Raw genomic sequence first — 144,179 nt, forward strand, 5'->3', positions numbered from 1 at the left:
AACATGCAAATACTCACCAACAGACCAGCCCAGCTCTCTGGTGTTTACTGGTGTGGATTTATCATGTTCCCTTCCTTTGACAGGAGCTGCTTATTCAGTTAACTCAGCGTGGGTAGGATAGTGTGTGTGTGTGTGTGTGTGTGTGTGTGTGTGTGTGTGTGTGTGTGTGTGTGTGTGTGTGTGTGTGTGTGTGTGTGTGTGTGTGTGTGTTAAAGATTGTTATTTAAGCCCTCACTGGTCCCAAAAGATCTTTCTCTCTCTTATAGATTTGTTCACTGAACGGCTCCCTTTCACTCTCTCAAACACACATTAACATTTATGACACGCTTTTTGTTCAACTGACTAACAAGCAGATAGATGGAAATTTTCCTCTTGAGGCTTGGTTTATTTTTAAAAATCAATTTGTGTATTGAGTCAGACCTTAAAATCTTTAGTTTGAAAAAAAAAAAAAAAGCTAGTGAACCAGAATAGTCATTAACAATCTAGTGCACTAAACTAATAAACAAAATAAGAAACCTAATTATTTAAAAATATATAATAAATACAACTCAACTAATCATTTATTGTAGGCCTAAACGTTCATGTTTTGTTTTATTAAAGGCGATTTCATCCGGTACAATGCAATTACTTGCATTGTAATTCCAGTATAATTGTAATAACGTTTTCAAAGTATTTAGAAATTGAACTCACATTTACCTATGTACTTTATGTAACTTTTTTTTTTTTTTTTTTTTTTTAGGTAAATTACTTTCTCTCTCTCTCTCTCTCTTTTTACAGTAGTACACAAACACTGACTACTAGAAACCTGAGCAATAACACAGAAATGTACAAACACAGAAAGCAAGAGTATGCGGGTTACATTTAATTGCTTTATGCAATATGAAAGAAAACAATCTATTCGTGCAGATTTATTCAAATTTGAATTATGTTTCAGGTGTTTGCTCTGACAGATTCTCTCGTCTCGTGTTTTAGAAACAACAGACATCAAAAACCGACTAGAGTTGATGATGCACCTTGCAGGATATTAGAATGTTTATTTCATAATTATTATGTGCTGTGAGGATGTCGTGAGTAAACAGCTCATCATCTCTGATCAAACAGCAAACTTTTGAGTCTGTTTGGGTAATTAGGTAACACTCACATCTGAAAACCTGCACTAGAGAAACACAGTGAGTCAGAAGAGACTTTACAGAGAGCAGCTGTGATGAGCATTCAGACAGCAGACACTGCATGTTCAACACAATCAGCTCTAACTGAAGTCACTGGGGAAAAGCCTTTCAAATCCAACACGGGTTTTTCTGAATAATATTTCCTGTGCAAGCAAGATTTTAAGCGATGAGAATGATTGATAAAACATAATAAAAACATAATTTGTGGATCAAAGCATCCTCTGTCTGAGTGACATGCTCTAAAACATTAATGGAAAATGATAGGAGCCATTATCATTCTGACGGCACCCATTCACTGCAGAGGATCCACTGCAGGTGATGCAATGCCACACTTCTCCAAATCAATTCTCATAAAGAAACAAACTCATCTACATCATGGATGGCCTGAACCAAATTACCTATGACTGACTTATAGTGACTGTAAACATAAACAGACACAGCACAAACTGTCTGAACTTCCTAAAAAAATCACACACTTCACCTTTAAATACGTGTGAAGCTTTTGAATGCTCCAGACGAGTTTCCTCACTGCGTCTGCAATTTGGATCCTGAACTTGTCCAGAATCTGGAGCTGGATCTGAACCCATTTACTCCTGTAATACACGTCGTTCCTCTAAGAACACAAAGGCCTCTGTCAGGGCTTACCGCGGTAAAGTCAGCCAAAGGAATAAAGAAGAGCTATGGGGCCAAAGATCCCGAACAAGACTCACTTTCTGTGTTGGAGAGAGATGTAGAGAGTATTACAGAAAGATTCACAGCGCCGTTGACTTTCAGAGCATCAGGACAACAAGAAAATGAACAACTTTACACTGCTTTACATTGATTTTACCATGGAAAAGGGTATTCTTGGGCCTGACACAAGTGGAGTTTTCCCTAACTGTGGTAAAAGCACATCTTGAATGGCTTATTGGTTTTTTAAAGTAATAGTAACATAAGTATAAGAAAACTGCTAATGTTCAACACTGTAAAAAAGCAATTACTTCTAAATCTAACATCCAGGGTTTTTTAAATCACACATAACAACAAATGTAAATGATTATGAATCTGCATAAAAAACACATTAGGCTGGCTGTAATCCCTCAAATATCATCTCAAGTAGCCTAACACAGTCTAAATAAACAATTAAATTTTTGTTTTAATGCTGCTTGTTGGATACAACTTTGTAAACTCCCATCATGCACTGCAGCATGAATAAATTATGTGGTTACTTTTATAAGATTAATGCCTTTATAATGTTACACTTTTACTCTAATATTTTTGTTTTGTATGGAGTTCACATTACATGTTAAACAATATGTAAGAATGAAATGATGACAAATTGTGTTTGGTGTTTGCATTCACATACATTCATTTAGCAGATGCTTTCATCCAAAAGACAAACATCACAACAAGCTATTTATCTTTAAGATTTTTGGGGTGCTAATGATATTTTGCTTTGACAATTTATTGGCTGAAGGAAATATTTGCATTTAGTGAATTAACAAATTAGCTAAAAAATATAGAGGCTAAAGAGAACCTACAGAACTAACACTGCATTTTATTTTCATTTAATTCATTTTTATGAATACTGGGATATTATTGCAAAAGGCTGGAGTAGAATGAAGTTTTATTGTGAATGCATGAAATATGCACTTATATTCAAAACTTTTATTTTAGGGAAACATATAAACAGTGCACAGAGGTTCACCCAAAGCACTTTCTCTGTTTCTTCAGCATAATTAATGTGAACGGCTTCAGTCTCGACTCACTGTTGACAGCCCAGCAGGGTTTCATTGCATGTCGATCCTGCATGGCTTTTTAAAGGAGAATTCAATAACAGTAACAAAAATATTTTATGTGCAGCCCAAATGTCACAATATTCTCATAAAATGTGATGTTAAAAGCCCCATCTCTCTGAGTCCAATCCAAAAGACTGTGTTTCTGCCATCACTTTCTTTACTTTTAAGAGCTCTTGAGTTTTCCTCCTATACGGCTTGACCTATAATTTCTCATTCTTGAAATTTCATCGAATTGTCTCTGAAACATTTTTCTTTTGTGAGCCTTTTAGATAATAATTCATCTGTGAAGAAATATACAATACTGGAGAACACCAGGCTGAAATAACCTGACGAAAATGTACCACGGTAACAACAGTTCTGTAAAAATACAGCATTTTTTTTTTTTCCCCAAAGTAAAATCATTATAAATTACTATGGAAAACACTATTACACTGATCTTCATACACTATTTTCTGTCATTTGTTTCTATATGACATTATTGTTTTATTTTTGTACCAAATCAGCAGTTTTCTACAACAAATGCAGTATAACATTTTCACCATCGTAATTATTGTCATTTTTTGATTATTATATTATTTTCTTTATATATATATATATATATATATATATATATATATATAGGTATTTATCAAATCATCTGTATTACAAGAGTAACAATAAATGTGGTGTTTTACCATAGTAATTCGTCTGTAATTATTTCATTACATTTGTTTGTTTTCTTTTTTTCTTTTTTTTTCGTAATAAATGTGGTAACAAATAACATTTTTACCTTATGACTTTTCTGACATTTTTTAAATTGCATTATTCTCTTTTTGTGACATTTACCAAATGAACGGTTCTTTAGTAACAACTGATGTGATATTTTGTACCGAATAATATTTTTACTATGGTAAATTTTTGGTGATTGATTCTCACAGTTAGGAAATCACAGCTCTGTCATATTCCTCATTAGAATGCTCAGTTTGACTGGCTCAAGCACTTTAATTACATGCACAGGTTAAGCAAAGATCAGCATTTCAATACTCTGTCCTGGAGTCTGACCTGAGGTCAGTGCGTAAAGATCTCCAGCGGTGAATGGTAAAGGTGAATCCCTCGGACTCTCACAGGATTTTCAATTGCATTTTCTCCTTCTGAGGTGAAGAATCGATTCCTCCGTAAGCCCCTCAGAAGTTCCCAGCTTCACATTTCGTTTCTCATCTCTATTTCTACACCCACAGAACCCGTGATGCCCTGGGAACTGCAGAGATGTGGTCACCCCAGACCACCTCGTCCACAGACAATCATTTGGGTTACAAAGCACATTCATCTTGCTTAATAGGGGAAAATTGCAAACACAGCTGTATTAATGATCTAGAAAGTTCTCAACAGAAAAATTTAATCCCAGAGGTTTGTGACCCATAGAAAATTAACTGAAAATGCAGATTCTCTCATTCACTTACCTGCATGTCACTTCAAACCCATAAGCCATTTTTTTCTTGCATGCAGCACTATATAGACACATGCTCTTCTCCATTATAAAAACAGTGTACAGTCATGGCTAAAAGTTTTGGCAGTGACGTAATTTTTTTTTTTTTGCAAAGTTTGCTGCTTAAGCTGTTGTGCTGTTCATTCACATCATTTCTAGATTATTGTTTTGAGTGATCAGATGCATTTTATGTAATTGCTAAAATCTTAATTTGCCAAAAAATTTACTTTTCACAAAAAAAAAAACATAACCGAATTTCACAGTTTTCCAGCAAGCGCCAGGACCGTATGCTCCCGAGGAGTCAGCTACAGAACAGGACAGTCTCCACCTGAGGAGTCAGCTACAGAACAGGACCGTCTCCTCCTGAGGATACAGCTACAGAACAGAACCGTCTCCTCCTGAGGAGTCAGCTACAGAACAGGACCGTCTCCTGCTGAGGAGTCAGCTACGGAACAGGACCGTCTCCTGCTGAGGAGTCAGCTATGGAACAGGACCGTCTCCTTCTGAGGAGTCAGCTACGGAACAGGACCGTCTCCTCCTGATGAGTCAGTTACGGAACAGGACCGTCTCCTCCTGAGGAGTCAACTACATGGGAACAAGACCGTCTCCTCCTGAGGATTCAGCTACAGAACAGAACCGTCTCCTCCTGAGGAGTCAGCTACAGAGCAGGGCCGTCTCCTCCTGAGGAGTCAGCTACAGAACAGGACCGTCTCCTCCTGAGGAGTCAGCTAGAGAACAGGACCGTCTCCTCCTGAGGAGTCAGCTACAGAACAGGGCCGTCTCCTCCTAAGGAGTCAGCTACACGGAACAAGACCGTCTCCTCCTGAGGAGTCAGCTACAGAGCAGGGCCGTCTCCTCCTGAGGAGTCAGCTACAGAACAGGACCGTCTCCTCCTGAGGAGTCAGCTACAGAACAGGGCCATCTCCTCCTGAGGAGTCAGCTACAGAACAGGGCCGTCTCCTCCTGAGGAGTCAGCTACAGAACAGCACCGTCTCCTCCTGAGGAGTCAGCTACAGAACAGGACCGTCTCCTCCTAAGGAGTGGGCTATATGGTACTGGGGAGTCTGCTACTGAGGAGTACGATAGTGTCCAGTAAACTCCAGGACCATCTCCTCCTGAACAGAACAGGGCCATCTCCTCCTGAGGAGTCAGCTACAGAACAGCACCGTCTCCTCCTGAGGAGTCAGCTACAGAACAGGGCCGTCTCCTCCTGAAGAGTCAGCTACAGAACAGCACCGTCTCTTCCTAAGGAGTCAGCTACACGGAACAAGACCGTCTCCTCCTGAGGAGTCAGCTACAGAGCTGGACCGTCTCTTCCTGAGGAGTCAGCTACAGAACAGCGCCCTCTCCTCCTGAGGAGTCAGCTACAGAACAGCACCGTCGCCTCCTGAGAAGTCAGCTACAGAACAGCACCGTCTCCTCCTGAGGAGTCGGCTACAGAACAGGACCGTCTCCTCCTGAGGAGTCAGCTACAGAACTGTGTCACCAGCAATGCAGAGCTTGCTCAGGAATGAAAACAGGTTGGTTTGAGAGCATCTGCCAACACAGTGAGGCCAAGACTTTGGACAACAGCCTAGTGTCAAGAAGGGCAGCAAAGAAGCCATTTCTCTTCAAGAAAAACGTCAAGGACAGACTAAAATTCTGCAGGAAGTACAAGGATTGTACAGCAGAAGACTGGTGCAAAGCTATTTTCTCTGAAGCTCACTTCCGACTGTTTGGGACATCTGGAAAATTGTTCAGAGAAGAAAAGGTGAACACTACCATGAGTCCTGTGTTGTGCCGACAGTGTAGCATCCTGAGATCATCCATGCGTGGGGTTGCATTTCAACCAAGGGAGTGGGCTCTCTCATAATTCTGCCCAAAAACACTGTCATGAATAAAGAAGGGTATCAAAACGTCCTGCAAGAGGGACTTCTTCCAACGATCCATGAGCAATTTGGTGATTATCCGTGCATTTTCCAGCATGATGGAGCGCCATGTCACAAAGCAAGAGTGTAAAAGTGTCTCAAAGATCATTACATTGAAATTTTGGACCCATGGCCAGGCAACTCCCTGGATCTCAATCTCATAGAGAACTGTGGTCAGTCCTCAAAATAAAATTCCTTTAATAAAATTCTAAATACAACAGCCAACTTGTTTGTTGGCATTGGTCTGTGCGGTGTGAATTGGCCTTCATGACTTTACACACTGGCGAATGGCTCTTTTAATTATAAGGTGGGACTTAATTCACCATTTTGCGCTTTCTCCCATCCGTAAGTAATATAAGTGCACCATCTTTGAAGTCTTTGTTTCAGCTCAATAGTTTGAAATCTTGCTTTGTTCAAGTTAGTTAAACTGTTGACATGTTTACAGCTGCTGCCTGAATAACAGCACACCAGGTCTGATGGCACCGGCAATTGCAATGTCTCTAGGGATTTGTTAGTATTCATAAATTAAAGGTATTATGATAAAAGCAAGCAAAGAAGTCATTACATGCAAATTCCAGACAGCTGCACTGATTCATTTTCACATTTAGATTCATTGTTGTAGGTTTGTCTGTAACAGGCACTTATAAAGGATTTGTGCAGCGCAAGCAGTCTTAGTCATGTTAAAATAATTACCCTCAGTCCTGTCAGTGTCACACTGCTGGAAGCAGCTACATTTCACGCATCACGTTTTATTATAAAGTAGCATTTACACCAAGCAATACACTGCATTATTCATTAGGCTCTCTCTCTCCTTCACTTCCGGTACGAGTGTGAGTGTGGGTAGGCGGAGTGCTGTGAGTGAAACGTTTCCCTTTTTTCCCTCTCTTTGCTGTGGCTATCCTAAACTGTGTGTTTTTAGTTGTCTTTTTTTGTTTTTTTCAGGCCGCGTGCTATCTGCTTTATCGAGGAAGCATGTTGGCCCCACGCATGCAGGGGTTAAGCACACTTACGCATAAAGGTGGCGTCCACGGTGAGTGTGGAAGATTGTTGTTTTGAGTTTGGAGGGTTGTTTGGGAATTGGAGTGTTCTTTTCGCATGGGGGTTGAACAGTGCCATGGTAGTTTTTTGACAGTATAGATAAGGCTAATGAAATAGTTGAGCATGGAATAGTTATCAGTGGTGAACTTGTCCCTGTTCTGCCCCTTTCTCTACCGGCTAAGCGAGTCACTTCGTCAAATGTCCCAATGTTTGTGAACGATGACATTTTAACTTGAGGCTTATCTTGATATGGTAAATTGGTTTCTCCGATAAAAAAGATACCAATCAGCAGTGTGTCACCTCTGTTGAAACATATTGTATCTTTTAGGCATTTCGCTTACATGATTACTACGGATGACGGTGATTTGGACATGTCACTCAATTTTTCGGACTGACGATTCTGATTATGTTGTTTTTGTCACCACTGCAAAGATGAAATGTTTTGGTTGTAAGAATTTGGGGCACTTAATTCGCAACTGTTCTGACAAAGTTGCAGCAAATGAAAGGAATATAGTAAGTGAGAATTCTGAAAGTGTTAATGCGGCTGGTGCTGCCGGTGCAGCTATGGTGGAATCCAGGGGAACGCTCGGTGGTGGGGCTACAGGTCTCTCCAGTGAGTCTGAGACTGGATCGACCTCGTCGCATCGGCATTCGGTTTTGGCTCAGACTGAAACGCTTTCAGATGCTGGTTAAAGATCTAGCATGTGTGGCAAAATGTTCTGGAGATAATGGTGATGAGCAAAATGATAGAGCTACAGGAAATACTTTAGCACAACTGCAAGAAATGTGTGAGCAGAGTAACTGTTTTAGAATGGAAAAAGAGCAATCTTTTTTTTAAATACCCCCAAAAAAGGAAGAAAAGTGACATAGTACTTGAAGCTAAAATAAGCAATTAAAAGTGAAATGCATAAGTATGAAGTGCAGGATACTGAGAGTGATGGTGAGTCTTCTGACTCTAGTTGCTGGCCGGAGTTATGAGCTTGACGACATTAAGTTATTTCTCAGGTCGACTAAAAATAAAAGAGGTGTGCATGTGCAGGAATCTAAAACAGTTTGTTGTAAAAGAGAAGGGCCTAATGGCAGAGGGTTCTTTCATGAACAAGGAAGTCTACCGTTTAAAGAAAACTGTGAGAAATCTTAACAATGCCCTGAATAATGACATTTGCTAACTTTGAGCAGAAAAGCAATTTTTTTTTTTTTTGCTTTGTTTTTTTTCTTTTCTATTAGTTATGAGTGAAGTGCATTTAGCGACTTTGAATGTCAATGGTGCAAGAGATTCTAGAAAAAGAACAACAATATATGAAGTAATTAAACAGAAAAATGTTGACGTTGCTGCACCCACAGTGATGTGAAAATGCTGTTGACTGTGTGAGAGGGTTTGATGGCACTGCTGTGCTAAGTCATAACACTTCTGTCAGTGGGGGAGTGGCCATTTTATTTGCAAATAATTGTAGTCCTGTTTCTTATATAGTTGATGAAATTGTTAAAGGTAGGCTCTTGAAAGTTCGAGCAGTTTTTGAAAATTATGTGTTTATTTTTATTTGTGTGTATGTTACAACTGTACCAGTTGAACTATAGTTTTTTTTTTTTTTTTTTTTAGGCACACGGTGTTCAACTTTGCAAAACTGTTGGCCTGAATTTTTTTTTGTTTGTTTCTAGGTGGTGATTTCAACTGTACTGAGCTCAATTTAGAATTTTTTTTATTGATAATCATTTAGCTCTTTTTTTGAGTCTTATTTATATTTTTTATTATTATTTTTTTTGTTTATGTGTTGTTTTTTGATCTTTAAATGGCAGTACACTTGGGTTCACACACGTTATAATGGTATATCTTTGGCCAGACTGGATAAACTTTACAGCTTTAATTTTCATCGTAACATTTTTAGTAGGTGTTATATTTTGCCAGTAAGTTTTTCAGATCACAGTATGGTGCATTGTAATTTTATTCTAACCTCAATTAAAAGTGCATATTGACATTTTAACACTAAGCTGCTAAATGATAATTTTTTTTAAGTTTACAAAACAATGAAGTGGTCTATTTCATTTATTGGAACAGTGGTGGGACTTTGGTAAGATCCAGATAAAGCAGTTTATGCCACAGTACACTCACAGCGTCACTAAGGAGTTGGCTCGGTCCTTAGAAATTTTGGAAAAAGAGATACTTGAATCTCAGAAATTGGCTCATTCTACTGCTCTAAGAAGAAAGCACAGTTAGCAGATCTACTGGGGTATAAAACGTCTTAGAAGAGAGCACAGTTCTGCTTTGGATGTATTTGATGGGGTTTCAAGTCATTTAAAGCTTTTTTAGGATTGGAAAAAAAGAATGGGCAGAGGCGTTTTATTTATCCACTTCACTCTGAAAATGTTTTTTTGTCGTCTGATCCTGTTGATATTCGGAGGTAGAGTCAAAAATCTGTTTTGTTGATTCAGGGCGTTGTGTGGAAAGTGTCTTCTTCGACAGCTTACCTAAAGTCTCTGAGGAGGTTAATGTGGAGCTTTCAGGAGTGTTAACCCTGGGAGAGCTTTTCAAGGGCCCTCAAAGCATGGAGTCTGGGAGGGCACCAGGAGTGGATGGCTTCCCAGTTGACTTCTATAAGGCTTTTTGGTTGGAGCTGGGAGAGGATCTGCTTGAGGTACTCAGTGCCAGCTTGTTAGAGGGCAGGTTGCTGCTGAGCTGCCGGAGGACAGTTATCACCCTTATTCCAAAAAAGGGGACCTTACTGATATTAAGAACTGGCACAATGTCTCACTTCTTTGCAGTGACTACAAACTGCTTTCCAAGGTTTTGGCTAATAGACTGGCTAGGGTGTTGGATCAGGTCATCCATCCAAACCAGACATATTGTATCCCCGGTAGATCTAGTTTTGATAATGTTTCCTTAATTTGAGATATTTTTCATGTTTCTAAATTGCTAAATCTAGATTGTGGCTTGTCATCTCTGGATCGAGAGAAGGCTTTCGATCGAGTTGAGCATTCTTATTTGTGGAACACATTTGGTTTCTGTAAAAAATTTTGTAGGTTTGATCAAAGTTCTTTAATGTGACGTTGAGAGTGCACTGAAAATTAATGGTGGCTTATGTGCTCCTTTGCGGGTTCTTAGGGGTGTCAGGCAAGGTTGTTCCTTGTCTGGAATGTTGGACTCTTTGGCTATTGAGCCACTACTTCAGCAAATAAGAATAAATTTATGTGGCTTGTGTTTACCAAATTGTAATAATAATGTTCGTTTGTCAGCTTATGCTCATGATGTTGTTGTGTTGATTAGTAAACAAAGTGATGTGCAGTCTTTGCTTAACTTAATAACTCAAAGATTTTAGAATATTGTCACAGACTTGACACAGACTTGATGATTGCTTAACTTAATAACTCAAAGATTTTAGAAATGGTGTATGGGTAACTTTTCTATTTGATGGGTTGTGTTCTTTAAAAGGGGAGTCAAAAATATTTAGAATCTATCCAGACCATGATAGTGTTTTACAGAAAAGCACCTAGAGAGGGGGTGTTGGAAAAAAGCTCTGAAGGGACGCTTGGATACCAGGAAGTGGTTGCTACAAGCCCCAGTCCTACAGATACCCTGTAAAGACCTTATTTTCAGATGACCATTTAGGACCATTGGAATAGATGAGTCCTCTGACAATCTTGACTTTGCTGCAGCTTGAAGTTGAAGCCTTCTTGTGAATTTCTTTTGGGCCTAAACTACATGATCCTGGTGCCACAGAGGAATTTTATACCTCCACAAAGAAGAAGGTGGACAAGGTTAAATTCACTTTACAAATGTAGGCCTGCTGGCTTTTAGTTTACAGCTTTTACAGCAATATTTTTGGATGGTTGCAAAATTGTACTATTGTAAACTGGCTGTTCTGTTAGCTGACACATCCCTGAACCTTGGAGGTTTTGGACTGGACTGAACAGTTTGTGTTTACTATTGTCATTTTGACAAAGTTGGATTTATCTAATGTTGTTCATTTTTCATCAGAATCTCTTCAAAGTGTGGAGTTTTTTTGTGTCCGTCAGACTGAGAACTTTTTTCTCTCCAATGGTTATTACTGGAGCCATTGATTCTTGGGGCCCGCTTGGACATTACTGCATGCTGTAACCTACAAGGATGCAGTACCTCTCTTCGGGAATCCAGAATTTTCACTTTGGGACATTTATTGACTTTAACTGGGCCTCACTTTGAGCATGTGAAGGCAACTTCCAAGTGTTTGGGTATTAGATCTATTTACTTGCTCTCACAGTTTTTAACTAAGTTAAGACTATGGTTTACAGTTGAAAAAGACCATATGTTGAAGGACTTTTTTGCAGGGGTTAGTGTTCCTGATATTGAGGATCCCCTTTCCTGTTTATTTGTGCAATCCATTCTTGATGAGAATATAGGCCTAAGTTTTCTTGTAAAATCATGTGAATCTTTGGTTTTAGATTTCTTGTCATGTGAGGGGTAAAAAAACTGTATAGAGCCTGTGTTTTGGTCTTTAACAAGAAGTCTTTTATTAGCAGAATCGATACACCATGGCGTTCTGTTTTCAGTTTGAACAATGATGTAAAACCCGAATGGAGATCTTTGTATAAGCCACCATTGTTGAAGAGGGTAGGCGATATACAAAGGAGGGTTTTGCACGGTGCCATTGCTGTTAACTCTTTTATCTCAGTTGATCCTGAATGCCCTTTCTGTCTCCAAAGAAAAACTATTTTTCATGCTTTCATGCACTGTTTTAGATTAAAGCCTTTATTTGTGAAGCTAAAAGAATTGTTTGGTAGGTTTAAATAAATTTATTAAATTGAGGCTTTTATTTGGGGTTTTAAATATTTTCAGAAAAAAAAAACGTTTTGTCTGTCAATTGTTGAATTTTATTTTAGGATAAACAAAGTTGGCTGTGTAGGTTTTGTTTGGTTTTTTGGATTTTTTATGCTCAGTGAGTAGGGAGCAATGAACACTGCTAAACTGCTTTTAGATCTTTGTTTCAGTTGTTCTGTGATGTACTGAAATATAATTACAAGCACTTCATACGTTTCAAAGGCTTTTATCGACAATTACATGACATTTATGCAAAGAGTCAGTATTTGCAGTGTTGGCCTTCTTTTTCAGGACCTCTGCAATTCGACTGGGCATGCTCTCAATCAACTTCTGGGCCAAATCCTGACTGATAGCAACCCATTCTTTCATAATAACTTCTTGGATTTTGTCAGAATTAGGTGGGTTTTTGTTTGTCCACTCGCCTCTTGAGGATTGACCACAAGTTCTCAATGGGATTAAGATCTGGGGAGTTTCCAGGCCATGGACCCAAAATGTCAACATTCTGGTCCCCGAGCCACTTAGTTATCCACTTTTGCCTTATGGCACGGTGCTCCATCGTGCTGGAAAATGCATTGTTTTTCACCAAACTGTTGTTGGGTTGTTGGAAGAAGTTGCTGTTGGAGGTGTTGTTGTTTTGGTACCATTCTTTATTCATGGCTGTGTTTTTGGGCAGAATTGTGAGTGAGCCCACTCCCTTGGATGAGAAGCAACCCCACACATGAATGGTGTCAGGATGCTTTACTGTTGGCATGACACAGGACTGATGGTAACGCTCACCTTTTCTTCTCCGGACAAGCCTTTTTCCAGATGCCCCAAACAATCGGAAAGGGGCTTCATCGGAGAATATGACTTTGCCCCAGTCCTCAGCAGTCCATCCACTATACTTTCTGCAGAAGATCAATCTGTCCCTGATGTTTTTTTTTTTGGAGAGAAGTGGCTTCTTTGCTGCCCTTCTTGACACCAGGCCTCTTCCAAAAGTCTTCGCCTCACTGTGCGTGCAGATGCGCTCACACCTGCCTGCTGCCATTCCTGAGCAAGCTCTGCACTGGTGGCACTCGATCCCGCAGCTGAAACCTCTTTAGGAGACGATCCTGGCGCTTGCTGGACTTTCTTGGACGCCCTGAAAGCCTTCTTTACAAGAATTGAACCTCTTTCCTTGAAGTTCTTGATGAACCTATAAATTGTTGATTTAGGTGCAATCTTAGTAGCCACAATATCCTTGCCTGTGAAGCCATTTTTTATGCACCGCAATGATGGCTGCACGTGTTTCTTTGAGGTCACCATGGTTAACAATGGAAGAACAATGATTTCAGGCATCACCCTCCTTTTAACAAGTCTGCCATTCTAACCCAATCAGCCTGACATAATGATCTCCAGCCTTGTGCTCGTCAACATTCTCACCTGAGTTAACATGATGATTACTGAAATGATCTCAGCAGGTCCTTAATGACAGCAATGAAATGCAGTGGAAAGTGTTTTTTGGGATTAAGTTAATTTCATGGCAAAGAAGGACTATGCAATTCATCTGATCACTCTTCATAACATTCGTGGAGTATATGCAAATTGCTATTATAAAAACTTAAGCAGCAACTTTTCCAATTTCCAATATTTATGTAATTCTCAAAAAACGTTTGGCCACGACAATTTTATTTTAGGATGATGGAAGTTGGCTGTGTATATTAGCTGGAAAAATAAGATTGAACAAAGGTCTTGGTTCAAATCGAGAGTCTCTTATTTTAAATTGTTATATTTCACAATATTCCTGTTTTTACTGTATCATTTACAGTATGGCTGTGAAGAATTACAGCTCACAGGCATTGTTCTAGTCTGGAAAGATGTATCACCCCACCATCACTGAATGTTTAAAGGGATGGAGGCGTTTGTGTTGTGATGGAATGGGACCAGCCTTCCTGCTGCTTTCACATTCATCTAAGACTTGGGTTCTTAAAGGGGTCGCTTCATAAAAAAAAATAAAAAATTCTTTTGAAATAAAAGTTCAGTGAACGTACTGTAAGTTTTAGTCTTACTATAAAAGCATATAGCCTACTGAAACCAACAGCGATTGCTTTAAGACTGCACAAATGTTTATGCATTTGCCCATTTAATCATGCAAAAATTATATATATCACCACTATTGTTGAATTTCAATATTCTAGCAAATAAAGGCATAGTAATATAGTGCCTTATTGAAGAATTGTATACAATACATTTTTTTTATGCCATTTATGGCAGTTTTTGTATAGTATCAATAAATGTGGTGTCTAATAACATTTACAATGGTAATTTTTGTCTGTTTTTCTTCATTTTTATTCTTCATTTTATTTTTATTCTTCATTTTTTTTTTTTTTGTGGTAGCAGAAAATGTTTTACCAAATATTATTTTAACCATGACAATTTCTGTCCTTTTTATTATACCATTTATACACATTAAACCTCTGTTGGCGCAATCCAATATTTTAGCACAATAATATGGAACCTCATTAAAAATTACAACTATCCATTTTATAAACATAATTAAAAAATAAAATACTTGCAGCAAACATCTGGCCCTCATCAGCCGACAGATGCGTTCCTAAGTAAAGTTGATGATGTTTCTGTTATCATGAATAATTTGAACTACAAGACCGGCCTTCCCTCTGAACACAGACCTGAGAAAACATAAACAAACCGCCTTAAAAGAAAGATCAAACTATCGCATCAAAGGGAAATCAGTGTTTACCATCTGTTACTGAACAAAGACTTTTGTCATCACCTTTACAAAGCATCTTCAGTGAAGCGGCGGAACTCCAGAGGTGTTTCAAAGTCTGTTTCGATGTCCGTATCTTAGCAATTCTAATGTTTAAGCAAATAGCTTCAGGAATGGCCTATCTCCTACAGCAGGCTTCTCAAAACACGGACTGTAATAATTTTATGGAGTTCATTTGATTGTAGCACTTCAGGCTGTTGAGAATACAAGCACTGATCTCGTATTCATGAGAGGAGCAGAGATTACAAAGCATCCAATCAAAGACACACAAAACATCTGTAATACATGATATAACAACCACTCTCCATCAGAAACGAGAATCATTAGCACAGATGAATAATCTGCTAATGTGTGAACGTGTTTACTGAAAACCATTTTAAAGATTGATCGTATCCTGCAAGAACCGAGATTTAATTTAGGACGTCTTTGTAAGTTTTTTTTTTTTGCCTTCCCAACATTAAAGGTGATAATAGTGGCCATCATGCTGATCATTTAACAGCTCAGACTGAGTCCTTTATCCTTATGTGTCAGCAGAGCTGCATCTAATAGCTTTGTTCAAAAACACAAGGAAATTATAACATTATAGTCGATGCAACTTACTCAAATCTGTTTCTGTTTGCAGTCTGAAGAGCAAAAACTCAAAACCAATCCAAACAGCACCCATATGTGGTATAAATGCAATTAAAATTGAATTTTGTGAATGTGTTTCAGATCCGATTTGCATTTTGGGGGGACATGGCCGTCTGCATTCACTCACAAGTGATAAAACATGAATGTGTAAACAAATTAATACTTGTCAAGAACCAAATGCTATTAAAATGGCTTTGTTAAATTAAAACAGAGCACACCATTACCTGGTTTAAGACAAACTGCAAGGATGACAGTTCATTCCGCGCATAAACACATTTATTGTACATGAGCAATATCACACGAGTGCCCATGTAATATTGCTTTATATCAGAATGGCTGCGTTCATACAACAGTTCGAAACCACAATTGTAAATAAGTATAAATAAGAAATAACCACGGAGTGTCTTAAAAAAACATTTTGTATGTGGATTGCGGAACTACTTCCTTCAGCTACGGATTCAAATCTCAGTTTGACAGTTTAACAGCTGAGCTCAAGATCCGTTACTAATTCGACAACGTCACTTTAGAACTTTAGTAACGAAGGAATGTATATTCACAATAAAACATTAGTTTGAATGTCCGCTGAGGAAAGCGATATCTTTGTCGTACTATCTTTCATCTGTTAAGGGTGATTTCCGATGACAGCGCTGCTCAGTGTATTTGTTGGCTGAGTGTGGTGTTAAAAGTGAAAATAACTTTTAAAACACATACTTTTTCTTGAGACTAAATACTATCCTGTAACCCTACTATTCATATAAAATACAATTCATAAAAAAATATTTAATAAACAACAACAATGGCCATCATAAAAGTTGCAAGGCAATTCAGTCAAAAGTACGAAGGCAGCGCTCTGATATACAGCATTAAGTTACATATAAAGTTATGAGACTTTGCCCTCAGCCACAACTCTTTGCTCTGGAACAACTAATAGATTAATGAGACCAAAGACTGCCCATTAGGTTAACCCAAAACTAATTATATCTCATGCTTAATCACTATTGGATCATCAGAGCTGGCGGCAAATTCCAGAAGATCTGGCCAAAATAATGCTGCTCTCGGCAGGTTCATGAGCACTGAATGGCCGCTGATGCCCTGGTGCTTACATCTCCAAAAACATTGAAGCAAATTTTCAAATAGATGGTATCTTAATTAACAAACTGCATATTTGAAGTCTAAACAAGTACATTCTCAACAAAAAAACTATTAAAGCTACATTGTGTGACACAAGAACGGTATTATTTATAAATTTGTGGTGGATTTGGGCATCCGCCATGACACTCGCTGTGAGAAATGCTGCAAGCAGACTGATATAAATGGTGAAACGGCTCCTGTGTGATATTGGGCAAATATCTCATAGGTGGAAAGACCTCTCAGGACCAGATACATATAGCTACACGCTATGAAAATTTCCACCTTCAGCTTAAAAACTTTTATTATATATAATCTTATTAAACAAGGATGCATTAAACTGTTGAAAGTGACAGTAAAGACATTACTGATATTGATAATAATCAGAAATGTTTCATTAAAAGGATTTCTGAAGGATCATGTGATACATGATCATGTGAATAATGATGCTGAAAATTCAGCTTTGATCACAGCAATAAATTACATTTTACAATATATATTTACATAGAAAACAGTTATTTTAATTGAATATACGCAGCTTTGCTGAGCAGAAGACATTCTTTCAAAAACATTCATTATTCTAGGTGGAGTTTTACAGAGACTGTCTCTTTTCTCTTCACTAATTTGCAAAAAAAAAAAAAAAAGAGCAAATAATTCAAATGTCATAGGGACAAAAATACTTTAGAATAAAAACAATACAAATAAGAGTTAAGGTTGGTAGGGAATAATAAAGGTTGTACTCAGTACTCAGTAGTTGTGCTTATAGGTCAGACCGTGGTGGTCTCATGATGGACATGACCAGAGGCAAGATTTCCAGTTCTCCATCCTCTCTTTCCACACTGACAGCTACTCTATCATGGGTCTGACAGGTGAGTCAATATTACAGAAACTAGTGTTGATATCCAGATATTGACCACACTGAATAAGGTCCGATTTCATCACTTAATGGCTGTGTGGACAGTCAAGACTAAAGATTGCAAAAAATCCAGTGACTGTTGGTAGACAAATCTGCTCACAAATAGCTGGATGACGCAATCTTACTGATTCTAATAGTAAAGGAGCAACAGCCGCAGTCCTTCAAGTTAACGGCCAATCAAAGGAGGATCTTTCCAGCTGCTGGAAATCATTGAAATACGTCTACGAATCCTGCTGTTGAAGATTAAAAAGTAAAGAAGCTGTCAGAGTATCTCTTCCCAGCAGCACAGTTACGCAGAAACACAGCCAGGTCATAAATAAATCACAAACACAGAAAAACATCAGCTACAAGGACTGAAAACACAAATACATGCAGTGATATCATTGACAGCTTTTGTAAAACCACATGGAAACTGAGAAGCGGTTGCCTGGAATAAAAGGAAAACAGAAGAAAGCGATTAATAATCTAATTCTGACTGGCTATAAAAATTAATAGTGTAATAATAATTTTATTTATTATGCAAGTATGTTTATTATTTATTTATTTATTTATTTTTTTTATTTTTATTTTTTTTTTGTGGTAATCAATATTATTCTACAAATTCTGTCAACAGACATTTTAAGCTTTATAACAACCAAACAAATAAACTAAATTATTTTCTGTAGTTCTAAGCTTCTTGAATGAATAAATAAATAAATAAGCATGCATACCATTCTTTTTGTAATCAATATTATTCTACTAATGCTGTTACATTTCTAATGTCTAATTTTTTATGCTTTATAACAACTAAACAAATAAATTAAGAAATAATTTTCTGTAGTGTCAAGATTTTTAAATAAATAAATAAATAAATAAATAAATAAATAGTTGAAATTATTTTCTGTGGTTTAAAATAAATAAGCAAATCAATATTATGCTACAAATGATGTTGATAAGATCTAAACTTGAAAAAATCTGTGCAATTGCTTTTAAACAAACTAACAAACAAATTGTTTATTTTATTTTTTTATTTAAATTTTTTGTAATCAATATGCTACAATTGCCACTGATAAAGTTTAACTTGCACTGAACCCCAAAATTTCCTTTAATACCCGTGTAAATGCAGTCTATTCTATCATCACCAATTTTCTGGTCATATGTTTTTTTTTTTTTTTTTGTTTGTTTTTTTTTTTCTCTGGTCATTTAAATTTTTAACGCCACTTTTAATCCAACATTTCCTAAACTGAAAGACAGTTGTCAAAGTTCAAGTTAGGGGATCTGTGGGTGACCTTCAGCAAATCATACATTTCATTAAAACTTTATTTCTTAAGAACCAACACAATGAAAACAGCACAAATTCCCTTTAGTGTTGTGCCACACTATTGCAGACCATCATCGCCGTGGCAAAGCATCATGGGAAATCCTCAATGGACTGATAGTGAGTATTATAGAGATAATCAATCATGAAAGCAAATGGAAAGATGATTCCTATTTAAAACTAGCAGACAATACGTACGAATGGCTGAATCAACCAAATTTATTCACCATTAGTCTACAAGTACAGATTAAAAAACACACACACACAAACGTTACTGTACACATTTGGGTCATATATACTTCGGGTGGGTTGATTATGCTAGAAAATGTCCGAATAGAACCAATGAAAATGTAAAAAGCAACCCATAACCCACAAAGCCAACTCACTGTTTAACTGCAGCTAACTGAGCATATTTACAATCACCTACACCGAATGAAACACTGCCACAGGTGCACTAAAAACTCAATGACTGGCGTATCGTAGAGGAAACCCAGAAACCAAACAGAGATAACCCAGCTAACAAAGATACGCTCTAAGAATTTTGCTAACATTGCCTTCAAGTTATAAAAAATTTATTTCTGAACAATCTCTTTTATGTCCAGTTTTTAATGTTTAAAATGTTGTTTCCTGGTAATATGAATGGTAAGGGAACATTCCATTTTGTCATTTTGAATATTACTTTAGAATATTCTCTGAACATTCTTAAACAAATAGCATCATTTAAAAAATGTTAGATACACATCCAACTAAAACGTTTCATTTGATCATTTTGCAAACATTAATTCTGAATGCTCTCCAACATTCCAAAGAAACATTTGAAAAACGTCCAACTAAAATGTTTCAGAAAACATTCCAAAAAGTTTCAGGAACAATCGTTCCATGATCAATGAATAAATAATGTGTTTTTGTGCTAATGCTTTGAGAACATTATTAATTAAAATGTTTTATTAACATTAAGGCTAATTATTAATGTCCACATGAAGCCAGAGCTTACCCTATCTGATCTTTTCCCCCTCATCTCAAGAAATATCTGCGTCCACACGAAACCACGAAACCGACACAAAACGATGTTATATACATGCCAGACCAGTATGTGGCGCTTTAGTTCTGCCACAGAGATACACTAAAAATGGAGAAGACGACTTGGACCATGCACATAAACCTTTTGCGTGGTATACAAAAGAACATGGAACAATACATTAATTAATCTGCATTAATGTTAGTTAATAAAAAGAAAATTGTTCAGTGTTTGTTCATGTTTTTGTTTCTGTTACGTGACGTAGCGGTGTCTGACTAGGGGCGAGACGTGGGTTGATGACATCATCGTTTCAGAAAATATACGGATTCGCTGTCAACACGAAAATGCAAGGCCGTTTTCAAAATTAATCCACTCTGGAACCCGGATTCAAAAAATATCAGTTTCACTCTCCCAAAATGTCGGATCCATGTGGACGAAACACCTAAACAATACAAAATTTATGCGTATACAGCTAAACACATCTCCATGTGGACAGGGCCTAAGTACAACTATAAAATTTAGTTGATAGTGCTTAATTTGAAAAACGTTAAGGGGACATTGTTCCCTTTTAAAATGTTACTTTTGATATTCAAAAGTAACATTTCAAAAATGGTATAGGAACATCCAACTAAAATGTTTTAGGAACAAACATTTCATGATAATGTGTAAATAATTTTTATATATATATATATATATATATATTTCACCAGATAACTTTGAACGAATGTTCTATTAATGTTACAAGTAGAACATTTGCTCATAAATTTTTCAGAATGTTAGCTAAAGTTCTAAAATTGATCACTGTTAGCTGGGAATGAGACAAAGGAAAGAAAAACGACGTCAGTCATTTATTGTGCTTTTAAACCCTTTCCCCACTTCGGTATCGAAACGGGACTTGTTTTGAGAAGAGGCACTAGCTAAAGTGCTTACATCAGTTTATATTCAACCGCTATCGCTATTGTTTAGGACTCAAGTTAGAAATCATAAATCTATATAGGTTCTGATTCACTGTACGTATAAAGTCAGTGCAGGTTTCGCAGCAGTTCTGGAAAAATAGTTTCAGGTTTCTAGTCCAGCATCCACGTATGAAGCCCTTGCGTTTGCTCTACGTGTGAGAAGAAAGTCTGGATCCTTCCCAAGCCGACCCGGAACTGAAGGAGTGGAAAGCTTGCGCAGGAAGCAGGACTGGGTCAAGGAGGGATGCTTGAAAATAAAACCTGTCGAAGTGGGACACCGCTGCAAATTCCTCCAGCTGGATTGTTTGTTGACATCATTCACTCTCCCGTCTCGCTCTCTCAGACAGTTACTTCAGTCTTGCTGGCGGTTCTGTACTGATGATGTTGATGTCCAGGTATATACTGCAGATGGTCCACCGTATGCATGCGGCGGTTGGCGAATGCCTGCCTTTTGTTGCCCACCTGTGCGCTGTTCACAGTCAGTGTGTTGTAGGACTCGTTGTTGCTGCTGCTGGGGTGGGAATGCATCTTCATCATTTTGTAGTGCCGGTCCATGACCGGTGTGGTTGGCACGAACATGTCCGTATGTGACAGCGCCCGCGACATGGCCTTCTCCCGGAAACTGGAGCGCCGCAAGGACAGCATCTTATCCGGCGACAGCAGTGGGTCCTGGGAGTGCAGTCGGTCAGCCGACAGCAGCTGCTCCTCTGAGAGGATGCGTCCATGGTACGGGGACAGACCACCGGCGCCGCCGCTGTATGACGACAGGCCGTAGTCCCGGTGCGGTTTGGAGTGAACAGGCGAGAGTACGTGGTCCTGGGACATTGCACGCTGCACGCGTTTGGGCTTCTGGCGCTGCATGGGTGGATCCACGTTCAGCTTGATCATGTGTGTCTGCAGGTTGCCGCCGCGAGGCATCGGATCGGGTAAATGGTGCTTTCGGATGTAGTACTCGTCGTCCTTGCCACCTGAGAAAGAGAGAGCAGACCCATGTGGTTACCGGAAAACTAAAACTACTGTTATGATTTATTAAAGACAATAAATATTAATACTAAAATAAGATTTAAAAAATGTTATCTTATTTTTTCAGTTAGTTGCCAAGGAAACACTTGTCATTTTTCTTTACTTTAAAACTTAAAATAAGTCTATATATATTAAAACTTATTTTACGTTTTAAAGTAAAGAAAAATGAAGCCAGTGTTATTTGGTAAATAAATACTATTATACTATATTAAGTATACCAAAATAACACTGGCTTAGAGTCACATAAGCAGAAAACAAACACAGAACAAAGTCTGACTGATAAGAGCTAAAGTCTGTCCTGAGTGGAATTGAGTTTGAAAAAAAAAAGAAAGAAAAAAACTAAAAAGTGCAACGGATGCCAAAGCTATAAGTCCAGCAGAAACTATTTTGCTGATGTTAAAATGTGGCACTAAATTGTGTTTTTATGTCTTTGTTTCCTCACTTTCTCAGTTTTTATCGCTCTGGTAATCTTTTTCTTGTTTTTCTCAACAATGGCACAGGAAACACAAAGTTGGAGTTGCTGCTGCTATGATGAGTCTCTCCGGATCAGGGATATGTGTGTGTGTGTGTGTGTGTGTGTGTGTGTGTGTGTGTGTGTGTGTGTGTGTGTGTGTGTGTGTGTGTGTGTGTGTGTGTGTGTGTTTATGTGGGATGTGTAGAGTTTGTTGAGGAGCAGATGAACTCAAGAACAGGGCATTTCTTCTGAGATGCTGCTCTAGTCTTTTTAGACTCAAGAAAGGTTCATTCATCACACTAAAGATTAAGTACATTAACTAAAACTTGTCTAAAAACTAAATAAATAAATCAGTAAATAAGAACTTTCTTTACTAGCTTGTAGTGTAACTAACTACTTTTCTAAAAGCTGTAACTGATGACAAGCTCCAGTTTTTAAGTAGCTTCCCCAAAATCGACGACATCATTTCCTTTCTGAGCAGCAGTGGACAGAGACTGCAGCTGCAGATGAATGTGTTTGTGAGCGTTCAGTATGAGACCAGCTATCGATTCTCCACTGAACTGTTTATCTCAGAGCTAATGAAGACAGGATCCGATAGCTGGCCGGCTGGTGTAGTTCAGATTTACCATCACCGACAGCACAGGCTTCTGGCAGACACCGCGGCCCAACACGATGTGAGGGCATAACATTAGACGTGAAAAGGTCAGGCAAACTGCCTACGGGCCAACGGTCACTCCGGACCCCAGAGCTCAATTATCTGCTCAGATACGACAGCTTCAGGTCAGCGTGCAGTAATGCAATCTAATGCCACAGATGCCCAATATGAGCTACCGGCCATCATACCGGGACGAAGTGCACTGGACGTCCCATCACAAGAGGAGGATGAATGCTAATCTCTCATGTCAGCTACAATATGAGCAACCTTTTTACTGTCTTTCTCTTATTTATCATGCTAAATAACCGTCTTTATTGCTCTCTCAATCTTTGAGAAATCATTAACAGATGACCTATAAAAGCCAGTCACCCCCCCCCCCCCCCAAATAATAAATGCTGTGTGAAGTTTTTTATAGTTGAAGCTAATTTTGCATATTAATAATATATTAAAAATAAATAAATATCAGTCAATAATATATCTTAGCAAGATGATAGTTTTTATATATGATATAATGCAATGTGATACAATGATGACTGAGAGATGAACAAATAAACATTCCTCTGAAGTCTGATGATCATATTTGATCATATTTCATATTTTAACATGATTTTTATAAAATCTGATGTTTGAATAATCAAGTCCAGTACGTTTACTTTAAAAAAATCAGTAAAGATACACATCAAAATGACACGTGAAGCGTGAACTGAAGATGGATGTTTGTACAATTATATTAAAGCACTTTTTACTTGCTAAAACTATAAATCAGATGACAGAAGGCATGCAGCAGATTGTGTGCGACAGGTTTTTCAGCAGTTTCATCATGTTTATTATTTAGAGACCTTAGAAATGTGTTTATCAAATATGATACAGTAGGAATTATAGAGTTAAACCTCTAAGAATTTCATATTCTCTTTCTCTCCCTGCTTTGTGACCCGTCTCCCTGTTAAAAACCTGACTAGTTGTTCTCCATTACTGGTCATTACTCACAGCAGATGGAGCCCTTAATTACTCAAACAGCACTACAAACTGGCCTTTGATTTAAGACACCAGAAGCACCATTATTTTACATCAACAGCAAAGAAAATCAACATTAACTAAAACACGTCTATGTCTATTTATGTCTGTCTACAGAAATGTCTGATTTTTATAGTCTGTAAGTCATGGCAAGTTTATTTCTTGCCCTTAATTCATGGTAAGATCGGTTTCCATTTGAGAACTTCATTATTAATTCCTCTTGGTTTTCAATCTTATAATTTTCTTCATTCTGTGTTGAATGTCACTGATTTAAGAGCTGCAGTGTCATCCATCTGATCTTAATAGCTCTGGAATATGTTAACGCGGCATGTCAATACTTTCATGTTTCATTTATCCTGCCCTTTGCATTTAATGAAAGCCAGTCGGCTGGTTATTTTTCATTTAGCAGGTGCTTTTATCCACAGTGCATGTGTTATAGTCGCAGTCCCTGTGGGGATGAGCGTCCTGCGCAAGGGCACTGAAGTGACAGCAGATCACACAAACTTTCTAATTTAAGAAATTTAAACCTACAACCTTTGGATTGCACACTGAGATCTTGTGATGTTTGCTGCTGTCAGAATATGTTTTTCAAGTCTCTTCTGCTCAACAAGCCTGCATATTTTTTATTAAAAATACAGTAAAACTGTAATATTACGAAATAGTATTTGTTGCAATTTAAACTGTTTTCTATTTCAATATTTGTTAAAATGTGATTTATTCCTATGATCTTTCAGCATCGTTACTCCAGTCTTCAGTGTCACATGATCCTTCAGAAATCACTCTAATATGCTGATTTGCTGCTAAAGAAACATTTCTGATTATGATCAATGCTGAAAACAGTTTTCATTGGATTTTTCAGGATTCTTTGATGAATAGAAAGTTCAAAAGAACAGCATTTATTTGAAATAGATTTTTTTTTTATGTGACTAGAACTGTCACTTTTGATTAAGTTAATGCATCTGTCCCAAGATCATATTATTTTTTTTCTAGCTCTATTCTCTTGCTGTATGATAATTATTGTATCTCTTTTTATTTCTCCCTCTCCAGAGGAAAGAAACAGCAACTTCTGAGCAGCAAAATATTGCAGATTGCAGCCCATATAAAACAGAAATACTACAACAAATGTTCTACCTGAACATATATGCATGAATGATCATGCAATATTTACACTAGATTCTTTGAAAAAGTATCCAATTAGACAATTTGTATAAATATACATTTTGTATACTCACTGTCTAACTTTTAATGTAACAAAACATTTATGCATGTATAATGTTACATAAGATTTCAAATAAATGCTGTTCATTGAACTTTCTATTCATCATCCTGAAAATTGTGTATCATGGTTTCCAAACAGAAGCAAAAATGTATTTTCAGGACTGAAAATAATGAGAACCATTATTAATAGTTGAGAACCAAATATAATTGATAATATCCTAGCAGCAAATCAGCATATTCAAATGATTTCTGAAGGATCATGTGACACTGAAGACTGGAGTAATGATGCTGAAAATTCAGCTTTGACCACAGGAATAAATTACACTTTAACATATATTAAAATATTTTTTTTTAATAAGATTTCACAGTTTTACTGTTTTTCAAACAAATACATATCGTCTTGTGAATTGGTTTCATATGATTCTTGTATAATTTTTCATGTAAATTCTGCACATAAATGTATGAAAAGTATGAATCTCTCTCTCTCGTCTCTCATATAGGATGGACAATAATGAAGGGAGGAGTATGTACTTAAGTCCGCTTTCATGGCCATCTCGTAGGACGGTGGGAGGTGCGTGAGGTTCTGGAAGGACCGGGAGAAGGACAGGTCATACGGCTCTGTCTGGGATGTCAGGATATTGTTCAGTCTTGGCTTCTCTGCAGGGCGGAAAGGGAAAAAATGAGAGGTAGAGAGAGAGAGAGACAAAGATGAAACACATCCCATACAAGAGAAAGCGGTTCCAGCACTTGACTTAAGAGTGTTTAGATATTTGCACTGGACAACAAGACAAAAATACTAAGAAAATCATTTTTTGCAGTGTAGAGACCAACAAAGAGATTGTAGACATGTAGAGATAAGCACAGAGAGACTGCACAAAAACACACAGAGAGAGAGAGAACCTACATTCACAGACATCAAAGAAATGAGAAATTATACACATGTACAACATGTGTACTGCTTACCGTAGTATTCTATTCGGTGTCCTAACAAACCCAAGTGAGAAAAACAAAATCAGTAACTTTATTTTGCATGCTTTTGATTCACGGTGTCACATATTGCAGAGTCATTCCGTGTCAAATCAACTACATTTTAGAAACTTCCCTGGCTAAAATTTTTGATTTTGTTAATATTTTAAGAAGAAAGACAAGCAGCCATTTGGTTTTCGACCATTGAAAATGGGTTAAATTTAACATTTTGCACATGGAGATACATTGAGATCACCATATCTATGGGATCAAACCATATAGGCCCTTAAAAATGATGATTCCATAAGTAAAGTTTGTTAAGAACTAAAATCTAAAAGTTTATTAAGATATCTTTGATACTGCTTTGGAAAAATATATATATATATTTTTTGGCTCTTAGACAGTTACATTCTACGTATGTAGCTGTTTTGACAGAAGGAAATGTAATTTATATTTGTTCAGACATTCCTCTTTAAAAGAAAAAAAACAAAACACACAAAAAAACTATCAGCCCTATGCAAATGGCCACGTTAGGTTTTTGACATATTAAAACATGTAGAATTTACTCCTGTAGCCACATTGAGATCCCCATATCTCTGGAAAAGAACCATACTGGACCTTAAAAATGAAGATTACAAAATAAATATTTGTTAAGAATTGAAATCTAAAAGGATATTAAGATATCTTTATTACTTCTTGAGTTACAGGCATGCAAACTTTGGGAAAAACAACATGAAAAGTGCCGTTTCCCCATTTTTGAACCGTCACCATTGACATATAATGCAAAAAAAGATTACTAAAGTCGACAGATTTAACTAATAGATGTACTAATCTTTGTGTAAAAGCAACACAATGATGCTGCCATCTTTCTGAAATAATTTTTTCTCAATGTAATTTGGCTCCAAATCTCAGGTAAAACCTGTCATTTTTACCTGTCAACTCTATAAAATAGTGGATAAGTCAGTAAATGTTCATCCATGACATTTAATATTTTGGTTTCCTTTTAATTCATGTATTTCTTTCACAAGAAGAAAAGAAAAAAAAAAGATCAAAATCAAAATTTTAGACAGGGACCTCTGGTGGAGTTGACACAGAATATTATTAATGCAGTGAGCTGATATTAACTGGTTTCAGTGATATCTAGCACACAATGAGCTTGATTTCATTAAATGTGAATAAACTAATGGTAATGCCGTTCCACCACGAGAGATGTGACCAATTGTGTGCTGTGCTTGCAGTCTGAAAAGCTTTTTTCACACAAAATCAAATTTGGGAAGACTAGATATAGTCAGAACAATTACAACTGTGGCTTTTCAATAACATTGGCAAACTGTGCAGATCCGATTAGCATACTGTTTTGTTACACAATCCTCCCTGCTAGCGGGGCCATTTACAAGCTAAACTTTTAATTTCCTGTCAAGAGGCTGTTTTTTGTCAAAACCCTGCTTTTTTTTTAATCCCAATCAAATTTTGGGTGAAAGGCGTCTCTGATCTCGAGGGCCGACGGGGAGTTAAGCATCTTCAGTAATGGAGATTATCAGCACTCATCTGATGAGGCTAATTATGAAAATCTTTTCTAGAGATAAAATCTAGCTCCACTAATGACTCCAGTCTGATATTATACACCACGTTCTTCACACTTCAAACCATCTGGATGTGGAAGACGCTGATAGTATCGAGATGTCGTCATAAATCAATTGAACTCTGAGATGCTTTAGAGCATCATTTCATGAGCAGCATTTTCATACTGCAGACAAAATGAACGATTGGGATTTACTGGAAACAAAGATATCGAACAACTCACCGATTTTGGGTGTGTGTGACCCAGTGAGATCCAGATGGCTGGTATAGTCGTGTGGATGGTTACCTGTCAAAAGAAAATCAAGGAAAAACTAGTGTGGTTTAATGTATTCCATACTAATTAATCAACGTGACAGAGTCCGTGCCATTTTTACGCAAAATCCTTTTAAAGACTCGCCTTTCTCAACATTTTTTCAGACTGGCAGATGTTTCTGGAAGGCAATGTGTCTTTGTTTACAATTGAAAACATCTGTACAATCCCTGAAGGATGAGCAGAAATCCCCCCGAGACATATCAAGAACACGCACAGAAAAGTTTTAGAGAGCAAAACTAGATCAAATCAACAAGTACACTGTAATAAACGCAGCTTTAAGCCTTCAAACAAATAAAGAAAAACTAATAAAAGCAATATTGCTCTATTCCTGCTAGACATCAGCGTTTACTCTTGAAACTGAATTTAAAGGGGTCATATGATACAATTTCAAGTTTTCCTTTCTCTTTGGAGTGTTACAAGCTGTTCGTGAATAGATAAGATCCCTAAAGTTGCAAGGACTAAAGTTTCAAATCCAAAGAGATATTCTTTTGAAAGGAGTAAAATTATTTCCTTATGAAATTAATTCCTTGTGAAGCCAATAAACTCAGGAACTCACACAAAACAGATGCCATGCCACAAAACCATAAAACAATAAAACTGATCTGGAGAAGAAATGCTTCAAAGAGAACAAAAGACACCTCTCCCCTTGTTCATTTACAACCCCCTTCTCCCCCTGCCCTCTCTGCCTCTCCCTCTTTTCCCCCAAAAGGTTTCACTTAAAGTTCATCAAGAATATGCATATCCCACATGTATCTTGTGAACCTGTTGTTTTTCCCCTTCATGTTTGGTGTCGTTTTAAAAGTCTCTGTGCGATTGATAAAACTTTTCTCAATTTCACAGTAGTCACTTGTATTATTGGATATATTGAAAGCTTTTTTAGAATTGTGTTCTGCTGAGGAAGGGGTGTGTGCCCTTTAGGGAATGTTTCCCCTATCTCCAGCCAGGTGCAACCCTAGGGTCACGAGAACCTAACAAACCAAAAGGTATTTTGTGTTTTTACAACTGATTTGAAGATTTTTTTGTTCTTCTTATTTGGGTATATAAGGGAAGTGACAAAACAATACGGGGCGATTCTGTAGCCAGAAAGCCCACAGTATGGACGGTGTCTACACACTATATACTATGTATTCTCCTGAAGTCAGGTATGCATCCTTTACTCTTAGATTTATCTTTGAGAATTTGATGTCTTGTATTGATTTACATATACATTTACATTTAATCATTTAGCAGACGCTTTTATCCAAAGGGACTTACAAATGAGAACAATAAAAGCAATCAGATCAACAAGAGAAAAACAACGGTATACAAGTGATATGACAAGTCTCAGTTAGTCTAGTACAGAACACGTAGCCAGGATTTTTTTTTTCTTTTTTTTTTTTTAAGAATATGATAGACAAGAAAAGGTAAGTACTAGTATTAGTTGGTTAAGTGCAAGCGAAAAAGATGAGTCTTTAGATGTTTTTTGAAAATGAGTAAAGACTCAGCTGTTCGAATTGAGATCGGGAGGTCATTCCACCAGCTGGGCGCAGTCCAGGAAAAAGTCAGTGAGAGTGATTTTGAACCTCTTTGGGATGGCACCACAAGGCCTCATTCACTTGCAGAGCGCAAACTTCTGGAGGGCGCATAAGATAGAACTAATGAGCTTAGGTATGTTGGCGCCGTGCAAGTGGTCGTCTTGAAGGCAAGCATCAGTACCTTGAATTTGATGCGAGCGGCTACTGGTAGCCAGTGTAACCTGATGAGGAGAGGAGTAACGTGAGCTGTTTTTGGCTCATTGAAGCCAACCCTCGCTGCTGCATTCAGGATCAGTTGTAGAGACTAGATGGTACATGCAGGAAGGCCCGCCAAGAGAGCATTGCAATAGTCCAGTCTGGAGAGAACAAAAGCTTGGACAAGAAGTTGGGTGGCTTGCTCTGACAGGAAGGGTCTAATCTTCCTAATGTTGTATAGGGCAAATCTGCAGGACTGGGTCATTTTAGCAATATGGTCTGTGAAGCTTAACTGATGATCCATCACAACTCCTAGGTTTCTGGTTGTCCTGGAAGGAGTTATGGTTGACGAACCCAGCTGTATAGAGAAGTTGTGATGAAGCGATGGGTTAGCTGGAACCACCAGCAGTTCAGTCTTAGTAAGGTTGAGCTGAAGGTGATGGTCATTCATCCAGATAGAAATGTCACTCAGACAGGCTGAAATGTGAGCAACTACCGTTGGGTCATCTGGTTGGAATGAGAAGTAGAGTTGAGTGTCATCAGCGTAGCAGTGATAGGAAAAGCCATGCTTCTGAATTACAGATCTTAATGACGTCATGTAGATGGAGAAGAGAAGCGGTCCAAGTACTGAGCCTTGAGGAACCCCAGTAGCAAGTTGTTGTGACTTAGAAACTTCACCCCTCCAAAACACCATGAAGGATCTATCAGAAAGGTAGGAGTTAAACCACTGGAGTGCGGTTCCAGAGATGCCCATCTTTCTGAGGGTGGACAGTAGAATCTGGTGATTAACTGTGTCAAAAGCAGCAGACAGGTCCAGCAAAATGAGTACTGAGGATTTTGAAGCTGGCTCTTGCCAGTCGCAGGGCTTCAGTAACCGAGAGCTGGGCAATCTCAGTTGAGTGGCCGCTTTTGAAGCCAGATTGGTTGCTGTCCGGGAGGTTGTTCTGTACAAGAAACATAGAGAGCTGGTTGAACACAGCTCGTTCAAGTGTCTTTGCAATGAATGGAAGAAGGGATACTGGTCTGTAGTTTTCTAGAAGTGGATTTAGATTTGGTTTCTTCAGCAGTGGGCTTACCCGAGCCTGCTTAAATGCTGAGGGAAATGTTCCAGAGTGAAGAGAGGAGTTGATAATGTGAGTAAGTGAAGGTACTGTATGACTGAAGAAGAAATCGCTTGAAGGAGGTGAGTGGGGATCGGATAAAGTGGGCAAGTAGTAGGATGACTGGACAGGATAAGTTTGGAAACATCCGTCTCTGAGAGTGGAGAGAAGGAGGAGAGAGAGTGTGCATTAGTCGTTGTGAAGTTATCCTCAGTCACTGATGGTTCTTGTCTTATTTGTGAAGAAAACTGTCGTCAGCTGTAAGAGTTGATGGAGGAGGAGGTGGAGGCGGATTAAGAAGAGAAGAGAAGAGAAAAGAAGGTTTTGAAGAGTGTCCGAGCATCACAACAGTTGTTAATTTTTTGTAAATCTTTGAATTGACTATGTAATTGGCATAATATATGTTTACCTGACTGATAATAAATTGTTACATTTGACTTATTCTGATCTCTTCTGAAGAACATTAATTAAGTAGATTAATGTGTAGTGGTATTTCCGCAAATTTGCGTTTAGGACAGATCATACTGAAGCACCAATGGATGAACCATGGGGAACACCATTAGGGGCTTCAGATTTCTGACTGTTGCTGATTTTGCTGAGTTTAGCTCTGTGTTTATATGTGGTTAATGAGATTTTTGTTATTTTTGTTATGGGTGTTGCAAGGTGTAGCTCACTTAAAGGTATTATAACCACTCTGCATCCTCTGAGTAAGTTCGGAACTGACGACTTTGTGTCTGTGGGTTCACTAAAATCGTCTGAGTGTAATTCCTGTGCGATATCTGGTCCCTAATGAACGAATAATTGAAAGTATGGGATTTCCAGAATACTCAACTATCTAAATTAATAAACAATCGATATCTGTGATCAGTTTTTGGTTAGAAATATTGCCTAAATTTAATGCTCACGTAAAATTGGAGTCAGATTGAACACGGAGCTAGATTAAAATTCAAACTAAATCCTGATAAATTCAGAAGCGCAAGTAAAAGACCGAATACGCATTAAACCTTCGACTAGGCCACTGGATTATGCTTTTTGGGCTGGCGGGTGGATTTATACACTTTATAAAAGTTAAGACTCATCCAAGGCCTCCTAAAACACCTTGTTTAAACGCCCCCCACGTCAACGTCACTGTGTGGGAAGATTTGCATAACACCGCCCAAATGTTCACGCAAAGAAGATTTTCGCTGTAGTATTGTTGCTGCTGCCACAAGTCATGGAGCAATGCGTAATGGATGCGTGGATGCAATGCAATGCATAAAAACACAGTATAAATCATTATAATCAGTAATATGTCCCCACTGGACGTAAAAAATGCCTCGTTTATAATAAGGTTTATTGTTTTTGTCTTGACACGGCGGGAGACGGAATCACAGTATGTTAAGGGGCGTATCATTACCGTCACACACTTGAGGCATTCAGCCAATCACCCCTTTAAACTATATGATCTCAGGGATACAGGGTTCATGCAAGGACTGCCTGAAAACAACTAGATTTTTACATTTTCTGAGGAATAATTGAATGTTGCTTACATTACTTGTAAAACGTTTTCGAAAGGAGTATCTTCTGCTCACCAAGGCTTAATTTATTAAATTAAAAATAGTAAAAAAAAAAAAAGAAAACAGTAAATTTGTGAATTATTATTACAACTTAAAAATCTATTTAAATATATTTTAAAATGTATTTTATTTCTGTGATCAAAGCTGAATTTTCAGCATCATTACTCCAGTCTTCAGTGTCATGTGATCCTTCAGAAATCAGTCTGATATGCGTATTTGCTGCTCAAGAAACATTTCTGATTATTATCAATGTTGAAAACAGTTGTGCTGCTTCATAAACTGTGATACAGGTAAGATTAAAATTAATAATAATATTTTTATTCAGCAAGGATGCATTAAATTGATCAAAAGTGACAGTAAATACGCTTATAATGTTACAAAAGATTTTTATTTCCAATAAATGCAGTTCTTTTGAAATTTCTATTCATCAAAATATCCAGAACAAAAACTTCACAATTTCTGCAAAAAATATTAAGCAGCAAAATAACAAATCATTAATAATAACTGATAATAATTGAGCAGCAAATACGCATATTAGAATGATTTCTGAAGGATCATGTGACTGGAGTAATGATGCTGAACATTCAGGTTTGGTCACAGGAATAAATTACATCTTACAATATATTCATATAGTAAACATTCAAATATTCAAAAAGTAATTGTAATAATAATAAATAATAAAATACAAGTAAATAAAATGTAATAATACTGTATTTCACAATATTACTGTATTTTTGAACAAATTATTGCGGCCTTGGTGAACAAAAGAGACTTCTTTCATAAGCATTAAAAAAAATTATAATTATTCCAAAGTGTTTGTGCTGCAGAATGGGTTACAAATTTCAATACTTTGGTTTGTTTTGCTCATTTCATTTACTCTAAGTACAAGTCAAAGCAACAGTCATTGACCTAGCAGCTGTGTTGTAATTGTAAATCAATTGATATTCATATTTACTAAGTGTCTTAATGTTCAGAGGGTTGGAATCACGCTTATGAATTTCCAAAGGCATGTCTTGGGGTTTTATATAACGCTCTTGCATTCAGTAGACAAATAAAAGCTGCGTTAAATGCGACCCCGGGACACTTCAGTGTCATTTACACAATTATATCCCATTAGCAAATGACACCAGCATGAAAACCCGGTGTTTATATGTGATTAACATCAGCGCGTTCGACCGGCTTCAGTTTCCCTACAATGCAGACGCAAATCAACACTGACACGTTATCTGTTTACAACGATCTTAGTGCGAAATAAGCTTGTAAACAACAACGTGCGCATGATTTCGCTCTAAAACAAAGGTTTACTTCTCTCTCTGGACGTCCCGACACACAGAGAAGAGAAACATGCTGTGCTTGGTGCTTTGTTGGCTCTCTTCTGGTGTGTAGATTTGAGGGCCAAAGCAAAACAGACAAGCACAGATGATTAGTTGCACATCCACAGCAAAAAACAGTCCAATTACACAAAGCAGCGCTGTAAGCTAAACCGTAGGACCACTAGCTGTTGTCCCGCTTAACCGGCCCGCTTTGATCAAGGGACCAATTATCCCATCTTCACTTCGCCGTGTAAATTTACTTGTTTGGTGCTTTCAGTCAGGAAACAGCTTTCCTCAGCTTCACACGGACACAACCGAAACCCGCTTTTCATTAGGAATGACAGTGAAGAGGGAGTTTGAAGAAGAAATATCACTGCTGCGGTTACAAAAAAGCTTTGCATGATGCCTGAAAACAGTTTCCTGAATGCAGAGTTTGTTAAAACCCTTGGAGTGTGTTTTGTGTTTCATCGCAGGTACATGCAGAGATGGGATCAATTAGCTTCAAATGGCGATCCGAAGCAACTTCAGCTCAACGTTGACAGAACACCACCACACGCTGTCAACCAACAGCAATCCCTCTTTTTTTTTTTAGGCCTTTCAGGGTTTCTGGATAACACAGATCAATGAAGAACAACAGGGACTGTCCACTTGATTTTGGAAGTATTTTTTCCCACTGTTTTTATATATATTCATTTAAAAAATATTTTCAATAAAGAGTTTTAAACACTGAAACACACCAACCAGCTCTGTGATAAATCTCAACTTCTTAAAGCAAACAGACTAGGAAAACTATAAAACTGTGAACAACAATCCAATGAAGAATTGCAAATAATCAAATAATAATAATAATAAAAAAGCTTCAACTGGAAGCGATTGACTTTTAGCCATTACAAAGTTATGAAACTGCATATTTTCATTGCAAAATACTGCCGTACATAAACGCTACTGGTCAAAAGTTTGAAATACTTAACATTTTTAATACTTTTATTCAGCAAATATGCATTTAATTAATCAAAAACTACAGTAAATACATTTATTATTTCACAAAATATTTCTATTTCAAATAAATGTTGTTCTTTTGAACTTTCTATTCATCAAAGTATACTAAAAAAAAAAAAAAAAAAAAAATGTGTCTCAGTTTCCACAAAAATATGAAGCAGCACAGCACTGATAATAATCAGAAATGTTTCTTGAGCAGCAAATCAGTATATCAGAATGATTTTTGAAGATCATGTGACACTGAAGACTGCAGTAATGATGCTGAAAATTCAGCTTTGATCACAGAAATAAATTACATTTTACAATATATGTGCACATAGAATACAGTTATTTTAAATTGTAATAATATCTCACATATTACTGTTTTTACTGTATTTTTGACCAAATAAATGCAGCCTTAGTGAGCAGAAGAGACTTCGTATCATAAAAAAATCGTATTTATTTCAAACGTTCGACTGGTGTATCAGTTCCTGAATTGAAATTTAATTAAAAACTCCTCTTTTAATTCAATGTATTGTTCTATGTGCTTTGGCATATTTAATTCTGATTCACATTAACGAATCTGAGAATATGCCAATTAAACCAACCAACCAACCAACCAAACAAATAAATAAATAGAAGAATATATCCTCACTTAACTGCCTTACAACTTATGGTATGTCTGTTTATAAAAAAAAAATATTGTTAATATCACAAAAAATCTCGTCTCAATTTTTGATTTCTGAATAAATTAATCATGGCTCATGATTTTTGAGCATTCAGTGCATGATGACACATCCTAGAACGATGTCATAGGGCCCAGCAAAACACAGACAAAAAAAGACTGGTGCACTTTTAGATGAAGAGTTCCCCTCCACCAGACATCAATTACAAAATGCTGCTCTTATACGTGACTTGCACTATGCCTTTAAGTGATGCATTCTCTGAATTTACATTTTTTGATGAAGTTTCCCAGACCTGGTGTCAAAACGAAATGTCAAAGAGCCCCTCAAGTGCTGGAAGTTATTTCTACATCCTGTTGTCTCCTAAACAGTGGGAGTTTGCTGACAGAGGTCACGACCCTCACCCTCCGAGTCAGTTATGTGAGACGTACACCACCATAGGTCAAATTCACAGGGTGTGAATTCATTATTAATTCATGCTGAGAAACGTGAATTAGCATTTTAATTTCAAGACTTTTTACAGCAGAATCACGACTGCAGAAGAGGACTGACAGACATTTTAGCTGCAAATGCATTTTTTTAAATACTGCTTAAAGGAATAGTTCACCCAAAAATGAAAATTTGCTGAAAATGCACTCAACCCTCAGGCCATCCAAAATGTAGATGAGTTTGTTTCTTCATCAGATTTGGAGACATGTAGCATTGCATCACTTGCTCACCAATGGATCCTCTGCAGTGAATGGGTGCCGTCAGAATTAGAGTCCAAACAGCTGATAAAAACATCACAATAATCCACAAGTAATCCACACCACTCCAGTCCATCAATTAATGTCTTCAGAAATGAAAAGCTGCATGTCTGTACGAAACAAATCCGACAGAGAGCTGACTCTCATTCTGACGGCACCCATTTACTGCAGAGGATCCATTGCTGAGCAAGGTATGTAATGCTACATTTCTCCAAAGCTGTTCTGATAAGGAAACTAGCACATCTAAATCTTGGATGGAGTCATTTTTTCAGCAAACTTTCATTTTTTTGGAAAACTATTCCTCTAAGCAAGTTTGCAAACCTGTATTTTCACAAAAGGAGATGCTGTTCTTTTCCAAATGCAGTCAAACTCCAGAAAGGATGATATGAGAGAGACTTTCAGTGAACAGCAAATTAAATTTGGGTCTGTTTCTCAGACAAAACTATTTTATTGTTTCAGAAATGAATTAAGTAGTGTGTTGTTGTTTTTTTTCTTTTTTTTTTTTCATTTTAGCCCTCACATACTTTTTAACAATGTCTGACAGCTTCTGCATTTCATCAAAACCTGAATGTCATACACCAATTAAATTATCCATAAAGCTCAATACATGACAGACATGAGGATGAAACTATTCCTTTAATAAAACACACATAAATTATGTGAATCACTCACTGAATTCACTCAAGCACATAAATGAATCTGTACCTAGAAAAAAAGTAGAGTTAATGAACTGACAGTGACAATACTCCCAAAGGCTGAAACAAACCACTTTCTGAAGTGTCCTGTGTGCGGCAGACACTTAAAAACCTGCTGGTGGATGTTAATCAAACGCTGAGAGATCTCAGAGAGGCCACTGCAGAAACACGCTCCCACTGACCTGATTAACATGAGCAGCGCTTCTGGGGAATTCATTCATCTCAATAAAACACTGAAAGTATGAAAGCACAGATGACAAAACGCCTTTCTGCTTTTCAAACAATTTCTGTAATAAATCATTTCTGCTTCATACTGTTACTCATACTGTAGTAGAACAATTGTAACTTGATATAAGCTACCTATCATAAAAAAGACACTTATTTTGTTATAATGACTGGACTATTATACTGAACAAATTTTACCCTAATAACTAAACAAAAGAAAGAAGAAATTATATTTTGCATACGGAAAAAGTATTTCACCATTTAAAATACTGCAAATTACATAAATAAATAAATAAATAAATTATTCTTTTATAATTAAACAAAATTAATGTGCAAATTATGTCAATCAATCAATCAATCAATCAATCAATCAATCAATCAATCAGCAGTTTTAATGCATCCTTGTATCAATCAATCAATCAGTCAGTCAGTCAAAAATAAATCAATCGGTCAATGCAAATTATGTCAATCAATCAATCAATCAATCAATCAATCAATCATTAAATTTATAGAATTGTTGTTGAGTATATGCTTATGAAAATTAGATTAAATTATGAAATAATTATGTAGAATTGCTGTAATGAAAGTTTAATAAAAAATGTTATGCATTTTTATTTATATAATGATTATATTTAAATATATATAAATATAACTGAAATAAGATCACACATATACACATATATATATATATATATATATATATATATATATATATATATATATATTACTTGTCATATAAATATATATATATAAACGCTATATATATATATATAAGACTCTTAATGAAAAACTTTTTTCTTTTTTTCTTTTATCGGTCTAATTTTGGAGTGAAACATGGACATGTTTTTCATCAGGTTCACCCATATGTTTGAGCATATGCATCTGTCTTTATGCTAAGATGTTCTGGGTGTTTGCCAGGCAGTTCTGAGTGGTTTTTAATGTGTTGCTATGTGGTTTCTAGGTGATCTTGAGTGAAAAGCTCCCTCCACTCTTGAGACTCAGTGATATTCTGGTCTCTAGATTTTGTTTGGGTCCCTCCTTCAATGCAAATCACCAGTTTGCTCTTCTACCAGGGACAAAAAATAGTCCAGTTGTTCACGAAATTAACAGCACACTTCTCTTAACAAGTTATATTTCATATTCATCCCACAAATGGATGAGGGACAAGCGTTTAACCTCACACTGACACAGGAGAAGCAGCTGTCTGCAGCTTTAAGAGCAAGAGTTGAGGTGCAGAGCTCACATCCAGGCCGCTTTCTAAATGTAAGTGCCCTACATTGAGTGGTCTGCAGGGGAACAGGCCATTTCACAGCTCTCAGCTGGCAACGGGGATCAAACTGCTCTGTGCGGCTCTGCAGGTCTTTCAGATGAGCTCTAATTTCTGTTCCTAACAGATGGAGGAATCAACACACTTTCAAGTCAACAGCAAATCAAAATCGACCCCGTTTACTTTCTTAATGCGCATTCCTGGTCACATCGTGCACAATTCGTCAGCGTGGCATATTAGAGAAGAAAACATTCGCCGTGGTGATCTTATATCAAAACGTGAAACCTCTTCTATTTACAAGGTCATATTTTTCAAATCAACCAGTCCAACTCAATTCCTGTATGTAACGTCCACTTCTGACAATCCAATCAGTTCCTGTCGGATAAAATCAAGTCCTGTCATATTCCTTCTAGCTGAGTTTCCTGTTTCACTCAGAAAAATGTCAGATTACTGAAGAAATATGGCTTGCAAACACTTTTTCTTGTTTCTAAAAAAAGAGAGATACTTATACTTATAAAGAAAGAAAGAAAGTAAATCACATAATCAAACTTTATTTATGAATATTTGAGAACAGCAATACAATATATAATATATACACTACCATTCAAAAAATTAGGGTTGGTAAAATGTTTAATGTTTTTGAAAGAAGTCTCTTTTGCTCACCAAAGGTGCATTTATTTGATATATACTGTGTATATATATACATACACACAGTGATCCTTCAGAAATCATTCTAATATGCTGATTTGCTGCCCAAGAAACATTTCTGATTACTATCAATGTTGAAAACAGCTTTGCTGCTTAATATTTTTGTGGAAATTGTAAAAATGTACTTTTCAGTATTAACAGCATTAATTTGAAATCAAAATCTTTCATAACATTATAAATGTCTATACTGTCACTGTTGATCAATTTAATGCCTCCTTGCTGAATAAAATAATTAATTTCTTAAACAAAAACCCTTACTGACCCCAAACTTTTGAATGCTAGTAGAAGGACAGAAATGCGGTACTAAACATGCATTTTATGAGCATCTATAGTACAGCATCGTTCATATTCCACAGCGAGACTGAGCTCTGTTTCAGCCGTGTTATCCATCATTGGCAGGTCGTGGTGTGATGGAGCTGGGATCCGGCTCTCATTGCCTTGCTTGTAGAGATAAGCACAGATTTAATTGATGTCTTCCTCAATTTGAAAGAAGTAACATCATTCAAAACTGTGTTTATCTCTATGCAGTGATTCCCCCGACCACCGGGGCGCAGCGTGAGCTGACGTGACGTCCTGAAGGAGCTTGAGGAGACTGAGTCACGATGCAGGAGAAACAACACATGATGTACAAAACAAGGCAAAACAGTAAGGTTTAAGATACTTGATTTGCAGCCTTTTGTGAATATCACAGTGATTTTAAAGGAAAAATCGTCTGCAGTGAATGGGTGCCGTCAGAATGAGTGTCCAAACAGTTCAGTGCCTTGCTTAAGGGCACCTCAGTCATGGTATTGCCGGCCCAAGACTTGAACCCACAACCTTAGGGTTAAGAATCAAACTCTCTAACCACTGGGCCATAACTTCCCCACAACAGCTTAACTTTAAAACATTGCTTCCAGCTAAACTACATGTCCACAATGCTCTCAAAGTGAAAAAGTCGTCATATGTCAATCAGGAGAGAAATATGCAAAGATCAAGCACCGTTTACAAGACAAAACGTTCAAAAACAAATCTTAACAAAAATGTGGGTGTATTTTGATGTGAGAGACAACAGGAAATGGGCTTTTTCATTGGAGGAAGTGTTATTATGGATTATGGACTTACATTTTGGCCTGAAGTGAGAGTGTAAAGTTAAAAACGTCTTGATGGATTTGTTTCTTACAAACACGCAGCTTTTCACTTCACAAGACACCTGCTGGACTGGAGTGGTGTGGGTTACTTGTGGATTATTGTGATGTTTTTATCAGCTGTTAGGACTCTCATTCTGATGGCACCCATTCACTGCAGAGCATTCACTGGTGAGCAAGTGATGTAATGATACATTTCTCTGATGAAGAAACAAACTCATCTACATCTCGGATGGCTTGAGGGTGAGTACATTTTCAGCAAACCATCATTTTTGGGTGAACTATTCCTTCAATGCACATGTTATTTGGCCACATAGAGTACGTTCATATCTCAGCAAGTTTTTCACATTTCAAAAGTAATCTCAAGTAATTTCCATGAAAATACAATTTCAGTCTTCCTACTTCAAAATTTCAAAGTTAACACAATGTTTTACTTGCCATTTCTTTGTAATTATTTGCAAAATTCACTAGTAATTTCTGAGTGAATGTTTTTTCAGTGTGCATCAGAACTCACTCTCTCATTCAAACACTCAGCACACAGAGCTGCAAGCTCAATCTTGTTCCCTCAACCCTGCCGCATCTGAAAAAAAAAAAAAAAAAACGCCAAAAGATTGCAAGAGTGAATGAAAATCTCCGGCAGCAGGGAATGATAAACTACTTTAATTCTGTGTGGCTTAATCAAAACTTTCCACACCGACACAACAAGTTTCCCGTTTGGTTAGCGGCACATAATGGCACGAGGATACAAAAAAAATGCAAAGTGGATTATTTTCCTGAATTCTCATTGGCCCTAATTTTGTTTGATTAATTGCTTTGTATGTTTCCTCCCAATTAGGCTGGTGTTTGCGGCACAACACTGCAGAGAAGAGGCATGAAATATAAACCGCTCTAATGAGGGAGAAATGATAGGCTTTGTGAAGATGCCACAAACTGAAAAATTGCACCACAGCTCTGTAAATGACTTGGCAATTATGGATTGCCTATGAATGTGTACTGACATTTCAGTAACTAGACTTGAATGCATAATTCAATGCATGCTTACATGCGGCTGTTGTTTATTCTGTGATAATCACACAACACCTGTCAAGAGCGTCGGGCTCTCAGAAATACTTAACTCTGATTGTGTGCAATAATATTTGTGTATAACGACAATAAAATACAGTACTGCTCAAAAGTTGATTTTTTTCTCTTCTGCTCATCAAGGCTGCATTAAAAGAAGTAAAATTATGAAATATTATTACAATTTAAAGTTACTATACTCTATTTTAAAATGTAATTTATTTCTGTGATGCAAAACTGAATTTTCAGCATCATTACTCCAGTTTTCAGAGGCTAGCAACATGCTAAAAGATACTAGCAATGTAACGTGCTAAATCATGCTAACAACATGTTAAATCATGCTACTAAAATGCTAAAACATGTTAAAATGTTAGCAATGTGTTAACTCATGTAACACGTTAGATGCTAACAAAGTGCTAAACCATGCTAGAAATATGCTAGCAATGTGTTACATCATGTTAACAACATGCTAAATTGTCAACAACTTGATAAATCATGGCAGCAAAATGCTAAATCATGCTATGAACATACTAACAACATAAATCATATTACCAAAATGCTAAATCATGTTAGCAATGTGTTAACTCATGCTAGCAACATGCTAAAAGATGCTAGCAATGTGCTTAATCATGCTAGTAACATCCTAGCAACATGCTACTCCATGTTAACAATGTGGTAAATCGTGCTAACATGTTAAATCATCCTAGCAAAATACTGAAACATGGTATCAATATGCTCAATCATGCTATAAACATACTAAATATTTTAGCAACATTTCATTGAGTTTCCCTGACTTCTCTGAGTAAAACCTTCAAACTTCAAGCTTTCCAAAGTTATTTTAAACTTTCAGACAGGACTTTGTCAGGCCAACATCAAACTTTGTCGTCAGACTTAATCTGTCTAATCTAATTTCTAAATCTTAAGTATACAAAAACCATAAAAGTTATAGACAGTACACTGACACAAAACTTTTGAACAAAAGTGTACACATAACTGACCAATTTTCTTCTTGCTGTACTTAATAATAATGCAAATGATATTATTCTCAAAAGTAATTATGGAGAATTTGTAAATAAAATGTTTTTAATTGTAACGCAGAAAAACTTGTGCAAAACATTAAAAAAAAACATCCATTCAATTTTAAGGTGAAAAGTAGACATTGGATGTTAATTCGATAATACAACTTTACAAATAACAATCAAAACATAAAATGCATTTTTAGCATTAAAATCTGTGCCTCTTTAACAGCCAGTTTCTAAAGATTTTTTTTTTTTTTTTTTTGACAATTTTTGTTAGGGGGGAAATGATTTTTTAAAGTAAAATGTTATGTTGGATTGACTGTAAGTTGTTTTGGATAAAAGCGTCTGCTAAATGCATAAACGTAAATGTAAAATCTTCCAGCCACAGAAGAGCTAAAAATCTCTCAGCGAGACCGGATTCAAAAAAGCTCATGTCATGTTGGTCACTCAATAGATCCATACAAATCTAGATCAGTCACAGTATGTTTGATGGCATCACACAAGCGTATCTCCTGTCGCTATCAAATATTGATCAAACAACCAATGAAACATCCAGAAAAAAACACTGTCAAGCAAACCAGCAGCCTTCACGTCAATAAACCACAATCAACACCAGCTGGTCCAAAGTTCAGAGTCACGCCGCTACCAAAAAAGGACGAGTGGAGAAAGTCTGAGCCTGGGGTGTGTTTCTCGTACAACGACGTAACTCACTGATCAACCACCACAGAACGATGCATTGTTGTGGAAACTAACTAGCCAGTCACGACTGTTTCCCGAACACGGTCGCATCTCCTTCGTTTGAACCACATTAGTTCAACAATTTAGGGCCGTTGACGTCACACACATGTGGTGAAGTATTAACTTCTGCTAATTAACTGATTCGAGATCTCTGAGATGCTGCTGTGTTCAACATGGCACTTGATGACTAATTTACTATGTTTTGTATATTTGATGTTTGATTCATCGCGGGTTTCCACTTATGCCATACTCTGGGGTTCCCTTAGACTTTAGAGCTTTTCACACCGCTTGTAGTTCCAGAAGTAAATGTACAGTACTAAAGTACTGGGACGATTTTGCACAAACTATTTCCCAGTACCATTTAAAGGGTTGCATTCACACCGAGAGTGTGTACTAGGACATGATGTAAGCCAGTCGACAGCGATGTTATTTGTACACGGCGTTCTACAATGTTAACAAAGAAGAACAACGTTAACAACAGGAGGATGGAAGACGCTGTGATCGGAGCTGTGTTTCTGTTGTGTCTCGCGGGTTACACAATAATGGACATGGAATGTCGACGTATACGTAAAGCGATTAAAAGGACGGAAAGGAGGACTAAGAATCTCCAAGGACGACTGGCAGTGCTAAATTTGCTACAGGTGCCTGCACTTCAGCATCCGTATATTTATCACTGCTCGTCATACTCGCGAAATAAGTTGACAAAATGTTTACAGTATGTTTACACAGCGTTTTAAATCATGGTGGGTGAAGGCGATTTCAAAAACGTCTGGCCAATCAATGTCTACTTACGTCACGGGTAGTACCTGTGCTGGTTAGACCCTGCTCCAGAGTAGGAGCTAATTTGGTTCTCGAAAAAAGCAGTCCGCTACTAATATCGCACCCAGTTCCTGCATTGCAAAAACTCCCAAAAGTGGGTAGTTCCACAATTAGTTCTGGTACTATGAAAAGTTTCCTGTGGTGCAAAAGGCCCTCTAATATCGCACCCAGTTCCTGCATTGCAAAAACTCCCAAAAGTGGCGCTAAAATTTATTGATTAAAATGTATATATAACAACAACTGGCTGTGCTACATTTGCTACTATTGCATGTTAGCTTGGTTATTGTGCCCAAGAGCATAATTTATTAAAGTCCATATATCTTACTAACAAGAAACTATGCTTCTTACCGCAGGTCGAAAGCTGCAGTTCCTACCCCGTAAGTTTGCGACACTGTTTGTGAATGTTCATTTGAACTATGGTTTCGGGAAACACTGAATCGTTGAACTATGTTGGTAACGACAGAACTTGTGACCATAGTTGGCTAACAATGCTTTTGGGAAACACAACCCTGGATGACTCAGGTCTCTGGAAACATGAAATAATCTAATTCAGCTCAGAGAGCGACTGTTCTAGAGACCTCACAGGATTTAACCTAGTTTGTAAAATTAACACCTTCCACCCTGGAGCTTGAAGACAAAAGAGCAAGATGTGTCATTACTGTCAAGACACCTAATAATTAGTCATCAAGTCCTTCTGATGAGAACTGAGGCTCGAGTTTGTGTCGATTCTGCAGGAAGGGATCTGTACGTGTGACAAAGACAAAAGAAAGAGTTTTTCTAATTTGGTCCACCTCTGACTGACATTTCATTATTTGTGATAAATGTTTTGATTTAATTTGGATGCATACAAATGTTTCATACATTTAGCCCTGATGAAGGCTTGAATGCTGAAACATTTTGACAAGGCTTTTCTCTAGCTCAGTTTTTTTTTTTTTTTTTTTACTACACAATAGTTTCTAGTACTTTGTTTTTTCCATGCACCTTATTTTGTGAATATAAAACAATTAAAATTGTGAAATTGTTTAAATAATAATAAATTATAAAAACAACAATCATATGTATATATATATATATATATATATATATATATATATATATATATATATATATATATATGTATGTATATATAATCATTAAAATTGTCAAGACGTTTATATAAATCATATATAATAAATAATAATAAATAATTACATAAAAATAAATAATTGTAAAAAAACAATAAAAAAATATGAACACAAAACTAAGAAAAACAATTTTGTGAATATGCAACAAAATAACTTTACAAAGAAAGAAAATGAAAGATTAATAATAATAATAATAATAATAGAATAAAAATTTGTGATGTGAATAACTCTATAATGCATATATTTGGTTTGAAAAAAAAAGCTCAAAAATGTTGATCAATCAATCAATAAATATCAATAATATTAGTAATAATACTACTAATATATAAACTAATTAAATACAATATTGTGAAGTTGCACCACAATAACTCTACAATACATACATTTGGAATATAATGAACATTTAAAAAAATTAATATAATATTTATGTAATCACAAATAAATAAATAAGCAAACAAACAAATAATAAAAAAAATCTAAATATAAAATAATTTAAACAATATAAAAGTAAAAAGGTCGTCTGCAGAGTTAACAGTAGCAAAGCTAAATGTTCATACGTAGGAGTCATGTCCGACCTTCAACCGAATGAAGCATTACTGAAGCATTTTTGAGCGTCTGCCTTAATCTATCTGCTGTAATAAATGACAATCGATTGCTTGGGACATTTTCTTAAAAGCTCTTCCCAACAGCTTGCCAAACAGCCCAATGTAAAAGCTTTTTAAAAGCCCCACACATTCACGTATGACCTTCCAGTTATGTGACTTTCCAAAAAGTTTTTTTTTTTAAATAAGCCAGGTTATCGGCCACTTGCGTATAGTTTCTGGTATGAGCCGATTGATTCATGAGATCTAATCGAGTGTCTCTACGCCGCCTCATCGACATGGAGGAATGGAGCCAATTAACTCTGGCTTTGGGAACACAGTGAAATCCGCACGCGTGACTGGCAGAAGCGTCCGACGAGCGTTTCCTGGCATTTATTATGAGCTGTTTGATTTATGTGCCACTATCAGGCTCCCCGGAGTGCACGCATTCGTCCCGGACAGACACACAATGATGGAGTGGAGCGGCTGGACGAGGAGCTATACAGCGCTATTGATTATCTGCCTGTATAACCACAGCCGCCCATAGAGATGAGAGACTCTTAGCGCTTCTCAAACAAACACAAGCACTCCAGCACAGGTAATAACAGGCATTAATTAAAGGCTGCTGGCAGCAGACCAGGACTTTTGTCTGAGGAAGGGCCACTGAAACACCTTTATTAGCATACTGAGGGAAATAATTGGCATCTGGAGCTGTGGAGTGGCTCAAAGTTGCGAGGGTCACAATTGCTCGACGTGTTTAGGAAGCACCATGATGGATTTATTTAGAACAATAATACTTATTAAAAAAAAGAAGAAAAAAAAACCCTGAAAAAAGGTGTTGTAGTATTTAATTTGAAACCATTTAGAATTAGAAATTGACAGCAAATTAAAAAAAAAATTTCAAAGAAACATTATGCAACATTCAATTTGAATATGCAATTTTGAAGTCTAAAGTAAAAGTCTTGTAAAACATACTCCAGTAATCTTTGTTGTACTTACAAATTAAAAATAACTTTTACAGTGTACAGTTACTACAGTTGTATTTTTTTCCATGAATATTATTAATTACTAATTTTATTACAGTTGAAAAGATTTTAACTAACTTGTTAATGTTTTATGCCTTCTTTTGATTACCAGTTTTAAATCCTAAAAAAAAAAAAAAAAAAAAAAAAAAAAAAATGTAACAAAATAAAGAAGAAATTTGATTGTTAAAATTTACTTAAACCATTAAAGATGAATCCAGAAAAAAAATTAAAACAGAAAGCACAGAATTCAGGAAAAATTAAACAGAATTTTATAAATTTTGGATTTTATAGTGCTCTAAAATTTAAAATTTTGTTTTGAATTCAGAGAAAAAAATAAATAAACAGAAAACAATTTCTGTGTTCATAGGGTCCTACAAAAAAGTAATAAATTATTAAATTGTTAAAGTTTTATGAATTTAATGAATTAAACATGCTTTATGATTGTCAACTTTTAATTAAAACTTAAAAATGGTATACAGAAAAATTAAAACAAAAAGGGGTGTTGGGGGGGGGGGATTAAATTATATATAAAAAAAAACAGATTTCATAGGGCCTTATTTACAGCCGGGTGTTTGTTAAAATAAAAACAAATCGTGAAGCCCCTCAAGCTAGCAAAGACAGCTGCTGGGTGGTCTGTGGTGAAACAGATGTGTGAAACGCATTTGTTTGTGTGCAGACAAGAAAAGATTCTTGGCCTAAAACCGTAATCAGGCGCTAAACGCTTAATTAGCCACCAGCGGCAGCTCACATAAACAAACACACATGAGCGTTTGATTCAGCGTGACTACAGTCTTACTCTCTCCAGCAAGGTCTCTGGACTGATTCATGATGCATGTGATTCCGACACACCGATAATTATGCATAATCTCCAATAATGATAAAACGAGTCATTTTAGTTCCGCATGCTGATTGGTCAAACCGGCGTTCCAGCTGTGCAAATACAGGAGATGAAAACAGCTGTGATGTGAAACACTAGTTGATCAGCTACTGTTTCTGTATCACCGCAATAAACTAGTGTTCAATTTGAATGATCACAAAAAAAAACTTTTGTTTCAAACTTTGTTCCAATAAAAATCCAGCGAACAAAAAATAAGTTCTTATAACGTTTTATTAGAGTTACCAACTTATGAAAATGTTATGAAAGTTCAAAATGTCCAGCCAACAGTGTATTTTCATACTACAATGTTGCTTTTACTTCAAAATATCAAGTAAAATTTGTTTTCTCGTAATAGATGAGTTTTTCAAAGTGAGGAAGAGACTGAAGCGATAGTTTGTGAGACATTCATTCAGAAAGTGAGTCCGAACGGCCGCTCCAGAGCCGCTGATACAGAGACACGACAGAGTCAAAGAGCCAGAAAATGAGAAAATGGAGGAGAGCACTGATGCGAGATACAGATACACACAGCTGACTGCAGTATGCAGAGAGGAGGACACTGCTCATGATCGAAAAGAAAGAAATAAGACTCTCGCTAAAGTGAGGGGGATTTATGACATCCACCAAACTCAACAAAATCATTCAGTCTATCTTTCTGTCTGGCCTAACAACCCCCGCACTACCCAGTAATGCCTTTAAATCAACCCATTAGCAATGACCAGTCAGACCACCCTAGCAACTGCCTAGCAACAGCCTAATAACAGAACTCCCTAGCAATGCCTTAGCAACTACCCGCAACACCTAATCAGAACATTCTAACAACTGCCCAGCAACAGCTTCATAATAGAGCTCCATAGTAACAGCCTTTCAGAATATTCTAAACAGAACAACTTTCAGAACAATTTTTTTCCAGCTCTTGAACAACACTGATAACAACATTGACAGTCAATCAGGATCCACCAGACTCTAAAGAGGGCAGACGACAAATGTTTTGGTGTGGATAATATCGTTTTTGTAACAGTTATCATTCTTCGTGTGAGCGAGTCTTTACACTCAAAATTTGCACCACATTTTTTTTTCAAGAATTATTTGTCACATAAAAGTCTCAGAAAAAATACATGTATTGTAATGAAAAAAATACAGTATATTTACAATAATATATATTACATTTACAACAGATCATTTTTATTTAGCAATATATTTAATTGTCAAATATAAGCATCATAATAATTTATATTTTTTTCATTAAACATTTTAATAAAAATATGACAGTATATTTACAGCAAACTATTTGTTTTTAGTAACATTTTTCTTTAGCAATATATTTAATTGTCAAATATAAGTTTTAGAATTTTTTTAAAAAAATATTAAACTTAATGAAAAAAATTAAACTATGTTTACAATAATTTATGGTTTAGTTACGTTTTTCTTTAGCAACGTATTTAATTGTCAAATACATGTTGTATATTAGGTACAACACATTTAAAACAAATAATTTATGTTTTTAATTGCTGGAAAATTCTAAAGCTATAATTTAACTGTCACAGATGGACTTTTGTTTGTGTTCCTGGTCCTGCCTTAGTCTTCTTTTTAACCTAGTTTTTCTGAGTTGCCCTGATTAGTTAATTTGGTTCTACCTGTGTTTATTAATTATCTAATTTGTCTATTAGTACTTAAGGCCTGTGTTCTCCCTGGTTTCTTTGTCTGCTATTTGTTGTTGTGTCGATGTGTTGCTACCCTTTACTCTTGGATTACTTCTGTGAATTAATGATTAAAGACTTTATTTGGATTTCTCCTGCGTTGTGCGCTTTTAATAGCACCCAACTGTAACAATAACTCTATGACAACCACAAATCCATACACACTTTTACTGTAAAATCATTTTCACCTCACTCTAACATATACTTCCAAGACCACATCACTCTCACTTTGCAGATCATCATACAGGCTCTTATTTCAAAACAGGGCAAAGAAATGTGTATGATACAAGTGCTGTAAAGAAGGAGCGACAGCCCAGTTCTGCCCCATCTGACACCTGAGATGAATGGATAAAAGTGTGGCTCTCTCCGTGTGATATCATCGGTGTTACTGCGATTCATCTGACCGCGTCCCCAGGAGTCAAACACCTTTACTGGACACAGCATGAAGCGCCGGCTGCACATGACACACAATAATGCGCCGATCACTGTGCCAAGCTCAATCCGATGAGCCACAGATATCAGGAAGCACACGACAGGAAAAGTCAGATCTCAGAAGAGCAGCGCTCTGAAACGCTCGTCCCTGATAACGCCTGCTATTTCAGTCTGTGCTCAGGAGGGACGACGTATGCTGCTTGGTAATATATTTATCTGCGCTTTTCAGAAACAAATATCTCAGACACAAGGCTGGGCTTCTGCGACCTCGATCACACGTTTAAACGTGGAAAGACAGCAAAGGACTGCTTTATGCTTTATCGAATCGGACACTCTACTGAAGCAGAAAAATCACTAATGAGATCTCTTTAATATTTCAATTGCTTCTCCTAGACACCAATATCATTAAAAGCAAAGAAAATGGAGATGTTTGATTAAGTTTAAAAAATAAAATAAAATAATAATAAAATAAAATGAATAAAAAACTGAAATCCCACATCACCCCACCACAGTTTCAGAAGAGATCTCACATTATATTCATATCTGTCAGTATACTAAAGTCTATAAACAAAGGTATCAATTAATTCTCAACAAATTCTCAAATTGAGATCTGAATCATACTCCCCATATTACTGTCCTAAATTGTCACTATAGTTGCATCATATTAAAGCTAGACTATATTTTTTAAATAAACCATTAAACCGCCCCCTCACGCCCACCTGTGGCACTGGATTCAGTTTATCAGAATGAGTTCTGAAGGATCATGTGACACTGAAGACTGGAGTAATGATGCTGAAAATACAACCTTGATCACAGCAATAAATGACATATTTACAAAATATTCCCATAGAAAATTACTTAATTTTTTTATATTATTTTAACATTTACAATATTACTAGTTTTACTGTATTTTTATCAAATAAATGCACCTTTTGTGAGCAGAAGAGACTAGTTTCAAAAACATTCAAAAGCCTTAATTATTCTACTTTTGAACTGTAGAGTATACCTGTATATACTGTATTTTGAACAAGGAAATGCATCTAAGACTAACATTATCTAAACATAATACAACCAAGAACTCCCTTACGTGCAATGAAAGAGTAATAAAAGTTGATATACGGCACACGTGTCTCTATCCGGGTCAGAATAATCTGCAATGCAGCACCTCTGAACTAGAATCCTGAAACGCTGCTCAACTTCACACACTTCTGAAGGGTAAATATACATGCGTAACTGCACAGGTGCCGTCGGATGCCACATGTTCCAGTTAAACACGACCGACTAATGATTCACTTGCAGTGAACAAAAGCAGAATAAACTCACACCTGCTGCAAAAGCAACACTAATGACAATTTCTTCTTGAACTCACTGACACTTCAATTCACGAGAAGCGTTTCACGTGTGTGTTTGGTGAACGAAGCCACACAGGCGGAAAACATCACGTCCAATCAGATTCCTTTGGTGAAAGCCTGTCATTAGCGAATGGACGATATGGTGTGATTATAATCACTTTGGCACACATCCTAATGAAGGCAGACGTGCGATGGCATGACCTTCTGGATGGCTTTTCTCATTCACTTAAATGCTTCGGGCTGTTCGACTGCAGCCTTTCTAATATCAGAAACACAAGCGACATGATAATAACCCCATTACATGAGACCTTGAGCTTTTGTGGCGAGAAGACAGGATGTAAATCAACCTTGTATCGCCTGTAATCTTTTTTAAAGGATGAAAAGGGGGAACGTGATATTTTGCACAAGCCACAGCTGCTCTATATATCATATAATATGCTGTCCTCTTCTACAGAGATTTGATGGCTATTAAGTGCATATTTAGTGCATATCGCTGTGCTTAGTGCTTAGATGCTGGAATAGAGAAAGAAACACGCACATCAAATCCCGTTTGTGGTCTAATAAACTGCATGGAAGCACAATCAGCTTTGATTGTACAGTGAAAGCATGCAATTTTAAGTTTTATCACTGACAGTGAGTGTAAGTGTCTTTTTCAAGGACACTACATTATGCAAACACAGCTCTCAGCAGTGTTTATATGGGTACTTGAAAAGATGGTTAAAACATGACAACAGTATTTGAAGGATGGACCTGGGCCATAATTAGAGATCTGAACAGCATAGCGACACCTTAGCAACTGCATTGCAATGCCATGTCAACCTGACAACATCATTAGAGATATTTTAGTAACTTTTTCACAAATATCAGAAAACTACATAAAAAATAAAATAAATAAAAAATCTAATTTGCAGTAATAGCTGGAAATCTGAAAACAGAATAACATAGAGACACCTTAACAACACTTTGGCAACATGACAACATCCTAGCAACATCAATAAAGTGTTTTAAGTAACATATTTTAGATTTATATATATATAAATATATTTGAAGGACAGACCTGAGCCATAACTACAGACTACAACATCCCAGCAACACCTTGGCAATCTGACAACATCCTGGAAACATAATTAAAGTATATTAAGTAACCCAAATTAGCAATATGTGTTATAAAGAAAGAAAGAAAGAAAGAAAGAAAGAAAGAAAGAAAGAAAGAAAGAAAGAAAGAAAGAAAGAAAGAAAGAAAGCAAGAAAGAAAATAAAACATGATAATAATGTTTGTAGAATCCTGAGCCATAATTAGAGACCAGAATATCATAGCAACACTTTAGTAACAGCTTAGCAACACCTTAGCAATAAGACAACATCCTAGCAACATGCATGGCCAAAAATACTCATATTCATATGTGCTAGATTTGCATATATAATTTACGCGCACACAAGCTTTGGTAACTGGAAGCGTGTTGGTTTAGCTCAGTTAATCTCCTCACCCGTCTCTAATTACAGGCAAAGAATGCAGTAAACTTTTCCTCCCCATCCTGACCGTCCTGTCACATTTACTGCCCCGCTGAGAGGGGCGCGCAGGACCCCGGCGGCCCCAAAGGGCCTGAGTCGGCACAGTTCACCCTGCTAAATTGGATCTTAAATGCAGATAATTGTTGCTCGGGTGAGAATGCAGCTATTTCCAAAGATGCATCGTCCACACAAACACCAGACAGTGATTCATGATGGTCTTCCAGGGGTTTGCAATTAATCGAAGCTGGTCCTGGTGGAGACACAGCACCGTAAACCACTGTGTACTTTACTTTATGTGCTCTACTTTCACTATTAGTATGCTGTTGTAATTAGAAAGGCAAGCAATAAACATGGTGGATCACAAATAAGGAAATTGAGCCTCTCATCATATTAATGTGCACTGTTACAGCACGACACAACTGAACATTTCTGCACATGGATTTCTTTGTACTTTCAAATGAGGCTACTATTCCAATTTTGCATTTGGAAGATATGAAAGTATCTTTGAATATATTATACGTACTCTCCTAGATTTTCTCCAGCAGAATTTGCTCAAATCAGTTCATACGGCTGAAGGCAGGACTTTATCAGTGTGCTGTGAATCTATCTATCTATCTATCTATCTATCTATCTATCTATCAATGTTTCTATGTAGCTATCTATCTATCTATCTATCTATCTATCTATCTATCTATCTATCTATCTGTCTATCTATCTATCTATCTATCTATCTATCTATCTACCTATGTCTATCTATCTGTCTATCTATCCTGTTGTATACGTGTCCTTGATGAATATGCAAACAAATCCAAACTGACAAAGTGATGTTATTTAGTATTATTTAAACAATATACTGAAAAAAATGAAATTGCTATGAAATTTCACAAATCATTACAAAGAAACAGCAATAATCTTTTAGTTACAACTTTGAAAAATCACATTTTACACTGAAGTTAATATAAATAAATATATATATATATTATTTGTATTTTTTTTTTTATCTGAATGCATTCAGTTGCATTACATTTGGATATATTCTCAACAATTTCACTTTACAGCACTTTAAAAAAATAAATAAATAAAAGCTGCAATTAGTTATAACAACTTAAGATAGCTTAAATATCCAACTTAAGTAAACTTAAGTTAACTGAATGTATAAAGCATGAGTGCAACACATTATTACTTATTATAATGTTACATTTTAAGTTGTAATAAGTAATTGCAGCAATCATTTTCAGTCAGTGCACGAATCTCTGACACACTACAAAAATCGCAACAACGTGGAGGAAAAAAAAAACAGATTAAAGAAACAAAATGTACTGTGAGAGCTGCTTATTTAACACCTGACTTCATTCATTTGGCCTGAACAGTGAGTTCATCGCTGCTGTATCGCTCTCTTTCTGAAAGACCAACACGGATGTTTATGGGATAGTTTACCGTGCTGTTCTGTTATATTCTGCGGATATTTACCCGCATTAAATACACTGACAGCTGTTTGATTGATTGTTTTCTTTCATTTACTATCTGCTTCAGTGCTGTAGATCTATATCTGTTCCTGTTTGAGGAATGACGTGATATAAAGCCTGTGCTGTGATAAAAGATCTGGGAGATATTGGACCTTGTGAGATTAATGTCAAACTTATTTTGGAGCTCCCCAGCGCTCGCAGAAGTTCTTATGAAATGACTCTCGGTAGGGCCGTTACCACGTCCCGCCAGGATGAAGTATTTCTGGATTTGGGTTATTCCACCCCTCCGACATTAATTTAATGTTTCATTTCTTCTGTTCTGTTAACATTAACACTATATTTCATTTCTATTACCTTTCTGTCAAAGATAAATTCAATTAAATGAGAAAACATCATCAGGAAGACGACTTTGGCCCTGAAATAATGCAATCTTCTGAGATGTCTCTCATGAAACTTTATTAGAAATAAAAACAGAGACACATGAGAACACATTGTTGACTTACAGTATGAGCATAGAGCTATTAATATTGAGCTGCTGATCAATTGAGAATTCATTTTAAATTTAAATTCAATTCCTGGGTAGCAAACAGCTGCTGGATTCTCAAGATTCTTGAGAATAAAATTCTTCTTAGTTATTTCGTAATAAGAAATATATCAAATAAAATATGTTAAGATTTAGAAGGATGAAGTATAATGTAAAGCAGCCACATGTAGGACAATACAATCAGACAACATCAAAGCCTGTCAATTTAAGTACTGCACTTAGGAATCTTCTAAACAACTTAGAATTTATTTATTTATTTATTTATTTTTCATCAAATAATTTCTAATGAACATTGATTGGATCCATTTAACATTCAGCAGGCCTACATAAATACAACAGAATAAAAAAAGATACATATTAAATAAACAGTGCTTTTTAGGTAGGTTTAACAGTTTTCAGGTACAGAAATAAAGTAAACAAATGTAAAATAACACTTCACTCTAATTAAATAAATTAATCCTTTATTGTAACAGACTTTATTATGATTCATCTTCTAATATGTTTTTGTATACATTTTAATATTTTTTATAAGTTTAAATATGTAAGAGGTCTCGTTTACTAAGGCGGGATTCTTATTTTGACGGGTTTTCTAGTCTACGGAGCTATATGAGTAATGAAAGCACGCAGTTCTTCGGATTTAAAGTTTGTCAGTTTATTAAGCACCCTCCGAAAAAGCATGGGATCTGCATTTGTTTACTATTAGTAGTAATAAGTGTTTTGTGTAATTCGCTGTACACTGATGATAATGCAACTGAGAGAGAGTTTAATGTGCACTTCTCGTGCTGTGTTTTGTTTAGGTCTTATGGTGAATTTTTTTTTTTTTTTTTTTTTTTTTTTTTGAGTGAAAAAGGACGCAATAAACTTAATAAAACATCAGTAAAGTTTTGGTCATCATGAGGTCTGCTACACTTATAAAAGTTACAAAATTTATTAAGTCAAGAATAGTGTGCAATCTTTTGTCTTTTGTTATTTGATTAGCATTAAAGTGCAGACAGCAGCGCTAGGATTATGCAACAGATATTATACAGCTCAGTGCCTTCACGCAGTGTAACACCATCGGTTTGTTATATCTGCCTTTTTCCTTATATAGACAATATGCCGATGGTTGTAAATTGAGGAAAAATCGGGCAATAAATATCGGCGGCTGATACATCGTTGCATCCGTAATACATACATACAAAGGCAACAGTAACTCAAATAAGCACTCGTTACAACCAAGGTATGCAGAATACCAACTCTGAACGCAAACACGTCGAACCCTGAAGCAGATGGGCTACAGCAGCAGAAGACCACACTGGGTGCTGCTCCTGTCAGCTAAGAACAGGAAACGGAGGCTACAGTTTGCACAGGATCACCAAAATTGGACAATAGAAGATTGGAAAAAATGTTGCCTGGTCTGATGAGTCTCGATTTCTGCTGCGACATTCAGATGGTAGGGTCAGAATTTGGTGTGAAGAACATGAAAGCATGGATCCATCCTGCCTTGTCTCAATAGTTCAGGTTGCTGGTGGTGGTGTAATGGTGTGGGGGATATTTTCTTGGCACACTTTGGGCCCCTTAGAACCAATTGAGCATCATTTAAATGCCACAGCCTACCTGAGTATTGTTGCTGACCATGTCCATCCCTTTATGACTACAGTGTACCCATCTTCTGATGCTACTTCCAGCAAAGCTCAAATCATCTCAGATTGGTTTCTTGAACATGACAATGAGTTCACTTTACTCAAATAGCCTCCACAGTCACCAGATCTCAATCCAGTAGAGCAGCTTTGGGATGTGGTGGAACGGGAGATTCGCATCAAGGATGTGCAGCCGACAAATATGCAGCAACTGCGTGATGCTATCATGTCAATATGGACCAAAATCTCTGAGGAATGTTTCCAACACCTTGTTGAATCTATGCCACGAAGAATTAAGGCAGTTCTTAATTCTTCGTTATATATATAGTTAACTTTAATAACCCTGCTTAGCGCTTCCTATCAATAACCATTTGTTGAACAAGAAAATAGGACTTCAGGACTTATTTTGTATCTAATTCATAAAAAGCAGTTTTACATAAATTGCTGTAAATAAACTTATGTTCATAACTTCATCAACTGAACTGAACGTGATTACGGTCATCATAACTCCTGATTACAGCAGAGTTTATGAATCTCCTCAGTCATCTTCACGAGCGATGGGAGGTGTTTCCCTCTGGCCAGTTTATGATTACAGTCCTTTACCACCTGCACATTTCTCCACTTCAGTCTGAGACTAACCCACATCAGCCTCCCTACACGCATTTATCCGCCCTGCCATCACAAGATCTGTCATAGTTCATCATTTCCCCCCATAACCAAATGCTCTCGGCTCTTATTTCCCAGAGCTCCAGGCCCTAAGATTCATATGCAGCCAAATCTCATATCATTTAAAGCAGGCATCCGAGGTGAAGGTGATGCATGCCATTCCTCAGCATTATGAATGAATAGCAGTTTAATCTGCGAGAAGCTCCTGGCGGCCCCCGCGGTTCCCGCCGCTGGAAGTGCATGTCGGAGTAGCAGTGCATCATGGTAAATGAAGGCTTTTACCTCTTGCCTGCTGGGAAGAATGTCATAATAGAGCATTTAATTTGAATAAATGTCTTTCTCGCTCGCTCTCCTCCAGCCAAAGAGCCACATTCATCTTGTTACGCTGGTGATATATTTGGTAATAGTGACAAATGTACTTAGACTCGTGCAACATGCTTTCTTAAACACACACTCGCACCTGCTCGTTCATCTTTAATATTACGAAGTGCAGACACACACCGCAAATCTCCTGCATGTTCACAGAGCTGCTTTCTGTCAACGGGGCCCAAAATCTCAATACATCTCTGTTTAATAACCCAGTGAGTTGCTTACAGAGAGAGCACGTTTTTGCATTACTGTTATAACAATCATAATTAAAAAAATAAATAAAATAAAAACGCAAACTGCTTACGCTCTTCTGTGTCAGCCACGCTGCATGGATGCATTGTTTTCTTTCAGATCAAATCGTAAAAACACGTATAAAACTTATACCTGTGGCTTGGCTGACACAGAAGAGTGTAAGCTGCCTGCGTTCAGCTCATATTCTCCAAAATGGCGATACGGTGTTGTGGAGAGACACAGAGGAGAGGAATTGTTGAATAAAGTCGTTATTTTAGTTTTCTTCGCATACAAAAAGTATTGTTGTCGCTTCATAACGTTACGGTTGAATCACTGATGACAGATGGAGTATTCTGATGATGCTTTTCATACTTTCCTGGACCTTGACACTGTTATTTATTTGGCAGTCTATGGGACAGTCTCAAGCCTCCCGGTTTTCATCCAAAATATCTTAAATTGTGTTCCGAAGGCGAACAAAGTTTTTAAGGGTTTGGAACGACATGGTGAATAATGACAAAATTTTCATTTTGGGGTGGAGTATCCCTTTAAGAGTTCAGAAGTCATTATTACAATTTCAGACAGATTAAAAGCCTTTTAGTGCTAATTAAACACAAAATATATGTGGTAAAATAAAATATACAATAGAACGTAATAAATAAATAAATTTAAACAATTGTAATAAGAATACATTTTAATTCAATTTAATTTAATTATTTTGTCTTGTAACAAAAAATACATTTCAGGTTTTAGCCAATATATTATTATTATTATTATTATTATTATTATTATTATTATTATTATTATTATTATTATTATTATTATTATTGTTTTAAGCATACATTTAGTGTGTTTTCATAATCATACATTTAGTTATATTTATACTTAAGGAAATGTGGTAGAAAAAAAAATATAAGATTATTAAGTTTTAATACTGTATCTTCTGCATTATATTTTTCTTCAAGGGAAATTTATCTTGTTTAACTATTTCTACTAGATAAGACAAATAAATATTTATTATATTTTTAATAATAAAACTACACAATTCCTACATCTTAAATAATTATAATTTAATTGATATTGTTTTAAGGGTGTTGAAATATTTCTACTAGATAAGAAAAAAAAAATTAAATCAAATAAATATGTATTGTATTTTTATTAATAAAAATACAAAATTATAGTTTTTTTAATAATAAAAATAAAATATTTTTGTCTTGTTGAAAACAAAGGATTATATTCTATTAAAATATATTCTAGAGTATATTTTAGTAAATATTAACAAGCACACATTTAGTAACACAAGTCTAAATATTGCACATATTGTTTTTCTTCTAATATCAATTTATTTTATTTTCAATATTTTCTTCTTTAAAGGATGCATAAACTTTCTTTAAGATTAGACAGAGATACTAATTAAAATAAATATACATTATATATATATATATATATATATATATAGACATTATACACTTTCTAATATATAGATATTGTTTTTTGGCAAATAGATTTTTCTTCTAGTTTTGAACATACATTTTAGTGAGTTTTAAAAAGCATGCATTTAGTGAGATGTATGCTTAAAACAAGAAACTCAAAAAGGTAAAAAAAATAAAAATAAAAAAATAAAAAAGTAGGATTATTCTATGAACACAACTCCATTATTTAAATTTTAAGGATGTTTAAATATTTCTAGATTATTAATAAATATGGTAATTCTGTCCATAGCTAATAATAAGCTTTATATGAAGACAGATTAGTAAATGAGTGCGGATGAAATCTCAGTACAGGACATTAAGCTAAACCACCCAAACCTTCTCAAATCGTCCTAGTTAAGAGAATATTTTAAGAGCTCCCAGACGGGTTCATTTACACAGGAAAATCTCTCTCAAGATCTCAAATTCATGAGATTAGAAATACATACAGAAAGAAAAAGTGATCGAGCTTCAATCTAAACATCAGCTGAATGAGATTTAGTGTTATAGATCGATTAATACCGGCGACGAGCAGAATAAACTACAAAATGACAACCGAGAGGGAAAAACGAAGTGATGAAGTAGTAACAAAAATGACACTGAAGAAAAGAAACTGATGAGTGTCTGTTAAAGATCTTCGCTAATGCGCTAATAACTCACACAATGCATTTCGCTGATGGCGGCACAACAATTCGCATATGAAAACAACACATGCTCAAATAAGTCTAACCATGATTCTGTGCTCAGCCGCTTTCGTGGAAACCATTTCAATAGAAATCTGCATAATAACCCCAAACAAACAGATGAACAAACAGTGTTGATTATTATAGCAGGAGTCCGCTACATCCCTTATCCAATTAACGATAATCAATGTTTCAAATGCCACCTGCAGGAATTTCATATATATATATAATATATATATATATATATATATATATATATATATATATATATAATATATATATATATATATATATATATATATAATTATATTAAAACTTCCTATCCACACACACTATTTAATGCCATTTTATAGTATAAACAGTCCAGATGATGCACTTATTTAAAAAAAAAAAAAAAAAAAAATACATATATATTTTGGGAACAACTTAGATATCCAAAAAACTCAAGTTTTGATGTCTACATTTATTTAAATAATATTATCTGCAAACAAGTTGGTGGATTTATTTTTATTTATTTATTTATTTATTTATTTGTACTCTATGAGTAAATTCAAATCAGTTTCATTGTACTGAACTACAATTGGCTGAGATAAAAATATGTATTGTATTTTTCTAGATAAAATTAGTTGTAAATTGATGATGTAATTATTTATGCTGTTGGACTAAAATTCAGTGTATTAAATCCAGTTCAGTGCTTTCCATTGCAGTGCCACAGTTGTGTTTTTATCCGACTGCAATCAATCTATCATCTGGTCCTAATGACAGTCCAGTCTTAGAAAGAGAGCACTGCATAACTTTGTTTATGAAATCATCTGTTCTTTTCATCGTATACATACAATGCGTGAGTTGCTATAGTGCCATTTATTATTACTTACACTACAGGCATCAGCACCGGCACTGAGATATTCTTCAAACAGACTAATGACAACACTGCTAATGAGGCTTTCTGTGGTTGTGTGAGTGTATAGCGAGCATTATGCTTTCCTTTGGACTGTAATCTGCCTTCAGGAACGCCACCGCCACCGAACATAACGCCAATTCAAACCCAGCCGGCCCTTTAATGCCGTAATTTGCTTGTGTTTTCTACACAGCCTGTGCTTTCATCATGTGTCTGCTCACCGCGGATATGACTTCAAGAGAAACACGGTCATTTCACAAGGTGTTGTGCTCCATATTGAGAAGGCTAAATTATCTGCATGCATCATAGAGGATTTTGCAACATAATACTGTTGAATAGTTCCTTATAAGCCCTGCTGAAGAATTTCATTGTCCAGAAAACCTCACAGATTTGACCTCTCAATGAACAATGCCACTACTCTTTCTCAATATATAAATAATAATAAAGAAGACACACACAACAGTGTTTACACATACAGAAAAAAAAACATAGAGATATAACATTAATGTGGATAGCACCTCAAATATTTTGGCTTTTGCAAAATAAGATGAAAAAAGTTTTTTAGTTAGATAAAATAGAATTTAGATTTCAACATTTCTAAAACATGAATATTATTATTAATATGTTTTTTCCCTCTCCCTATACACTACCATTCAAAAGTTGGGGGTCAATTAAATTTTTTATAATCACTTTTTGAAAGAAATTAATACTTTTATTCGAAAGGACACATTCATTTTATTATTTTTTTTTCTTTGATGAATGCATTTTAAATAAATATTTCACTGTTCACTTGAACTTTGTCTCCTGAATATCAATGGTTTTGTGCATAAAATCCACACAATCCATGTTCATTCTTGCCTAAAATGAAGCTGTATCTAGAAGACTGGGTGAAGTTTAAAAAGGGGCTTCAACATTTGACTAAACTAAACTAAACTTAAGCGAAAATAAACCAAATTGAAAATAATTAAAAAAAATAAATGAATAAATAAAAACCTATACCAAAACTAAAACAACAACATATCAAAAAGCCTAAATAATAAACCAAAATAAACAAATAAAAAAAATTATCTAAACCAAATGAAATGAAATAACAAAATAAAATAGAATATAAAATAAGCCAAAATAAAATTAAACAAAAATAAACTAAAGTGGAATTAAAAAATGCAGTTATTTTGAAGAATCCTGAAAAAGATCATGTACCATGATTTCCACAAAAATATGAAGCAACTCACTGTTTTTAACATTGATAATAATCAGAACTGTTTTTTGAGCAGCAAATCAGCATATTAGAATGATTTCTGAAGGATCATGTGACACTGAAGACTGGAGTAATGATGCTGAAAATTCAGCTTTGATCACAGAAATAAATTACATTTCAATCTATATATATTAAAACAACAACAACAACAAAAAATCTTAAAATGTAATAATATTTCACATTTTTACTATATTTTTGATCAAATAAATGTAGCCTTGGTAAACATTGGCTCCAAACATTTGAACCGTAGGTTGTGTGTGTGTCGTGGTGTTGAAGGCTCAGTATTTGTTCAGTATTTGGGTCGCACAGAATGTGTCTGTGGGGTTTCGATTAGTACTCAAGTTCTGCGAGCGCTGAAGCTCATCCTCCTCTCTGCATGAATATCCACACGTGTATCTGCTTTCTTTCACTGCAGTTATTCATATGTGTGTGGGTATCAGTGTTGGGGAGTAACTAACGTTAACTGACAAACGTTAAACCACTTGACATATTTCAAACAATACCAATGATGCATTGCCAGAAAATACTGCTCCAATTTGATATTTATAAAGATTTTACTCCCTCAAATAGCTTGCTAGTTTTTTAGAGCTACAGTTTAGAAGTAGCTTGCTCATCACTGACTCTCTCCATGCACTCGACTTGCTCATTTCAGGTCAGCAGAAACACGCTCAGGTATTTGCAGCTCTTACTTAATTTTAAAGGAATAAGAAGCAGCTGTTCTGTGACTGATCTGTAACATAAGTGACAGCAAGTGATGAAATGGACAAGAAGAAATGATGTAAACATTTGGGTCGGACACGCCACACTGTATGTACAGTATCTGACATTATGCTATTTGTCTTTCAATGCACTCATTCAGAACCAGTTCTGCTTAAGTATAAATATTTTATATTTCACATCAGTGACCTAGTATTGTATCAAAAGAGTTTATCTTAAAAACAACAACAACAAAAAAAGAATCAACAGGCTTGATTGGCATAATGGTGAAAGGGACAACATTTATCTAAAATAAAATACAATGAACATAAAACATGAATCTAAGCAAAAATAAACAAAATAAAAACTAATTTATAATAAAGCAATAAAAAAACTAAACCAAAAATATACTGAAATAAAAATAAAATACTAAACTAAAGGAACAAATAAATAATTAAAACAAATAAAAATAAAAACTAAATCTAAACAAAAATCAAACAAAATAAAAAATAAAATAAAAAACTAAACCACCACAAATAAACCAAATGTGAAATAAATAAGTAGTAAATAAGTCAAAATAATTAAGCGAATAAATATACCAAAATAAGAAACAATATTCTAATATGTATATATATATATATTAAACCAACAAAACAAAAACAAATATTATAATAATAAACTGAAACATAATGTTTATGAAACATACAAAACTAATCAAAGCAAAAACAAACCAAAATGAAAACTCATCTAAAATAATATATATATATATATATATATATATATATATATATATATATATATATATATATATATATATATATATATATAAAAGTAAAAAAATAAACCAAACTAATTAAATAAACCAAAAATAAACAAAAATTACAATTCAATAAACAACTAAAGAATAAACCAAAATAAAAATAAGTAAAAATGAATCTAATCCAAAAAAGAAAAAGAAAAAAGAAAATAAAATTTACAAAGATACATATCACTTGCTATTGCTTACTTGCCAATGATACTACCGACCACCCTCATTCAAGACAGCTGAATTCTGAGATAGAGAAATAGTATGTTTCTAAATCCTCATCCAAGCAACTGAGCATGTCTTAAAGAGTTTTCAAACACTGAGGACAGGAACATTTCACGGCCAGAACGACCTGGTTTGGATGGCCAGCACAGAGCTCTTTGACTGGACACTGACGCCTGCCCCTCAGACCATGATTTCAATTAATTTCACAGTGGGAGGTGAGCGGCACTCAGGGCTGTGGGTGGAAATCAGCTTCCCACCGGCTCTGTTTCTGCCCGGGGCCAGATCTGTTCAGATGAACTCCTCCTCTGTGGTCAAGCACACCGCATTCATGCAGAACAGCAAAACAAATCACTCGTAAAAATATAGGTTCACTCTTAAAAATAAAGGTTCTATTGGCATTTAACATCCATAGAATCTTTTCATCGCACAAAAGGTTCTGTACGGCAGAAAAAGGTTATTTACATTATTCACATGTTTTTTACACTTAAAAAGTTTATTTTAAGAACTGTTCACTGAAAGGAACTAAAATTGGTTCTTCTATGACATTTGCTGTAAAAACACTTCTGAAATCTTTACTTTTAGTGTTCCAAAGAGGGTTTGTATAGTGTTGCCATAAAAGAACCATTTTTGGTTCCCCAAAGAACCTTTAAGTGAACTGTTCTTAAAATAAACTTTTTTTTTCCTCTTAGTGTGAAGAACACAACCTTTTTTTTAACTATAAACCTTTTGTGCAATGGAAAGGTTCCGTGGATGTTAAAGGTTCTTCATGGAATTATGGATGGATGGATGGATGGATGGATGGATGGATGGATGGATGGATGGATGGATGGATGGATGGATGGATGGATGGATGGATGGATTGAACAGTGGAAAGATGGATGGATGGGTGGAACAACAGATGGATGAAGGAATGATGAAAAGGTGGATGGAACGATGGATGGACATAAGGAATGATGGAAAGATAGATGAATGGATGGATGGAATGATGGAAAGATAGATGAATGGATGGATGGAACGATGGAAAGATGGATGGATGGATAGATAGACGGACAGATTTGGTTCCCTAATGAACCTTTCAGTGAAAAATTCTTAAAAGAAGCAAGTAATTAAAAATGGAACTTCTATGTCATTACTGTGAAAACATCTCAGTTACGTATGTAACCCTCGTTCCCTGATAGAGGGAATGGAGACGTTACTGTATGTCGAGACGACAATATGGGTCTTACTTTGGGAGCCCTAATCATCTCTGAGTTTAAGAGAAAAGGCCAACGAGGATTGGTGAGTGAATTTTGCAAGCCCAGCCGCTCCCCCAAACAGACGGGTATTTAAGGTGGCGGGGTGCATCAACTCATTCAGATTTATGCTGAGGAGCCGAGATCGTGTCCCGGCATTCACTGAGTGGTTCAGGGTTGTGGCAAGAGTACATAATATCTCCGTTCCCTCCATCAAGGGACGAGGATTATGTATGCAACCGAGACGTTCGCTATCTGTCGGTCACTACTATTTATGTTGTGTGGAGCACCATGTCCCTGTGATTGCACAAATGCTCTCTCGACTGGGCCATGATAAGCCAGTCATCGATGTAGCTGAGGATCCTGATGCCCACTTCCTGTAATGGGACAAGTGCGCCCTACCAACTTTGGTGATAACTGGTACACCCAACCCTTGAACTTAAACTGTAGAAGCGGTCTATGTCGAGTAAGAATCGAGATGTGAATGTACATGTCCTTCAGGTTGACCATTGCAAACCAATTCTGGGGTTGGACACATCTGAGGATGCACTTCTGCGTCAACATCTTGAATGGAAGCTTGTGAAGGGCCCGGTTCAAGACTTGCAGATCCAGGATTGGCTAAAGGTCACCTCTTTTCTTGGGTATGATGAAGTAAGGGCTGTAAAACCCCTGCTTTATCTCGGCTGGAAGGACATGCTTGATTGCGATAGCAGCATCGCCATAGACATGCGCTCACAGCGCGGACATGAACCATACACAAACGAGTCTGCCGCATACCCTAAGCCCTGCGTCTGGGCGTGCAAAGTCCACTCGCCAATTCTCATTGGCCTTTTCTCTTAAATTCAGAGATGATTGGGGCTCCCAAGTAAGACCCCTAATGTCGTCACAACATAACTCGTTGTCACCGACAAACAGGGAACCTTCTTTTTGAACCTGTGTTCTTTATTGGCTTCTATGGTTCCATGAATAACCTTTATGGGATCTTTCCATTCCACTAAAGGTTCTTTATAGTAGATGAAGGTTCTTTAATTCATTACAATGCTCTTTACACTAAGAAAAAAAAAAAGTTATTTTGAGAACTGTTCACTGAAAGGTTTTTTTAGGGCACCAAAAACGGTTCTTCTATGGCATCACTATAAAAAAAACAGCCTTTTGTAATGGTTATTTTTAAGAGTGTAGTGTGAATAACATTTTAAAAATCTAAAGAAACTTTTTAAATCATAAACAACCTTTTGTGCAACAAAAAGTTTCCATGGATGTTAGAGGTTCTTCATGTAGCCATAGACGTCAATAAAGAACCTTTCTGTTTTTTAGAGTGCACTAGAGAAACTAGATGAATGGATACTGCAGATGAGATCTATAGAGAAGCACTATGGAACAGCAGGAGGAAGATTCCTCTGTCCACATACTGTGTGCAGGAGATCATTATGACTGACGTCACCTTCACCGCAGTGCAATTACAGGCTGTCTGTGCTGGGGACAAGAGGATGCTCCTGACAGAAGATCCCCATCAGCATCAAGAGAAACAGGTCATATCCCAACACATTAGTATATCTATAGCTCTGTACTCATTCAAAAACATGTGTTTCACATACAGAGTAAATGAAGATTGTCTTTGACCCACAGGAGTGATTCACCTCATAAAAAGCTCTATTTAATTTCCTGTCCTACACACATTTACTGAAGCAGAGAAGATTTCAACCATCAATTCAAACACAACACTATTCCCAATCCATTTACATCCTCCCAACATCCATTGAGAGCTGTTTTGTCAGTTCATTTTGGGTCTGATTTCCTATTTTGAGGTGCAGAACTCTGTATTTGGTGGCAAACAAGGAAAACTGCTTGGTATTTGTGACCATTCAAGATGTTTGGAAGCACATTTTTTATTGTCAGACTGTGTAAGTATGTATCCTACAGTGTGTCTTCTGTTCTTGTTGCCACTTTAAAAAAAAAAAAATGAAATGAAATGAAATGAAATTAAATGAAATTAAATTAAATTGAAGCACATTTGTTATTGTGGGTATCCTAACATGTTTTGCTGTTTTTAAAATAAAGTAAAATAAAATAACTAATCTAAACAAAAGTAAAACAATAAATAACATGTTTATGTCAGAAACATTGAAAAACAAAAAGTAAATAAATTACTAGTCTTTATGGATCTGATCAGTTTATAAAATACAATAGCACATATGATTTGAGGAAATCACAAACGCTGAAGGGTGAGTTTAATGGTTTAACACTTACAATAGAACAGTATTAGCGAGGCTTGCCTTGACCACTGCATAAAAATTGTAGTTGTCATTTATCATTTTATTATTTAAGAAACAAGTGAGAGTGAGTGAGGCAGGCTCTAAAAACACCTTTTAGACTGCCAAACTTTCGCTTTAAAAAAGTTCAGTTTAGTGCTCTTCATCAGAAATCTGGCTTCATGAATAATTCATGGGTTTATTAATGAGCTTATGGAGCATAGTAAAGTAATGCAGCTCTTGAATGATGCTCTCTTCTTCTATAAAAGCACACCAAATAAGTAACCCAAAATGAATGTCTAAGCTTGTCTGCGCTCAGAATTACTAATTAAATCGCCGACCTGTATGACTTTCAAACTAAACATCCTGTATATACAAACACCAGCTTGTCTGGGGTTCGGTGTGCCAAAACTTCCCAAAAAAGAAATTACTGGAACATTCAAAACTGCAATATCACAGCATTTAAAAATCATAAAGACACTCATAAAGATCAACAGAATGGCATGCATCATCACAACTAAAGCTCCATCCTGGGCATCTCGGAATGTCCTTCCCTCAATGTTACAATATTTCCATATAGAACATATGGTGATGATGTCATCACACTGTCCATCATCCTGTCCTTGACCTGAACTCTTCTAGAGAGTTCTAATAGTGATGTCACCTCTCAGCAGTGCATTTCACCTATAGACTGGAGGCAAGTGGACCACAGTCTTCAGGATATAAATGTACATTAGCTTTCAAAAGATTTTTAAATGTTTTTGAAAGACGCTGTGTCTGCTCATCAAGGCTGCATTTATTTAATTAAAAATACAGTAAAAAAGTTAAATTCTGAAATATCGTTAAAATTTGTTTTCTATTTGAAAATATATATTAAAATTTAATTTATTGCTGTGATCAAAGCTGAATTTTCAGCATCATTACTCCAGTCTTCAGTGTCACATGATCCTTCAGAAATCATTCTGATATGCTGATTTGCTGCTCAAGAAACATTTCTGATTATTATCAATGTTAAAAACAGTTGTGCTGCTTCATATTTTTGTGGAAACCATAATTTTCAAGATTTCTGGATGAATGGAAAGTTCAGAAGAACTAAAAATTATAAATCTTTTGTAACATTATAAATGCCTTTACTGCAACTTTTGATAAATGTATTGTGTCCTTGTTAGATAAAAGTATTAATTTCTTTCAAAAAAAGGGAAGAAAAAAAAGACAAATATATAGATGTAAATAAATAAGAATAAAAAAATGGCCTCCGAGCAAAGGCTACTTTGCAAAATGTAGCAAATTAAATACAAAGGGTAATGATTTATTAATCTGATTGCATATTATTGTGACAAATAAATAATATTATTGTGTATAAAAAATAATAACTACACCATGTTTATACAAGACACAAGCAGAAATACTGAAGTAAAAACAACATCAAATCTTTAAAATAAATGATAGGACATTTTTAGTTCATGTTTGTATAGCTTTAAAATGTCTAAATCCTAAAGTACTCCTAAAAGTAAACAAAACAAGCTTTTAGTCCAACAAAATCTCTCTACAGTCAAAATATCCCTCTATACCTGCAACCAAGTAATACCAAGTGGTAAATCTGTTATAAACTATTAAAAACGCAATCATTCACAGTATATCCCACATTTAGCTAATATTTCATGAGGTCTAAGACTGTAGATCAATTACAGCTACACATTCATCTTCTGATACACTGTAATTCATATTTTATTTATGTATTGTTAAGTTGCATGAAAAGATTATTGGAGTGCATTTTACAGGAAATGACACATTTAATTCAATGTGTTTCTTTATAATAATTTGTGAAATTAACTAGCAATTTCTAAAAGAAAGTAAATCCTTTTTTAGTAAACAGCATCTGCATTCAGTGATATGAAGGCTGCTGCACTCAGGGTGACGTTTCTGAATTCTGCTGGCATGCTTGCATTAGTTTATGCTTTTCCTTCAGCCCATAATGCAAGATGCTATCAGAATTCTGACAGCATCAGTGGCCGAGTGTGCGCTGATACACACGCATGCATACAAACACAGTCTGATCAGCGGTCTGATATAACACTGCGTTTTCACTGAGTAAATAGCCGTCTCACTGCTGAATAATGCATTGAAGAGCAGGACAGTCCGTCAGACTCCACTAATACACCTCAACTACTGAAATCCACAGTGCAAAGTTTAGATGAATTATTCTAAAGGAGCTTTAGGTTTGTTCACAGGGATTGCAAGCAGTAATTTAACCAAATAAATTCAAAACATTATATCAATAGTTCACCCAAAAATGAAAATTAGCTGAAAATATACTCACCCTTAGGCTATTCATGAAGGTAACAGATTTGGAGAAATGTATCACTTGTTTACCAAAAGATCCTCTGCAGTGAATGGGTGCCATCAGAATGAGAATCCAAACAGCTGATAAAAACATCACAGTAATCCACAAGTAATCCACACCACTCCAGTCCATCAGTAACTGTCTTTTTGTCCCACTAGAAAAAGAAGAGGATCTTTTTTGTAAGTTTAGAAGATATTTTTTTATTTGGAACGACATGAGGGTGAGTAAATGATGACTGAGTGTTCATTTTTGGGTGAACTATCCCTTTAAGACCCAGTTTGGCAGAGGTTTGAAAAAGTCAATTCTCATTCTGAAGTCAAATTTAAACATGCATTCACTGTGAATAACTCTGATGTTTATTATTCAGCATGTAACTGTTTCACAAATGAGCTGGATATGAGAAACCACTCCTGCATGAATGTCAACATAACGCTCACAGTTTGTTTCAGTTTTGGTGCAGTCTTTTGCTGTTTTCTAGGACAATATTTCTCACTATTTGTGAAGTCTTTTTAATTTCCATCCATATGCAAAATGGATGGATGAAACGGATTAAATAGCATGTATGTGAAAATAAATACTAGCGTTCAAAATTACGGGGTCATTAGCATTTTTTTCAAAGAAACTGATACTTTTATTCAGTGAGGATGCATTAAATTGATCAAAAGTGACAGTAAAGACATTGATAATATAACAAAAGATTTCTGTTTCAAATAAATGCAGTTCTTTTGAACTTTCTATTCATCAAATAATCCTTAAAATTCATGGATTTCACAAAAAAATGAATCTGCTGTTTTCAGTTTTCAACATTGATAATAATTATGAAATGTTTCTTGATCATTCTAATATGCAGCAAATCATAGAAGGATCATGTGACACTGAAGACTACAGTAATGAAAATTCAGCTTTACCATCACGGGAATAAATTCTATTTAAAAATATATTCACATAGAAAACAGTTATTTTAAATTGTAATAACATTTCACAATATTGCTGTTTTTACTGTGTGGTTTATTTTATTTTTTTTTAAATTTATCAAATAAATGCAGCCTTGGTGAGCGGAAGAGACTTCTTTCAAAAACATTACAAAATGTATAGAATAAAATATCTAAAATAGAGAAATTAAATAACATAAAATATAGAAAATAATCTATAAATAATATAATTAATATAATATATAAAATATAGAAATTAATAACATCGAAATCAAATTGTGAATAAAAAGAGAGAATGAATATTTAGCACCATATCCCAGACAGGCTTTTGCAATCATCAAAAATAATAATTAACAAAACACTGCAACAATAACACACAATTTACAGTACTAAATAAATGAATAATATTTTGCCTCTCGCCATAATCATTTTATGATTTTTGAAAATAGAAATGATCCAAAAAGCTAGTAAGTGGCTAATTAATATATTTATATATTACAATAAATAAATATTCATGATCAAACCCAAATATAATGGTTTACCCACTATTTGTTATTTGTGAGTGCTATTTTTATGCTTATTAGAGAACTGCATTGTTAGCTTAGCAAATAGATAACATCAAACACTATTGAAAAAAGACAGTAGAAGAGTCTAATCTTTTGATGTCTATGGAGAGTGTTCCCAATCAGTCACTTATGAAATTCAGGGGAGCTGATATCTAGTGTTTATTCTGCACTCAAAAAAGGAGAAGCTTGACTTCATTTTGAGTAGTTTAAAAACATCCAAGCTAATCAATAAACCGAATCAATCACTCAGATGACGCTGGAGCGCCGTAGGTCCCGGGAGACATATCGACTTCAGTGTGGCGTACGACACCACAGCCGTCAGATAGACCACACAAAAGCTCTGCAGACTCTGCAGACATGATAAAGAGACAGCCAGCCTGACGGACAGCTTCTTGATCTCTCCGCCGTGTCATTAAGACGGATGGCTCGGATTGGCCCAGGTCATTACTGCCTGACATCTCCCCAGCAACACTGTCAAATAAATCTCCAGCGGCCCGCTGTCTGCCCCGCCCAGGCTGTAAATCACCATGACGATGAGGAGAAAGACAGGTGGAGGTGTCTCTCTGGTCAAGGACTGCAGGGATACAGAGCGTTCACCTGGAGTCTCACAGTCCATACAGCATCTACTGCTAAACTCTGATCTATCAATATTAGGGCTTATGGATTTCTCAAGTTTAATTGATACTAATTTTGATGAACCGATATGATTTCTTAAATCTCAAGACCTTGCAATCTTTTATTAAAGGGATACTCCATCCCGAAATGAAAATGTTGTCATTAATCACTTACCCCCATGTCGTTCCAAACCCGTAAAAGCTTTGTTCGTCTACATAACACAATTTAAGATATTTTGGATGAAAACTGGGAGTCTTGTGACTGTCCCATAGACTGCCAAGTAAATAACAGTGTCAAGGTCCAGGAAAGTATGAAAATCTTCGTCAGAATAGTCCATCTGCAATCAGCGATTTAACCGTAACATTATGAAGCGACAAGAATACTTTTTGTACACGAAGAAAACAAAAATAATGACTTTATTCAACAATTACTCTCTCGGTGTCTCTCCAAATCAGCGTAGTGCCATTTTGGCAAATCTGAGCAGTATGCAGGCGACGTACGATATTCTGTGTCAGCCGCGCCACAAGGATATGTTTTTTTACGTGTATTTACGCTTTGGTTTGAAAGCAAACAGTGCAGCGGTGCCGTGGGGATAGAAGAGCGTATGCTACCTGCATACTGCTCAGAATTGCCAAAATGGCGCTACGCTGATAATAACCTAAATTGTGTTCTGAAGACTAACAAAGCTTTTACGGGTTTGGAACAAAAGTGATTAATGACAAAAATTTTCATTTTGCAGTTGAGTAACCCTTTAACTAATCTCAAACAATGTTTCTAACGCATATAGACGTCAATAAAACCACTTGTAAACATCATATTGCTGCATTTACCTCAGGAAAGCCATTCAATGTCCATAAACTAGCTAAATATATGCACAATATTACATATTTATTTATTTTTTCTATAAGCTGTTGATCGATATTTAATGTGTGTTTGAATAAATCTGTGATGAAAATGTTATGACAGCCACTGTTAAAAAAAAAATGGAGTAGTTATTATAAAAACTGCCTATGCAATTTAAATGTTTAAATTAGTATATCAATTAACAAGTACTGTACCTGAAAAAGAAAAAAAAAAAAAAAAAAAAAATGGCAGGAAGGCCTCAGTGCTTCTTTTTGTTGACAACAGCAGATTTATAAATGATTCTCATTACGAATTTGGGAAGACGTTTGTTGCATGTATCTCATTGTCACATGCCTTGTAGTCTCAGCCTCAGACGTCACATCCACGGACCGTTGGCTAAACGTCTGATGCATATGGGACACAAAAGTGGAAACACTTCAGGAGTTTCGAATTCGTCATCGGATTGGTTGAATTCTACAGGATTTCCGCGAGACGTGTGTGTCGCGTTATATAACGTTCCGCCTGGAAACGAAGATACCGTGGTACCAAACCCCCTCACGAAAGAAGAAAGCCGTCGTGTTTACAACTGTGACGACAAGCACTTATCAGGATCAACTAAACACTGGATATTCAGAAGCATGTCAAATATTTAATGTTCGCAGCATACAATCTTTAAAATATGTCCGAGAGTTTTACACACCAGTCTGTTATTGTGGCGACATTTCCATGCCTCGAAACGTGACACTGAACGAAATGAACTGTGATTGGTTGTTTGACATGTCGGTCAAACGGACTCATGGGCAGGCCTTGGCCAGTGAAAGCTGCCATGAATTCTAGATCTTCAGTCTGAAAAACCTGTCAATTCTCAGTCCTATATAGATACTGGTCAATGGCATAAGTGCTATCCTGCATCCTGCTAAAAATGACAAACACACAACAAAATGACTAAAACATATACTAAAATTAAAGCAGAAAATATACAAATAAAAACTATAATTCAAAATATTAATTAAAACTACACAAATATTCTCATAAATCAAAGACTAATAAAAATGACGATAAACATAAGACAAAATTGCCTAAACTTTATCATTAAAACAAAAAAATTAAATATTTATTGTATTAAAATATGTACAACATTAAATATTAATTATAAAAAAAATAATATATATTTAACATTTTTTATTAAATTTTAAACTTAACATTTCAATGAAAGCAGAAAAAAAAAAATATGTAAATAAAACCTCTACAGAGATATTAAAATGTAGTGTTCCTGATATAAATCCAAATGAAATGACATCGAATCAAATCGAAATTGGAATATCAGTCGATAACAGGAGCACCAGCTCTCTAATATTATTTTTTACTCCATAAAAAGCTTGAAACATCAAAAGCATCCTGCTCAGTCCAACAAGGTGCTGTATTGATACTAAACTGCAGAAACGGCTGTTCTGAAACACTTATTTCTGATGCTGGAAACCATCATTCAAACACAGGATCATGTGACACTGAAGACTGGAGTAATGATGCTGAAAATTCAGCTTTGCATCAAAGGAATAAATTACATCTTAAAATATATTCACACAGAGAACTGTCATTTTAAATGGCAATAATATTTCCCAATATTACTGTTTTACTGTGATTCTTATCAAATAAATACAGCCTTGGTGAACAGAAGACACTTTCAAAAATAAAAACAAATATGAATCATTCAAAACTTCTGGCCAGCGGTGTACTTCATGTGAGGTATTTTAAAATCACATATTCTTGTCTCTAAAGAACAGAAGTCTAACATTAAACTTTATTGTTAAATGTTTATGTGCTAAGTGTCTTAAGTGTTTAGTAAATACTAGTGTGACTTTAAGCCATTAAAAAAGAGTCATTCAGGTACTGAACGTGTAGGACATCAGAAGTGTTGAACGTTCAGGGATTAATGAAAGTGTTCAGGGTTAAGATTTTAACACACTTCAGCGTTTCTCTTAGACAGCAATGGAATTAAAGAGCGTTGTGGGGAATGCTAGACATTGTCTCTGGGTGAAGAGTTTAAGGGCGTTCGTGGAGCTTCACGTTGTGCGTTTGATGTGGAAATTGTCACGGTGTTCAAAATATCAAGTGTCGCCTTCACTAAAGATGACTGATGTGATCGGCGTTACGCGCTTAGACAAGGTTATTCGACTTTACACAGAGCCTGTCAGTCAGACTGCAGTCTCTGTCTGATGCTCATGGTGACGGGCAGCTGTTTGCGTCTGACGTTTAAGTGGATCTGACCGCTCCTCGGCACTGATCTCTGAAACGCCAGTCTGTTTGGAGTCAAAACACAGTGCTCAGATAACATCTGAGCTGAATTAATGCCAAAGATATTAGGTTGCTGCTCGTGTGGTCGAGGAAAATCTGCTGCGATTACACACAGAGTCCTAACGGACGGCCGAAACACATCTACTGGAGATGTTAAAATACAACACAACAGCTGTAAAACAGTCTATTAGCTCAGACTGGACCAATGGGACTTACCTGACCTGCAATGCATTGACACGTGTATGCCAGGGTTTTTAAAGACATCTAAAACTACAACCATAAAAAAAAAAAAATGCTTTACACTTGAAATAAAATTTTGTATAATGTTATAAAATTTTAACTGAAATAAATTATTAATAATAACAAAAACAAACAAACAAAGAAACAAAAAAACTTCAATTGCCAAGGCATCATTTCTCATTTAAATTTAGTTTAAGTTGAAGAATACTAAAATAAAAGTGAAATAAAAAATTAATAATAACTGTACAGACAAAAAAAGAATTGCAATTTAAAAAAGGCTAATATTAAACAATACAATAAAAATAAAAACTGATTCAAAATATTAATGATAACTATATAGACATATAACAAAAAAATAATAAAACTGACAAAAACATACCACAAAATTACTAAAACTAGCTAAAATTAAAACAGAAAATACAAAAATAATAATTCGAAATAATAATAATAATAAAAACTATGCAGACAAATAATATATATATATATATATATATATATATATATATATATATATAAACTAATAAAAAAATAAAAAATACAAACAAATATTAAAACTTAAACTAAAATTAAATTAAAAAGAGTTAAAAATAAAAATAAAAAAAAATATTAATAAAAACTATACAGATATATTTAAAACATAAAATAAAATGACAAAAACACAACAAAATGACAAAACTTAAAATTAAAACAAAAAAATATAAACTTAAAATATCAATAAAAATATAGGCATTAAAAAAATGACTGAAACACAACAAAATTACTAAAATTTTAACTAAAATTTAAATGAAAGCAAAACTAATAAAAGTTAATTTAAAATATTACAAAAACTATATAGACATTAAACAAATAATAAAAATGACAGAAATACACAACAATTTTTGAAATTAAAAACCTAAAAATACAAATTGATTCAAAATATTAACGAAAACTGTAATAGTATTATCTCAACAACACACACATGCATGCAGAAAATAAGTGAGAACATTGTGTAAAATCAAAACTACATTCAGACACTTTCTGATGCAAATGTTAGTGTGGAGATTTTCCGCATGGTTCACTGGCATCAGGCAAAAAGTCTGATCACTTAGAAAAGCAACAGCACAACTTTCCTCAACAACAGTTCTTAGCAAAAACACTTAATACGTAGAGGTTCGCTGCAATCATTAACTGTAAGCATGAGCCATAGCTTTTGAAAACAGCACTATTAAGGTTCGCTGAACGTTTGCCGTATAATTAAAGCTCTAATTAACGCAGGTCAGAGGAAAATCCCAGGGTTTGAACAAAGAGGCATTTCTGCTGCTTCAGAGTCATACACTGTTGTTGAATTAAATGGTACAGTGGTTAAAAGGATCACCATGGTAACAGTGAGGAGAAATCCGCAACAACAGTCATTAATAACCTAGAGATACTGTACTGGGAAAAACACCGAGAAATGAACAACAACAAACTTGCTTCTGCTGGTGCAGGAGGTGAAATAAATCAAAAAGTTAGTTCATATGAAGCACAGGGGAGCACATTGAAGCAGAGCCACTGCTTTCCAAACACAAAAACGCCATTTACCCTACAAGCACCCAGATTAAAGTCAAACTATAAAACACTACGTCACATCTGTTAAAATCATTCTCAAATACACACACAATAAACAAAACCCAACATTCAATTTGAGCAAGAGACACCTCAGCTTGTCTTCTAGACGAGACACTGCAAAAATGAACACTTTGAAACCAGCAAAATACTTCAAGATAGAAAAAAAAATGTCCCAAAATCAATTAATAAATAAAATAAAATAAAATAAAATAAAATAAAATAAAATAAAATAAAATAAAATAAATAAAATAAAATAAAATAAAATAAAATAAAATTAAAAATAATAGTAATAAATAAACACAAACAAATGAACTAAAAATGCAATATGGTAACTAAAAACACACAAAAAAATATGAATGGTCTAAATACTAGAAAGAAATGCATACAGATTGTATTAATAATTTCATTTCGTTTTTTTTTTTTTTTTTTTTTTTTTCTTTTATTCAGCAAGGATGCATTCAATTGGTCAAAAGTGACAGTAAAGCCATATATAATGTTACAAAAGATTTCTGTATCAAATAGACTGGAGTAATAATGCTGAAAATACAGCTTTGCATCACATGAATAAATTATTTTACAATATATGAAAATATATAAATTAAAATGTTACAGTATATGAAAACATGTAATGTAATAAAATGTAACAATACTTCACAATATTACTCTTTTTACTGTATTTTTGATCAAACAAATGCAGTTCTGGAGAGCAGAAGAGACTTCTTTCAAAAAACATTAAAAATCTCAATTTTGAATGGTAGTTTACACATATAAATTATAATAAATAAATACATAAATACTATATTATCCTTGAAATCAGATTAAATTTTGGCTCAAATATTCATAAAGTTACGCTAAATTAGTTTTAATATACAAGGCTGCTTATAAAATGAACTTGTTTATTAATGGCTGATTTTGGGACATTTTTGCTGCAAGTTTTTCCTCTGCTCAAAAGCAGCATTTATCACACAGTTGTTTCATAAGCATCAGTTCACACGGATCCTAGAACAGCTACACAGCAGTTCTGAAGAGCATGAAAGTCACCTGTGAGCAGGAGGAGCGTGTGTGTGGTGTCTGAAGCACGATACATACTGTAGGACAGAGGAACGTCCAGCTCCTGCCATGACAGCTGCCCGAGATCATCTATAGAGTGCTGCCCTGCAGAAACACAAACATTAACACACCTCATACTAACTTATACACACATACAGCTGACAAGCACACCCACCATAAGTGTAAAGTCAACATCAAACAGTCCTTAATATTAATATAAACCATTTTAGCATGTGTTAATCATCAAAAGTTGTGCTTAAATGTTGTTATAACACTAAAACTTCAAAAAATCTAAACCATTTTAGCATGTATTAAGCATCAAATTTTACAGTTTTTACTGTATTTTCAAATCAATGCTGTCTTGGTGAGCGCAATTTCTTTAAAATCCAGTAAAATCATGGTTTTATCTAATCTAATTTCATCTAAATTTCAATGAAAATTATAAACATTACTTGAAGACTAAGTCAAAACTTTAAGTTGAAGTACTAAAATTACTAAAACTAAAATAAAATATACATATTGCAATAAAAAAATTATATAAAAAAACTAACCAAAAGTACAAAACAACATTTTTAAAACTTTATTTTAACTAAAATTTCTAAATTGTATTTTTAAAACTTAAAATGAAAACTGAAAATATAAAATAAAAGCTAATTCAAATTATTAATAATATAATAGCATATAAATAACACTAAAATAGCGCTCTCATCAACAGGAAATGGTGATAAAGATATATCAGGGTTATTATAGTTAACTTAATCTAAAACCAAAACCACTGAAATAAATTAAATATAAAAAAGAACCAGTTCAACTAAATACTACTATGTACTAAGATAAACAACTAAAACAAAAAATTAAATAAAAATTAATTTAAAACTTTATAGACATATTTAAATAATAACTAATAAAAAAAAATGATAAAAAACACAAAAAATACCAAAACTTCAACTAAAATTACAATGAAAAGAGAAAATTAAAAAAATAAAAACTGAATAAAATATTAATAAAAAACATATACTGTATATGTATAAACCACATAAAAACCTCATTAAAAATGTCAAAAATATTAATATTAAATTAATTCAAATATTAATGTAAACTATAATAGTATCTCAATTAAAAAAATTATATATAAAAAAGATTTATTCCTATTTACTGCTGTGATGCAAAATAAACATAGTCTAAATAGATATTTGGCTACTGGTTAATATTAATTAAACGATAAGCTCAAAAGTAAAGTTGTTTCAGAAGCGAAGCAAGCTATTAACATTTTAATGAATAATTTCAAAGGCAAACTTTAAAAATCATTCACAACAAGACCAGAATGATGCATTAAGAAAGTAAAGCAGCTCAGTTTTTGATTTCACGTTGACTTTAACAGGCTTTCAGCTAAAATCAGCGGAGAGTTTGAGGAGCAGCTCCGTCGCCTCTGGAGACAATCTGTAAGGAAATTCAATCAGGTGGAATTAAACGGGGTGAAGATTAAGGCCAATCTGCATGAACCACAGGGCTTCAGAGTCAAGTTGAATAAGCAAAAAATACCTAAGCAACTTATTAAACTTTTTCACCTTGAGGAAGCGCGACACGAGAGGGTATTAACTTTATCCTCTTTTACAGTCGCATCTGAATCATGTGCTGCAAATCTGGCAGCAGAGTCATGCAGTTAGCTCAATGGACAGATGATTCAACAAACTGACATCCTTTATTAGCCGAGCAAACCAAAGTGGTTATTTCGCATCAAAATAATAACGTGTGATGTCATCGGCGCGAGCGCTGATGTCACCGATATTCCTCTGATGGTCATTAATCTAAATGTTATTGCTTATGAATGTGGAAGTAGGTGGATTATGTTGTTGTAGTGGTAACAATCAGCCCACGGCACGCTGATTACGCTGCATTATGTGGCTGCGGCGATTCACTCAGGAGAGACAATGAGGAGCAGTGACGAGGCCACAGACGCCTGGCAGCTGCTTTCTTTCCGACAAGCTTCCTCAGCCTGTTAATTAGCTTTAGGAAACGTCATTATTGTGCTGTCAACAGCTCAATCTCCCTCTAGGACATGTATTTGGCAAATGAAACACGGCTAAAAGACATATGGGGGGGTTTTAATCTGTGTACTTCTTTTTGGAGGTGAGTGATTGAAAAGTGAAGACATTAATATAAACGGTTTCAAAAAGTACTGAGCATGAAAAATTTTACTTAAATGTTATCAAAACAGTGTTACGTTAATTAAAACTACTAAAACTACAGCTACATTTTTTTTCAGCTTTATTTCAATAACTTTTTATAACTTTAGTAAAAATAAAAACCTGAAAAATACAAATTAGCAATGTTCTTTGGCTACTGATATAATTTAATAATAATAAATAACTGAAATAAGCACTAAAATGACTCAAACTTAAACTGAAATAAATGAAAGCTAAATAGAACTGTAAAAAATAAAATATAATTTTATAAAATTTAAAATCAAATTAAAATCAAATATAAAAATCAAAGATACTAAAAATCCTAAAACTACATCTACAATTTTTTTAATATTTATATTTATTTATTTAATATTAATTTCAAGTAACTTTTCTGAAACCTTTGTAAAAAAAAATACAAATAAAAAATAATAAACACCAAAACCTAAAACCCGAAATTAAATAAAAATAAGAAATATTGAAAAAAAAAATATATAAATAAATTAAAGCTACATTAAAAAAAAAAATTATATTGTGAAATATTATTACAATTTAAAATAACTGAATAACTCTTCTAACTGAATATATTTTAACACGTATATTATTTCTGTGAAGGCAAAGCTGTATTTTCAGCATCATTACTCCAGTCTTCAGTGTCACATGATCCTTTAGAAATCATTCTAATATGCTGATTTGCAGCATTTCTGATTATTATCAATGTTTTTTCTGTTGTGTGATTACCTTTCGGATGTCCCCTGCCGAGCGTCACAAAGCCGGAGGAGATAAAGTTGTGAATGTCTTGACCACTGCGGAAGTTTTCTTTCCCATAATGCCCTGCAAAGACAGACACATCAAGTGTTATTAATGAAAACATTCCTTTATCATTTTGTTGACATATTAGAGTTGACGGTTTGTTCAGAGGCGATTTTGGATCTCTTTTTATCACTCCAGAAATCAGAAAACATCAACTTTTTAACAATAAATCAGGGAGGAAAAACAAATTTTCAACATGTTTTTAGGAATAAAATATAATATAAATCAGGCGAATGGGGGAAAGGTTCAAATGTTTTGGTCTTGGACTGTTTGGTGTATTACTTTTTCATTTTATTTCCTGTCAGACGTCCTGTTTCATTGTATAACACTTTCAATATATTTTACAAGTCAGCAGAAAACACATTAAAAAGATGTATGATATATAAACAAACGCCTCTGTTAAAACCTTCAAAATATAGATAGGAATAGATTTGATATCAGTGCTCCTGAAGGGGAATAGATTACACTATAAACAACACTTAAATGTGTATTTTGGACGTTTTCTTTCCTCTAGTCTTGAAAAGTCAAACATCAAAGCTAAACAGACATAAAAATCCACAAAATGCTATTTTTTCGTGTTTTTAAAAGACATTTCTTTTGCTCACCAAAAATACAGTAAAAACAGCAATATTGTGAAATATTATTACAGTTTAAAATGTTTTCTATTTCAATATATTTTAAAATGTAATTTATTCCTGTGACGCAAAGCTGCATTTTCAGCAGCCATGTGAATTTTTTTTTTCCATTAACCTAAAACAAGTCAAGAGCAAAATCAGAAGCAAAATCTCAAAACTGAGCAGTGCATGAAAACCATTTATTTTGCCTGTAGTATCTTGCCTTATCTACCCTTTATACCCCACTGCTATCACATTACGGCCTTGATTTCATATGGTTATTGAGAAGTCATCTCAGCCAGCGAGCCATAAAAGGCACTCAGAGACAGAGGTCAAGACAAGGTGCTGCATTAAGTATTAATGGGGCAGAGGTTCTGCTCATGGACTCGAGAGGTTTTAGAGGTCACTACAACACACTCTCATCACACACACACACACACACACACACACACAAACACACACACACACACACACAAACGCACACACACACACACACACATACACTCTCTCTCTCTCTCTCTCTCTCTCCCTCTCATCACGTATTCGAGCCTTGCAGGGTTAGAGAACACCAGAAAACTTCACCGTCTTCCTCTGGCAGGTGATTCTTTGGCCATCTAATTGGACAGGAGCAGAGCTGCTGACCTCAAGGTCATGGGATGGGAGGGTTGAGAGGTTTATGTGTCACTGTCATCTACAGCTGAAGTGTTTAAACCTATAAAACTTACTGTATCATGTTTGATATGCAAATCTCTAAGGCCCCTAAATGATCAGCATGATCAAAACTTTGGTGAAAAGATTTGATCATTGCACACAATCTACTACATTCCTTCTGTTATCTGATTGATAGTTTAAACTTTTTATATTGAGTAAAAGGCCTTTTTGTATAATTATAAAAATGTCCACCTTCAGCTTGTGCTTCAAATTTATTTTTGCTGTGAATTTGTTACCAATATGTATAAAGTAAATGTAACAATATTTTGTTAATTTTTTTATTTTTTTTTTTATAGAGAAATCAGGTTGAAATGTGATTATCAAATATAATCATCAGGCTTTTGAGGAACATTTATTTGTTCATCTGTCAATCATTGTATTGTGTTATATGTTTTGCTAATACAGAGCTTTGATCATAAAACTAAGTATTTAAATAGCATCTTACAAATACATTTTTATGGAAGGATATTATAGACATATTTTCAAAAGGAACTGAAAAATGTATTTTCAATTGCATTTGCCATATGTGGATGCATCAATTTTGACAATCAAAACACAACTGCAAATCTTGCGTCATTGTTTGCATTTTTGCTTTTATGAATGCAGTGACTGCCAAATTTCAAATGGAAAAGCAAAGTCTATTTGAACTGTATTTCCCATGTCTTACGAATTATGAGCCTGTCATATTTCAATAGCAATATTAATTACCACGTCTGCTTTTTCACTCTCTCTGCCTTGTGCATGTAACCTGCCAAAACTCAAATGGAATCGCAATTCCTTTAGCAACTGAATTTCCGATGTCTTACACAGAGACCTGTCAATCAGTGTCAGGGATGGGACTATACTATGGGGCGTGTTTGTATTGGGAAAAGTGACGTCATTCACAGATGATTGTGCCGAATGCTGTTAACAATAGAGGTAATCGGTAAAGGCGCCACTAAAGACAGCTGCCAATCCGATAGATGCATGTGAATGAACAGACAGTACGATCTGGGTCTCCTTATATTCTTGGCACTTTAAATCTGTCGTTTTTACCCCAAATACAGCGACTATTCCCTGCTAACAGCATACAGCCATCCGAACAATAGGTCAATATTCACCCTTAACCAAATGCTTTTCACATGCCTTAAGATCTCTCGCTCTTTACACTCCGATTCATGCATGTGAGCAGACAGACAATCATCTCCTCCATCTACACTTACTAGCCTACCTGTTTGCCACCTTACCTTGTATATTTTTTCCCTATTTTTAATCCATAATGAAGGACACATTCCGTGGCACCTAAGCGTCACGCCTGCCTCAACATCTCTCACTGTTTACATCCACCGGACACTCCGACTGATGCACATGATTTTAAATATTAATAACTCACCGTGGCTGTGGCATGTTTTGTTACAGCTGCACCTAGATATGACTGGTGAAGTGTCATCTGGGGCAGACAGAGTAAAAGTAGCAGCGTTTTCTGTTTGCTCAAATGCGAACAGAAAATGTAACATTCAATAAAACATTCTAGTTTCTAAAAGAATAAATAAATACATTTCATATGTCAGACTTTACAGGATTAATGCTATGACACTTTGCAATTTTCCAGTTTAAGTGAGCTTGAATAAATGAACCATTTGAATGAACTGATTCACTAACATGGATCAGACACTAACATGAATCTCAAAGCTAGTGAAAAATGTTTTTCATAACTGGAAAGTCACTCTTTATACTTTTTTTCTCAATTTAAAGGAAAACCTAAAGAGACACACACAAAAAGAGATACACAGACATGTTATTGCTCCATAAATCAATTGCATGCTGTGTAATTGCGTTGAGATATTTCTTGGTGACGTTTTGAGGTGGAATAGAGATTACGGTCAATACTAACAGCAAACAAGAGAGAGATAGAAATATACAGAGAGAGAGATAGGGAGAGAGAGAGAGAGAGAGAGAGAGAGAGAGAGGGAGAGAGAGAGAGAGATTTCAAGCGATCTCTCATTTTGAGTCCTATATTCCCATTTTGTGTTATTTATGGCAATGCTCTGCAATGCAATGCTCTTTATATGGTATTCACCATATGCTTCATGAAACATCAGCACCTTTGTTTCAATAATACTATTCATCTTTTTATCTCCAAAATAGCCCTTGCAGAACAAAAAAAATGGATACAAATACATTGATGGCTCATATTGAAATCCCAGATTTTGACTGCAGACTTTGATTTAATCATGCTAGATATTTCAATCAGATATAAAGAATCACAGGTCAGTGTGGACAATCAATTCCCAAGTGTCCCTTTCTACATTAAATTAAAGGCACGGGTGTCAAGATGACCCGGGAACAGTCAAACCAGAGATCAGATTGCATTAAGAAACCCGTAATGAGAATAGCAGATGGGACCATTCGCCATCTTCATTACTCTCTCTCTTTATATTTTCCTCACAGTGGCTGATGTGTCCATCACTGTGATTTTGGTACATTGCTGCATGATGAAAGTTAATATTTAATAGCAGTCTTTTATTAAAACAAGACCTTGTTGAACCATATTGTCTAATCAAACTGAGCGAACATGCATGCTAATGTTTAATCTGAGAGATCTGCTTCATTTTAGCTCCTGATGCGCATCAAATCTTCATGTCCTGGTTTAAAGAGCCTGAAGCAAGGTTAAAGAGGTTATATGAGGCAATTTTAGAAAATTTTACCATCTAATTTTCTAATCTTGTTTCCATTAATAAAGCCAGTACAAAAAAAAAAAAAACATCATTTAGTATTTCATGACCTTTTTCCATTCTATGACAGAATTAAACAAGCTTTTGTTACTGTACCTTTAACAGAACAATGAAAAATGAAAGTCTGCTCAAAATGTAGGTCTACTCATCCTCAGGCCACCCAATATGTAGATGAGTTTGCTTCTTCATCAGAACAGATTTGGAGAAATGTAGCATCACATCACTTGTTCACCAATGTGTACCTGTGGATTATTGTGATGTTTTAATCAGCTGTTTGGACTTTCATTCTGACGGCACCCATTCACTGCAGAGGATCCACTGGTGAGCAAGTGATGTAATGCTATATTTCTCCAAATCTGATGAAGAAACAAACTCATCTACAAATTGGATGGCCTGAGGGTGAAATAAAAAGTCTGCAAATTCGCTTTTTTGAAACTTAGAAAAAAAAACACATAATATTTCCCATGTAAAAAGTGAAAACACAGTGTGACTATAACAATCCTATCAGCTACTTTAACATTTGTAGAGTAACTGCAAGCATAAATTCAATTTCATTCAATGATTCCTGGGAATCAAGTAATCCCAAAACACTATATTAAATAAGCATATTATGCGCTCACAACAGGAATAATTACATGCTATAAATCAGTGAATACGAGGCCTCAGACCGTATCATGCGATGCTCAGAAGGAGAAAGGAGATCTAATACAGCACGTCCTTCCACCATTAAAAAGCTATTTAAACTCAGCTAGGGGTCAGAAAGGGAATACAAATACAAAATCCTAATTAAATTTATATACTTTGGCATCATTAACAACACTTTCTCCTAGTTGAGCAATAAAAACACATACATTATATTTGCATAATGGCTTGAAAAAAAAAAAAAAGATTTTGGTTTGTTTAAAAATATGTAAATATGGTTTTAACATTGAAATGAATGACAGTGTTATATTCATAAAATTAGCTCTTCTTAAAGTGTCTGATTAAAATGAATGCATCAATTATATACATACATTATAATAGCACTAACCCAAACCCTAATGGACAGAGCAGAGCCATTGAAGGAACTGAGGTCAGGGAGGTTAACCAAACGCAGAGATGGACTACCAGAGAAATGAAAGAAATCTCTGCACGGGGAATCAATAAGAGAGTCAAAAGAGATTGAATTTCTTTCAGCCAATTAATCAGATGAGAAAACATTCAAATTTCTTTCAGTTTGAAAGCTTTTTATAAACTATGTGCCCTATTTAAAGGCATTTCATCAATCAAAACAGACATTTTATGGATCACAGGAGCACTTTGTCACCAGCTCTCAGGAGACAAGAGAAGATCAAACACAGCAGCATTCCTCTGATGCAATCACACACACTCACACACTCACACACACACACACACTCACACACACACACACACACACACACACACACACACACACACACACACACACTTAGGATAAGATGACAGATGGTGCCCCCCTTAAGAACAATGTTAAATTATATTAAATTGTAACATATTCAGCAACAGTATGAGTTTAGCATGTGCAGAATGACGATCCATTAGACAATAGCCCCTTTCACACATGCAGTCTTTACTGGTAAATTACCGTTAAGTGATCATGTGTGAACAGAACCTTTTCAAAAATACTGGTAAATACATTGTGGCAATTTATCGGTATGAGAAGTGGTAGCATTAAAGGGATACTCCACCCCAAAATGAAAATATTTGTCATTAATCATTTACCCCCATGTCGTTCCAAACCCGTAAAAGCTCAGTTCGTCTTCGGAACGCAATTTAAGATACTTTGGATGAAAACCCTGAGGCTTGAGGCTGTCCCATAGACTGCCAAATAAATAGCAGTGTCAAGGTCTATAAAAGGTATGAAAGTCGTTATCAGAATACTCCATCTGCCCTCAGACGTGCAATCTGGGTTATATGAAGCAACGGGAACACTTTTTGTAAGCGAATAATAATAATAATAATAATAAATTATAATAATAATTTTGGTCAATTTTAACCAATAGCCAAACTGCTATTTAAATCAGTCCTCCACAATCCCATCCCATTGCAAACCACATTTTCCCCTCACTGAATATTCACGTCAGTGACCGATGAATTGGGAATCTCGCTAGAGAGACCTCTACTTTGAGAGCAATGCATACTCAGCTTCTCGCTTTGGAGCAGTGCGATAATGTCATTCTGCTCCTGCCAAGCTTTGTTTGTCTACAGAGAATGAGTTCAGCGCGTTTTAGGAAGCTCTTATGTGTTGGTGGAACGGCATTACAGTGGTGGTGGTTTCCCGTGTCAAGTGGGTTACTATTCGGGCTTTACTATCCATCATCCAGAGTTGATAATGCTCAAAAAGATAAAAAGTTTGAGACACTGAAGTGCCTTGTAAAAAAATTGTACCACACTGAATTTTTTTTTATTTCATATTAAGATACATGAAATCAGTCCTGGAGCGATCCAGAAAAGTACCCCCCAACCCCACCGACTATTCGGGTTCGACTATTTTAGTCATTAACATACCACTGCATAGTATTTCAATTATAAAACAATAGTAGATGGAATCTTACATATCATATAAGTGACTTATCTGAGCACTAGAAAAATACAATAAGAATAATTTGAGTAATAAAAATAAATAAGAAAAAAAAGAAATTAACTATATATGCCAATTACAGTGCATCCTGAGATTGCTAATAATACAGCATTTATCCAGATAGATGCTCATATAGTCAATAATCACGTTGATGGCCGGTTATACAGATGGTAACAATACAGATGCGCCATGTAGTCAATAATCACACTCTATTCATATAGACCGCATTCACACTGATAGCTGTGATTACATAGTAATCACACGCTGATGTGCGCTCAAACAGATGGTAATCATGCAGATACAGCCACATTCCCCACAAAACACACACACATATATGAGAATTATTTGTTCAAAAAGCCGATCACTAAGTTACGCCCCCATCAGATGGCAGGTGCGTCACAGCGCCCGTCACGAGAGAGCGCCAGAATTCAAATAAACAATATTCCCCATATCTTTGCCTTTTTTAGTGGATGGTCTCATTCCGTTTGTGACACTGTATGCTACAAAACCATGCTGTTTTTTACTACCAAGATGCTGTTTTTTGAGCGCAAGTTATTCCATAACAGATACAGTACAAACAATACTGTCCCCGAAGAACTGAGATGTAAACAAAGGAATTACCATCCATATTACAACGTTATTTGTAATATGTCTTCAGGTCAACTGGGAAAAAAACTAACTCTACCTGATGTTCAAAGGCAGGACGACAGTCCCACTGAAACAATTTCAGAAGCTCCTGTGGCATATGGCAGCTGCTGCGGCAGTCACGCCGCTGGGGGTGCTTCATATGAGACCGCTTCAGCACTGGCTCCATGGCTGAGTCCTGAAGTGGGCTGGCAGTGCGACACTCACCGGGTCCAAGTCAGACCGGCCTGCCACCAAACCTTCACCCCGTCGTCAGACCTTACATTCCTTCAGGCAGGAGTGCCCCTAAAATAGGTCTCGAGGCATACTGTAGTACACACAGATGCCTCAATCACCGGCTGGGGTGCCACGTGGGCAAGCAGCCTTTCAAGGCAAGCACATACTGGTCCGTACGGACAACACTGCAACCGCTGCCTACATCAACCGACAAGGTGGTCTGCACTCCTGTTGTATGCCGCAGCTCTCTTCGCTACCTCCTCCTTTGGAGCCAGAAGCATCTGAGGTCACTTCATGCCATTCACATTCCAGGTCTGCTCAGCCATGTGGCCGACGAGTTGTGCTCCCTGGAAAATGGAGACTCCATCCCCAGATGATCCACTCAGGTAGACCTGTTTGCCTCTCCAGAAACCTCTCACTGCCAGCTATTCTACTGAGCGAACACTCGGCAATAATGCACTGGCACACAGCTGGCCTCGGGGCCTATGCAAATATGCGTTTCCCCCAGTGAGCCTTCTCACACAGACACTGTGCAAAGTCAGGGAGGACGTGGAGCAGGTCCTGTTTGGGTGCCCTACTGGCCCACTCGGACATGGTTCCTGGAACTGATGCTCCCCGTGACAGCCCCACCCTGGCGGATTCCTCTTAGAAAGGATCTACTGACTAAGAGATGGGGCACCCTTTGGCACCCACATCCAGACCTCTGGAAACTTCATGTCTTGTCCTTGGATGGGACGCAGAGGTTCTAGGTGACCTACCCCAAGAGGTAGTGGCCACCATCACATCGGCTCGAGCACTGTCTACAAGTGTCTACACTGTCTTGAAGTGGAACCTGTTCGTCAAGTGGTGTTCCTCTCGTCAAGAGGACCCCCAAAGATGTCCGATCAGAGTCCTGCTTTCCTTCTTGCAGCAAGTGTCAGAAGTTTACGTTGCTGCTATTTCTGCTAATCAAGATTCAAGCAGCTTTATTGGCATGGTAAAAAAGTATATTTACATTGCCAAAGCATAAAACATTTCAAAAGACATTTAACAAAAATATACATAATAATAGAAGTAGGCTATAGCATATAGAGTCTATATATCTGTATTCAGTAAAACGAAAGTACTAAATAAAAATTCCAATAAAGAGACAGGAGAAGGACTGGATCCTGTCATGTCAGTTTGTGTGTGTTGTACAGTGTTTTCTTCCGGCTGTGACTTGTGGTTCTGTTCTGCTGCTTGTCCTTTTATCGTGGCAGGACTTGACGTACCGTGCAGCCAAGTTAGAGCTTGTTGAGGTTTCTCCCAGAATGTACGGCAGTTTGTCCTTTTGTTGAAGTATCTTGTTGAAGTCTTTGTGCTGGTTTGTGAATTGGGGGAAGAATGTCTCCCTAATTTGTGTATAATTAGGGGATGTTGTTAAAAAGTGCAGTTCTGTTTCCACTTCATGTTGTGTGCAGTGTGGACACAATCTGTCTTCTTTTGGTAGCCAGGTCTGTCTGTGTCTGCCTGTCTCTATAGTGAGGTTATGGTCACTGAGTCTGTACATGGTCAAGACTTTTCTTGGTTTAGGGTCTGCCACTGTGGCTAGGTATTCTGCCAATTTATATTCTCTGTTTAGAGAAAGATAGCATTCTAATTTACTTTGTTGAGCTGTTGCTTCTGTCCAATGTTTCAGATAATTCTCTTTCTGTGTTTTACTGATTTGATTTAGTCTAGCTGGGGTTTTGGATTGTAAAGTCAGTTCTGAGACCAGCTGGCTGAGGGGGCTTTTCTCTGGGTTCAGTTCTTGGTAGTCACAACCCTGTGGAAGGGAGAACGGTGGGGAAGCACGACCTGGTCATCAGGTTCCTTTGGGGGGCGAGAAGGTTGAACCCTCCTCGACCTCCTTCTATACCTTCTTGGGACCTGACTCCCAGGTAATCCTGGGGCCCCGGTCCAGCTATGTGCCCAAGGTTTCTTCTACTCCCTACAGGGATCAGGTAGTGAACCTGCAAGCGCTGCCCCCGGAGGAGGCAGAACCAGCCCTAGCTTTGCTTTGTCCCATCCACGCTTTAAGATTGTACATGGACCGGACACAAAGCTTCAGGACCTCAGAACAGCTCTTTGTTTGTTACGGAGGCCAGTAGAAAGGGAATGCCATCTCCAAGCCGAGGATGGCCCACTGGATAGTGGATGCCATCACCCTGGCTTATCAGGCAAAGGGTGTGCCCTGCCCGCTCAGGTTGTGAGCTCACTCTACTAGAAGTGTTGCATCCTCCTGTGCAGTTGCTCGTGGCAGCTCGCTGACAGACATTTGTAGAGCTGCAGGCCGGGTGGCCCTCAACATGTTCGCTAGGTTCTTTAACCTTTGTGTTGAACTGGTATCCTACTGTGTTCTCACCTCAAAGAACGGTAGGAGCACTGAGAGGCCTGGGTTTAGTGTCAGCTTGCTAAAACCGCTCCAGAGAGTCCATACTGTTGACCCTGTCGAGCTCCTCTATCCCCTCGGCAGTCTAACGTGGCGGAATGTCTGGCGCCAGGCCCTCACTCGATGAATCCGTGAGTACCAGTAGAGGACTGGATTCCATATGTAGAGATCTAAGCGGATCCCATATGTGTAAAGTCCACGGTATAGCCTCAGAGCCCGTGTTTTCACAACAGACTTTCTGCCATTTCCCAAGAGGGTTACAATCAACTCTAGATCTTCCATATGCACCTAAACGGGTTTCTATATGTGAAAATGTTTCCGAAACCTCCTTCAGGAAGAATGGGGCTTCTGCAACATTCCTGTTTCAAGTGGAATGGGTATGTTTTCCCAATGTTATCCGATCTCACTGAGTGGGTAGTGCTACGACAACAGTGACTGAAGGAGGGAACAGAGACGTCATGAGCCGGGTCACTGGCTTGGCTCCTCAGCGAAAACCTGAGTATGCATTGCACCTGCTGCCTATTTATACTAGCGATGTGATCAGCAGCAGCTGGATGGAATCACCGCATGCCAACGTGCATTGGCTTGTTTAGTTTACACTCAAAGTAGATTGGTCTCTCTGGCGATATTCCCAATTCGTCGGTCACTGGCGTGACGTCTCCGTTCTCTCCTTCAGGGAACAAGGGTAACAATACCTAATGGAGATACTTCTTGCAAAAATATATCACAACTAAAAGCAGTTGTGGATGTCATTTCAGGTTCACAATATCTATAGAACAGTGCTTCTCAACTGGTTTGGCCATGGGAGCCACATTTTCCAATGGTCATCAAGCCGCGACCCACTTTATGATATACAAACCCGATTCCAAAAAAGTTGGGACACTGTACAAATTGTGAATAAAAACAGAATGCCATGATGTGGAAGTTTCAAATTTCAATATTTTATTCAGAATACAACATAGATGACATATCAAATGTTTAAACTGAGAAAATGTATCATTTTAAGGGAAAAATAAGTTGATTTTAAATTTTATGGCACCAACACATCTCAAAAAAGTTGGGACTAGGCCATGTTTACCACTGTGTGGCATCCCCTCTTCTTTTTATAACAGTCTGCAAATGTGTGGGGACTGAGGAGACAAGTTGCTCAAGTTTAGGAATAAGAATGTTGTCCCATTCTTGTCTAATACAGGCTTCTAGCTGCTCAACTGTCTTAGGTCTTCTTTGTCGCATCTTCCTCTTTATGATGCATCAAATGTTTTCTATGGGTGAAAGATCTGGACAGCAGGCTGGCCATTTCAGTACCCGGATCATTCTTCTATGCAGCCATGATGTTGTAATTGATGCAGTATGTGGTCTGGCATTGTCATGTTGGAAAATGCAAGGTCTTCCCTGAAAGAGACAACGTCTGGATGGGAGCATATGTTGTTCTAGAACTTGGATATACCTTTCAGCATTGATGGTGCCTTTCCAGATGTGTAAGCTGCCCATGCCACACGCACTCATGCAAACCCCATACCATCAGAGATGCAGGCTTCTAAACTGAGCGCTGATAACAACGTGGGTTGTCCTTGTCCTCTTTAGTCCGGATGACATGGCGTCCCAGTTTTCCCAAAAGAACTTCAAATTTTGATTCATTTGACCACAGAACAGTTTTCCACTTTGCCACAGTCCATTTTAAATGAGCCTTGGCCCAGAGAAAATGCCTGCGCTTCTGGATCATGTTTAGATATGGCTTCTTTTTTGACCTATAGAGTTTTAGCCGGTAACGGCGAATGGCACGGTGGATTGTGTTCACTGACAATGTTTTCTGGAAGTATTCCTGAGCCCATGTTGTGACTTCCATTATGGTAGCATTCCTGTATGTGATGCAGTGCCGTCCAAGAGCCCGAAGATCACGGGCATCCAGTATGGTTTTCCGGCCTTGACCCTTACACACAGAGATTGTTCCAGATTCTCTGAATCTTTGGACGATATTATGCACTGTAGATGATGATAACTTCAAACTCTTTGCAATTTTCTCTCATAAACTTCTTTCTGATATTGCTCCACTATTTTTCACCGCAGCATTGAGGGAATTGGTGATCCTCTGCTTATCTTGACTTCTGTGAGACACTGCCACTCTGAGAGGCTCTTTTTATACCCAATCATGTTGCCAATTGACCTAATAAGTTGCAAATTGGTCCTCCAGCTGTTCCTTATATGTACATTTAACTTTTCCGGCCTCTTATTGCTACCTGTCCCAACTATTTTGGAATGTGTAGTTCTCATGAAATCCAAAATGAGCCAATATTTGGCATGACATTTCAAAATGTCTCACTTTGAACATTTGATATGTTATCTATATTCTATTGTGAATAAAATATAAGTTTATGAGATTTGCAAATTATTCCATTCCTTTTTTACTCACAATTTGTACAGTGTCCCAACTTTTTTGGAATTGGGTTTGTTTGTATGTGTGCGTGCCTGTATAATATTATATATATAGTTTTAAAAATTATCATACCTTGATGCAAAGCCATCCCAGCTAACACACGAAGTACCAGTTATGTAATTTATTGGTACTTTACTTTTTTTTCACAAGTTGCATGCTCGTAGTTTCTTTTCCGCTTTAGTGAAATGATATACAGCATGCGCCGCCGCATTTGCACGTGCAATTGAAGGGTGTGTGCTACTATCACAGTATAACGTTTGACAGGACAGGATAGTTTGTTTTTCTGATGTGAGAGATTTTTTATTTCATAAGTTACAAAAATAACGATAGAATAATGAGACTGACATTAAGCCTGACAACATCTCATCTGACCGCAGATACTGAATCGGGACAGCATGTTTTTCTCAGGCAGTCTTTACTTAAACTGCAAAAAAAAAAAATATATATATATATATATATTCAACAGCTTTCACGCATATCTTTCAAACTAAAAGTCTTGCATCAAAAAAACATTTAGAATTACCTTCATTTATCAGGTGTGGTCTAACCTAAGTTTAACCTCTAGAATTTTGGCTCATTGTCTTATACATTTCAAAGTTATTCATAGAGCATGTATAACTCCTTACAAAAGATTCAAAATGTAACTACGATCAAATAACAACTGCCATATCTGTAATACTGTATCATCATATGTCTTCATATGTTTTCCTCATATGTTTTGGGAGTGTCCTATTGTCAATAATCTGTGAACACATGTAAACTTTGTTTTATCCTCTTTACTACAAATTGATTACACGGTTAAGCTGAGTTTGTCTTATTGATGATTCTGGCTTCTGTATAAGCTCAATACAAAAAAAAGAATGTTGTTTGCTGATTTTACAGCAGCAAAAAAGACAATAATAAAGAACTGGTTTACACATTGGATCCATAGTCTTCTTAAAATAGTAGCCAGTGAATGTACAACAGCACAAATTAATAAGGCCAAACCTAGTACTATTGGTGTTTGGCAGTGTTTTATTTATTTATTTATTTATTTAATTTTTTTCTAAAATACAAGATTATATAAAAGAGTAATTTTTTCCCCTTCCTTCTCTCTCTCATTTGAATATGTAAATTGATTATATGTATGTTGTTGTTTTTGTGTTCTATCCTGAATGGATGTTATGATGTTATTTGTTATATGTAAAAAAACTAATAAAAAGTTGTTTACAAAAAAAAAAAATCATTTTGTATTTAAATTTTTTTGTTAGGTTTTGTTTTGGTTTATTTGAATGTAATTTATGCGAGCCTCTTTGAATGGTCTTGCAACCCACCAGTTGAGAAACACTGCTATAGAAGACATACATACAAAAAAAAAAAAAAAAAAAAAAAAAAAAAATTACACTATACACAAAGAAGAAAAATAGAGTATGAATGTTATCAGGTCATTCCTGCTAACAGCCATTATCATTATTATTATTATTATTATTATTATTATTTATATACAATATATTAATAATAACTAATTATTTTAATTAAAAATAAACACACACTATATATATATGATTATAATTATTTAAAAAAAAAAATCTATTCATATTGTGATTGCATGAATTTAATATGGTTTCCATCTAATATATTCTAAGTTCTTTATTCAGTACAATATTTTATTAAGTATAAGTCAATATATATGACTGGGACATGAAAATGTACTGCATAGTGGGAATGACCCAGATTCAGTTAGCATCTGACATTAAAGACATCAAAGGGTTTGTTTATCAGTCATTCATTGCTGCCTTTGCCTGTGCTTTTAATTAAAATTACAGGACAAACTTTCTAAATGCCACTCTAAATGTTTGAGTCATGAATGCTGCAGCGAGTGAGTAAACTTTAAACTCACATCTCGCTCAGACAAACACTAACATTCAGCACTAATCCCAACAGCTGACCTCATTCAAATACAGTTGCATTTAGTTTATTCACAAGCATTTTGAATATTGATGTTCAACAAGCCAAACCACTGATTAGCTCAAAAACATACATCTCAGTACATCTGCATTAATGCTAACACTGAACTGGAGTCAGTGAAAGCGTGTTTTGTCGACGCATCAGAGGAGTGTGTTTTGATGGCTGTTTGACTGCTGTGCTCAGTGTTAATGGGGATTTCATTCACATTTGAGTTCTGGTACAGTGAACAGTGTGATGCTGAGGTTTTAATTATGAAACAGCTCAATCAAGAAGTGCTCAAACATACTGACGCAAATAAACTCCTGAGCATATGCACACACCCACAGATACAGCTTTACATTTGGATTTATGCATTTGGCAGATGCTTTTATCCAAAGCGACTTGTAGTGCATTGAAGGTATGCATTTTATCAGATCATGTAATCTCTGGGAATCAAACCTATGATGTAATGCAGGAGTTCCAAAACTTTTTGTCAGCACTGAATGTTAATGTTTGTCTGAGTTAGATGTTGTAAATTTACTCACTCACTGCATCATTCAGGACTCAAACCTTAGAGCAGGGGTGGCCTGAAGAGCTGCAGCCCTGGAGAGTTTTGCTTCAACCTTGATAAAAACTCACTGCCTGTAGCTTTCTAGTAACACTTAGACCTTGATTAGCTTGTTCAGGTGTGTTTAATCAGGGTTGGAGCAAAACTCTGCAGGACTGTGGCTCTCCAGGACTGTAGTTGGCCATCCCTGCTTTAATCTTTGCTACTGAAACATCCAAGCACAAATAACAAACAGACCACAGTCCAACTGAAATAGTTGCATTTTAAGGGTGTTTCCACTTGGGTCCAGTCTTTACAAGAACCAGCTAAGACTTCAAACCAAATTATTTCGGACGTGAACTAGGGGTGCACGATGAATACCGACCAATAATTAATGTGCATCTCATCAGTAAATCTGGTTCTCTAATCAGTAGTAAATACCATTAGGTGAGTGATTTCACATAGAGCAGCTGTTACTACACAGAGCCGTTGTTAACTGACAAGCTGCGCAAATCCACGCGGATAATGAGCAGAGCACCAGGCTAAATCATAGCATTTTAAAAACATGAAGCCATATCACAATTTCAATTGCAGCCCAATTTAATTTAAAGTTTCATTTTTTTACTCATTTTTAGCCATTCATCAACTCTCAACCCCCATCTGGATTTGTGAAACCCTGCTCTACTGTATCAGCAACAGGTATACTCTTTTTAATTTGTAGACATATTGATAATCTCTTATTAAGATTAACTTTAGCCATGGTAACTTATTTAACATTTTTGGAACATTCCAAATATAATTCCATATTCATGAGGAAAAAAAAAAACTAAGAAAACTAATCCTTTTAGAACCACATTCATGTTCCATTTACATGGGAACATGTGGAAAATGTCATTCTAATGGTGACCTGATAAAAAATAAATAAATAAGTGAACCCCATAATACCATGGTACATTTATTTAGTGTGTAAAACATGGCATTTCCATTGAGAACATAGAAGTGCCGCCACCTACCGTGGTTGTTTTTGTTGTGCACTGGTGTGTAGTGGTTCTTGGATGTCCGTATAGGCGTGTTCTCTTTGGGCGAGGTGTCGATAGCGGCGATGTTTTCATTCTCGTACTGTGATATGGGAATGGGCCCCTGCTGTCTCAAAATGTCCGCCAGCGCTCTGCAGAAAAAACAAAAACAAAATGTCAATGATAATTTCACTGCTCTCAAAAAGAAAAAACACCATCCATATTCGGCTCAGCTTTGAAATAAAGACTTGTTTAGTGTTTCATCCAGTTTAAAGATACAAACACATCAGTCCCCCCAAGAGGTTTAAGCCAATTTGCTCCTTTTATGCTATTGTTTCTGTTGTTTTCCCATTTGTGGAGGTTCTTGCCTCTTGCAACTGGCAATCCTTTTCTCTCTCTCACACACACATACACACACACACACAACTTTAATTGCGCTTTGTGTTATAATGAACAGCGGAGGTTTAGTCTCTCAGGTTTTCGGGACCTTAGGCCTGCAAGCTCTACACCAGCAAACAAAAGCCATTAATCAATGTTCCTCCTCAATATGGCGTTAGAGCAACATACCCTACTCACACCAGCCTAATGGGATTCAAATTCTATAAATGTTTTTGCTCTTTGGCCCGAAGGACATGCTTTCTGACTCGAGACCCAACTGCCTCATGGATTTTCTGCGCAGCGGCAATCTTAGAGTCTGCTGGCTGGAGTTAATGGTGTTTTCTTACTAATGCAGTTTTCGGAGCATGTGCAGTTATGTGGGGCTTCATCGGGCAAACTTTGTCATTCCAGACAAACTTTGTAACTTTGGGATAGTGTCGCCTTAGTGCTTAAAAATCTAAGTTGGAGACCAAAAGGCTTAATAAATACATGTTTGAATGTGATCTGAGAGCTGTAAAGTAAAATAAAAGTACTGTAAAAGTACTGCTACAGTAAAAGTAAAATGGTCACTTACTGTATGTGGAGAAAAAAACCTAATAAATCTATACTAAAGGTATTTAGTGTAATTTTACAACAAAATACTGTTAAATTCAACATGTTTCTAAGTGAAAAAGAACAAATCATCTTTGAATTTACCATAAAACTGACTTTTCCAGAATGGGGCCTAGTGTTGCTTTCGTCAACGAAATTTATGACTAACTATCGTCATCAACAAACCTTTATCATGTGACAAAAACGAGACGAGACGCAACGTTAATGCTGGTCATGTGACGATGACTATAATTAAATGTATAATGCAATATCGTTGACGAATAAAAACGAGACTAAATGTGGTTTACAAAATAAAAACTATGCTAAAATGTCTCTTCATTTTCGTTGACCAAAAAGAGGTGAAATAAAATGTTTTAACGTTATTTCGTCTCGTTTAGTCGTTATTATTATTATTTTTTAGTATTTCTGTTTCCTGTGTCTCATTGCACAGACGCGACCGACGTCATTTCCTCAAGTCCCACTCGTGGCATTATTAGAAGATGACAACAAACAAAGTTAATCAGGATTTATACTTTTGCCTGGCTCCACTTTGCAAGCCTCCGCTGACTGCGAGTGCTCCTTCCCAAACGGACGAGGCTTTTATACTTGTCACGTTCACCGTTGTACTATTCTTTGAAACGACAGGGGAGCGACAAGGAGTATTTGTCCTCTAAAACTGTCGGGAATCACCGGTGAGAAGTCATTAAAGACTAAAATATCATCAGTTTTCGTCGACTAAAACTAGACTAGACTAAAAAGAGTGTGAACATGACTAAAACTAATAAAAACTAAAATGACAGCTTCACACAAAGACTAGACTAAGACTAAAATTAAAACAGTCCGCCAAAAACAACACTAATGGGGCCTCAACTTTTCACTCCAGAAGAACTTTGTAACTTTGGGATAGTGTTTCTTTTCGTGGTTAAATACCAAAATGTTGCAGGTTCTTTATTCATGTTTGCACATATTGAATCTTGTGTGAAGATGCACCAGGTTTCAGCTGGTTTTAAATGGTTACAATATGCAAAGCACGAATAAGTTCATATGTCAACGAGATCTGAGAGCTGAAAAATGATCATAATTGTAATAGTAAAAATACTATGGTAAAAGCTCCCTTACTTTATACAGTGAAAAACACATTTAATTTCATGTAATCCAAAGGGAAAATGATTTTAAATTTTTTTTTTTTGTATTTGTGTTAGATTAATTAATAGTGTAATTTAATGTAATTTTACATGAAATTGATGTTAACAGAATGGGACCTTAACTTTTTCACTTCAGATGGAATTTTGATGTATTTGATATAATTTGTAAATCTAAGTTTTGGATGGTGTTGTTAAAGATTAAAACTGGTGACCAAAAAGTGTAGATTTCTCATTCATATTTGCACATATTCAATAATGGTATGTGAAGATACATCAGGATTGATGTACATGCTGGTTTTAAGTGGTTGCAATGTGCAAAACATGAGATCTGTGAGCTACACTGTAAAAATGATTGTAATTTTAACAGTTAAAGACTCAAAATTTTTGGTAAATTTCTTTACTATTTATGGTTTAAGAACTATAATAGATCTAATTTGGAATTTCATGTAATTTTACAGTAAAATACTGTTAAATAAATTGTATTTATTTATTTAAAATAATAAATTATTAATATACTGTGGTTTATATATATATATATATATATATATATATATATATATATATATATATATATATTTATATATATATATATATATATATATATATATATATATATACAGGTGCTTCTCACCTTTTGTCATGGAAAAGTTCATTTATTTCAGTAATTCAACTCAAATTGTGAAACTTGTGTATTAAATAAATTCAATGCACACAGACTGAAGTAGTTTAAGTCTTTGGTTCTTTTAATTGTGATGATTTTGGCTCACATTTAACAAAAAACCACCAATTTACTATCTCAACATAGAATATGGTGACATGCCAATCAACTAATCAACTCATAAACACCTGCAAAGGTTTTCTGAGCCTTCAAAATGGTCTCTCAGTTTGGTTCACTAGGCTACACAATCATGGAGAAGACTGCTGACCTGAGAGTTGTCCAGAAGACAATCATTGACACCCTTCACAAGGAGGGTAAGCCACAAACATTCATAGCCAAAGAAGCTGGCTGTTCACAAAGTGCTGTATCCAAGCATATTAACAGAAGGTTGAGTGGAAGGAAAAAGTGTGGAAGAAAAAGATGCACAACCAACCGAGAGAACTGCAGCCTTATGAGGATTGTCAAGCAAAATCGATTCAAGAATTTGAGTGAACTTCACAAGGAATGGTCTGAGGCTGCGGTCAAGGCATCAAAAGCCACCACACACAGACTTGTCAAGAAATTTGGCTACAGTTGTCGTATTCCTCTTGGGGGAAGGTCCTCAAGGTCCTAGAGTCTGGAGGAAGGGTGGAGAAGCTCATAGCCCAAGTTGCTTGAAGTCCAGTGTTAAGTTTCCACAGTCTGTGATGATTTGGGGTGCAATGTCATCTGCTGGTGTTGGTCCATTGTGTTTTTTTGAAAAACAAAGTAACTGCACACGTTTACCAATAAATTTTGGAGCACTTCATGCTTCCTTCTGCTGACCAGCTTTTTGAAGATGCTGATTTCATTTTCCAGCAGGATTTGGCACCTGCCCACATGACAAAAGCACCATAAGTTGGTTAATTGACCATGGTGTTGGTGTGCTTGACTGGCCAGCAAACTCACCAGACCTGAACCCCAGAGAGAATCTAAGGGTATTGTCAAGAGGAAAATGAGAAACAACAGACCAAAAATTGCAGATGAGCTGAAGGCTACTGTCAAAGAAACCTGGGCTTCCATACCACCTCAGCAGTGCCACAAACTGATCACCTCCATGCCACGCCGAATTGAGTCAGTAATTAAAGCAAAAGGAGCCCCTACCAAGTATTGAGTACATGTACAGTAAATGAACTAAAATATAAATATATATATATATATATATATATATTTTTTTTTTTTCTGGGGGGTATATGTCTACAAAATTTTTGATTTCTAGTTGAAACTTGAGTATGTTGTACGTCATTTCGACAACTTCAGTGCTTATTAGAACCAGACACACCATAAAAATTAATAAACATTTATTTGTTTATTTTGTTTTTATGGCCTGCTATCTCAAACCGGCGCACATTAATGCGGCGGGATCCAGCAGACCCGGAGGCCATCTCTCCTCACATGAGGAGCCTGAAATGGCGTTTTAACTGTGTCAATGTCAGCGCATTTGCTCTGCCTCGCGGTCCACATCTCTGAGCGCGCCAGAGAGACAGACAGAAAGAAAGAAAGAGAGAGAGAGAGTGACTTTGGAAGAAATTATAATTAGTCTTTCCCTTCCAGGAGAAGGCCTTTTTTAACAGAAGTTCTCCTCACATGGGGGCGAACTGGTTTCACTGCCCCAGTTGGCTGTAAGGCTCTGAGCGCAGTGCTACCGTTCCACCTTCTTCAGCTCAAACACCGCAGGACTGGGACGCTTTCAGGCCCTTGCGGCCTTGCTGCATTAGACTACTTGAATGGGCTTTTTTACTGTAGTTTTTATGCATCATGTTCACTCATTTAGAGATTAAGAACAGTTTAACTTTATACCTCCCATCACAGGTAAGAGTTATATCACCTAACCAGCATATCAAAGATTAAAATAATGCTCCCGGCTCAATAACAAAAGATTTTAAGCTCAACAGCATTTGTGGCACAAAATATATTTTGTTATAAGACTGTAAGACACAGAGAATAGTGTGAAATAATCATGCAACAGTTTTAAGTTATAATCTTTTAGCTTTAATGTCATGACCCTTGAAAAGCTGGTAAACAGCAGTCCTTTTTACAACATGCACAACCTAAAAAAGGAAGCTTTTAACAGCTTGACAGATCAAAAATGCATTTGTCACCAAATAGTCATGATAAATGCAAACCATAATGGGAACTTTGGCAAAATTTGTAACTTCGAGATATATATATGCCCACGCACACACACACACACACACACACACACACACACACACACACACTGTCTAACTCAAATAGATGACTAAAATAAATGCACTGTGCATGTGTAAATGCCACACATAGAATCTTCTCTGTCTCAGCAGATCCTCATCAAAAGTCATGCAGTTGTCTGGTGTTAATATATGCAAGACGATGCTAACCGTAATTTGGGCCTAAGTGCTATCCTCTTTGCTCTAAAGACACATCCAAACATCAGTGTGAGTTAATTACATCCTCACAAACACCCTGATGCAGCCTCTGGGGACGGACCAGCACCGATTCCCAACAAATCAAGGCCAATTTCCCTCATTCCAGCACCTGAATTGGGATGAATGGTGAAACATATGGTGGCTTTAAATACATACCTGATGTTGCTACAGCATGAATTAGACACACTGTCTCACTAATTCAAACTCTAGTTACACGTTTAAAATGCATGTAAAATGACCAGTGAGTAATGATGCATTCAAGCTAAAAACAATTACAATTGCCAGACCTGCCAATGGCAAGTGAATTTATTACACGGGATGATGTGAGCAGTCAAGACTTATGTTCCTGATTATGTCTCCACCACGAAACAATTATACGGCATCACAATAAAAAAAAAAAAAAAAAAAAATGTCTCAATATGTCACGTCACTGTAATAGAGAGAAAATAGTTTAAATAAATACAGGCTCTTTGATGAATCGACAAATATGTCTGTGTTTAAGATTTAGAGAAAAACTCTTGGAGCAAGTAGTCTGAAAATGAAAGTAAGCCAAATTTAAGTAGGTGAATCTCATTGCACAGTTCATATTTCACTCCAGAATTAAAAAAATGTTTTAGAGAGTAGTTTTTGGATGAAGTCTAGGGGGCTGAATTAGGAAAGAATTAATTCAGTATAAATCTACTGTGACATAAAAAATTACATATAAATATTTAAGTTAAAATATATATATATATATATATATATATATATATATATATATATATATATATATATATATTAATTTATTTTAACTTAAATAATTTATAATGTAAATTGTTTTTTGTCACAGTATATATATTTGAGAAATTAAGAGAATTGGATGGGAATTTTAATTAATTCTCCTAAAAAAAAACTGTAGCGAGCTTATAATAAACAGAATGTTAGTGTCCATTGGTATGCATGAAAATACAGTTATTGTAATAGCTATATTTATAGCTATTGTTCTTGGTGTGATCAGGCTCAAATGTATCAGCAGAACATGCTTTAGACCTTTGACCTTTGTTTAGGATCATCAGTTCTAATATGTGTAAAATGGGTCAATCAGAAGACTGGTTTATTTCCAAAGCAGTGAAATGGAGAACAGCAGTAACAGTGCTCTCCATCTGGGTAAAAAGTCCTCGGCTTACGTCAGGGCTCACTCAGATTGCACCGGCGCATGGTCCCGAGGAGACTGATCAATACGAGGCTTTCGGATCACACGTGGAGGCTTTCAATCCATGGCCTCTCTATCCTGCTGAAGGTCACCGGCGAATTTGCATGAATACAGACGCCACCTATTATAACCTCTTCCACCTCTCAGCCGACGCTCACATAGACCTCGGGTGCCCCGGGGAGCCGTAAAATTTACTGTTATTCAAACCGCAGCTTTTTGGCAGCAAGCTAATCTTGTGTTCCACTAAAACTGCTCATGTATGGCTGTCAGGTTATAAAGCGTAAAGCTTTAGCGTCACCACCGAACTGGCTCCGGGCAATCTGATTGGCTGGATTGAAAACTCCCAGAGTGCTTTTCACTGAACACAATAGGCATTCTGTCCTCTCGTGGCTGTGTTTGAGTTTCTGCCGTGACTGTGATGTGGAGGGTTTAAAACGCTCTCGGGTCAGAAAGAAATCACTATATGCTTATGGAGCTCAGGAAAGTCACTTGGTGCTAAAATTGCAGAGTGTTAAAACCAACTCAAATCTTTTCAACAACTGCTAAAGCGGATGGAGAGGATTCAGTCTGGCCTTCCAGTGCTGTTGCATGACATTTTCAAATAGATTCTTCAAGAAGGGAACTAAGAAATCAAAATTCCCTTGCTCTTTTGACAAGTAAAAGGTCATTGTACTATAAAAAAAAAAAAAATCCTGAAAGTTGCAGAACTCAGAACTTTCACGTTACTCTAAAAACAGCTTATATTGAAGCCAATCGGCCAAAATGACAGGTTGAGAAATGTGGCACTTTATGATTTAATAGTGTGGCTAAACACCGCCTCCACAGAAGAAGATCAATGTCTGCTTCAACATCACTGTCTCTTTAGCCCCACCCAACGATTCTACGTCACTGCCTGTTTAGCTCCGCCCATGACTCACACACGCAGTGTAAATAACGAGAGAGACAAATGCAGGTCTACGCAGAAATCAAACGATAAACATGCTCTAAAGACAACAAGACGCTGCAGTGCCAAGCTGTCGAAAAACATTTGCATTGCCTTCCTTCTGATCCCAGCATTAGGAAAGAGTGGATGAAATTCATTTTTAATGAAGTTTCAGACCACATCAGTAAGAACTTGGTCTTTTGTTCACTTCATTTTACCATGGATTCATTTACAAAGAAGGCCATTTTGAGCCAGAGAGGATTTTCTTTTCCCCCGAAAATGATAATTAATGTTATTGCATTGGACTACATTTGAATTTGCTCACACATTTTATAACAGAACACACATTCTAAAACAATTTTTGTCATTTTTAGGATTATTTTCCCACAAAAAAAAAAAAATTGCTTATAAATTCTCGTTATGCTATGTTATTGCCAAACATTAATGTTTTTATCAACTTGTTTCCTTTACTTAGCACAGGTTTTGTATTTCTTTTTGGAAGTGATGGATCGTAGGCCTCATCGATCTGAGCTTCTGCACCTCAGCTTTTGAGTGAACATTTTCCACAAATAATGCTTTATTCACTCCAAAACCGAGGTGCATAAGCTCAGATCAATGAGGCATGATCAAAGTCGACAAAAAGATCTTTGACCATAATGCAAACTCACAAATCACACACATCAAGCCTCATCCATGAAACATGAAGAGCACAACACATTTCTGTGTAAATCATTTGTAAAACCTAGCGTAAAATATCTGTTCTGCTCATTAAATTTGCACATGATACTGTTATTTATTGTTCTGCACCTACAAAACAAGAAGCCCTGAGTAATTTGCAGACTGTCTTTGATAAGGTTTTATACTCTAAAGTTGGTCTTAAATGTTGAGAAAACTAAATTTATGTTGTATCAAATTCTAGATCTATGTCAGACAGTTTGATTGCCCTCCAGACATTGCAAGGAAATTTGATTACTTTAGTGTCACAGTATAAATATCTGGTCATTATAACCTATAACACATTAAATGTTGGCTCACATATTAATTATTTGAGACAAAAATTAAGGAAAAAGATAAGGTTTTATTTTAGAAATAAGTCTTGTTTTCATTTAATGGAAGAAAGAAACTTGTGTCTGCAACGTTCTTACCAATTCTTGATTATGGGGATGTAGTGTACCAACATGCACCGTCTTATCTTCTTTCCTCTTTAGATGCTGTGTATCATGGTGCCTTAAGCTTTATCACTGATTTTAAACATTTAACACATCATTGTACATTATACAGTAATGCATTGGTACCTAACGGCTAATATCAGCATCCCTGCTTTATGATGTGATTTGTTAAGTGAAAAGTAATAAGAACAAGTTCAGCAAAAGGTGGATTTAAACTTGTGTCAATATCATAAAAAGCTACTGCTATGCATATATATACAGTAAATATATACAGTACATACACACACAAACACACATTCCAAAATGATCACAATGTTTTCATTTAGTTATCACATATATCTCATATATCTCTCAAGGACTTTTCTTGATTCCAATGTTTTCTACCACAGGCTGATCATTCCCTGGCCATTTCAGCAGGTGTCTAAGACAGCACAGCGGCATCAATATTTAAACAAAGAGAGACAACAAGCTGAGACACAGCAGGGGTTTTTGGGTAGCTGAGAGTTGGAGAGTCATCACACGGGGAAGATGAGATCGGACAAGACTGCAACTGCCTGCCCAATCACATTCCTGATTATGTCATCACATCCAGACAATTAGACGCCATCATAATCAAAGAAATATGTCATGTCACTGTAATAGAGAGAAAACAGCTGAAAGAGATACAGGCTCTTTGATGAATCCACAAATATGCCTGTGTTTAAGATGAAGAGAAAAACTCTTGGAGCAAGTAATCCAAAAAAGAAGCAAATTTAAGTGGTTGAATCTCATTAAGAACATGCCAGGTCAAGTTTCAGTACAGAATTATAAGGAATTATATTTTGCCTAAATAAAAAAAAAATGAGTTTGTTTCTAGGAGCTGTAAGAGTTTATGATTTTGATTATTTTTAATCCAATAAAGCACATTTTCCCAAAATAAAATTTTGTTCAGACACAATATACATGTATTTTTATGTTAAAGGGGTCCTATTATGCTCTTTTACAAGGTCTTGATTTTGTTTTGGGGGCGTTCTAGAACATGCTCTCATACTACTGTAGGTTGTTCGAAAAACATAATTTTTCACATATTTTAGATTAGTACAACACCTCTCTCCCCAGTCTGGCATGAACTGCTCGAATAGTTCCTGTATCAAATGAAGGGCCGCCTTCTGAAATACGAAATTTGCTTTGATTGGTTAGCCGGCGCCTGGTCGAGAAAAGTCATGCCCCTTACCAAAGCTGCTTGCTGCCAGCTTCAGTGTAAATACTGCGTCAAAATCAAATCAATTTGAGCGCCATCTAAACCCGGATGATTGTAACCACTCTAAGTTAGTCTGTCTTGGGAAAGCTAGCGTGTCTCCTACATAGTGATAACTTTCGATGTCTTCTCTAGTGCAGCTCAATCAGGTCTTGTCCCGTTCGTCGATCTTTGTGATATCACAAATCCCGGAAAATATGCATTGTAGTCCAAACAAGTCATTCGTTGTAGTTTTTGAAAAGTGATTTCTGTTAAATAAAATATCTCCTTTTGAAGTGGATCTTTTTTATGCTCAAACAGCAACATTACAGACTAACTTAAGTAGAAAAAGTGAAAAAGCATAAAAGCACTCCTTTAAAATTACCATAAAATGTAATTTAATTCCATATAAAGAATTCTACTATGATACCAAACAATTTATATAATACTGTGCATTATTTTTTAATTAAAATAATAGCTTTTTTTATTACAAATAAAAAAACAGAACTGGAAGGGAAATGTGCTCAATTATCATACAACTAATGGTGAAAAATGGCTTTATTTTATCTGAGTCTCTCTCTCTTTTTTATGTAGGGGTTAAATTATGATTTTTTTTATAAATGTTTATAAATGTAAAATTAGCATTATATTTAGATTTCAATTCAGTGTATATATATATATATATAAGACTTTGTGAGATTCACCCAAATGAGCTTTGAAAAATATAATTATGTAACACAATAGGCATTGGGCACTTTGTCAGTACAAATGAGTCATAAGTAAGCTTGAATTACAACCCATGATCCATTTGAGCTAATCTGTTTTTTACCCAGTATGAGGTAATCAAAATACTTCAGTCATCACTTTGTCATTATTCTCCATTATAACCATAGTTGAGGTCAAACCACAACCAACCTATACTGCACTTCTTACAAAAACTATAGTCCTCATAATCGATTCATAATAAATCAGCCAGAGTGGCATGAGACAGATCTTGTCCCTCATTGACTGAGGTCTCATCTCTAGTCCTATACAGACATTCTCCTCAGAGAAACCACATTTCATGCGCCTGTGCTCTTCAAACACACAAAACACACACAGCACATCAAGAACCTTCCAGCCCGGAGCCGTTTCACTACACATCTGAGCCCCTGGGTAAACACTCATAATATATTTAACTGTATTTTGGTGCAAATTACCACCATCTACACGCAGCCTAAATGAAGCCGAGTGGATTCAAAGGGTGGAAATGTTAAAACAAATGTTCTGGAACATTCTGTATCCTCACGGCTCATTCTGTAGTATGAAACTTCACTGGCATCTGTGTGAGACAGTGAGCAGCAGGGACGGTTTGTTTAAAATGGGGCAAGTACTGAAGGATCTAAGATGGGAGTTCAGCCCCCAAACCCTTTGAGAAATGTTCACTATCAATTCAGGGAAATATCTAAATGTTTAGAGTAGGGGTACGTGATATGGCAAAAATATTTCACAATTTTTTTTATTATTATTTTTTTTTTTAGGAAAATCGTGATTCATGATTTTATTACGATTCTTTGTAATGTTGGTTTTATTATTTTGCAAGTTGTCTGAGCAGTACAGACAAACTAATTTCCCTATTTTAAAAACAAAGCCTTAAGGCCCGTTCACACCAAGGACGATAATTATAAAGATAACGATAAAGATATAGTTCTAAAAATCGTTTTCAGTATTAAAGAACAGCAGAGTCCACAACACAACTATAACGATAAGACAAAGAAAAACGATATCGTTGGAATCACTTTCAAAACGTTTTTTTTTTTTTTTTTTTTTTTTTCCAGCTGATGAACGATAAAAAAATTGACAGCCAATCAGAATCCATCCTGCTGTAACGCGCTCGAGAACTTAAAGCGCCAGACAAGCGTGCGCTTAGAATAAACAGAAGATATCATTCGCTGGTGTGGAATGCTAATATCGTTATCTTTATAGTAATATTTATAGTTATCGTTCTTGGGGTGAACGGGCCTTTACAAGGTAACAAAATATAAAATACAACAGAATGGCAGACATTAAAATTAAAAAAATTAATGATTTTTTTTTTTAAGTAAAACATAAAATAATTAATAAAAACACATGAACAAAGATACACAATACAAATACACATACTATACAAATAAAACAAATGGTGCTTTATTTATCAGGTACAGTAGGTGTATTTAGCAGTAGCATTCAACAAATTGAATGAACAAATGAACAAAATAAAACACTATATACTGTACACTTCACTGTATAAATTATTATTTATACAGTGATTTTATTAAAGCAACTGGATTAAAATTCTTACGTCAAGAGCAGTGAGTGATTTTTCTCTTTGTTTTGTTGTTTTATTTAATGGATAGTTCAGCCAAAAATGAAAATTCTTTAATCGGTTTCTCATTTTCAAGTTGTTTTAAGCCCTGAATGAGTTTCTTTCTTCTGTTGAACATAAAAGTTATTTTGAAGAATGCGGGTAACCAAAACTACTATCAAAGTCAGTGGGGACCAGAAACTGTTTGGTTACAATCTTTAAAATATCTTCTTTTGTGTTCAGCACAATAAATAAATTAATACAAGTTTGGGACATCACAAAAGTGAGTAAATAATGACAGAATTTTAATTTGGGGGTCAACTATCCCTTTAATGACAAGTGGCAGCATGTTTAGTAGTATTAGTCTGCTGTCACTTTAAGACCTGCACACATCTAAGATATAAACACACATCTTTTTTTCTCTCAACTGTTTACTTTCACTTTAGACATAACTAACTGTGTTTATATGTAATATGTGTGTGTTTTAACAGTATTAGCGCAAGGCTTTAAAGCACATGAAACTAATGTACTTTTATGATTGCGAAGTACAGACTCCCTTGAGTGTAAGGGCCGTTACATAGCAAGCAATGCGAGCAACACAAATGATGCGCTCCCTTTCAAGGTCTAAACAGTGCACGCAAGCTTCACGGGCGATGCCTGTATGCAATACACCACTCACGCAACAGGGGGTAGTAGAGTCACGTGATATTCAGATCACAATGACAACTGAAGAGGAGTGCATTCTATTGCTGATTTTACATCGGTGGCAACAAAAGCAGCGCAGAGATAGGCGGTGGTATGTTATACGTATAAGCTCGCATAATTTTTCCTCTTCGCCAGCCATTGTATTTAAACCTTCTTCTTCTGTAAACATAATATACTTGAATTAATGTACAATACTTGCAATGTCACCCCCACCGACAACGCATAGTATTGCGTGCATCGGCGCGTCGCGTATCAAAAACTAGAACGACACATTTGGCTACGCACTGACGCATAATGGCGGCCGAAGCGTAACGATGCGTAGCCTTGGGGACGCGTATGCGCACAGATGCGTTGACTATGAAATGGCCCTAACTCTACTGCCGAGTTAACATTTGGTGTTAATGTATGTCGCAACAGAGTACACTGAGACAGAGGCGCCAGAACTGCAACTGTTAGAATGTGCACTGTAGCACGATTCTTCAAAAGCAGATTGTGGAGACATTTGAATCATCCACAATCAAAAATCATGATATCGCACACCCCTAGTTTAGAGTCTCTAAATCTAACATTCAACACAATAAATGCAATCAATGAGTCACTGTGATCAAAGACTGTCGAGAATCATAAAAGTATAAAAAAATTCAGTCTGCAGATTTGAGTTAAAAAAAAGATTTCATTGAAAATGGCATAGTGTTTGATGGTCACAGACTTTTTTCCTTCAGACTATGATACCATCCAATCGGAGGATATCAAACGTCTTTGATATTTTGAGAAGATTTTAGAATGCCAACTGTTTTCAATTGCCATGCATCTCCTAGCAACAAGGTGCATGTTTATGTGTGAGTTTGTTTGGTTCGGAACGACTTTAAAGTCTAGTAGTGTACGATCCTCAGTTGTTTAGTGTATGATGGCCAGTTTTCTCTAACTATTTACAAAGTCAGCAAGTGTATGATCCCTAGTGTTTTAAAATCTGTTCAATGGACTTCTTTTATGGTGCTTTATTTGGGCTCATCATCGGTCCTTGGTCATTTAGCTTTGGTTTCAATTGAAGAAAGTAAGTCATGTACATTTGGAATGCCATGAGTAAATCACAACAGACTGTTCATTTTAAAGGGGTGGTTCACTGTTTTTTTTTTCTAGGCTTGATTGTGTTTATGGGGTGCAGTCTAACGTGTTAATGCTTAGTTTTTTTTTTATTATTATTGTTGTTGTTGTTGTTTTTTAAAAAACACATTATTTTTCACATAATTTACCTTTATTCCACACGCTCTGTCCCTTCTCTGAAAAACGAGCTGATCATTTCCTGCTTTTATGAAGCCCCTCCCTCAGAAATAGGCAATGGGCTCTGATTGGTTAGCTACCCCAGTGTGCTGTGATTGGCTAATTCGCCTCTAGTGCACGTCTAAATGTCCTGCCCTCACCTCAGTGGCATGTGCTCCGGTTTTTTAGTACACAACGGTGTCGGTAATATCACTTTTCAGTTTGAGCAGGATTGAGAAGCAGAGGATATTATCGAAGAAGATCGTGCAGAATCTTTGCAAGCAGCGCTTTTTAATGTTTTTTGTTTGTTGTTGTCTCTTACTTTTAGATACGCTGTTATCTGTAAATGCTACTCCTTATGTTAGCTTTTAATATAAGGTTTTATCCTGATTAAAGGGGTCATATGATGCTGCTAAAAAGAATTTATTTTGTGTATTATTTTGTGGTTTAAGGTTCAAAAAACACATTATTTTCCATATAATGTACATTATTGCTTCTCCTCTATGCCCCGCCTTTCTGAAATGTGTCGATTTTTACAAAGCTCATCGTTCTGAAAAAGCGAGGTGTGCTCTGATTGGCCAGCTATCCAGTGCATTGTGATTGGCCGAATGCCTCAAGCATGTGATGGAAATGTTACGCCCCTTAACATTCTATGCCGTCTCCCAGGCCAGTAGCAACACGAAACTCAGTCCAGCTGCTCTGCTCATGCACATCCCATCATCGGTTCTCTTTTAGCAGTTCAGTCAATGTACTGTTAGGAGCAACTGAATAACTCTGGATATTGGTTTATTTCATGTTAGAGGGAGTGTCAGGCATGTTTATAAACTGAATAACTTTAGTAATGTGTGGATTAGTGCATACTGGAGATGCAAACCGTTTCAAACGATTTAGTTCAATTTGGTGCATCGTTCATGATCCGGACATCACTAGACCAGACAAAACAAATAAAACCCATTACAAACAAGGCATTTGTTGCATCCAGTGGGGACATAATTATTGGTTATAATGACTTATACTGTCTTTTTAATCGTTGCATTGCGTATAGCGCTGCGTAAACATAAAACCATGTCTGCATTTGTGATCTGAGAAACATCAAACAACAAGCCTACTCTACTGCTTGAAACTCGCGTTTGAATCATCATTGGCAAATTATTTAAATATAAAAAAGGTACCTACAGGTTGTGAGTCAGAAGCACCAGACTGTCCTTGCAAAGTTTGAACTGCCCAACTTTATAGAAATAGCCATTGTGCCACAGACGCATTGCAGGCTACTGTTTCAGGAAACAGTTCTCATCCTCTAAATGCGCATCATACATCTGAATATTTGGGTTGGACTGTTCTGGAACAGTGTTGAAATGCAACTTAACCACTGATTTCTAGTCATCCCCTCAACAAAACACACAGCAACTCCACAACATGGCACCGGCGGCAACAGTGAGAATAAACGTTACGCCTTCTTTCTTTGCGTGAATATTTGGGCGGCGTTATGCAAATCTTCCCACATAGTGACATAGAGATGTGGGGGCGTGTTAGAACGAGCCGTTTTAGGGGGGTGTGGTTGACTCTTAACTTTTATAAAGAATATGTCTTTGCAACTTTACAGATCTTCTTTATGCACCAAGAGCTTGTAACACTCCAAAGAGAAAGGAACAATTGAAAACGCATCATATGACCGCTTTAAAGCTTTAATACATTACGGTGGCTGCATACGAGTCCATGTTTAATGCTTCTCATAGCTGTAATTGTATAATTGGAACAGTTCATTGCTGGAGATGAGCTGAATGAGAGAGAGAGAGAGATGCAGAGCATGTGCAGAGTAGAGCGATGCGAGTAACAGTATTAAGAACCGCTGCTTTAGAACATTGATTTTGAAACTTGTGAATCCATTAGAATCATTAGAAGGCAGAATCATGATTCATATATGAATAGACTTTTACGCGCACCTCTAGTCTTCTCTTACTCTTCTCTAAAGCAGCGCAGCATGGCCTCGCCCCCTTTGCTGCCTTTTCCTGAGGGCGGGGTTTAATCAGGGTTTGTGGTGTCATGAACCCGGGAAGTAACTTGTTGTAGTCCCTACCAGACATTTTTTAGGCATTAAACTGCCAGAATTTTTAAATACATTTTTTTAAATCTCTGTTTGCACTGAACTTTCAGCTTCGTAACTTTGCAGATATTGTTTATGCTCAAACAGCAACATTACACACTAACTAACATTAAAAAAGTGAAATCGCAATCAACCACCCCTTTAAGTATGCCCCTCACAGGTTTCAACCGGCTGTACAGAATGTTATTCGGTCTTCACAAATCCAATAAGCCTCATTGTGAGCACCAACCAAACTCTTATCAGACTGCCTGAGCTTGACTCATATTTGCAACATGGATCAGTTTGATAAGAGAAGAGCAATGTGTCATCTTTAATACACTCAACAGCTCTGCACAGGAACAACTTTCCCCTTGTGAAGTGACTAGCTAAAAAGGCAATGAAGTCAGTGTTACGTCATTTTAATATTAAAATTCAATGTTCTCAGTTAACATTTTCTGACTTTTTTTTCTTCTTTTTAACCTAAATCTAATCAATAAGCAATACAGATAAAACATGGCTGTCCTTCAAAAACAAAGAAACTGTTCTCCTTTTTGGCACTGACAAACCAAAGCACTATAAATCTGTCTAATTGACAAACTGCACCATGAAGACCTAATTCCCCTCTACTACGACGGTTTCCAGTTGACCTCTATCTCAGCACAAGACTAATGATATCCAGAATCAATCCCTCCTAGACGCAGACGAGTCCTAGATTTAATACAGTATGCAATTAACTATTAATATTCCATCTTAACCCAGAACCCAGTGTTGAATTTGTGATCAAGACCACAAAGCTTTCACTGAAGGTCTAGTTTATATAGTGTATGTTTCAGAAAAAAAAAGTAAAACTGCACATTTTTGCACTGTACAAATTTCGGTTACCAGCCCTGGGGTGGTTTAACCAGGCTATGTTGCCCCTATAAAATCACTATGTCATACTAGCGGTGCATTAACCCAAAGCTTGATAAAGCTAAAGACATGTTTTTAACTTACCTCTGGACATTCATTTCTTGAGGCGGTCTGGTGGCTTTATCATAGGCCACTTTGGCAGAAATTCCCAGGATGATAATGAGGGTGATGACCCCGCAGGTGATGTAGACAGTGGTGTTGGTCTGGTCCAGCGCTGGGTCGTACGTGTCCCCTGTGGGTGCGGGTGAGGGCGGTTGGGTTTTGATCCAGTCGGGCGTGTTGTAGTTGGTACAGACTCTCTGATCCACTCGTTTGGCTTTCACAGGACAGCAGAAGCGCAGAAAGCAGCTCCCGCAGCAGTACCGGTGGTCAGTGTTGTTGCAGGCAAATTCTTTGTCGTACTGACCACTCACGTCGTAGTAGCCAAGACAGGTGTCATGATCACCAATGATGGGCGCCTGGACTTGTGTGATCCGTCTGGGTGCCACTGTCGGAGCAACGGTGCTGTTGACCTCCTTCACCTTTGGGGGTCTCTTTTGAGGGGGTTTGCTCCGCTTGGCTGTGGATGTGCTCAGAACACACAGCGGGTCTAGATAGACCAACAGAAGTAGGAGATGTCGTATCCCCATGGCTTCAGGTGGTGATGTGATTCTCCTCTTTTTATGATTTCTTCAAACCGGCACCGAGCTGCTTGTCATGCACTCTTGCAGGTCCTCCATTCTACATCTCTGTGTAGCATCATTTCAGCAGTCCTCCTTCCTAAGGTTCTCATTCTTTAAGGCATAAGTGCTTACGACAACTACGCAATGCCCATTTCACAGTGAGTGGATGGAGTGAAAAGGTTCTCAAACTTGAAATCTACTTGCTCAAGACTACATTACGTTAATCTGAAAAACAAAATATGAGAGGGAAAACAATTAAACTCTTCATAGTTCATGTCGAAAATGCTTGTCTACATGATTTCAGCACCATGGACAGCACACACCTCCGTTCAGTATGTTCCTGCAAAATTCATTATGCGTTCTTAACAGAAACAAAAAAATCATACGTTAACACATAAAGACTGTCACCACTACTTACAAAAGTCATGAATAGTAAATACATTGCATATTACATACATAATATGTTGCATAAAATATATAAAGAGAAATCAAAATCCCATTCCAAGTCATCAATGTTTACACATTCAAGAATTAACAAATAAAAAAATAAAAAAATAAGAAAATTAAAATTAAAACTAAATTAATTGATTTTAAAAAGCAATTAAATAAACATTACAGTACTGACATTCAATAAAACGAATGAATTAATGCGTAAAAGCGAGGGAAAACTTATGATTTTAATCTTTTTAATTAATTTTTCCCGTCCCCACTTTCCCAGTACAAAGATTTCCATCAAGTCAACCAAAACGTCTTTCATAACGTTCAAATTAACAGGTTTTAAAAATACAATTTAACATAAAGCAAAAGTCATTTTTAAAAGCCATGTCGGTTACACATAGCCCCTTAAGGTAACGCCTGCGCATTTTCACTTTTACAGTGGAGTAATGCGAATAAATACTGACATATTAAATTACAATCCACTCACGTTACCTCTGACGTTCTACATTCATTCATGAAGAAGCTAAAAAGCGGATTTAACAATGCAAAGATGGACAGAACTTACGAGTCCAGTGTGCTCGACTCCGGGATGTCCGTCACTGCGCTTCTGAAACGAACAGAGCTGAAAGAGAGATGCTCCTCCGCTCCGCTGTGACCCGCCCCCATCGATCCCTCTCTCTCTCTCTCTCTCTCTCTCTCTCTCTCTCTAGTTTTTATTCTACACTACACGACACGTCACCGGCAAGTCAGGTAATTACAAACTAGTCTCGGGTAAACGCACGTCTGCTCATATCTGCAACCTTCCTTTAACAACCTACTCGACCTCTCAACAACTGCATTAGTGTTATGGACAGCCAATTTGAACACACAAGACATGTTCGTTCATCAACATTACTTTCAGGAAAACATATCCCTGTCTTAAAACTTCACTACACCTCAGAACTGTACTCTGTCTCTGTCTTGTATAATTTAATTCATTGCAATCTAGAGTGTTTAAAGCAGCAAATTATCATCATAGCATAGTTCGCATAGTTCGTCAAATTTCTCGGCTTCTCTCTATTTTTAGTCTATAGAGGTTACACTTACAAACATGATCAGCTGTGTAAAACCTTGTGGAAAATCTCAAATATATACCTACATTTAATCTCACAATAAACATTCACGAAGATAAACCCATTGTGTTATGGCCGGTGACTGAATTTTGCGGGCGCGCGAATTCCTTTGATGGATTGGATGGCGCGTGCAGATATCAGGAGCAGAGACTTAAAGAATATAGAAACAACTAACGCAGGGCTGTTCTAGCCTGATTGAACATTATCAGCTGTATAAAGTAGTATTTACAATATTTATCTGATATGAGGCTATATTTCTGCCAGCAATCAACATTCGGATTGCACATTATAGTCCCTGTATGCAGGGCCTTCCTTAGCTGTTGCGCCCTGGTGCTACTGCACCAGTACACCCCCCTAAGGACAGCCATGCTTGTATGTACACTTGACTGCTATATGATAGCCTATCCAAAAGGATGATACAGAACAATACCTATAACTATAATATCTGTCCTGTGGCATCAAAGGGTGCATATGGAAGCTTATTTTGGTCAAAAACCACCCACTGCACCATACTTGTGAAGTGTCACTTTCACTTTCACTTTCACTTATTTTGGTCAAAAACCACCCACTGACTGACATGTGAAGTGTTCAGTCACAGTTCCGACAGTAGACTATAGAGGCAAGGTTTTTAAAAAATATACAGTGGAGATCAAAATTAGTGTGAAATATTTTTATTTTGCATAGCTCAAAATTTAAAGGAGTATAAGCTGTTGGTATAGTGCTATACTAACATTTTTGACAAAATATCCAGGGCATTTCAACAAAATATTTTATTTTGTGGGAAACAGTGATCAGAATTAGAGAACAATAACCACTGTTGCACCAAAGAAGATTACAATGAAAATTGCAGGATGATTGGGAGATGCTTGCAGGGAAGGAACTGCATGTTGCTGAAGGAGGTTCTGATATACAGGTGCATCTCAATAAATTAGAATGTCATGGAAAAGTTCATTTATTTCAGTAATTGAACTCAAATTATGAAACTCGTGTATTAAATAAATTCAATGCACACAGACTGAAGTAGTTTAAGTTTTTGGTTCTTTTAATTGTGATGATTTTGGCTCACATTTAACAAAAACCCACCAATTCATCTCAACAAATTAGAATACTTCATAAGACAGATAAAAAAAAAAAAATAATAATAATAAAAACAAATAAAAACATTTTTAGTGAATTGCTGGCCTTCTGGAAAGTATGTTCATTTACTGTACATGTACTCAATACTTGGTAGGGGCTCCTTTTGCTTTAATTACTGCCTCAATTCTGCGTGGCATGGAGGTGATCAGTTTGTGGCACTGCTGAGGTGGTATGGAATCCCAGGTTTCTTTGACAGTGGCCTTCAGCTCATCTGCATTGTCTGGTCTCTTGTTTCTCATTTTCCTCTTGAGAATACCCCATAGATTCTCTCTGGGGCTCAGGTCTGGTGAGTTCGCTGGCCAGTCAAGCACACCAACACTATGGTCATTTAATCAACTTTTGGTGCTTTTGGCAGTGTGGGCAGGTGCCAAATCCTGCTGGAAAATTAAATCAGCATCTTCAAAAAGCTGGTCAGCAGAAGGAATCATGAAGTGCTCCAACATTTCTTGGTAAACAGTCGCAGTGACTTTGGTTTTCAGAAAACACAATGGACCAAACCAGCAGATGACATTATACCCCAAATCATCACAGACTGTGGAAACTTAACACTGGACTTCAAGCAACTTGGGCTATGAGCTTCTCCACCCTTCCTCCAGACTCTAGGACCTTGGTTTCCAAATGAAATACAAAACTTGCTCTCATCTGAAAAGAGGACTTTGACCACTGGGCAACAGTCCAGTTCTTCTTCTCCTTAGTCCAGGTAAGACACCTCAGGAGTGGCTTAACAAGAGGAATATGACAACTGTAGCCAAATTCCTTGACACGTCTGTGTGTGGTGGCTCTTGATGCCTTGACCCTAGCCTCAGTCCATTCCTTGTGAAGTTCACTCAAATTCTTGAATTGATTTTGCTTAACAATCCTCATAAGGCTGCGGTTCTCTCGGTTGGTTGTGTATCTTTTTCTTCCACACTTTTTCCTTCCACTCAACTTTCTGTTAACATGCTTGGATACAGCACTCTGTGAACAGGCCAGCTTCTTTGACAATGAATTTTTGTGGCTTACCCTCCTTGTGAAGGGTGTCAATGATTGTCTTCTGGACAACTGTCAGATCAGCAGTGTTCCCCATGATTGTGTAGCCTAGTGAACCAAACTGAGAGAACATTTTGAAGGCTCAGGAAACCTTTGCAGGTGTTTTGAGTAGATTAGCAGATTAGCACATCACCATATTCTAATTTGTTGAGATTGAATTGAATTGGTGGGTTTTTGTTAAATGTGAGCCAAAATCATCACAATTAAAAGAAACAAAGTCTTAAACTACTTCAGTCTGTGTGCACTGAATTTATTTAATACACGAGTTTCACAATTTGAGTTGAGTTGTTCTCTAATTTTGATCAGAGTTCTTTTTCAAATATCTAATTGAAGTTTTATTTTTTTTTATTTTTTATTTTTTTTTATACTGTGCTTCAGAATATACTGTGTTTCAAATATGCTTACAAAAACCTGTCCTTCTACTCCTGTTAGGATAACTTCAAATGGGACTAAGCAGTGACCTTGAAATTTAGGAAATTTTAGGTTGTTCTCTAATGTTGATCTGGTGAAAAATGAAAGGGGCATTTTCCGATAGTTTTCATGAGATTCACCCAACCAAGTAACTACCCATGAAATCAAAATGTGCAAGCCCCTGACCCTCAGAGTTTCCCAATTCCTAAAATCCGGTTCGTTTATAGAAATTTTGTTCCTGGATCAACAAGAACATACACAGAAACAGTACGTAATATGATGCATCATGAAATGCAACTCTCAACTCGTTCGATATGCTGTACAGAGCATTGAGTTCAGCTGAGATTTGATACTTCACGATAACAGAATAGTGAAAGACTGGCAGATAGATATAAGACTTAGATTTAAGACTTCTTAAGAAGTCAGAAAGTTTATGAAAGATTATGAAACCCTGACTCATCTTTATTGGGATGAATCTTGAACTTGGATGTTTTGGACAGCAAAATAATATAAATATCAAAATATAACAAAACGTTTTATGTCCCTAGCTTTGAAGAAAAAAAAAAGAAAAAAACTTTGGTTTTCTTATTCACAATACAAAAAAAATCATTAATAAAAAACTTTAAATACCTCAAAATAGTAATAGAGCTGTTGTTTTAGTGGAAATGGAAACTGCGGATGTCTCTCAAAAGTTAAGTGCGCATTTAATTTGCAGACACTGTTAAAACAGAAAGAGTTTGAGGAACTTGTCTCATTTTATGAGCTCTTTGGTCTGGAGGTTTGCAAACGAGTGCTGTCTTTCTGTCAATCAGCATGTATGAGAGAGACAGACGCACAGTGGGAGGACAGATTGCCCATTAGATTTTAACTGCTCCCACCTCAGAACTGCGACCTCAGCACAAAAAAAAAAAAAATCCCTGACAGGTAACGTCAGCGCTGACATTGGCTTAGGAATTATGAGGCAGAAATTTCAGCTCCCTGAAAAGACGTAATTAATCACAGAGGAATATTCAGCTGTGAAGATGGTGCGCCCACACAAGCTGTTCCTCCACGGGACCTCCTATGGCTACAGTATGCATACACCGCTGGACTGTGAACATTTCAGCATTGATAACTGCTTATCGCTTGACTGATTAACAGAACAATTGCTGACTATTTCAAAAGTTCAAACTTCAGTCTTGTTGACGACATGATTAGTAATTAGAGCTCTGAGCTACAAGAGGGGGAATGGTAAAGTGATTTCACCACGGGTAAGGGGTGTTCTTACAGAGGGTACGACATGAAAATGAGAACATGCACTCTTAACAATAAACGTTTTAAAGGGAGGTTTACGAAGATCCATTTTAGGTTCCCTAAAGAACACTTCAGTGAACACTTTTTAAGGATCCCTTTTTTAGCATAAAGAACAATTTAATAATTTGAAGAACCTGAGTATAAGGAACCTTTTGTGCAATGGAAGTTTTCCATGGATGTTAAAGGTTATTCATGGAGCCATAGAAGGCAAAAAAAAAAATAGATTATAATTTGGTGGATAGTTTGCATCCTCTAGTTTCATGTAAGAGAGGTCAAAGATTACTTTTAGATTAATTTTGGCATGTTAACTTGTTTATATATTAGAATGGGATTTATTTTTATTTTTATTTATTTTTATTTTTTAAAGAAAGAAATGTATGGCCATTAACCAACATGCAAATGTGTTATTCAATTAAATAATGAAATATTATGATATATTAACTTTTAATCTTCAAGTAAATATTTTAAGTAAAAGTGCTGTTTGGAGCTGCATGCTAATATAAACATTTCAGGTTTATACCAAAACAAATAAAACAAACAAACAAACAAACAAACAAACATTTATGACTCAACAGATATCACATATTAAGAGAATAGAGCTATAAAATGAATGTGGAGCAGGTCAGATCATTTGATCTTATTAGAATTTGATGAGAATTGTTCATATTTGGTGAGTACATATTAAAATCTCTGACTTTAGATGACAAACTATGGTACCTGAGCACAGTTTGAGACATTATTAAATCTCTTTTGAAATTACAGATGAGATAGGTTTGAGATTGCAGGGATCATTTTCTCAGGAGAAACATCTGAGAAGCAGATCAGTTAAATTGTATTGCTGTCTAGAAGAAACAATTGAAATAGACATCTCATTTAATTTGTCTTTCCTGCATGCTAGCATCATTGTGCATTTGATGAAGAGCACAGATGTCCTCAGAGGAACCGGTGCAGTAGTCTATTAGAGTCTTTTCTGCAAGCTGAATGCAAATAGAGGCTTTGTTTTTCCCTCTACCGGCCCGAAACCTTTAGTGTACTTGTGTACAGTAGGTTTTTGGCCCGGTGTTTCTATTAAAGATTCACACACTTGCTTACATCTGTCGAGAGATCAGATGTGGACACATGTTGCTTGGTATCTTGTAGCAGCAATGAGCCAGATCCTCCACAGAGTCCTTATGAGATAAGATGAGAGAAAATTAGCATGGCCTTATCATCACGTTCCCGCTCATCAGCGCTCAGAAACACAGCGTGTACATGCGTGTGGTCTCAAGGAAGATCACAGCTGTGGATTCAAAGTTGTTTAATGCAGCTCTACTGATCTGGGATCTCTGACCCAGCATCCCCTGTGAAAAACATGTCGCTATGATGCAATGTCAGTCAATGACTAGTCGAAGTCTTCAGGACTCCAGATATGGCTTAGATCCCTCCTTCAAAGCAAGTCTGTGGGATTTTGGTCAAACATATTATCTCCCAACAAGCTGCATGCTGAAGATTAATAACGGGGATTAGAAATTAGTTCAAATCTCTAAGCCAAAGCATGAGCAACAGCAATAGCAAACACATCTAATAACCAGAGCGTGTGAAAGCATCTTCAGAAACCCCGCAGCGGATGGCCTGCCAAACTCGAGGAGCGTTTCTGCAGTGTTCGCTCGCAACACGAATCAATTACCATTTCTGTCTAAATGTCACTGATCTGGACACTAGAGGAGGCGGGTGATGGGACAGAGAGACCAAAACAGAGATCAAGGGAGCAAAGCAGTTCTGATCCCACAAGGAAGTGTGCAAATGTTGAGCCGACACTGCTTCTTGTAACATCAGTGCATCAAAGCTTCACCAAAACATGTCCCGGTCACATTTCACTGCAAAATCAAACAAAAGAAACCGGATATTAGATGTCGCGTGAGATATTTAATTTATACAAACACAACAGAAGTCTGATATGCTTTAATGTTTCTAGATCGTTTCCAGGGCTGGTTTAAAATGAGAGTACAGTGTTGATCAGATATCAGTCTGATTTCTATCTCTGCATCTTTATCCTGATGTTTTGTGGCCATTTGACCCTTGAGGAGTTGCTCATGAGTTGCTGTAGGTCAGTGATGACATTAAACCTTCCCAAAGCCCCTGTTCTCCACCTTCCGTCCCTCTCTCTCTTTTTAATAGCTCCTCTGCTGCTCATTTGGTATCTCTCTCATCAAAGCAATTTATCAAAAGTGCAAGCGCAGTACTTCCTCTAATCAACCCAATCAGGCATTAAGACCCCCACATATTCTCTCTCTCTCTCTCTCTCTCTCTCTCTCTCTCTCTCTCTCTCTCTCTCTCCATCAGTTCGTTCCTGGTTTTCTGTATTCCTGCATCTGGCTTTCTCACCTCTGCTAAATGACACTTTTATAACAAGCTTTTAATCTTTCTTTTTTGAAATTAACTTGTGCTGTTGATGTCCAAATCATATCAGAACATAACAGCAGTGTTGTTTCTGTTTACCAGATCTGACAATAATTTTCATGAATTGAAATAAAACTGATGTAAAATAAAATATAAATATTAGATTAAAAAATAAAAAAATAAATAAATGTTTTGGCAGCTAACTGAAATGAGTTGAAGTGCTAAAATTAATAAAACTAAAACTGAAATCAATAAAAAGGTAAATAGAAATAAAAAAACCTTAAACTGAAATTCTATAATATATAAAATAATAAATTAAAACTATAAAAATACAACAAATAATCTAACAAAAAAATATTAACAAGTAATATTACAGTATATAAATAATACTAAAATAACACTGGAAAACAGGACTCAACATAAAATCAGACAAACAGAACTAAATTAGATCGAAAGCAAAACTAGTTTTGCGTTTCGCCTTCTTACAGCATAGCTTGCAAGTAACATGGTTTTAAAGTCTTTAACAATACAAGACAGCATGAAAAAAATGACATCTCATGTACTCACTCCAACCAGCTTCCCAGTATTGGACCATTGCAAACCCAGATAGCTAATACAAGTCTCAGGGTAACTTGACATAGACTGAGATTTTCCATTCAGATGCTTTAAAGGAATAGTTCACCCAAAAAAAAAAAGAAAGAAAGAAAGAAATAAAAAGAAAATAATTTCACTGGTTTCTCACTAGACTGTGATTTGAATTCTGAGACAAAGGGCAAGATTTTCAGTTAAAAACAACCTAAAAATGCATTACTTTTTAAAATATATGGTACTTTTTGTTGTTATTTTGTTCTGTTTTGACAAATGATAGACACAATAATAGCATATAGATTTAGAACAACATAACAGTCAGTAAATAATGTCAGATTTTTGTATGAACTGTTTTTTTAAAGTTTAGCCAGCAATGCTTCTATAGCAATATCCACCTCATTTTTAACTCAAGAGCAGAAACAGGCAGTGTTCACAAAATTTCTGGAAAAGTAGGAATGATTATCCTTTGAGTAACTGCTAGTTGGTCAGACTAGTTCTTACGATACAGTCTTAATATAATGGCTTGTTTCTGCAGCTGGCCTGTGAAAGTTTTGCTTCCTAGGCTGAAGTACATGATAGCTCTTTTGACTGTTTTCACTTGTTTACTTCACGCTTCCTTGCGAGCAACCTTGTAAAATCGCTGTTCCGTGACGTTATTTGCAACACTTTCCCTGCGGAGGTCATAGGGGTCATTAACACAGAATGCATTTTTGCTTTTAAAAACACAAGATGCATAAAGCAGGGCAGTGGAATGGGAAAAAATTGCACTGTCTCAAGATGTTTTTTTTTTAAAGTTGAACTTCTTTTAAGTTGAACGCCTTGTTTTTATAATGCAGTGTCACGTGCGAAATGCTGCAAAAGATGCGAGTGGAACAGTCAAACATGTACATCTAGCAGGTTTACATTCGAACAGTTTTCATGTATTATTAAATTATTGAAAAATAAATCATTAGGATTCTATTTCCTTGATTTGCAAGACCAAACCCTACGACTAGGAATTTATTTATTTATTTTTCATATTGAGGGAGATTAATCATTCCAATTATTATTAAGAATAATAATTTCAACCTTCACTACTGATGTTTTTAAAACCAAAGTAATGCAAAAATGCATATATTTATAATGAGACTGTGCATATATACTGTATATGTTTCTGGTCTTACTGTTTTTTCTATCATCTCTCTCTCTTCAGAATGCGCCAGTCATCGAGAGTTAAGCCAGTGCAGATGAATGGAAATACAAGAGGTAGAAAAAGCTTTTGATTCGGCTCTGAGCACAGAGTTCGGTTCTCCTGAGATGTGAATTATGAAATGCTCAGACCGATTTAAACAGAAAAATAGGAGAGGTGAAGACAGTACAGACACAGGAGAATTACCCACAATGCTCCGCTCTGCCCCAATTAACTAAGACAAATGGGCCGCATGTATTAGCCTGACACATCAAAATAGAGGGCACGTCACTCCGTGAACCGGGACGCCGGATCAGCTCCACAGCTGGTCAAAGTCAAGCAGGAATGGCGATTATTAGTCTGCAGTGGGAAACCGTGTTGACGGCGGTAAAGGAGAAACCAGAGACCCTTCAAAGCTTCGGAGACGGTCTTCTTCATCAGCCTCGGATGAAAGCCACAACGGCCTGACGGGCAGATGAAGAGGAGAATTAGAATCAGATACAGAAAAAGAGTGAGAGAAAGAGGGAATGCTGCAAAAACCTCTAATGACTCTGGGGTCTTTGGAAGGTCATCAAGAGTGAAATATGAATTTATTAATTTCCAGCCATCGAAAGCTGAGTCAGAATCAAAACCAGAGAGATGAGGATAATGAAAAGAATAACTGACAGAATCTCAGTTTCTCTCCATCAGAAGTCACATCTAAAGGGAAGCACCACAGACACACAGGCAGATGAAGCACAGAGCTAGAGATCGGGTACAACCACAGAAACCTTGAATATGATAATATTAATATGGAGTGACTGAGAAACTCCACTATACTAATGTAACATTCACACCATGATGAAAATACTGTAGTTTCCAGCTTGAAAAAAAGTAAATCAGTGAGCATCCATTGCTGAATATTGTTCATACAGTGTTATTTTAGATATACTAGTTTTTATAAATATTTTTAATTTTCATCGTAATTTCCGTTAAAATTGTAGTTCTTTTATATTTTGGTTTTTTTTTTTTTGTCTATTTATTTTTTCACATAGTTCTAATTTTTATTTTAGTTTTAGTCCATTATGTTAAACTAAACAAATCCCTAACTGTAAAGCAGTAATTATTTATTAATGTTTTTATATTATCCATTTTAATTTTTATTTTGGTTAAAATTTTAGTAATTTTGTTGTGTTTTTTAAATATATTTATATATTTTAGTAATTTTGTTGTGTTTTTTAAATATATTTATATATAGTCATTAATATTTAGGTTATTTTATATATATATATATATATATATATTCTTAAAAAAATCTAAAAGATTTTCTAATTTTTATTTCAGTTTTAGTTCTTTTAGTATGTCAGTTTTAAAATAAATGAAAATGAATATATATATATTATAATAACTTGGGTGCATAACTCATCCTCCAGACATGAATGATACCACAATTAATGGGATTGATGGGAATGGGAATAATGGGATGCCATTACTTTTCTAAGCAACCAATCTTAGCTTAAGATAAAAAGGGGAAAAAATACCACAGACTTACAGCATGAGCCATATCTAGGGAGCAGAATATCAGTTTTTATTGTTTTATTTTAAACCCACTTGAATATATACTAGGTCAAGCCTTATTTTGTTCCTCAAAAGTGTCCCATGTATCTCATGTGTCCCAAAGCTTTCAATGGGGCAGTATCCCTTAAAAGGGTACACATTTGTACCTCATTTACCCCTAAAAGATGCATATTGATATCTTAAAGGTACATATTAGTACAAACACTGCCTAATGCTATATGTAAAGCATATCTAATCTGTCACTTATGAGGTTACATTTGCATTATGATGCTGACTTAGAAGCTTGTAACATCCTCTCTATCTCTGTGTGGTTTTCTGAATGGGAATCGTGATCATCTCATCATAACCTCCCCAGACAGCAACATAGTGTTGGCCTAGATCTGGCCCACATCTGGCCGGCGTGAAATCCATGCAGGCCAGATGTGGGCCGGATCTGGGCCGAAACTGCTTGCTGTCTGGGTCCCAACATTTTGCTTCCATGGGCCAGTTCCATAAACTGCTTAGACTAGTCTTAAAAAGTTAGTCATCTATTTCTTTTTTTCTTCAAGAATGGTCATAACATTTTAAAATTCAATTGCAAAAAGGTAGATTGGTGTAATTTGAATCTCAGAAGTACGACCAACTACCCCTCGTCCACTGCTCCCAATCTTAAAATAATGGCTATGTTTATGCAACTACCCCCAGTTCTTCTTTTTTGGATATATACTCTTTCTCTAGCTTTATTCTCTTTCTTTGTTCCCCCTCCTTTCGTGTAGGTATAAAAACCCCAGTTCCACACTTCCATTTGACCCAAAGCTCAGAGGAGCGGCTCTAACCACCCGCGGCGACCGCAAGAGCCCAGCGTTTCTTCCATTCCAGCAAACCAGCAGGGAGAAAAGCAAGGGAGGATGAAGATCAGGGTCACGTCTCTGGATTGGACTCTCCATTCATCACGGGTGTCAGGATTGGCTGGCGCGGACGTTGAGATCTGGAGAGAGAGCGTCTGAAAAGACAGATTTCTATCTCCTTTCATGTGTTAAAAATTTACCGAGGTTATCCTCAGGAGATGCAGCCACAGACGAAGACTAGATGCGATCGATATGGTCATTTAAAGAGAGAGTGTCAGTATCCCTGAAGGAGGAGGACGACATATACAAACACTGACAAATGATGCCAGCCACTCCATTTAGGCTACACACAACAGCCAACATGATCAGGAAGCGCTCTCGCTAATTACGCCTAATTGGGTTTTAATTGGAAAATGCTGAATTGCTTGCTTCAGATTTTAAATGCTCTCTGGATTTAAAAGCCCACAAGGGTTTCATAACATCAATATGGTTTACTGAATCACACAGTCTCACAAGGCAAACATACTGTACCTTCATTTTCAAGTGCACCACCAAAATACCATTAAATGACCATTTTAACCTTCGTTCAATGGATTTCTTGAAGTCCCAGACATTTTTGAAGGATGCAGAAGATGGAAGTACCTAGAATATAATCAGATATAGTCAAAAATATATTACTTGTTTATTTTGTTCATAATGTTAATGTAAAAACCCGACCAAATCATGTGAAATAAATAAATAAATAATCCAGCTTAAGTGCTACTGTGAAACAAAATGTTAAGGATGCACATTTAGGGTGTGATTGATTGCTTAATTGATGTACTTTATGCTTCTTGTACCCTATATAATATATAAAATTTACAGTTAACTAGAAAAAGTAATTATGCACAAGTGCATAATACATTTATTAAAACTTCCTTAAACTGTAATGAAAATCAAAACTGATTATATAAAATATAAAAGCTAATTAAAAAAATATGAATAAACATCATAATAGAATAAAAAGAATAAAACTGTTAAACATAGGCAATTTAGAGATTTAGAGCAAAGAGCAAGAGAGAGAGAAAGAGAGAGAGAAATGAGAGTTCTTTGTATTTTGTGAAATAAATTGATTTAGGAATGCCAAGGCCAGCAAAATATAAGACAACTGCTCTACAAATAGAAGATTTGATAAAAAGAGAAATTTTTTTTTTTTTTTTTTTTACATCAGTCTTCCCAGCAGGGTCATGCAAGTTTCAAAACTTCAGAAATATTAATGAGCCTATATATCCATCCATCCATCTATGTATCTAACCATCCATCCATCCTTAAAACAAAGTCCCTAAATTTTGAAATTTCCCAAATTCATCACACTTTTATTTACTAGTTGCAATAAGCTGACACTTATTGCAGTTACATAAATTTCAGTCCATTATTTCTGATTCAGTTGAATTTGGAATTTAAAAGACTGAATTGAGTGCAATCCTGTCACCCAGATACATTCTGCCTGACGTATATCAATCATTGTGCTCCACACCAGCAGAAAGTGACAGTAGCTTAGAAGATTGGGAAATATAATACGCACGTGTGGAAAAAAAAAACTGCGGTGAGATCAGGACTTTTATCTGTTTCCTCGTGCTTTTGGCAGCTTGCATCAGACATCCTGACAGAGCTGCTCCGGATCATGACGGTCCAATCACATCACTGACCCGGGTTCACTTCATCTCTCCTGCTCTCTTCTGTCTTCCTTTCTGCTCTCTCACCCTTTTGGAATCACTTTCAGTTCAGAAAACCCAAGGAAACACTCAGTGTAAATGAGGTGCATAATATAAGGTTAAGTCCGTAATGATGGAACAGCATTCATCTCTACAGTCCTTGAGCGGTTGTTGTTTTCAGTCGCGTTTGCGTTTAGGACCCGGAAGGGTTTTGTGCAAATCAAGGGAGGAATATTCAGTGGAAGTAAAGTGAAATGTATTTGTAAATGAATGATGCAGCTATTAAACACTGCTTGAGGTCAAACATTTGATTTCTTTCTCTTCACAATAAGCACAAAGTGTGTATGCGTTTGATGGGAAAGAAAGAAAGATGTCAGACTTCTTCAGGTAAACTAGACAGATGAAGTAGCAGTTTTAACCGAGATAAACAGCTTGAAGAGGCTTTCTCAGTGTCCACAGATCAGTATCTGATGTGGAAGTTCAGTGTCAGGTAAGCGGTCACAGCTCGTCTGATGAACAGCACACAGAAACGGCACGCTGAAACCGGATTTACCAGCTTTACACAATATTTGGTAAGTTAACACATTCTGACCATTTCTGAGGAGGAACTGGTCACTGCATTTGACAAAGTTTGCAAGGCTGAGTCTCCGAAATCTGAGTTCTGTTTTGAGTCTTTGCAACTTGTAAATGAGATATTCATGAGCCAAGGTTGGGCACAATTCAGAATTTGAAGTGGTCATGAACTGAGAAATCAAAATTTTGACATATAAGAGGTCATTGTACTATAAAAACATCTATCTATCTATCTATAACACACTAGATACATTGTAAATACATACAAGACAGATTAATTTTAACAGTAAAAATGCTGTGTTAAAACCTGTTAATTGGCAAATGGTAAGTTCTCTTACCATATATGGTCAAAACTGTAATAGATAAATGGGACATGAAATGCATATTTCACAGTTTTGTTTGTTTATAGTATAGCTTTGCTATTGGAAAAGCTTCATATCATTGCCACTGCCCAACACTGTTTATACACACCCATAAAGTGTTTCATAAAGTGATGAAACTTCCCCTATTCTGCATCATCTGATGGGCCAGACATTCATAGCACTTTCTCAGATCCTCCAACGTTCCTCCTCCATTTGAGAACTCACAGGTTAGTGAGAATAAACACCCTTAGCGCAGCACTAGTACCATTCTTCATCTGGCTATTACCTCCAATTTACAGAAACAGGCCTCATGCACCATCTAGCTGAACTGATTTCATCTCCTCCTGTCTTTTACACTTAGCGCCTTAATGCTCCGCTCATGAGCTCTCGACTCAAGCCAACATGCAGTTAGCATAGCTGTCCAGCCAATAACACCGCAGCCTGCCTCTCATTAAGACCGAGTCCACAGAGAGGTGCACGACCACGCTAAAACTTCCTCTTTCCACATCTTTCAGTGGTCTGTAGGCAAGGGAAAAACAACTTAATGAGTCTTAACCGAGCACCCAGCAGGACCATTTATAACCGTTATACAAGACGCTGCTTTCTGCTGTTAGTGATCGCGTTCTCGCTGATTTACTGCAGGCGAGGAGAGGTCATTCATCTACTTTTAAGTCCCTACAAATATGAATCAGCCCACCTTTTATACTCCCATCTGAGGGTTGGTATCTTGTGTGGACTGAAGTATTGTGGGGAGCAGCTCAGATCATCTGATCTTGGGGGAATTGAGTCTGATTGTTTAATCAAAGTTTTTTTTGTTTTTTTTATACATACATATATATATATATATATATATATATATATATATATATTCATTTTTATTTCAATTTTAGTCAATTAATTTTAAATTAAAAAATAGGAAGTGTTTTCTTGGCAACTAGCTGAAATATTTTTTATGTGAAATATTTTTTGTTTTTGTTTTTTTGTTTCAGTTTTACTTTATCAAAATAACCCTGTACAGAACTATATAATTATTGTGGGTAGCAGCTCAGGTCATTTGATTTTGAGAAAATTTGATGTAAAGTTTTTGAGATCATATTGAGACCATATCAAACATTGTGACATCTGATTCTTTGATTTGGGATATATTGGTCAACAAGCAAGTCAAGTAATTTGATTCTCAAATACACTGCGAATTAGTACAAACAAATAAAGAACATTTTCAAAAGCATCACTTAAATATAAACACATGAAATACTACTACTACTACTACTACATGTGGGGTTGTCAAGTTAATTCTCATCTCACAAATCATAGTCACCCATAAACTGCCTCTCTCCATTCATGTCTAACCAACCAAGACACAGAGAGAGAACAAGAGAAAGCAGCAGATTTATAGACTGACGAAAGCAGTTCATTTTGTTCCTTATGTCTTCGGTTCCCTCTTTCCAGCTCTCTCCACCTTCACTTCACCGTTCAGTTTCCCTAAGCATCTCTTCAGCATCATTATCTGCTTTTGGCATCTCTTTTCCCTCACCCTCGCTCTCTCTCTCTCTCCATCTCTCTCTCTCTATCTCTCTCTCTCGAAGAGAGAAGTCACAGTTGTGATGTGTGCTGTCTGGATCGATATGGAATCAGTGCTGTCAGCTCTTTTGTGTGAGAACAGTGACTGCCGGTTGTCCACAGCTGTGACACACAGTCTTATCAGTATCATCACCCTCACTCCATTCAGACACCATTCACACTCTTACCAATATAAGAGCACATCTCAAACGTCACAAAGCTTGGCATGTGCAGAGCTGTCCGAAATTCAGAGTAAGATGTTCTGAATGGAGAATGTTACCCTGATGGAAAAACAAGGTCAGTCTGGTTTTATAACAGGGGGGATAGTTTGATGCTGGTCCATTGTGGTCGTAACAACCGTTACCAGCTTCACAAGGCAGTCTGCCAGGTAGAAACAACTTATTCTCAGGTGTTTCTCCAGAAGCTCTTTAAAAGAAATAACAATAGGAACAAATTGTTGACCCAATTGCAATGGCATAGCACCATGCTAAAAGGCATTCAAAACACCTTAGCAACTGCATAACAACGCCTTAGCAACAGCACAGCAGCCATTCAAAATACTCCATAGACTGCATAATAATATGCTTAAAATGACACATCAACATGTTGAAAGTTACTCACAACACCTTAGCAACCACAACCATTCAAAATACTCAATCATCTGCATAGCAGCATGACACAGAAAACCCTAACAACTGCACAGCAATGCACTGGCAAAAACATGGAATGCTCTTACAATGGCATAGCAACATGCTAAAAGTCACTCAAAACAGCTTAGTAACTACATTGCAATGCCTTAGCAACAGCACAGCAAACCGTCATAATTATCATTAACTGCATAGCAACATGCTAAAAATGACTCGCAACTGCGTAGAAACATGCTGGCAAAGTCTGGAACACCCAACTTTAGCACTGCAAAAATGCCAAAAGTCAAACACCTTAGCAACTGCACAGCAACGCCCTGGAAAATCCCACAATACCCTAGCAACAGCACAGCAACTATTTAAAATACTAAATCAACGACATATCAACATGCAAAAAAATGACTCCCAAAAAAAAAAAAAAAAAAAAAAACGGAACCTGCGAGGAACAGTTTGTTAACATCCCACATTAACCTAATAACAGATTATTTTTTAGCTTTTAATTGGAAAGGTCTGTAAAGTAAAAGTGAGCTAAATGTTGTGGATTTATCTATCTAGCAACAGAAAATGAATGTAGAGATGAACTACATCAAACTAAATGCTTTCATAAGAGGAGAGTGAAACAACCAGAAGGCTGAGAGATGGAGAGCCGTACAGTAATACTGAGCTGGAGCGGGTTTGAAGGAGAGAGAGGTAATATTTGGATCAGGGTATTCCTGTCTGGGGCGGCAGTGTTTTAGCAGCAAGGCTAATTTCGGGGAGCTGAAGTTCTCCTCTTGCGTCTGTTGGACAGACCTGATTAATGCTGCTTTTCATCATTAAAGCCAGCGACAGATCCAGGACAGATGCATTCAGCTCTCTTTCCCTTTCTACTCCACTTACTCCTCTTCTTCTGTGCTGTCTTTAATTAGCAATGTCTGCTAAAGCCTGCGTGACTATTACAATTTGAAAAACCACCATCCTTAAGTTTCCAACTTGGAAAAATTCCACAGATGCACACTGACATGGGAACTCGAGTCACATAGTCTATGTACACACTGCAGCTTAATTCGGTTGTCAATGCACCTTTTAATGCTTCTTAATGTTCTGTTTAAAGACTTTTGATCCCATACACCTTTCATATTAAAGACATATTTAAACATGCATCAAATGGTACATTTTGCCAGATGTTCCTAGAAAAACCAACAACAAATAAAGCAAAACCAAAATTAACTCAAATCCAAATGCATTATTTTGGAATTAAGACACATACCTAAATATAGCGACTTGGACATGCCTTCTTTATTAAAAGTGGACATGGCAACCATTCAATGGCATGCTCTGCAAAGCAGCCTTCTAAACATAAAACACGATGGCGCTATCGACGTTGGTTTAGTAACTTTTCAAGCCTTTGTTTGCTGTAACTTTACTTTGGTTAAAAAAAAGTGGATACAAAATATGTTGGATTGCTATGGTTACCATGGTGTCAAACGTCACAATTTTGAGAGCAAGTTCTGTTTCGTACACACACAAAACGATAATTTAAGGGATCCACTCCTGAATTTAGTGAGTTTATGACTCCTAAAATTTTGATAGACTAGAAGTGGCTTAGGCTGGTCAGCAGCCACCCTAGCAACTGCATAGCAACACACTAATTATCACTCTAAACACCCTGGCAACTAGCCGCATCAGGATAATATGTCTGTGCATGGCTTACAATTATTAATCTGTGGTGTCTCATACACAGTCTGCCCTTATACTGCATAGCACAAACTAAACCTCCTGTTAATGTTGTTGAATTAACCCATGGTCCCTAATTAACATCCCACTCTCTCCCTCTCGCCTTTATGTGCATAATATCCTCTAACCATTATTCTGCTCCTGCGCTGGGTTCAGGAATCTCTGAATGGAAATTACATACTTTCAAGAATCTAATGAAAATGAATTTGCATTTCACAGCTGGTTATTAGAGCAGTTTGTTAAGTCAAGTATCGCTATTACCATTGCTCACATTTGAGGTTAGTGATCTGAACAAACCTGGAAGAGTAAATATCAAACTTTAACACAAAACTTTCACTCATCTGGCAACATTTGTGCTTCAGACATGATGTTGAGTAGAGCTATGTTACTAGACGGTTATGATGTTGCCCAGTGTACAATAAAACATAGTTTTGCACCTGTCTATATTTAAACAACCAATCAGAACACCTTAGCAACAGCATAGCAATGTCCTGGGAATCATCCCATTAAAAATACTATCAACTGAATAGCAACATGCTAAAAGTCACTCAAAACACCTGCATAGTAAGGCTCTGGCAACCTCCCACAACACCTTGCCATCAGTGAGTTTTGCACCACTCAGTTTTCTTCAGAAAAATGTACAAATCTAGTTGAGTGTGTGTGTGTGTGTGTGTGTGTGTGTGTGTGTGTGTGTGTGTGTGTGTGTGTGTGTGTGTGTGTGTGTGTGTGTGTGTGTGTGTGTGTGTGTGTGTGTGCTGCCTGTGTTATCAACTGCTTTCCATGGGTTTCCACACCCAAGTCAAACCTTGACCTCCTAGACAAAACTGTGAATTAGTTAAGCATGAAAAACTAACATGAGCATCAATCTGTGATAAAATATAATAATGACAATCAAAAACGTATAAAATGTGCATGCTGTTCACCTTTTGCTTTGTTTTTAAAATTGAGGTATGCATTTTTTTGACTGCACTAAAGCATAAAAATACCATTTGTTTGCAGATATAGTAAACATGCTACGTTCACATACTTATTTCTCCATAAAACAATGTTACAGCCAGTTATTCTACTTTAAAATGCGTGTTCAGTGTCAGAATGTCTGTTTTTGGTCTATATGAATCCACCCACTTACAGTTTACCCAATAGTATTTCAACACCCGGGTTGCCATTTGGCGGAAAACACAGCGCATTTCAGCCATGGAAGCCAGCAAATGAACTGGGTCAGAGATAGTAAATTCTACCTGACCTAAAACGCACCAGCATCCATCTAAGCTCTAAGACCAGAGGCATATTAAAACATTGATAAATCAACTTTGCAACTTACAGTATGTAAGGCTCTTCGCGGCCTCCATTGTTCACTGTGCTCGCTCCTGTTTTGTGTCCTCAATCTGGCAACCAATGTGAGCATCAAGTCGGAGGAGGAGGGAGCGGGAGAAACAACCCTCTCCATTTTTTTTTTTTTACATTTGGACTGCAATACTAATTTCAACCAATATTGCATACTGTCCCTTTGAGGCATTTTGGTAGCACTTTAATTTAGGGATCAATTCTCACTATTAACTAGCTGCTTATTAGCATGCATACGTCTAACATATTACCTGTTTATTAGTACTTTTAAAGCACATATTAATGCCTTATTGTGCATGACCATATTTTAGATCCTTTAACCCGATCCCACACCTAAACTTAACAATGTACTAACTATTAATAAGCACAAATTCTTTGCTTTCACAGGAACAATCTGTAAAAACTTTATTGAAATAGCCAATTTAGACAGGATGAAAATCAGAGTAAATCTCTGGCAATTATTGCATTTCTGCACCTCGCCATGTAAAACTAATCCTGTCCCAATAAAGCTGAAGTTTTACCTCAGTCAAAGAAAAAACGGAGGAAGTGCATTTAATTCAGACGTTGCATGCATGAGCCATCCAGCAAAGCTAAGCAAAGTCAAACACTTCCTACATGCAATAAATCCAGAAATACATCAGGCAGCTCACTAGCTGTATTCAGCATTAATTAATTTGGCCAATAATGACTGCGTGGAAATAATGCCAGAAACGTCCATGTTGCCGGAAAGAGTATGACCTTTCCCTTCCGACGGGAAATCTTGGGCCTTTAAACTCACACCTCAGCTTCTGAACTTCATATCCGGAGGATTCATATAGTTCAAACCCAGAGGAAGAAGTGACCTTTTGGAAATTTAATTATGTGCTTTGATGACCTCGTCTGACCTCTGTTTTGAGATCTCATCCACGGATTTATTAGAATGGATGGAGCTGGAGAAATATAAGTTTGAAACAGCAGCTGAAGGGGAGGAATTTGGCCAAAGTTGCCTGGAGTGACTAGAGAACCACAGGTAATAAATCCCACGGACTGTCTTATGCATATAGAGATTTTTGACCATTGCAGCTCCAGTCTGATACCTGGCTGGCTTTATGCAATTTACATGAGTCAGTGTGTGCAGCTTTATATCCGGAAATAAAGTTGAGTTCATAAAACTGAATTTGAGTCTGTTTGCATATAAACAAAATAAAGAGGAATATGCAGTGTGCTGGCAGCTAACAGTTAATAGAATGTATGTTAAAGTTATTTAGTCCTGAATAATGTTGTCAAAACATCACAAAAACGTTATTTAAACATTGTTCATGGAATTTTTTTTTTTTTTTTTTTTTTTACATTTAAACTGGACATTCATTCAAAACTTTTTTTTTAATGTTATTACATGTTTCAGAACGTTCAGAGAACATGCAAAAGTAATGTTCCCTTAATGTTAGTGACATGACCAAATTGAATGTTTCCTTAATGTTAATGCACAGCCAAGGGAAAAAAAAAAAATAATTTAAACATTTAAAAACTGCTCGTTTTGAACATTCAGAGAACATTCAAAAAATGTTATTTAAACATTTATTTATTTATTTATTTATTTATTTATTTATCTCAGCTAGGCTTAAGTTTGTTCTCTAAGATGATTTATGAATCATCCTAAAGTCTACTTCATTCACCACATGAAAAAAAGAGTGCTTTCACCATGGGATAAAACAAAACTAAAAAGAAAAGAAAAGAAAAGAAAAGAAGAAAAGAAAAGAAAAGAAAAGAAAAGAAAAGAAAAGAAAAGAAAAAAAATCAGAGCTGCAAGATTTGTACTCTTTTACTTTGCAATTGAATGTTTGTTTTTGCAATTGTTTTTTCCCCTACCAAGGATTAATAATAATAAAAAATCTTATCTTACAATTCTGACTTTTTTATATCACACAAGGTCAAATTTTCTTGTCATAATTCTTGTCCTCTCAGAATTTTTTACTTTTTTCTTTTTCTTTTTTTCTGACTTCATATGATATTTCACAAAAAAGTCTGAATTATCATTTATAAACTTTAAATTCTGACATTTTTTAACAATCCTGAGTTTACATCTCACAATTCTTTTCCGCCAGAGTATAAAATTATTAAAAAAAAAAAAAAAATTGACTGCTTTTTTTCAAATGCACGTTTATATCAATTGTGAGAAAGTAGTAATTATTTATTTATTTTTATTCAAGCTTCCATAAAAAGAGTAACAAGCAGCATCCTGAAAAAAAGAAAATAAAAAAAGTGATTTTACGAGGTTACAAAAAAGAGAGAAACAGCAAGCCGAAAAGAGCAAAATGAAAGCAAACGAAAACAACAGAAAGAACCCGAAGAACTCTGGGGTCGCAGCATCATGCATCTGCTTGCACTGTAAACATAAATGAATGTTAAATTAGTTCCTACAGAGTTACATCACGGCGGGAGTGAACGTCTGCCGCTGCCGGTTGAACTCGCGTGAGTTTCAGTGTTTTCAGAAGCTCGACTCACGGTGAGAATCTCATCAATAAAAGGCCAGGATGCTGTCGTACGATTTGTGAGGTTTTTGGTGTGATAGGGATCTGGTAACCTCTCGCTGTTCGCTTCAGATCGCGGGTCATTAGCGCTAGTTAAAACCACAGGCAGCATTTACCAAAACATCTCTCGCTTTTACATTTATAACTCTCTAAGATAATAAAGACAAAACCACGTCAGTCAGAGACGAGCAAAGCTCTTGCCAGTAGTCTGAAATCAATAAACCCTGAATGCAAAACACTCTGAAATACGGATCAGATGCTAAAATATAACGGAGTAAAAATAATTTAATGAGCTGCATGTAAAATATTCTCTTTTTCATATCGGATTGGCATCAAATTAAGGTTGACTCATCCTGCCATGTCTTTGCTCTCTAGGGCCGCCAAGAAATTAAAGGCGGGGACGTAATTCTATCAGCGAGCTCATTTTCTCATTTTCTGTGCTGTGTGCAGCTGCATATATATCTTGTTAAATATTAACCTGCGGACTGTGCTCTTGTGCATTTCAATGAGCTGCGTTTATCCATAGTGACGCAGCACATACAACCAAACTAACATGCCGCAAATCCATTATGATAGACGCGTCCGTGAAGATGGGTTTTTACAGAGGCTATTCAGATGCTAGCTGAGACGTGGCTCGAACTGAGTTTAGTTCATTAGCACAATAACGAGTAAAGCTGGCCCGCATGAATGAGTGCGAAGGTTTACGGGAAGGGATTTACGTCAAGGAGGGATGTTCAGGAGCGGCGACTTCTCAGCAAAAGTTTTCTCAGTGTTGCAGCCTGATTTCAGTTAGGTTATGTTGCGGTATACAAACTCCTTAAAAAAAAAAAAAAAAAAAAAACAGCAAATAATCAAAACAGAAATCTTTTCTAACAATAGAAGTCTTTACTATCACATTTTTAATCAATTTAACACATTATTGCTGAATAAAAGTAGTTCATTAGTAGTATATATTGTTGCACAATATTTCTATTTTAAATAAATGCTATTCTTTTTATTTTAGTTGTTATTCATCAAAGAATCCTGAAAATAAGTAGTAGTTTTCCATATATATATGGAACACATTGGAAACATACACATCTGCTCCATACATATATATATATATATATATATATATATATATATATATATATATATATATATATATATATATAATATATATATATATATATATAATTTTTTAAATAAATATGTTTACTGATAAAAACTGAATTTAACCAACCTAAAAAACATTATTTCAGTTATGTTGGATATTTAGAGGAGTTTCTGTTATTGAATGTTGTGCTTACCGTTGTGCTGAAGAGTAGCACAGTTAGTGGGATTTTCACTTTGCTGCAACATAGAGTAATAACCCCAAATCACAATTTTTCATTGAAGCAAAATTCACCAATCAACATGGAGCAGATGTGTATGTTTCCAATGTGTTCATTCTGAGTTTTATTGGAAGTATGTTGTGTCAATGTACAGTAAAGCACTTAAGTTAAAACAGCATTTTCTTGTTTTATGTAACATAAACCTGCTTGATGTAGGTTACAACAACAAAACTAGAATTTAGTAGAATCAGATAGAAATATGTCCTTAAAGGGTTACTCCACCCCAAAATAAAAATTTTTGTCATTAATCACTTACCCTCATGTCGTTTCAAACCCTTCAAAGCTTTGTTTGTCTTCGGAACACAATTTGAGATATTTTGGATGTAATCCGGGAGGCCTGTAACTGTCCCATAGACTGCCAAATAAATAACAGTGTCAAGGTCCAGAAAAGTATGAAAGACATCATCAGAATACTCCATTTGCCATCAGTGATTCAACCGTAACGTCATGAAGCGACGAGAACACTTTTTGTAAGCAAAGAAAACAAAAATAACAACTTTATTCAACAATTCCTTTGTCAACAGTCTCCTCTGTGTCTCTCCATATCACCGTATGCTGTGTATGTTCTTCTGTATCAGCCGCGCCACAAGGATGCGCTGTTTCTACGTGTATTTAGCTTTGATTTGAAAGAAAACAGTAAGTCAATAGAATTATTTGAAAAATATCACAGCTAAAGGCAGAGATGATTTACAACTTGTTTACAGGATCACAGCGAGTGACTTCTGCAGGGAAACTTTAAAACGGTTCGCACTTGACTGAAATTCCACAGGGAACTCTTGAAATCTTGTTAAAGCAGTAGTTCACCCAAAAATAAAAAATACATAATTTACTCTCTTTTATGATGTTACAACCCTGCATATGACTTGTTTTATTTCTTATTTCTCAAAAAAAAAAAGGCCTAAATTTAAGATGTACGTATTTGAACTTCACAAAAAACTTCTATCCATTTGGATCTTACAGTTTTAGCAAAAACAAATTATGCTAATATTATGCATATTTGTCAGTCATGCATAAATGAAACAAGTCACACTGTCAAGATCCAGAAAAGCAAAAAGATATTGTAAGAACAGTCCATCTGTCATCAGTGGTTCAACCGTAACGTTATGAAGCGACGAGAATACTTTTTGTAAGCAAAGAAAATAAAAATAACGACTTAGCAGTAGTAGTCTGTGATAGTACTAATAGTTTGAATGTGATTAAAATACACATTAAACAGATTTAGATATTTATCATCAATACATCCTTTTACAATACAATAAGCTTTCAATGAAGCAACTCAATCTTCCTTCGTGAGGCTACTAAAGTTCTAAAGTGATGTTTTGGAATTAGTAATGGATCTAGAGCTCAGCTGTTAAACTGTCAAACTGAGATTTGAATCTGTGGTGGAAGGAAGTAGTCCTGCACATAAGAAGGTTTTTAAAGACACTCCATTGTTGTTTCTCATGTATTTACACACTTGTGCCATCAAACGGTTGTATAAACACAATATCACACTCGTGATGTACATCGGCAGGCTGTGCTGGATCACAGCCTTGCCAATATACAGCCATATCTCAATGTTACTCCTGTGATATTGCTTATTTATTTTTTTTTATTTAGTTTTTTTTTTTTTTTTTTTTTTTTTTTTTTTTTATTAACAATAAAGCATCACATTAAGTTTATTAAAGTTAAAATGGTTCCAAATAGATGGAAATAATCAGATTAAATATTTTTTGAGTGTATATTTTCAGGAATTTTCTTGACTGCCCTTTTTCATATAGGCCTAATGAAAGAATACTGAAGATTAAAGTGTGAAAGTGTGAAAGTACTAGTGGCCAATACTACCAATGAATAATGTTTGTAAGTCTTAAAATGTAACAAACAAGTCATCTGGACAACTGACAGGCCTATTGTGCTTTTCCCCTTTTTGAACTGTTCATTTTCCCTCTTGCATCTTTTCCTGTGTGCTTTCCTGTGTGTTTATTCAAGTGTGCTATTAGTATACTTCTTTTAAACTAAAAATAGGAAAGTATGCTTTTAGTTTACTTTTTATGTACTTCTCAGAAAATGGGCTTTATGTACTTCTCAGAAATATACTTAAAAAGACATTTAAGTATACTTGACTTATACTTACAAAAAGTCTAAATACATTTGAGCTATACTTGTGCTCCTAGAATCTGTGTTTTCATTATTATGTGGTAGAGGGCGCTAGTATACATCTTCTGTACAGAATTTGAAAATAAAGAATTTAAACAAAAATAAAAAAACACAAGTGAAGAAGAAGATGATAAAACATGTAATATAACATGTTATTTTGAAATGTAATATGATATAAACTGTAACGTTATGGAATAAAATAATTACAGTCAAGCTTTGGGGTGTTGATCGACTCCATCTTCGTTTTGATTATCATTCTGAATCAAATTCATAGTCTTTTTTCAGCTTTTTGTTCAAAATGTTATTTCTTTATTTTTTATGAAACTTACCCGCATTAAAGTGTTTAAATAAAGAATGCATGAAGCTAGAATAAAATGTTTTTGTTTACAAGCAGATACTCTGTTCTTTCTTTGGATGTTTTATATGTTCAGATATTCATATAACAAAATATATACAAATTAAAACCTAAATAGGGACATAGTATTATACTTAAAGTATGATGTAAAGTTCACTTAAAGAAAACTTACGAGTATACTTGTAGTATAAAACTACTAAACTAGTAGTTTACTGAGACTATACTTCAAAGTGTACAAAGTATTTAATTAGTCAGTATACCTATAAGTTCACTTTTAGTATAATTGCAGTACAAACTACAAACATAGAGGTAAACTAGTTGTGTACTCAAAGTTTCCTACTTGTTATACTTAAAGTATACTTAAAAGTATACTTTTATATACTAGAATGTGGGCCAGTTTAGTCCCAAGGAGTATTGAAACAGTACACTTAAAAGTATACTATTAGAACACTGATATTTGTATACTTGCTCCATAAAGTATACTTAAAAATATACTTGAACTTTACTTAAGTGTGTTTAATAAAATAAACTTGAAGTATACTACCTTTTGGTAAGGGTAACCTGACATGTGCACAGTGTCAGCGTTCATTCGTTTGCACTTGAGCTGTCAGTAATTAGTCCATGATGCTGAAAGCTGCTGTCGCCAGCAGATCTGATATAGAGCGAACGAGCCATGCGGTGAATTCTGAAACCACTGGAATGCCATAGCAACTGTATAGCAATGACAAGACGACAGTTTACAATACTAACATGGAAGTTTAATGCAGGACTTTTATTAGTTTTGACTTGGACCAGTAAGCAAACTGCTTAGCAACTGCCTAGGAACTCACTAGCAAGTACCGACAGTAGAACACCCTAGAAACCAAACACCTACTCGGATCACCTTAGTAATTGACCATCAATTACTTCTTTATAATTTATTTTCAATAATAATATAATAACTCAAATTGAGTATATTCCTCTGTTTATGCATTGTAAGAAAAAAAAAAAACTGTGACTGATGACATCATAATGGTGGCTAATTTGCATATTATTCTGACAGGAGACAGGCAGATAATATGATAAGATTTGAAATGTCCCAATTTCTGAGTTCAGTAATGCACTAGAAAATGTAGAGATTTGGCCTTCATTTTTCTGAGTGTGCTTATGCTGCTCCTGCTGACGCAGATACACGGATACAACAGCTGCGCACTGACACATCTGAAGATTTTAAACTCAGCTCTCATGCACTTCAAACAAACTAGAGACCGCCACAACTGAAAACACTGCTAAAAACATATTTTTCAAGGACTGGAGCAGCCTGCGTAGTGTGTTCACAGTCGATGGGACACTTCTGAACCTCTGCAGCCCAGAGTTAGAGCAAACAGCCCTGTGCTGACAGTTAATTTTAGCACTGTGTCAGAGATGACCATTTGACTGGTGACGAGTGATTAACAACCCATACATTACAGTCAAAGAGCTCATTGTGACCTCAAAGATCTCCATTATTTCCCACAGAATCAAATGCACAGGCACCTCTGAGATTATTAACACACCTCTAACCCTAAATATGAACACCCCAGCAACTGCATAGCAACACACGAACAATCGATCAGAAATCCCCATCAACCACATAACAACACTCTATAACAACCATTTAGAAATACCCAGCAACTGTAAAGCAACACACTGACAATCACTCAGAAAACCCCAGCAACTGCACAGCAACACATTAACAATCAAGAACAAGTTTATTTATAAAACTCATTTAAATACAACAAATGTTGTACCAACATGCTGTACAATTACTCGGTCAGATCACCCCAGCAGCTGCATAGCAACATTATCAGTTACTCAGAACATCCCATTAACCACATAGCAACACACTAACCATCACTCAGAACACCCTAGCAACCGCATAGCAACACAGTAACAACAACATGCTAAGAACCACTCAGATAGCGACTGCATTAATGTCACTCAGAACACAATGAAAATAACATGCACTGACGAACTATGTAAAGGTTAAGTAAATATGGTCTGTTTTGATTTCATGTAGACTGTATAGTCTAATAAACATGCATTTCTTTCCAGCTGTTATATAATATGATAATTTGCCGTATATTTTGCAGTGGTGGACAGTAACGGAGTAGCTTTACTTCATTACTGTGCTTAAATACATTTTTCAAGTATCTGTACTTCACTAGAGTAGTTTTATTTTGAGTAACTTTTACTTTACTACATTCCAAAGCATAAGATCAAACTTTTTAATGCACTACATTTCATAAAACATACTGTTACTCCTTATAATAGGCTATATCACGTGCTCTGACATGCAGAAGCGGTGTCTGATTCACAAATGAACTGATTCTTTTCAATGAACCCTTTAAATCGGTTCGCAAATCGCACCAAATGATTCATTCACGAATTAGAATGATTCGATTGCAGCGGATTGCAGCATGGATTGCAGCTGTTCTCGAGTCGACAACTCACTGATTCAAATGAACCGTTTAGTGCGAGTCTCCAGTGAACTGAATTCACAAGAAAGAACCGGGAGATCTTATGAGCAGCACGCACGCGACGGATGCTGCTAAAAGTAAGTTACTAATGTCGAATTTTAGGATTAATTATTGTAACTGAAAATCATATTCATGTCAAAACTGTCAGTTGTTTTTGAACTAAATCTGCTGGGAGATCTATTTAAGCCCACTGAAATGCTTGAATGCAGACACATCAACATCAGTGTCTCTATGTTTTACAGTAGGTCAAAAAAAAAAAAACGAAACATTAAAAATAACAAAGATTAAATAAAATAACTCATGCACATTCAAATTCCCAGCTGCTGTAACGTTAACAGTTTTATTAAAATGCTACGCATTTAGCCCTATGTGACGTCTGTTTTTATATTGTTTATCAACAGTACAAATGTTTATATTGTTTGAATTAACTAGCCGAGTAGACAGATATGAATGTTTATTCATAACCATACTGAAAATAAGTAAATATTGTTAGCTGATGCTAACTGTCTAGCTAACAAGCTTGCTGGTGCTAAGTTGAGGTAATTTTTAGAAACAAATATTTTTATTCAACCACCTAGATAGATTATATCTGGGGGAAAAAGAAAGGATGTGATGAGAACATGGTCACTACAGTAATTATCGAAGTGGGAAGTGATGCCGTCTGGGGGCATTTGGCAAGGGGTGTTTTTACACCACAGACAAGGTTTGAGAGGAAAAAAATCATTATGAAAATATAATTATATTTTCCTTAAAATGTTCTTCCTAACTTCAGGCCTTATTCTCATGTCAGATATAACTGTGATGTTCTGCAAAACAACAAACATTTAAACACTTTTTTCTTACGGGTGTCAGTAATCAGATGGTCAAATCTGTTTTCTCTCAGTGTATTACATCACTCTCGTCAAAGTAGTCCATATCAAAAACAAAAATATATCTTGACTCCATATAGTGGTTATTGTGGGAGAATCCCAGGTATTTTGAGTAGTAGAATTATAAAAATATGTGCTAATATAAAATTAAATAAAATTGCAAAATAAATCTATCTATCAATACTTCATTACATAAAGGGATACCCCAAAATGAAAATTTTGTCATTAATCACTTACTCACTCACTCACTTCCAAACCCATAAAAGCTTTGTTCAATTATCGCTTCATAACATTACAGTTGAATCACTGATGGCAGATGGACTATTCTGATGATGCTTTTCATACTTTTCTAGACCTTGACAGTGTAACTTACTTGGCAGTCTATGGGACAGTCACAAGCCTCCCGGTTTTCTTCCAAAATATCTTAAATTGTGTTCCGAAGACGAACGGAGCAACATGGGGGTAAGTGATTAATATCCCTTTAAGTACATAAAAAAAAAATCTAGTACTTTTATACTTTCACTCGAGGAAAATTGAAAAAAGGAGTACTTTTACTTTTAAAGAATTTTGTACTTTTACCCAAGTGAACTTGAAAAGGAGTACTTACTTTTACTGGAGTAATATTTTTTTTTGTTTTTTGTTTTTCTTTTATTTATGTGCACATTAATGATGTCATACAAGGTTTTTTTTTTTTTTTTTTTTTTCTCTGTCAAAGCTCATATCGTCTCTAGACAGGCAGTTTTCTTTTTTCCTGTTTTGGGTGCTTTCACACCTGCCTCAAGACACCTTTTGTCACAGCTATAATTAGGTCACGCAATTAGCTCTAGCGGTTAGCACTGCCCCGCTAAAGCACACACACACACACACACACACACACA

General features: G+C 36.1%; 1 protein-coding gene across 2 annotated transcripts; it reads right to left on the reverse strand.

Annotated features, from left to right (window-relative positions):
• Nucleotides 1-19,071: 19,071 nt before the first annotated feature.
• LOC109104446 (protein shisa-6-like) lies at nucleotides 19,072-114,881 on the reverse strand. Of its 2 annotated transcripts, XM_042716833.1 has the most exons (9): nucleotides 114,732-114,881; nucleotides 113,151-113,953; nucleotides 96,087-96,241; nucleotides 80,207-80,299; nucleotides 77,322-77,387; nucleotides 27,975-28,037; nucleotides 26,168-26,188; nucleotides 25,736-25,861; nucleotides 19,072-21,808 (listed from the first exon to the last, which is right to left on the reverse strand). In XM_042716833.1, exons 2-9 carry the CDS (start codon nucleotides 113,693-113,695, stop codon nucleotides 21,180-21,182), a joined length of 1,698 nt encoding a protein of 565 aa, XP_042572767.1. In that variant the 5' UTR covers nucleotides 113,696-113,953; nucleotides 114,732-114,881; the 3' UTR covers nucleotides 19,072-21,179. The 2 variants fall into 2 exon arrangements, with proteins under 2 accessions (XP_042572767.1, XP_042572775.1); XM_042716841.1 differs by lacking the exon at nucleotides 26,168-26,188.
• Between the last annotated feature and the right edge of the window lie 29,298 nt (nucleotides 114,882-144,179).

This window comes from Cyprinus carpio, chromosome A3 (assembly GCF_018340385.1).
Source record: "Cyprinus carpio isolate SPL01 chromosome A3, ASM1834038v1, whole genome shotgun sequence".
Classification (NCBI taxonomy): domain Eukaryota; kingdom Metazoa; phylum Chordata; class Actinopteri; order Cypriniformes; family Cyprinidae; genus Cyprinus; species Cyprinus carpio.

Coding starts and splice junctions, on each gene's coding strand:
- LOC109104446 (XM_042716833.1), bottom strand. CDS start 113,695: ATGGGGATACGACATCTCCTACTTCTGTTGGTCTATCTAGACCCGCTG. Junction 96,242..113,150: donor CAAGAAATGAATGTCCAGAG/GTAAGTTAAAAA, acceptor TTTTTTCTGCAG/AGCGCTGGCGGACATTTTGA. Junction 28,038..77,321: donor GGACGTTCCTCTGTCCTACA/GTATGTATCGTG, acceptor TTCTTTTGACAG/GTAACCATCCACACGACTAT.